Source organism: Taudactylus pleione, unplaced genomic scaffold, assembly GCF_031769625.1.
Source record: "Taudactylus pleione unplaced genomic scaffold, aTauple2 ptg001406l, whole genome shotgun sequence".
Lineage (NCBI taxonomy): Eukaryota > Metazoa > Chordata > Amphibia > Anura > Myobatrachidae > Taudactylus > Taudactylus pleione.
Window position 1 is genome coordinate 209,113 of NW_028285806.1, and position 144,179 is coordinate 353,291.

Here is a 144,179-nt window from a genome sequence, read left to right on the forward strand (position 1 = left end):
CGCGACACAGGGAATATTAGCGTTTCCTATAGTGTGGTGTACAGAAAAGGGAGGAGCGCGACACATGGAATATTAGCGTTTCCTATAGTGTGGAGTACAGAAAAGGGAGGAGCGCGACACAGGGAATATTAGCGTTTCCTATAGTGTGGAGTACAGAAAATGGAGGAGCAGCTTTGGTGACGTTGGTTCTGTCCTCTGGGGCTCGAGCTGAAATATTACTGTTTCCTATAGTGTGGTGTACAGAAAAGGGAGGAGCACGACACATGGAATATTAGCGTTTCCTATAGTGTGGAGTACAGAAAAGGGAGGAGCGCGACACAGGGAATATTAGCGTTTCCTATAGTGTGGAGTACAGAAAAGGGAGGAGCGCGACACAGGGAATATTAGCGTTTCCTATAGTGTGGTGTACAGAAAAGGGAGGAGCGCGACACAGGGAATATTAGCGTTTCCTATAGTGTGGAGTACAGAAAAGGGAGGAGCGCGACACATGGAATATTAGCGTTTCCTATAGTGTGGAGTACAGAAAAGGGAGGAGCGCGACACAGGGAATATTAGCGTTTCCTATAGTGTGGAGTACAGAAAATGGAGGAGCGCGACACAGGGAATATTAGCGTTTCCTATAGTGTGGAGTACAGAAAATGGAGGAGCACAACACATGGAATATTAGCGTTTCCTATAGTGTGGTGTACAGAAAAGGGAGGAGCGCGACACAGGGAATATTAGCGTTTCCTATAGTGTGGAGTACAGAAAAGGGAGGAGCGCGACACAGGGAATATTAGCGTTTCCTATAGTGTGGAGTACAGAAAAGGGAGGAGCGCGACACAGGGAATATTAGCGTTTCCTATAGTGTGGTGTACAGAAAAGGGAGGAGCGTGACACATGGAATATTAGCGTTTCCTATAGTGTGGAGTACAGAAAATGGAGGAGCGCGACACATGGAATATTAGCGTTTCCTATAGTGTGGTGTACAGAAAAGGGAGGAGCGCGACACAGGGAATATTAGCGTTTCCTATAGTGTGGAGTACAGAAAAGGGAGGAGCGCGACACAGGGAATATTAGCGTTTCCTATAGTGTGGTGTACAGAAAAGGGAGGAGCGCGACACAGGGAATATTAGCGTTTCCTATAGTGTGGTGTACAGAAAAGGGAGGAGCGCGACACATGGAATATTAGCGTTTCCTATAGTGTGGAGTACAGAAAAGGGAGGAGCGCGACACATGGAATATTAGCGTTTCCTATAGTGTGGAGTACAGAAAATGGAGGAGCGCGACACAGGGAATATTAGCGTTTCCTATAGTGTGGAGTACAGAAAATGGAGGAGCACAACACATGGAATATTAGCGTTTCCTATAGTGTGGTGTACAGAAAAGGGAGGAGCGCGACACATGGAATATTAGCGTTTATTATAGTGTGGAGTACAGAAAAGGGAGGAGCGCGACACAGGGAATATTAGCGTTTCCTATAGTGTGGTGTACAGAAAAGGGAGGAGCGCGACACAGGGAATATTAGCGTTTCCTATAGTGTGGTGTACAGAAAAGGGAGGAGCGCGACACAGGGAATATTAGCGTTTCCTATAGTGTGGAGTACAGAAAAGGGAGGAGCGCGACACAGGGAATATTAGCGTTTCCTATAGTGTGGAGTACAGAAAAGGGAGGAGCGCGACACAGGGAATATTAGCGTTTCCTATAGTGTGGTGTACAGAAAAGGGAGGAGCGCGACACATGGAATATTAGCGTTTCCTATAGTGTGGAGTACAGAAAATGGAGGAGCGCGACACATGGAATATTAGCGTTTCCTATAGTGTGGTGTACAGAAAAGGGAGGAGCGCGACACATGGAATATTAGCGTTTCCTATAGTGTGGTGTACAGAAAAGGGAGGAGCGCGACACAGGGAATATTAGCGTTTCCTATAGTGTGGTGTACAGAAAAGGGAGGAGCGCGACACAGGGAATATTAGCGTTTCCTATAGTGTGGTGTACAGAAAAGGGAGGAGCGCGACACAGGGAATATTAGCGTTTCCTATAGTGTGGTGTACAGAAAAGGGAGGAGCACGACACAGGGAATATTAAGCGTTTCCTATAGTGTGGAGTACAGAAAAGGGAGGAGCGCGACACAGGGAATATTAGCGTTTCCTATAGTGTGGAGTACAGAAAAGGGAGGAGCGCGACACATGGAATATTAGCGTTTTCCTATAGTGTGGAGTACAGAAAAGGGAGGAGCGCGACACATGGAATATTAGCGTTTCCTATAGTGTGGTGTACAGAAAAGGGGAGGAGCGCGGACACATGGAAATATTAGCGTTTATTATAGTGTGGAGTACAGAAAAAGGGAGGAGCACGACACAGGGAATATTAGCGTTTCCTATAGTGTGGAGTACAGAAAAGGGAGGAGCGCGACACATGGAATATTAGCGTTTCCTATAGTGTGGAGTACAGAAAAGGGAGGAGCGCGACACATGGAATATTAGCGTTTCCTATAGTGTGGTGTACAGAAAAGGAGGAGCGCGACACAGGGAATATTAGCGTTTCCTATAGTGTGGAGTACAGAAAAGGGAGGAGCGCGACACAGGGAATATTAGCGTTTCCTATAGTGTGGTGTACAGAAAAGGGAGGAGCGCGACACATGGAATATTAGCGTTTATTATAGTGTGGAGTACAGAAAAGGGAGGAGCGCGACACAGGGAATATTAGCGTTTCCTATAGTGTGGTGTACAGAAAAGGGAGGAGCGCGACACATGGAATATTAGCGTTTATTATAATGTGGAGTACAGAAAAGGGAGGAGCGCGACACAGGGAATATTAGCGTTTTCCTATAGTGTGGAGTACAGAAAAATGGAGGAGCACGACACAGGGAATATTAGCGTTTATTATAGTGTGGAGTACAGAAAAGGGGAGGAGCACGACACAGGGAATATTAGCGTTTCCTATAGTGTGGTGTACAGAAAAGGGAGGAGCGCGACACAGGGAATATTAGCGTTTCCTATAGTGTGGTGTACAGAAAAAGGGAGGGGAGCGCGACACATGGAATATTAGCGTTTTCCTATAGTGTGGAGTACAGAAAAGGGAGGAGCGCGACACAGGGAATATTAGCGTTTCCTATAGTGTGGTGTACAGAAAAGGGAGGAGCGCGACACATGGAATATTAGCGTTTTCCTATAGTGTGGAGTACAGAAAAGGGAGGAGCGCGACACAGGGAAATATTAGCGTTTCCTATAGTGTGGTGTACAGAAAAGGGAGGAGCGCGACACATGGAATATTAGCGTTTTCCTATAGTGTGGAGTACAGAAAAGGGAGGAGCGCGACACATGGAATATTAGCGTTTTCCTATAGTGTGGTGTACAGAAAAGGGAGGAGCGCGACACATGGAATATTAGCGTTTCCTATAGTGTGGAGTACAGAAAAGGGAGGAGCGCGACACAGGGAATATTAGCGTTTCCTATAGTGTGGTGTACAGAAAAGGGAGGAGCGCGACACAGGGAATATTAGCGTTTCCTATAGTGTGGTGTACAGAAAAGGGAGGAGCGCGACACAGGGAATATTAGCGTTTTCCTATAGTGTGGTGTACAGAAAAGGGAGGAGCGCGACACAGGGAATATTAGCGTTTCCTATAGTGTGGAGTACAGAAAAGGGAGGAGCGCGACACAGGGAATATTAGCGTTTCCTATAGTGTGGAGTACAGAAAATGGAGGAGCGCGACACATGGAATATTAGCGTTTCCTATAGTGTGGTGTACAGAAAAGGGAGGAGCGCGACACATGGAATATTAGCGTTTCCTATAGTGTGGTGTACAGAAAAGGGAGGAGCGCGACACAGGGAATATTAGTGTTTCCTATAGTGTGGTGTACAGAAAAGGGAGGAGCGCGACACAGGGAATATTAGCGTTTCCTATAGTGTGGTGTACAGAAAAGGGAGGAGCGCGACACAGGGAATATTAGCGTTTCCTATAGTGTGGTGTACAGAAAAGGGAGGAGCGCGACACAGGGAATATTAGCGTTTCCTATAGTGTGGAGTACAGAAAAGGGAGGAGCGCGACACAGGGAATATTAGCGTTTCCTATAGTGTGGAGTACAGAAAAGGGAGGAGCGCGACACATGGAATATTAGCGTTTCCTATAGTGTGGAGTACAGGAAAGGGAGGAGCGCGACACATGGAATATTAGCGTTTCCTATAGTGTGGTGTACAGAAAAGGGAGGAGCGCGACACATGGAATATTAGCGTTTCCTATAGTGTGGTGTACAGAAAAGGGAGGAGCGCGACACAGGGAATATTAGCGTTTCCTATAGTGTGGAGTACAGAAAAGGGAGGAGCGCGACACATGGAATATTAGCGTTTATTATAGTGTGGAGTACAGAAAAGGGAGGAGCGCGACACAGGGAATATTAGCGTTTCCTATAGTGTGGTGTACAGAAAAGGGAGGAGCGCGACACAGGGAATATTAGCGTTTCCTATAGTGTGGTGTACAGAAAAGGGAGGAGCGCGACACATGGAATATTAGCGTTTCCTATAGTGTGGAGTACAGAAAAGGGAGGAGCGCGACACAGGGAATATTAGCGTTTCCTATAGTGTGGTGTACAGAAAAGGGAGGAGCGCGACACAGGGAATATTAGCGTTTCCTATAGTGTGGAGTACAGAAAAGGGAGGAGCGCGACACAGGGAATATTAGCGTTTCCTATAGTGTGGTGTACAGAAAAGGGAGGAGCGCGACACATGGAATATTAGCGTTTCCTATAGTGTGGTGTACAGAAAAGGGAGGAGCACGACACAGGGAATATTAGCGTTTCCTATAGTGTGGAGTACAGAAAAGGGAGGAGCGCGACACAGGGAATATTAGCGTTTCCTATAGTGTGGTGTACAGAAAAGGGAGGAGCGCGACACATGGAATATTAGCGTTTATTATAGTGTGGAGTACAGAAAAGGGAGGAGCGCGACACAGGGAATATTAGCGTTTCCTATAGTGTGGTGTACAGAAAAGGGAGGAGCGCGACACAGGGAATATTAGCGTTTCCTATAGTGTGGAGTACAGAAAAGGGAGGAGCACGACACATGGAATATTAGCGTTTCCTATAGTGTGGTGTACAGAAAAGGGAGGAGCGCGACACAGGGAATATTAGCGTTTCCTATAGTGTGGAGTACAGAAAAGGGAGGAGCGCGACACATGGAATATTAGCGTTTCCTATAGTGTGGTGTACAGAAAAGGGAGGAGCACGACACAGGGAATATTAGCGTTTCCTATAGTGTGGAGTACAGAAAAGGGAGGAGCGCGACACATGGAATATTAGCGTTTATTATAGTGTGGAGTACAGAAAAGGGAGGAGCGCGACACAGGGAATATTAGCGTTTCCTATAGTGTGGAGTACAGAAAATGGAGGAGCACGACACAGGGAATATTAGCGTTTATTATAGTGTGGAGTACAGAAAAGGGAGGAGCACGACACAGGGAATATTAGCGTTTCCTATAGTGTGGTGTACAGAAAAGGGAGGAGCGCGACACATGGAATATTAGCGTTTCCTATAGTGTGGAGTACAGAAAAGGGAGGAGCGCGACACAGGGAATATTAGCGTTTCCTATAGTGTGGTGTACAGAAAAGGGAGGAGCGCGACACATGGAATATTAGCGTTTCCTATAGTGTGGAGTACAGAAAAGGGAGGAGCGCGACACAGGGAATATTAGCGTTTCCTATAGTGTGGAGTACAGAAAAGGGAGGAGCGCGACACAGGGAATATTAGCGTTTCCTATAGTGTGGAGTACAGAAAAGGGAGGAGCGCGACACATGGAATATTAGCGTTTATTATAGTGTGGAGTACAGAAAAGGGAGGAGCGCGACACATGGAATATTAGCGTTTCCTATAGTGTGGAGTACAGAAAAGGGAGGAGCGCGACACAGGGAATATTAGCGTTTCCTATAGTGTGGTGTACAGAAAAGGGAGGAGCACGACACAGGGAATATTAGCGTTTCCTATAGTGTGGAGTACAGAAAAGGGAGGAGCGCGACACAGGGAATATTAGCGTTTCCTATAGTGTGGTGTACAGAAAAGGGAGGAGCGCGACACATGGAATATTAGCGTTTCCTATAGTGTGGAGTACAGAAAAGGGAGGAGCGCGACACAGGGAATATTAGCGTTTCCTATAGTGTGGAGTACAGAAAAGGGAGGAGCGCGACACAGGGAATATTAGCGTTTCCTATAGTGTGGTGTACAGAAAATGGAGGAGCGCGACACAGGGAATATTAGCGTTTCCTATAGTGTGGTGTACAGAAAAGGGAGGAGCGCGACACAGGGAATATTAGCGTTTCCTATAGTGTGGTGTACAGAAAATGGAGGAGCACGACACATGGAATATTAGCGTTTCCTATAGTGTGGTGTACAGAAAAGGGAGGAGCGCGACACATGGAATATTAGCGTTTCCTATAGTGTGGTGTACAGAAAAGGGAGGAGCGCGACACAGGGAATATTAGCGTTTCCTATAGTGTGGTGTACAGAAAAGGGAGGAGCGCGACACATGGAATATTAGCGTTTCCTATAGTGTGGAGTACAGAAAAGGGAGGAGCACGACACATGGAATATTAGCGTTTATTATAGTGTGGAGTACAGAAAAGGGAGGAGCGCGACACAGGGAATATTAGCGTTTCCTATAGTGTGGTGTACAGAAAAGGGAGGAGCGCGACACAGGGAATATTAGCGTTTCCTATAGTGTGGAGTACAGAAAAGGGAGGAGCGCGACACAGGGAATATTAGCGTTTCCTATAGTGTGGTGTACAGAAAAGGGAGGAGCGCGACACAGGGAATATTAGCGTTTCCTATAGTGTGGAGTACAGAAAATGGAGGAGCGCGACACATGGAATATTAGCGTTTCCTATAGTGTGGTGTACAGAAAAGGGAGGAGCGCGACACAGGGAATATTAGCGTTTCCTATAGTGTGGTGTACAGAAAAGGGAGGAGCGCGACACAGGGAATATTAGCGTTTCCTATAGTGTGGAGTACAGAAAAGGGAGGAGCGCGACACAGGGAATATTAGCGTTTCCTATAGTGTGGTGTACAGAAAAGGGAGGAGCACGACACAGGGAATATTAGCGTTTCCTATAGTGTGGTGTACAGAAAAGGGAGGAGCGCGACACAGGGAATATTAGCGTTTCCTATAGTGTGGTGTACAGAAAAGGGAGGAGCGCGACACAGGGAATATTAGCGTTTCCTATAGTGTGGAGTACAGAAAAGGGAGGAGCGCGACACAGGGAATATTAGCGTTTCCTATAGTGTGGTGTACAGAAAAGGGAGGAGCGCGACACAGGGAATATTAGCGTTTCCTATAGTGTGGTGTACAGAAAAGGGAGGAGCGCGACACATGGAATATTAGCGTTTCCTATAGTGTGGTGTACAGAAAAGGGAGGAGCGCGACACAGGGAATATTAGCGTTTCCTATAGTGTGGTGTACAGAAAAGGGAGGAGCGCGACACAGGGAATATTAGCGTTTCCTATAGTGTGGAGTACAGAAAAGGGAGGAGCGCGACACAGGGAATATTAGCGTTTCCTATAGTGTGGAGTACAGAAAATGGAGGAGCGCGACACATGGAATATTAGCGTTTCCTATAGTGTGGTGTACAGAAAAGGGAGGAGCGCGACACAGGGAATATTAGCGTTTCCTATAGTGTGGTGTACAGAAAAGGGAGGAGCGCGACATAGGGAATATTAGCGTTTCCTATAGTGTGGTGTACAGAAAAGGGAGGAGCGCGACACAGGGAATATTAGCGTTTCCTATAGTGTGGAGTACAGAAAAGGGAGGAGCGCGACACAGGGAATATTAGCGTTTCCTATAGTGTGGAGTACAGAAAAGGGAGGAGCGCGACACATGGAATATTAGCGTTTCCTATAGTGTGGAGTACAGAAAAGGGAGGAGCGCGACACAGGGAATATTAGCGTTTCCTATAGTGTGGAGTACAGAAAAGGGAGGAGCGCGACACATGGAATATTAGCGTTTCCTATAGTGTGGTGTACAGAAAAGGGAGGAGCGCGACACAGGGAATATTAGCGTTTCCTATAGTGTGGAGTACAGAAAAGGGAGGAGCACGACACAGGGAATATTAGCGTTTCCTATAGTGTGGAGTACAGAAAAGGGAGGAGCACGACACATGGAATATTAGCGTTTCCTATAGTGTGGAGTACAGGAAAGGGAGGAGCGCGACACAGGGAATATTAGCGTTTCCTATAGTGTGGTGTACAGAAAAGGGAGAAGCGCAACACATGGAATATTAGCGTTTCCTATAGTGTGGAGTACAGAAAAGGGAGGAGCGCGACACAGGGAATATTAGCGTTTCCTATAGTGTGGTGTACAGAAAAGGGAGGAGCACGACACATGGAATATTAGCGTTTATTATAGTGTGGAGTACAGAAAAGGGAGGAGCGCGACACAGGGAATATTAGCGTTTCCTATAGTGTGGTGTACAGAAAAGGGAGGAGCGCGACACAGGGAATATTAGCGTTTCCTATAGTGTGGTGTACAGAAAAGGGAGGAGCGCGACACATGGAATATTAGCGTTTCCTATAGTGTGGAGTACAGAAAAGGGAGGAGCGCGACACAGGGAATATTAGCGTTTCCTATAGTGTGGTGTACAGAAAAGGGAGGAGCGCGACACAGGGAATATTAGCGTTTCCTATAGTGTGGAGTACAGAAAAGGGAGGAGCGCGACACAGGGAATATTAGCGTTTCCTATAGTGTGGTGTACAGAAAAGGGAGGAGCGCGACACATGGAATATTAGCGTTTCCTATAGTGTGGAGTACAGAAAAGGGAGGAGCGCGACACATGGAATATTAGCGTTTCCTATAGTGTGGTGTACAGAAAAGGGAGGAGCGCGACACATGGAATATTAGCGTTTCCTATAGTGTGGAGTACAGAAAAGGGAGGAGCACGACACAGGGAATATTAGCGTTTCCTATAGTGTGGAGTACAGAAAAGGGAGGAGCGCGACACAGGGAATATTAGCGTTTCCTATAGTGTGGAGTACAGAAAAGGGAGGAGCACGACACATGGAATATTAGCGTTTCCTATAGTGTGGAGTACAGAAAAGGGAGGAGCGCGACACAGGGAATATTAGCGTTTCCTATAGTGTGGTGTACAGAAAAGGGAGGAGCGCGACACAGGGAATATTAGCGTTTCCTATAGTGTGGTGTACAGAAAAGGGAGGAGCGCGACACATGGAATATTAGCGTTTCCTATAGTGTGGAGTACAGAAAAGGGAGGAGCGCGACACAGGGAATATTAGCGTTTCCTATAGTGTGGAGTACAGAAAAGGGAGGAGCGCGACACATGGAATATTAGCGTTTCCTATAGTGTGGAGTACAGAAAAGGGAGGAGCACGACACATGGAATATTAGCGTTTCCTATAGTGTGGTGTACAGAAAAGGGAGGAGCGCGACACAGGGAATATTAGCGTTTCCTATAGTGTGGTGTACAGAAAAGGGAGGAGCGCGACACATGGAATATTAGCGTTTCCTATAGTGTGGAGTACAGAAAAGGGAGGAGCACGACACATGGAATATTAGCGTTTCCTATAGTGTGGTGTACAGAAAAGGGAGGAGCGCGACACAGGGAATATTAGCGTTTCCTATAGTGTGGTGTACAGAAAAGGGAGGAGCGCGACACAGGGAATATTAGCGTTTCCTATAGTGTGGTGTACAGAAAAGGGAGGAGCGCGACACATGGAATATTAGCGTTTCCTATAGTGTGGTGTACAGAAAAGGGAGGAGCGCGACACAGGGAATATTAGCGTTTCCTATAGTGTGGAGTACAGAAAAGGGAGGAGCACGACACATGGAATATTAGCGTTTATTATAGTGTGGAGTACAGAAAAGGGAGGAGCGCGACACAGGGAATATTAGCGTTTCCTATAGTGTGGTGTACAGAAAAGGGAGGAGCGCGACACAGGGAATATTAGCGTTTCCTATAGTGTGGTGTACAGAAAAGGGAGGAGCGCGACACAGGGAATATTAGCGTTTCCTATAGTGTGGAGTACAGAAAAGGGAGGAGCGCGACACATGGAATATTAGCGTTTCCTATAGTGTGGTGTACAGAAAAGGGAGGAGCGCGACACATGGAATATTAGCGTTTCCTATAGTGTGGAGTACAGAAAAGGGAGGAGCGCGACACAGGGAATATTAGCGTTTCCTATAGTGTGGAGTACAGAAAATGGAGGAGCACAACACATGGAATATTAGCGTTTCCTATAGTGTGGTGTACAGAAAAGGGAGGAGCGCGACACAGGGAATATTAGCGTTTCCTATAGTGTGGAGTACAGAAAAGGGAGGAGCGCGACACAGGGAATATTAGCGTTTCCTATAGTGTGGAGTACAGAAAAGGGAGGAGCGCGACACAGGGAATATTAGCGTTTCCTATAGTGTGGTGTACAGAAAATGGAGGAGCACGACACATGGAATATTAGCGTTTCCTATAGTGTGGTGTACAGAAAAGGGAGGAGCGCGACACATGGAATATTAGCGTTTCCTATAGTGTGGAGTACAGAAAAGGGAGGAGCACGACACAGGGAATATTAGCGTTTCCTATAGTGTGGAGTACAGAAAAGGGAGGAGCACAACACATGGAATATTAGCGTTTATTATAGTGTGGAGTACAGAAAAGGGAGGAGCGCGACACAGGGAATATTAGCGTTTCCTATAGTGTGGTGTACAGAAAAGGGAGGAGCGCGACACAGGGAATATTAGCGTTTCCTATAGTGTGGTGTACAGAAAATGGAGGAGCACGACACATGGAATATTAGCGTTTCCTATAGTGTGGTGTACAGAAAAGGGAGGAGCGCGACACATGGAATATTAGCGTTTCCTATAGTGTGGAGTACAGAAAAGGGAGGAGCGCGACACATGGAATATTAGCGTTTCCTATAGTGTGGAGTACAGAAAAGGGAGGAGCACGACACATGGAATATTAGCGTTTATTATAGTGTGGAGTACAGAAAAGGGAGGAGCGCGACACAGGGAATATTAGCGTTTCCTATAGTGTGGTGTACAGAAAAGGGAGGAGCGCGACACAGGGAATATTAGCGTTTCCTATAGTGTGGAGTACAGAAAAGGGAGGAGCGCGACACATGGAATATTAGCGTTTCCTATAGTGTGGTGTACAGAAAAGGGAGGAGCGCGACACAGGGAATATTAGCGTTTCCTATAGTGTGGTGTACAGAAAAGGGAGGAGCGCGACACAGGGAATATTAGCGTTTCCTATAGTGTGGAGTACAGAAAAGGGAGGAGCGCGACACAGGGAATATTAGCGTTTCCTATAGTGTGGTGTACAGAAAAGGGAGGAGCGCGACACAGGGAATATTAGCGTTTCCTATAGTGTGGAGTACAGAAAAGGGAGGAGCGCGACACAGGGAATATTAGCGTTTCCTATAGTGTGGTGTACAGAAAAGGGAGGAGCGCGACACAGGGAATATTAGCGTTTCCTATAGTGTGGTGTACAGAAAAGGGAGGAGCGCGACACATGGAATATTAGCGTTTCCTATAGTGTGGTGTACAGAAAAGGGAGGAGCGCGACACAGGGAATATTAGCGTTTCCTATAGTGTGGTGTACAGAAAAGGGAGGAGCGCGACACAGGGAATATTAGCGTTTCCTATAGTGTGGAGTACAGAAAAGGGAGGAGCGCGACACAGGGAATATTAGCGTTTCCTATAGTGTGGAGTACAGAAAATGGAGGAGCGCGACACATGGAATATTAGCGTTTCCTATAGTGTGGTGTACAGAAAAGGGAGGAGCGCGACACATGGAATATTAGCGTTTCCTATAGTGTGGTGTACAGAAAAGGGAGGAGCGCGACATAGGGAATATTAGCGTTTCCTATAGTGTGGTGTACAGAAAAGGGAGGAGCGCGACACAGGGAATATTAGCGTTTCCTATAGTGTGGAGTACAGAAAAGGGAGGAGCGCGACACAGGGAATATTAGCGTTTCCTATAGTGTGGAGTACAGAAAAGGGAGGAGCGCGACACATGGAATATTAGCGTTTCCTATAGTGTGGAGTACAGAAAAGGGAGGAGCGCGACACATGGAATATTAGCGTTTCCTATAGTGTGGTGTACAGAAAAGGGAGGAGCGCGACACAGGGAATATTAGCGTTTCCTATAGTGTGGAGTACAGAAAAGGGAGGAGCACGACACAGGGAATATTAGCGTTTCCTATAGTGTGGAGTACAGAAAAGGGAGGAGCACGACACATGGAATATTAGCGTTTCCTATAGTGTGGAGTACAGGAAAGGGAGGAGCGCGACACATGGAATATTAGCGTTTCCTATAGTGTGGTGTACAGAAAAGGGAGGAGCGCGACACATGGAATATTAGCGTTTCCTATAGTGTGGTGTACAGAAAAGGGAGGAGCGCGACACAGGGAATATTAGCGTTTCCTATAGTGTGGAGTACAGAAAAGGGAGGAGCACGACACATGGAATATTAGCGTTTATTATAGTGTGGAGTACAGAAAAGGGAGGAGCGCGACACAGGGAATATTAGCGTTTCCTATAGTGTGGAGTACAGAAAAGGGAGGAGCGCGACACAGGGAATATTAGCGTTTCCTATAGTGTGGTGTACAGAAAAGGGAGGAGCGCGACACAGGGAATATTAGCGTTTCCTATAGTGTGGTGTACAGAAAAGGGAGGAGCGCGACACATGGAATATTAGCGTTTCCTATAGTGTGGAGTACAGAAAAGGGAGGAGCGCGACACAGGGAATATTAGCGTTTCCTATAGTGTGGTGTACAGAAAAGGGAGGAGCGCGACACAGGGAATATTAGCGTTTCCTATAGTGTGGAGTACAGAAAAGGGAGGAGCGCGACACATGGAATATTAGCGTTTCCTATAGTGTGGTGTACAGAAAAGGGAGGAGCGCGACACATGGAATATTAGCGTTTCCTATAGTGTGGAGTACAGAAAAGGGAGGAGCACGACACATGGAATATTAGCGTTTCCTATAGTGTGGAGTACAGAAAATGGAGGAGCACGACACAGGGAATATTAGCGTTTCCTATAGTGTGGTGTACAGAAAAGGGAGGAGCGCGACACAGGGAATATTAGCGTTTCCTATAGTGTGGTGTACAGAAAAGGGAGGAGCGCGACACATGGAATATTAGCGTTTCCTATAGTGTGGAGTACAGAAAAGGGAGGAGCACGACACATGGAATATTAGCGTTTCCTATAGTGTGGTGTACAGAAAAGGGAGGAGCGCGACACAGGGAATATTAGCGTTTCCTATAGTGTGGTGTACAGAAAAGGGAGGAGCGCGACACAGGGAATATTAGCGTTTCCTATAGTGTGGTGTACAGAAAAGGGAGGAGCGCGACACATGGAATATTAGCGTTTCCTATAGTGTGGTGTACAGAAAAGGGAGGAGCGCGACACAGGGAATATTAGCGTTTCCTATAGTGTGGTGTACAGAAAAGGGAGGAGCGCGACACATGGAATATTAGCGTTTCCTATAGTGTGGTGTACAGAAAAGGGAGGAGCGCGACACAGGGAATATTAGCGTTTCCTATAGTGTGGAGTACAGAAAAGGGAGGAGCACGACACATGGAATATTAGCGTTTATTATAGTGTGGAGTACAGAAAAGGGAGGAGCGCGACACAGGGAATATTAGCGTTTCCTATAGTGTGGTGTACAGAAAAGGGAGGAGCGCGACACAGGGAATATTAGCGTTTCCTATAGTGTGGTGTACAGAAAAGGGAGGAGCGCGACACATGGAATATTAGCGTTTCCTATAGTGTGGAGTACAGAAAAGGGAGGAGCGCGACACAGGGAATATTAGCGTTTCCTATAGTGTGGAGTACAGAAAATGGAGGAGCACGACACATGGAATATTAGCGTTTCCTATAGTGTGGTGTACAGAAAAGGGAGGAGCGCGACACATGGAATATTAGCGTTTCCTATAGTGTGGTGTACAGAAAAGGGAGGAGCACAACACATGGAATATTAGCGTTTCCTATAGTGTGGTGTACAGAAAAGGGAGGAGCGCGACACAGGGAATATTAGCGTTTCCTATAGTGTGGAGTACAGAAAAGGGAGGAGCGCGACACAGGGAATATTAGCGTTTCCTATAGTGTGGAGTACAGAAAAGGGAGGAGCGCGACACAGGGAATATTAGCGTTTCCTATAGTGTGGTGTACAGAAAAGGGAGGAGCGCGACACATGGAATATTAGCGTTTCCTATAGTGTGGTGTACAGAAAAGGGAGGAGCGCGACACAGGGAATATTAGCGTTTCCTATAGTGTGGAGTACAGAAAATGGAGGAGCGCGACACAGGGAATATTAGCGTTTCCTATAGTGTGGTGTACAGAAAAGGGAGGAGCGCGACACATGGAATATTAGCGTTTCCTATAGTGTGGTGTACAGAAAAGGGAGGAGCACGACACATGGAATATTAGCGTTTCCTATAGTGTGGTGTACAGAAAAGGGAGGAGCGCGACACAGGGAATATTAGCGTTTCCTATAGTGTGGAGTACAGAAAAGGGAGGAGCGCGACACATGGAATATTAGCGTTTCCTATAGTGTGGAGTACAGAAAAGGGAGGAGCGCGACACAGGGAATATTAGCGTTTCCTATAGTGTGGAGTACAGAAAAGGGAGGAGCGCGACACAGGGAATATTAGCGTTTCCTATAGTGTGGTGTACAGAAAAGGGAGGAGCGCGACACAGGGAATATTAGCGTTTCCTATAGTGTGGAGTACAGAAAAGGGAGGAGCGCGACACAGGGAATATTAGCGTTTCCTATAGTGTGGAGTACAGAAAAGGGAGGAGCGCGACACAGGGAATATTAGCGTTTCCTATAGTGTGGAGTACAGAAAAGGGAGGAGCGCGACACAGGGAATATTAGCGTTTCCTATAGTGTGGAGTACAGAAAAGGGAGGAGCGCGACACATGGAATATTAGCGTTTCCTATAGTGTGGAGTACAGAAAAGGGAGGAGCGCGACACAGGGAATATTAGCGTTTCCTATAGTGTGGAGTACAGAAAAGGGAGGAGCGCGACACAGGGAATATTAGCGTTTCCTATAGTGTGGTGTACAGAAAAGGGAGGAGCGCGACACATGGAATATTAGCGTTTCCTATAGTGTGGTGTACAGAAAAGGGAGGAGCGCGACACAGGGAATATTAGCGTTTCCGTAGTGTGGAGTACAGAAAAGGGAGGAGCGCGACACAGGGAATATTAGCGTTTCCTATAGTGTGGAGTACAGAAAAGGGAGGAGCGCGACACAGGGAATATTAGCGTTTCCTATAGTGTGGAGTACAGAAAAGGGAGGAGCGCGACACAGGGAATATTAGCGTTTCCTATAGTGTGGAGTACAGAAAATGGAGGAGCGCGACACAGGGAATATTAGCGTTTCCTATAGTGTGGAGTACAGAAAAGGGAGGAGCGCGACACAGGGAATATTAGCGTTTCCTATAGTGTGGAGTACAGAAAAGGGAGGAGCGCGACACATGGAATATTAGCGTTTCCTATAGTGTGGAGTACAGAAAAGGGAGGAGCGCGACACAGGGAATATTAGCGTTTCCTATAGTGTGGAGTACAGTAAAGGGAGGAGCGCGACACAGGGAATATTAGCGTTTCCTATAGTGTGGTGTACAGAAAAGGGAGGAGCGCGACACATGGAATATTAGCGTTTCCTATAGTGTGGAGTACAGAAAAGGGAGGAGCGCGACACAGGGAATATTAGCGTTTCCTATAGTGTGGAGTACAGAAAAGGGAGGAGCGCGACACAGGGAATATTATCGTTTCCTATAGTGTGGAGTACAGAAAAGGGAGGAGCGCGACACAGGGAATATTAGCGTTTCCTATAGTGTGGAGTACAGAAAATGGAGGAGCGCGACACAGGGAATATTAGCGTTTCCTATAGTGTGGAGTACAGAAAAGGGAGGAGCGCGACACAGGGAATATTAGCGTTTCCTATAGTGTGGAGTACAGAAAAGGGAGGAGCGCGACACAGGGAATATTAGCGTTTCCTATAGTGTGGTGTACAGAAAAGGGAGGAGCGCGACACAGGGAATATTAGCGTTTCCTATAGTGTGGAGTACAGAAAAGGGAGGAGCGCGACACAGGGAATATTAGCGTTTCCTATAGTGTGGAGTACAGAAAAGGGAGGAGCGCGACACAGGGAATATTAGCGTTTCCTATAGTGTGGAGTACAGAAAAGGGAGGAGCGCGACACAGGGAATATTAGCGTTTCCTATAGTGTGGAGTACAGAAAATGGAGGAGCGCGACACAGGGAATATTAGCGTTTCCTATAGTGTGGAGTACAGAAAAGGGAGGAGCGCGACACAGGGAATATTAGCGTTTCCTATAGTGTGGAGTACAGAAAAGGGAGGAGCGCGACACATGGAATATTAGCGTTTCCTATAGTGTGGAGTACAGAAAAGGGAGGAGCGCGACACAGGGAATATTAGCGTTTCCTATAGTGTGGAGTACAGTAAAGGGAGGAGCGCGACACAGGGAATATTAGCGTTTCCTATAGTGTGGTGTACAGAAAAGGGAGGAGCGCGACACATGGAATATTAGCGTTTCCTATAGTGTGGAGTACAGAAAAGGGAGGAGCGCGACACAGGGAATATTAGCGTTTCCTATAGTGTGGAGTACAGAAAAGGGAGGAGCGCGACACAGGGAATATTAGCGTTTCCTATAGTGTGGAGTACAGAAAAGGGAGGAGCGCGACACAGGGAATATTAGCGTTTCCTATAGTGTGGAGTACAGAAAATGGAGGAGCGCGACACAGGGAATATTAGCGTTTCCTATAGTGTGGAGTACAGAAAAGGGAGGAGCGCGACACAGGGAATATTAGCGTTTCCTATAGTGTGGAGTACAGAAAAGGGAGGAGCGCGACACATGGAATATTAGCGTTTCCTATAGTGTGGAGTACAGAAAAGGGAGGAGCGCGACACAGGGAATATTAGCGTTTCCTATAGTGTGGAGTACAGTAAAGGGAGGAGCGCGACACAGGGAATATTAGCGTTTCCTATAGTGTGGTGTACAGAAAAGGGAGGAGCGCGACACATGGAATATTAGCGTTTCCTATAGTGTGGAGTACAGAAAAGGGAGGAGCGCGACACAGGGAATATTAGCGTTTCCTATAGTGTGGAGTACAGAAAAGGGAGGAGCGCGACACAGGGAATATTAGCGTTTCCTATAGTGTGGAGTACAGAAAAGGGAGGAGCGCGACACAGGGAATATTAGCGTTTCCTATAGTGTGGAGTACAGAAAAGGGAGGAGCGCGACACATGGAATATTTTAAAGTGCAAAAGTCCTGAAGGAGGTTCGGTGTGCAGCGATGGGTGTATGGCAGAGGTTTCCAAATGCCATCCTCAAGGCTCCCCCACAGTTCAGGTGTTAGAGCCATCCATTGGTAAGCACAGGTGACTTAATTAGTATCTGTCAATTTAATGTCTAAAACCTGAAATGTTGGAGGGAGCCTTGAGCGCGTTTGGGAACCTCTGGTTTAGGGAAAGGATTCCTCACCAGTCTCTCTTGGTGTTTTCAGCCTATAGTCCTGCAGTGAACGTCTCTCTCCGCTCCAGTAGTTTCCTGCTTGTTGGATCCCTGACTCTCTCTCTGGAATCTCTGGGCAAGTTTAAGTTTCCCCTGGAAAAGGTCAGTGTACGTAATGGTCTGTGTGACTCAATATCGTGTCTGATGCAAAGGCCACCTGTGTGTGTGTGTGTTTGTATGTATGTATGTATGTATGTATATATATGTATATGTGTGTGTATATATTTATATATATATATATATATACACACACACACACACACACACATATACATATATATACATACATACATACAGTCAGGTCCATGAATATTGGGACATTGACAGAATTGTCATATTTTGGCCTCTAGTCACCACCACAATGGCTTTGAAATGAAACAAACAAGATGAGCTTTACCTGCAGACTTTCAGATTTAATTTGAGGGTAATTACATCCAAATCAGGTGAACGGTGTAGGAATTACAACGGTTTCTATATATGCCTCCCACTTTTTAAGGGGCCAAAAGTAATGGGACAAACTAAACAATCCTAAATCTAACTTTCACTTTTTAATACTTTGTTGCAAATCCTTTGCAGGCAATTACAGACTGAAGTCTGGAACGCATAGACATCACCAGACGCTGGGTTTCATCCCTGGTGATGCTCTGCCAGGCCTCTACTGCAAATGTCTTCAGTTCCTGCTTGTTCTTGGGGCATTTTCCCTTCAGTTTTGTCTTCATCAAGTGAAATGCATGCTCAATCTGATTCAGGTCAGGGGATTGACTTGGCCATTGCATAACATTCCACTTTTTAGCCTTAAAAAGCTATTTGGTTGCTTTTGCAGTATGCTTCGGGTCATTGTCCATCTGCACTGTGAAGCACCGTCCAATGAGTTCTGAAGCATTTGACTGAACATGAGCATATAATATTGCCCGAAACACTTCAGAATTCATTCTGCTGCTTTTGTCAGCAGTCACATCATCAATAAATACAAGGGAACCAGTTCCATTGGCAGCCATACATGCCCACGCCATGACACTACCACCACCATGCTTCACTGATGAGGTGGCATGTTTTGGATCATGAGCAGTTCCTTTCCGTCTCTTCCCATCACTCTGGTACAAGTTGATCTTTGTCTCATCTGTCCATAGGATGTTGTTCCAGTACTGTAATGGCTTTTTTAGATGTTGTTTGGCAAACTCTAATCTGGTCTTCCTGTTTTTGTGGCTCACCAATGGTTTACATCTTGTGGTGAACCCTCTATATTCAGTCTTATGAAGTCTTCTCTTGATTGTTGACTTTGACACATATACACCTACCTCCTGGAGAGTGTTCTTGATTTGGCCAACTATTGTGAAGGGGTTTTTCTTCACCAGGGAAATAATTATTCTGTCATCTACCACAGTTGTTTTCCGTGGTCTTCCGGGTCTTTTGGTGTTGCTGAGCTCTCCGGTGCGTTCTTTCTTTTTAAGAATGTTCCAAACAGTTGATTTGGCCACACCTAATGTTTTTGCCATCTCTCTGATGGGATTACTTTGATTTTTCAGCCTAATGATGGCTTCACTGATAGTGACAGCTCTTTGGATCTCATATTGAGAGTTGACAGCAACTGATTCCAAATGCAAATGTCACACCTAGAATCAACTCCAGACCTTTTACCTGCTTAATTGATAATGAAATAACGAGGGAATAGCCCACACCTGTCCATGAAATAGCTTTTGAGTTGATAGTCCCATTACTTTTGGCCCCTTAAAAAGTGGGAGGCACATATAGAAACCGCTGTAATTCCTACACCGTTCACCTGATTTGGATGTAATTACCCTCAAATTAAATCTGAAAGTCTGCAGGTAAAGTACATCTTGTTTGTTTCATTTCAAAACCATTGTGGTGGTGAATAGAAGCCAAAATCTGAAAATTCTGTCAATGTCCCAATATTTATGGACCTGACTCTGTGTATATGTATGTATATCTCTCTCTCTCTCTCTCTCTCTCTCTCTCTCTCTCTCTCTCTCTCTCTCTGTCTCTCTCTCATCTCTATATATATTATCTCTAAATCTCTCTCTCTCTCTGTGTGTGTATGTATGTGTATATATATATATATATATATATATACATACACATACACAAAGCACGGATCAACATGTCCATTTCTAGAGCGATGTGTGCCACAGGCTAGAGCTTTTATTCCCATGTAACCTGTAATATCCATGTCGCAGTAGGCGGTGCTTTATTCCTTATAACGCATCACCACAGGGATATCACGGCCAGTTAAGTTTTCCCTTCACCATCTGACATACAGAGCACTTGCTCACTGAGTCTCGTGACTCTAATTATAGCTACTCCTTACCCCTTTTACACTGAAGTCCCGGGTCTGACCCGAGACATGACCCCTTTCATACTGCGGTGCCGATCCGGGTTATTCCCAGGTCAGTGCCGATCACACCAGATCTGTGTCTGCTGTGGACGCTTGGAGATGATATAATCTCCAAGTGACACTGAAACCGACTAATCCGGTCATAACCCGGGTCCTGCCATTTACACTGCAGGGTGAGACGGGAACGACCCTTCGCCAACCCTGGAAGGTACTGGTGATGTATCTCCTGGTCACTGGATGTGCATTGCCAGTAGTGAGCCGATGTATTACAGCTGATGACGCAGCTACTGGTGGTGGATCTCCTGGTCACTGGATGTGCATTGCCAGCACTGAGCCAATGTATTACAGCTGATGATGCAGCTACTGGTGGTGTATCTCCTGGTCACTGGATGTGCATTGCCAGTAGTGAGCCGATGTATTACAGCTGATTACGCAGCTACTGGTGATGGATCTCCTGGTCACTGGATGTGCATTTCCAGCACTGATCCGATGTATTACAGCTGATGACGCAGCTACTGGTGGTGGATCTCCTGGTCACTGGATGTGCATTTCCAGCACTGATCCGATGTATTACAGCTGATGACACAGCTACTGGTGGTGTATCTCCTGGTCACTGGATGTGCATTTCCAGCACTGATCCGATGTATTACAGCTGATGACACAGCTACTGGTGGTGTATCTCCTGGTCACTGGATGTGCATTTCCAGCACTGATCCGATGTATTACAGCTGATGACACAGCTACTGGTGGTGTATCTCCTGGTCACTGGATGTGCATTTCCAGCACTGATCCGATGTATTACAGCTGATGACACAGCTACTGGTGGTGTATCTCCTGGTCACTGGATGTGCATTTCCAGCACTGATCCGATGTATTACAGCTGATGACACAGCTACTGGTGATGTATCTCCTGGTCAAAAAAAGTAACACTTCAACCCGACCGTCGCAGATTTTCGTGAATTTTGGTCGGATAGCTGACGGCATAAAGTAACTTTCATATGTAAAGTTTTAGCCCTCAGTGATACTACAGGGCTGCAAACATGACAAAAAACGTCTAATTTATGCTGTAAGGTCAACTAAAACTAATCATAACTTTCCTTCTAATTGTGGTAGAGCTTTCATGTTGGTCTTGTTTTGAAGCTAAGGGATCAGAGTTTTCATAAAACAATTTTATTTTTAAATATTGACTTTTACACTTCAAGGTCACATGATGTAACCTGTGACCTTGAATATCTAAAAAAAAAAAAGTTAGTTACCTTTAACCAGGTGTTGTTCCATAATAAGTAATATACTCCAATCCAGTATACTTAAGAATTTGTCATTTTATTAATTAAATAAATAGATCAAGCCCTTAACTGGGACATATTCTCCCAGGGTTGATGCAGCAAAAACAACAACCCTGATTGACATTATCACACAGTACTTATACATTATTACAATATTCAAGTAATGCGCCCCCCTTATACACCCACTAACATTATCAGATAGACAAAGCTTGTTCTTGCTAGCTCCTCCTTAGCAATCAGAATCGAAACTGAATTCTTTTAAGAGATACTCATTGCTTGGGGTATCTCTATATTTGGTCCAAGTGTTGTTCTCAACACAAGTATACATATATGGGCATGCTCTTGTTCACTGTGTTAGATAAACAGTTTTCCTTGGGAGCGGCCTTAAAGACACACACTAATTTCCATTTAAATGTGAGTTTGGACAGAGAAACAAAATGGACGTACAAATGCCCTATTACATCTCATGTACTGCTTCATTATACAGCATAAAGCATATGGAATTATGACAATTTACCCAATACAGATTATTAGTACATAGTACTTTTTAGCCATTTGTCTCACTCTTTGATCAAACCACCACTAAGTGCTGCAAACCAGTTCATAAAGGACACCGCAGCAGTGCAAAACAGTTATCAGGCACAGGTTCCTCAGCTGGAAAATGTGTATGTATGTATATGTATATATATAATATATATATATATATATATACATACACACACACACCTGATTCATATATATATATATATATATATATATATATATATATATATATATACATACACACACACACACCTGATTCATATATATATATATATATACACACACACACACCTGATTCATATATATATATATATATGTATGTGTAAGTTTTGCAATTTTTACAGCTTGCTTTTTGCTATTTTTTTCCTAGTTCCTTTCCTGATGGGTGATTCTCCCACATTCTTACACTATCATGTAATGACCGCAGAGCTGATCCAGACCAGCATGTAGCCACCCATGTGTCACTTTCCTCTGATGGGTGATTCTCCCACATTCTTACACTTTCATGTAATGACCGCAGAGCTGATCCAGACCAGCATGTAGCCACCCATGTGTCACTTTCCTCTGATGGGTGATTCTCCCACATTCTTACACTTTCATGTAATGACCGCAGAGCTGATCCAGACCAGCATGTAGCCACCCATGTGTCACTTTCCTCTGATGGGTGATTCTCCCACATTCTTACACTATCATGTAATGACCGCAGAGCTGATCCAGACCAGCATGTAGCCACCCCTCTGTCACTTTCCTCAGCGATTGATGGGCTTGGTTCTTCCTCCGCAGTTACAGAATCTCTATTAATATGTATCCTACAGTTCTCAGCAATCATGTGGTCACTGATGACGTGTGGCCGTATGTAATCATCCATGGTATCACCTTCCTTAATGGTTTCCTACTTCCAGTTTTGTTCTATTTATGTTTCCAATTGTAAAGCGCAACGGAATATTCTGCGCTATATAAGAAACTGTTACTAAATAAATAAATACTGCAGCTATGTCCTTTAATATTAAATGGGTTACAGCACTGACTCCTAATGTACTTCTTATCCATTTGTCAACTACCACTTTCTACTTCAGGGTCCATAGGGGGTCCACAGGGTTGACCTTGGGGTATAGGTTGGGAACCAAATCCGGGCACCACGCAGTTAAAGCTTTTAGCTCCCAGGATGCACTGGGTCCACTCTCCCTATAACCCCACCCCCAAGCCAGAGGCACCTCAGTTTAAGTTGGTGCCCGGCCGGAGTCGGGTCACCGTTAGCGCAGGGGGAGCTGATTAGCAGCCCCTAAGCTTATTTTATTTTTTTAGGGACAAAGTTTTTTCCATGGACTTTGGACTCTTCAGAGCGGCAGCGTCGGACTGTCCATAGGACGTCTAAGCTGCCGCTCCGTCACCCCGCTGGCGCTGAGACGCCAGTACAGATCTGGGGATCTCAGCGGGACCCCAGAGTCTGTACTAGCCGGACTCTGTGGGCGCCCAGGACTGCTGCCGGATCCACGGGGAGCAGATAAGGTCGCGGATCACCACTTGCGGTGATCCGCGCATTTCAAATGCAGTCCTGTGCCTCCGGTCTCAGGGGACAGACCGGAGGCGCCGGCAGTGGCGGCGGGCCCCCCATACCCCGTGTGTCCACTAGACCACCAGGGACTTAACGATCGGTGCAGGGAGCCGGCGTCCCGGGGGTTAATAGCCGGCCAGGGGAGGCAGCCTTCCCTGTTACAGCGGCTCCTCCCCTCAGCTCAGCGCGCCTTTCAGTATCCATAGTCTGGCGTCGCTGAGCTGCTTCCTCCGCGGGCCACGCTTCCTCTGAGGTCTCCAGCGGCCATTTTATCTCTGTGGTGCAGCAGAAATCTCTCAGGATGGCAGTGAGTCCAGTCCCCCTGCGTACCTCACCATCAGGTCAGTGTACACAGCGCTGTAGCCTTCCCAGACACTGAATCTGGGCAGTTGAATGCAGTGTAATAGTGCAGTATATTATATGACATGTTTATGTATATATGTATATATCTGCATTGTATGTGACTTATGCTAGTGCTGACTGTACTTTATTCTCTCACCTGTCAGTGTATATCTATCCCTTTTCTTTATCTGCCCTAATACAGCTGTACTTAGGGTGGTTCTGAGACCTCACATTTATATACTTGTTAATATTTGTGTGGTTTGTCACATACTGTTGCGTGCTGCACGTTGCCATATTTTAGATGGAACTGTGTGTTGCATACGCTGAAAATGGGTCCCTGCAGCTAATTTTAGCATCAGTCAGGACCAGTATAGCGCTGCTTAATATTTCCGCCAAGATTGGTCAGCTATGTCTGACCAGGAGATAGAGCGTTATACTGCACCCATTTTTACTATCCTGCAAGTCATGTGCTGCAGGTGTTAGTGCGGAGGATTTGACTCATAAAGGGTTCTGTATGTGGCGTCATCTGGTGCCGGCCTCTTTCACGACCCCCTTGGGCGGTTTGTTTTCTCGGGATCCTCTCAATTGCGGATCGCCGGGCGGGCCCCATTGTTGTACCTCACTTGGGTTACTTCACCATACTGCCCTTTTCATCTCAGGGTATCTCGCAGCTTCTTGCACTCTTCCCCTGTGACACAGACTACCGCTCCCTGCAGGGGTTTTTCGCAGTATATGAATTCCCCCTGGTGCCACAATAGTCTGTCATTCCCCTTGCAGGGATTACCACAACAGCCACCCTGGGTGGATGTCGTTTTCTACGAAACGCTAATTGGCGTGGTTGACGCCCTGTGGTTACTTCCCAGTTGGCTCTGCTGTGAACTGGGTACTGTTCGGGGCTCTTTCCCTCTTACACGGGGGGAAGCCTATTTCAGGTATTATTATCCCTGCTTTAGGGCTGGTAGCAGGTCCATTCTGGTTAGAGTGAATGTTGACCTGCACCTGTATCATACACCCTCAGTATTGCGTGCCTTCGGGTTCCCTGTTGCTGACTAGCGGGTGGATCGCATGGCGGGACTCTGGCTGTTGCCAGATAGGAGGTGTTACAACAGTGTTTGGCCTCCTGTCCCAAATTCCCTGAGGGTCATCACGAGCCCCTCCTGGGGGGGATGGGCGTGTTACTCGTCTGATTACAGACGTTACTACGCCTCCCATTCCTGCGTGGTCGGATTCTTCGGATCCGTAGGTGGTAACTCTGCCTGAAATCAGTATACTTGCTTTCAGGAGTTGTTACCCATCCTACCATGGCTATAGCATGGTTGGTTAATACTATTGCATATTGGGTTGATGCATTTGTAACGTTTTTTCCCCTCCAACACGTCGGGGGTTCAAATGTATTTGGTCGCTCACGTAATATATGCTGTTGTCATAGGTGGAAATGCCTATATTGGATACCAGTCTCCTAACTTTCAGAGTTCCGGCTGCGACTGTATCCTCCGTAATACCCTATGGCTGCGCTCAGGGAATGCAGAGGTGCAGATACCATCTTTAGGGTTGATATTGTTTGGTCCTGACCTTGACAAGATTGTAGTAACATTGGCAGTATTACTAACGACAAGTTTACCGCTTTCAGCTATGCCCACTACAAGGCCTCAGACTAAGTCTGTTAAGTCTTTTTTGTCCTCTGGGTCAGCCTAAAGGTCTGTTTCTTCGTAGACTGTCGGCATCTACAAGGGCCGACATATCCAGTACCGAGCAGGCCTGGACTGCCAGCCGATCCTGCTTCTGAACCTACGGATATCTCTTCAGTCTGACGGGACAGGCCTACAACTGGGAGATACCGATTTTCTCAGTTCGCCCGGTATTAGTGTCAAGTTGCCGCGGCTACGTGGGTAGGAGGGTACGCCCTCTTTACAAGGGCCTTACAGATCCAGAAAGCTATGCAGTTGTTGCGGTAAGCGGAGCTAATTAGGCCATCCCCACTATCTCAGTGAGGGACTGGTTGTTCTGTTTTCTTTCTGGTGCGGTGGCTGAATGGTCCTCTTTGGCCTATTCTCTGTCTCAATTCCCTGAGCCAGTTCCTAAAGCTACCTGGGCTCAGGAGGAAATCCCTATGCTCCATCATACGATGTTTGGAACCTGGGGACTTTATGGTATCACTGGATATACAGGACGCGTGCCTACGGGTACTTACAGAGACCTTTCCTCAGCATGGGCTGAGGTTTGCTGTATCACAGCAACACTTACAATTTTTCGGGCTCTGCCTGTTGGGACTGTCCTCAGCCCCACAGGGGTTTACCAGCGTTTTGGATTTTCTGACAGTTCTTCTGTTCAGTATATCCCAATGCTCCTGTACCTGGACGGCCTCCTGCTCTTAGCGGGATCACCGGGGTACTTTACGGCCAGGTCAGGATGACTGTGGCTTCTTCAGGGTGCAGACGTTTAATCAACGGGGAAAAAGTCCTCCCTGCATCCCTCTCTGGGTATTCTTCATCTAGGATCCCTGCTGGATTCTCAGAATCTGAGAATTCTTCTGGCGTAAGACGGAATCTCCTCTCTTCCATTAGGAGTACATGGTTGTCTGCGCAGTCGACAGATGTCTTTACACTCTGGGATGCATGGTGGAATGGGCTCAGTTCTATTCCAGGCCTTTCCATAATTGGCTCATCTCCAGATGGAATGAGTTTTTTCTGTCGGATAACTGTTCAAACGATGATGCTCTCTCCGGAGGCAAGTCGGTCCCTGTCCGGGTGGCTATGGCCATCTCGTCCAGGGTTTTCTTTGCTAGGGACAGTGTCTGGATCGAATCCTTTTCAGTGCAGTTGGACGTCTGTCGATTCCACCCTGTCAATTAACTTACTCTGGCATAACTCTTGTTTCCCGGTGAACCTGAAAAGGTTCAGTCCGACAGGGTCAGGACAGTGGCTTCCTTTTTAGCAACACTGTTCGTTGGGTGGCAATGACAGGTATGTCACATATTCGGACATAGTCCGAGGGTCTCCTCCCGACCATCTCGGCAGCGTTCATTTCAGGAGCTCTCCATTGGGAAGCGGGAGTCCTCAGCCGTCACGACGTGCATCCCGGGGACTAGTCTCTTCCCCAAGAGAGGTTTCATCTCCTGGTAGGCAGGGGGGGCCCCCCTGAGGTGACCCTCATGGCCTTCTGACTTTATCACACTATGGTGTTACAGTTCAGCTCTGGGGATTCTGAAGCAAACTTCAGCGACTCTTTGTCGGTGAAGTGGTCCTTCCACTTTGTGTACCTGTGTTCTCCAAGTCTCCCTTCTTCCTCGAGGTCTTTGGAAGTGTTTTCAATCGAGACGGAGATGCTTTCCTGCTGGTGGCTCCTGATTGTCCCAGATGTCAGGGGTACTTGGATCTTCGGAGTCTCTACATCGATACTCCATCCCTGATGCTTCACTGCCCGGACCTGTTGTCTCAGGGTCCTTGGTTTTGCCTTGGACCTGGGTCGTTTGTCTTTGACTGTGTCCTTACAGTGGTCTTACGGCTTCCCTGGCTTTGTCATCGTTGGAATGATTAGAGCACATGGATCAGCTTTTGCTGGGACCTACCACAAACCGTGGCAGCCATAAATCTTATGGTATTGTACCTGTCGATACAATCCTCCGGTGTCCAGGATTTCCAGATATTCTGGCATTCCTTCCGGCTGGCTTGGGTTTCACACTTGGCCTGGTCTTCCTGACAGTGCGGATCTCTACACTGTCAGTATGGTTAAGATATGGAATTGCTTCACTCTGGTATCCAGTTCATCCTTTGGAGTGTTTTCTTGATTATGCCTCCATTTGTCCTCCCTAGGGACTCCTTGGGAGTAAGTAGTGGTTCTTCGTTACCTCCGGGGACAGTCAATGGAACCGCTGGTTGTGATAGCCATTACATGGTCTATTGCTTAGGCTCTCTCTTTCTCTCAGGGTGTTTATATCAACCAGGAGAGTGTCTGAATTGGGAGCGTTCTCATGTGGCTCCCTCTTCTGGAGGGCATCATGTCAGGGTGGGAGTTGCTCTCGCCCTGTGTTTCTTCTTAGTGGTTTTCAGGTTCCATATTATTCTGGAACTTATGGTACGGCCATTCTGTCCCCAGTCCTCTCGGCTGGTGTGGCCTCATTGACTGTGGTCTGGCCTCTTTGGATTTATGTGATCCGTTCAGGTTCCTTACGGAAATCGGACTCCTTATTGGTGGTCTGAGATTTCTGGTTTTCACAGGAAAGGATGGCCGGCCTATAACCAAATGTTGGCTGGATGGCCTCGTAGGTCTTCCTCAGGGGCCTACCCATGGGTAGGCCTTCCTGTTGTTGATGCTTGTTTTTTCTCGGGCCATGTGACCCTCGTGTGCGGCTCGCTGTGGCGCCTCGGCTGTTTTGCCTTACTAGGTGGCCACGTGGTCTTCTGTCCACACCTTTTTAAGGTTCTAGGCATTGGTTTCCTTTGCCTCTCAGGATGCTTCCTTTTTGGCGACGGATTCTCCTCTCAGCACAGGAGCGTCCCCACCCTTGGTTGAACTGCTTTGGGACATCCCCAAGGTCAACCCTGTGGACCCCCTATGGACCCTGAAGTAGAAAACAAGAGATATGGTAAGAACTTACCTTTGTTATCTGTTTCTACGAAGTCCATAGGGTCCACAGGGCGCCCGCCCTGACGCACCTGGCTTCATATGGGCTGTGTGGCTGGTCACCGGTTTTCCGTCTCCCATTTCGGTGAGTATGGTTATTGAGTGTTCCAGTTTTCTCTCTCTTTTTCTCTCCTCCTCCGGCCTTTGGCTACTTACAAACTGAGGTGCCTCTGGCTTGGGGGTGGGGTTATAGGGAGAGTGGACCCAGTGCATCCTGGGAGCTAAAAGCTTTAACTGCGTGGTGCCCGGATTTGGTTCCCAACCTATACCCCAAGGTCAACCCTGTGGACCCTATGGACTTCGTAGAAACAGAGATAACAAAGGTAAGTTCTTACCATATCTCTTGTTATTCAGTGATAAACTGTATTAGATAAACCAGAGGTTCCCAAACGCGGTCCTCAGGGCTTGGAGATCGCCATGGCTGAGCACAGGGGGCTGAATGACACAGCGAGGTGAGTACAGAGAGAAAGGAGGGACTGCAGGAGGGACCTTCATATATCCGTCTCGGCACGTCTGAGTGAGTTGGGGTCTGCCCATTATTCTATTTGTCTGATACCTCCACAGGGGTGAATATTCCATATGTAACATGAGTTATAGAATATAAAGAACTCTGATTAAAAGAAACCTTGTGGGTGATGACTATTCCGTTTCTACGTGACTATGGTACGACCATCTGTATAATTTCATAGAAAGAGGGGAGAATCCTTGCCTAATTTACACAACAGGGTGCAGGATTACCCCCATAGAGGACGTACTATACAATTCATTTTTTTTTCTCTTCTTATTTTCGATTTTACGAGGAATACGACCTAAAGAATCCATCATCCCTGGGAAAAACTATATACTTAAACTTGATTGAAAATCCCTGTTTTTTTTTTTGGGGGGGGGGGGGGGAAGAAGCTGGACCTGAAACATCTAGTGACCACTTCCTTTATTGGATTTATCCTCTCATATTGTATGTATAAGATTTTACCATTTGTTACTAGAAACTGTGCGCGGTGGCGAGCTGTAGAAGCTGTGCGCGGTGGCGAGCTGTGCGCGGTGGCGAGATTCCTTTCTGACTCTATATTTAGGGCGTGGATGACCTTCCTTTATTGGGTTTATCCTCTCATGTTGTATGTATAAGATTTTACCATTTGTTACTAGAAGCTGTGCGCGGTGGCGAGCTGTAGAAGCTGTGCGCGGTGGCGAGTTGTAGCGCAGGGTGGATGACCTTCCTTTAATACTTCCTGACTGCAGCTGCCTGTGTGCGCAGTACATTCCTATACTTTCGCAATTTTTAGGTTAAATGAAACTGACTGACTGTGGTCAAGCATGAATATCCTTAAAACCTGGACTGTTGGGGTGCCCTGAGGACAGAGCTTTTGAACCTCTGAGATAAATTGTTTTAGTCCCTTGTATCACACTTGCCTACTCTCCCGAAACGATTGAGAGCCTCACGAAAATCGGGTGGCTCTCCCAACCCCCCCAGAGAGCAGGCAAGTCTCCTGGCTTACTGCCTAGGGGTACCCCCTTGCAGCTCCCACACAAACCCTCACAGCAGGAGGGGGGGGGGGGGTGACGTGATTCACGTTGAGTCGCACCATGATGGCCCTGCCCTCAGATTCACAATGCCAGTAATCTCTGCACTTTGCAGCGGTGGATGGGCCAACATTATTTGATCGTGTGGTCACGCCTCCCGCAGCGCTTCTAATACCGGGTAATATCCCTTGCCACGCCCCCTATGCCGCACCACACCCCCTGCTATGCCGACCTTCCTTTTCTCTCCTGAAGGCAAGAATGTTTTGTGTTACTAGTTCTCAATGCAGAAGCTGCAGCCAGACTGAGGACCTGATTCAGAGCCGCTCGCTAGATGTGATCGCTCGCCCCCAGCGTATGCAAATTCGGCTAAGTGACGGCATGGCATGCGCTCGCTCGGAAAGGCATTAGCACGCCCGCTTTGTATATGCGAGCGATCACTTTGTGTATGCAGACACCCATTAGCGTATGTAGAGACGCCCACTAGCGCACGTCATCTCCAGGAAGTGTATTAAAACATCGAGGACCATCGGAAGCTAACGCAGCGCTTGTGGTTGCCTTACCTTACCGCAAGTACTGCGAGGATTTCAGTGTAAAAAATAGGCTGGTGACATGGACTATGACGCTGTCTAATTATGCCCGCCTTAGAAACGGCATGGCAACACAGACACACCGCGTTCACACCTCCACTCCTCTGTTATTACTGGCCTGCCCCTGTTACCACCCACAAACGGCCTCTCCTGTCACTCATTACACTGGGCTGTCTATGCTGAGCGAGCGGATTCCGATTGCTCTGAGTAGTTTGTGCACGCGCAGAACGAAGTCTGCGAATGCGCGGTCACTTAACATCGGGGGTGTATGAGCGAGCGGCCGCTTGCGACCGGGTCTGAATGAGCTCCTGAGTGTTGCAAACAATCGATTGTTCATCAAACATTGTCGTTGTACCATCGATGGAAACCCAAGTCTGAACTTGCCAGTTGCCTGGTTAGTGCAAGAAGGGCTCAACTGCCGTACTTATTTACCCCTGTTCCCAAAGGCTTCCCATAATGACTTACACCAAAGAGAGATTTTATTTGAGTGTATAACATACTTAATGTACAAAAAAGTTAAACTTTTTTAGCTATTCAAGGTCAAAGGTTACATCATGTGACCTTAAAATGTAAAAGTCAATATATAAATATAAAACAATTTTTTTATGAAAACTCTGATCCCTTAGCTTCAAAACAAGACCAACATGAAAGCTCTACCACAATTAGAAGGAAAGTTATGATTAGTTTTAGTGACCTTACAGCATAAATTAGACATTTTTTGTCATGTTTGCAGCCCTGTAGCATGAACACCGAGTATCACTGAGGGCTAAAACTTTACATATGAAAGTTACATTATGCCGTCTAGCATCTTACCAAATGTCATGAAAATCTGAAACGGTCGGGATGGAAGCTGTGATGATTTGGCATGGAATGATCCACCCGCAGCAGGTTCAGCATGCTATGTTTGCCCCTCCTATACATCCCATCTGGATGGATGTTTATGCCCACTTATAGCTCAGTCGGCTCTTGCGATCAGACTTTTTATCAGTCTTCTCAGCATTTAGATTCAGATGCATCATCAGAGGAATCAGATGATACGCTGGGTTCTTCTCCAGGGCCTATCTCAGGAGAGCAGGACCATTCTTCTACAGTTGATGTCCCTTCTTTGGTGAGGGTGGTCAAATCAAACCTAAATATACAGGATGATGAGCCGGCTCCTGGACACCAGAATGTGGTAAAAGCGGAGTTCCTAAATCTGAGCAGGTCACTGAGCTTATGGAAGAGGCATGGAGTAACCCGGATAAACTGCTGACCTCTTTTCCCCGTCAACCTCCTACCCACTCATATTGTGGCACCATGCTTCCTAGCCACCACCTCTCCAGCTATCTTGTCGCCTCCTCTTCACCTGTCTTGTTGCTCCATCCTTTTTTATTTTCCTTTCCGGCTCTGGCCCCTTCCCTAGCCTTGCTCTCTGGCCCCTTCCCTAGCCTTGCTCTCTGGCCCCTTCCCTAGCCTTGCTCTCTGGCCCCTTCCCTAGCCTTGCTCTCTGGCCCCTTCCCTAGCCTTGCTCTCTGGCCCCTTCCCTAGCCTTGCTCTCTAGCCCCTTCCCTAGCCTTGCTCTCTGGCCCCTTCCCTAGCCTTGCTCTCTGGCCCCTTCCCTAGCCTTGCTCTCTGGCCCCTTCCCTAGCCTTGCTCTCTGGCCCCTTCCCTAGCCTTGCTCTCTGGCCCCTTCCCTAGCCTTGCTCTCTGGCCCCTTCCCTAGCCTTGCTCTCTGGCCCCTTCCCTAGCCTTGCTCTCTGGCCCCTTCCCTAGCCTTGCTCTCTGGCCCCTTCCCTAGCCTTGCTCTCTGGCCCCTTCCCTAGCCTTGCTCTCTGGCCCCTTCCCTAGCCTTGCTCTCTGGCCCCTTCCCTAGCCTTGCTCTCTGGCCCCTTCCCTAGCCTTGCTCTCTGGCCCCTTCCCTAGCCTTGCTCTCTTACCTCTTCCACCTGTCTCTCCTCCTAGATGAAATTGGAAGGGAAGGTCGGTCGTCTACTTGGAAGTCATTTCCAGGATAAGGTGGTTACAGTTTCCTCTCTTGGATTGTATTGTAATTTCTATCGACTAGTGCGGTGTTCACCCAGAACCTCTTGCTGGTGCATGACCCTGTAGTGGTTCCCTAAGCCGAGGGATTGTGCTGGTCACACATACATCTGTGGCTACAGTCCGGCTTTATTGTGAGTTGCAAATCGTTGATCTAAGGATCTATTTGTAATCTAACTAAAAATAAGATGGGAGGGCGCTCGCAGAGTAGCATGTGCAGCCTCTAAACCCTTAAATAAGTTACATTACTGCGTACATTTCATAAAGGAAATAAGGCTTATATAATAACCTTTTCCGTCTTTCAAATCAGCTATTGGAAGATGGGACATTGTTATCAGAGGCACCATATTACTGCATATATTTAATAAAGGTTAAGACATACGACACTATGAGCAACCATCCCACTTATTTTGGACCATTTGGAGTTATCACTCTAGCCAGAGCGCCAACCTGGACAGATGTGTGTTATTTATATCTATCTATATATTATACACACTATGTGTGTGTGTGTGTGTGTGTGTGTGTATATATATATATATATATATATTTATTATATAAACAAAAGACATAATTGCTACCAGTCAAACGTTTTTGAACGCCCCATTTTTGCCGGGTTTTGATGCCATTTAATGCCTCAATGTAATCTGAAGTTACAGCACAATTGAAAATGAAGAGAGATCATAGAATAATTTTATTTATTAAAGCAGAATGTAAATTTCTGCCTCCTCACAGAAGCCGCATGTGCAGATATAGCTGCAGAACACAAACCCATGGCGTCTTCCTACAATGGGAATCCCATACAGTGCGGGAAGTTCTCCCCCACACGGCTGCAGAAGATCCCATAGATGGGCTGCACATGTAGGTGGCTTTGCCGTCACCTTTCTGCCCAGTTCTTCCCAAACCAGCTCAAAAGGGTGTAATGCTGTAGACTGTGCGGTAATGCCACGATAAGCCTACCGTCTGGTCTTTTCATGGAAGGTAGCTCTGGCTATATGCTTTGGGTTATTATCTCACTGTAGGTTGAACCCATGACCAACTATGCGTAGACCAGAAGGTATTACATGGGGCTGCAGGGAGCCAGTCACTCTGTGCAAGCACCAGACCATCGCGCTTTCTCCACCATGTCTGACAGTTGGTGTCACGCACTGAAGAACCATCCTGTTGCCTACTGATCGGTGTGCAAATATCCTGTGTGCTGAACCACAGATCTCACATTCTGATTCATTAGTAAATAAGATCTTGTTCCAATAGTCAGAGCTCTGATGCTGCTTCATGGCCCAGGCAAGACGCTTTTTTCTTTTGCCATTTTAGCAGTGACCCTCTTACTACCACTCAGCCTACCATACCAGTAGCTCATTGTCTTCTCTTCGCACCTGGGTCTGAGACTTGTTACGCCACCAGTGTTACACTCCTGTGAGCCGCCTATCACACAGGCTGGTCACTCTTCTGATTCTGTTGTGGCTTTGGGTCTGCCTGTCGGTGTGTTCTCCAGGCGTCTCTTTATGGTGTAGGAAGGTGTACTCACTGACACCTTAGCTTTCTTTGCAGTTTCTCTTACGGAAAGACCTATCCTTCTAAGGGTAAATTGCTCGGTCTGACTTTTTTTATTGCCTTTTTCTCGCATTATGATAGCAGAATACCACTTTCTGCAGTGCAATATTGGCCAAATAATGCTTCAAGAGGGTGTAATAAAAGTATTTTCCAAAACTGCTTTTATACAGCCCAGGAGTTTGTAAGCAAGTACTTAGCAGAACTTGGGACACCTGTAGGAATTGTCTGCATCACCTTTCCAGACTTAAATATGATTTTCACAGCTGTTCTGTAGCAATGGAAGTAAATTCTCAGTTTTTGCTAAACCTAAACTTTTCTTGTACTCTCAGTAGCCGCTGACTCGGTACCATTTCAGGGCAGTCCCTTAACCTTATTTTCTTATATTTCAGCCAAAACTGTGGAAAAATGTGGGTGTGGAAAATATTTTGGCCGGTAGCGTATGTTTTAGTGCCTTGTTGATCTCTAGTCTGATGTAGCCATACATTTATGGAACAGGCTCCATTATTTGGCCACTGTAGGGCAGTTTTCTGTTAAAGCCATACTGCGTTGAGGTTGGCATTTTACAGCGGGCATCTATGGTAACTCACAATAACGCCCCATCCCGGAAACGGCAGTGCTTGGAATGTGGGGCTGTCCTGCATTTGCTCACACTATGCTGCTTTACTAACCAGCTGCCAGACCTCGCTATTGGGCTTCATTGTCCTTTTTCCCCAGGTGCCATTTCTGTCCCCCCTGGAGGGGAACCTGTATCTGAAGTTGCAGTGTCAGAGCCACTCGTATGTACAGCGCAGCGGATTTCTGGTATGTGTTCCGGGTCCGTGTACTGGGTGGCGTGTGCTGTTATTCACCAGTAAAGTTTTTTTTCTTCTCAAGTCCGTCATCTTTTCTCTTTTCAGACCATGTTTGAGGATGTCGGTGGCTTGGGAGCTTGGCACAGACGCTGGTGTGTCCTGTCAGGAAACGCTCTATCATTTTGGGCATATCCTGACCAGGAGACCTGTAAGGTGAACCAGCCGACACTGTGGTGAGGACCATAATCTGAGCGTATTAGCGGGATAGGCCCCTAACTGCTGGTATCTCTCTTACACAGGAACCTCTGGCCAGAATAAACCTCATCAACTGCACTAGTGCCAAGATCGAGGCAGCTAAAAGAGAGAGCTGTGCCCGAGCCCACACCTTGGAGCTGATCACCATGAGACCTCAGCGGGAGGATGACCTGGACACGCTAGTCACACAGTGCCGGAACACATTGTGCTTCACCAAGTGAGTATCCCAGAAGGATGAGAAATTGGCCTGTAGACGTCGTCCTTATTTCTCTAGTGCTGAGTGCCGGCAGCAGAGGCCGGTGATAGACTGTTACTGATCTCATTGTAGCCTTTCCCCAGTGTAGTTTATAGAGCGAGAGCTGTGGGGATCACCCGTTAGGCTCTTTAATGAAGTGCTGCTTTTTCTTTCATGGCAATGATACCGTCTAGAAACTGGCTGTCTTCAGACACGAGGGATGAGAAGGGCCAGTGGATGGACAGTCTAAACCAAGTTCTGCTGGATCTGCGTACTTGGGGAGCCAGTCCTGGGAAGGTGACCCCAAACCAAACCTCCAGAATGAATTGACGCTCTGCTCATGTCTGACCGGTGACTTGATGTAACGCTCACACTAAGAAAGCTCCGTCACCAATGGGAAACGGGAACTCTCTATATATTTCTGTCTCTGTAGCATTACTTCCTATGTTCCTGGGATGGCTTCCTGTAGTCACACGGTTCCTGGGATGGCTTCCTGTAGTCACACGGTTCCTGGGATGGCTTCCTGTAGTCACACGGTTCCTGGGATGGCTTCCTGTAGTCACACGGTTCCTGGGATGGCTTCCTGTAGTCACACGGTTCCTGGGATGGCTTCCTGTAGTCACACGGTTCCTGGGATGGCTTCCTGTAGTCACACGGTTCCTGGGATGGCTTCCTGTAGTCACACGGTTCCTGGGATGGCTTCCTGTAGTCACACGGTTCCTGGGATGGCTTCCTGTAGTCACACTATGGTTACATTCTTCACTAGGAATAAGATGCATATGACATTCTGTACTTCTTTGTGTAATGCTGCTCTGTTTTTTATGTTTATCTGTGAACATTAAAGTATCTAATATGTAAATATATAGAATTTTCTTTACGTTACAGGTTATTACTAATATGTACCATTGCGTTAATCCTTTTCATTTTCTTCTTCACTTGTCCATAGGGGACACAGGGTCTACGCTGGTGTATAGGGTGGCAGGTGGAGTCCAAACAGTTAATTTCTAAAGAGATGTGCAGCTCGGGCTACTCCCCACTATTAAATAAAATTACTGAGCGCTATATGTGATGCAAATAATTTGTGACACTTGTAAAGTTAAAAATTAGTTTAAAACAATGTGTTCATAGCTCCTTCTGGAGAATTTGGTGGGTTCCTTTGCTGAATGGACTGGCACTCCCGCCCGCAAAACTGATGTCGCCTCTCTTTCCCTACCTTACCCTTGCCTCAAACCAGCCGCTCCTTCTCCAATGCGTTGGTATCGGTTGTGGTATTGGTCCAGTGATCAGAGAGCTGAAGCTTGGCCTCGGCTTGGCTCTCTGTACTGCCGTGACGTCTGGCCACGATCGGCCGCTGATGATGTCAGTCGGGGACGGGATAGCGTGTGCAGCTGGCTGTGTAAACAGATAGTCCAAAGATCGTCCAGGGTACCCACCTAGTGCCTCCAACGCGTTTCGTGCGCTTGCACACTTTTTCACGGATGGCATGTCCTCCACCATTGATGGTTTAAATAGTAAATAAACTTTATTAGAAACCAGAACTTACTCCAGGAAGTGGGTTAAAAAAGGTGGTGGCCATGTGCTTCTCCTCCATATTTTTAGATAAAGAGGTGGTTTAAGAAATAGTTTTAATAAAATTAAAATTAATTAAAGGTGCCACATATAAAAAGCAGTATGTGACTTAATGTATGTATTAATTTGTTCAAAGATATATAATGGCAATAAAAATTTTATTTAAAATTTAAATTAAGTTCTATAAAAATGCATTTAATTCAATGTCTATGTTTAATCCACATGGGTGTAAGGTTTTTAATTCATAAATCCATATTGTTTCTGCTCTTCTAAAGTTATTAACTATATTACCTCCTCTCCAATTTCGATGGATTTTTTGAATGATTGTAAATTTTAATCCTTCCGGTTTCTTTTTGTGAACTTCTAAAAAGTGGTTGGAAGCACTATGGGTCACTAATCCTCTTTTTATATTGTAAACCTGTTCAGCAAGTGTAATTTTTAGTTTTCTCTTCGTCTGCCGCACATACTGCAGACCCCACGGACACGTCAGAAGATAAACTACTCTTCTAAAGGAACAAAACTCCTCACCAATTCTTGCTTTATATCCTTTGCTCTTCTGGAGATCACACAAGGGGTCTTCAGGAATTCCGGATTTTAATTCTGTATCCAGTTACAAAACATGCCAGTGTTTATTCAGTATTGTTTTCTTATTACTGTTGAACTGTTATGAACGTAGATTCATCTTCTCATCTTAATTTTTAGTTTATGGGTAATGAGGCTGCTTATGTCCAATTTTTTCACTCTCTCCAGCTCAAATTCTAAATCCTTTAATTTATATAATTTGCTGATTTATATATATAATAAATTATTGAGCGCCCCCAGCGTTCACCATATATACAGTCCTGCAGCCCCAGGACTAAATCAAGGCTGCAGTGGCTGCTTGCCCATAGCACCTGCTGCAACGCACCGGGGGTTAACAATGGCCGCCGGAGAGGGTCCCTGCCGCGGAAGATCAGACAATGTAAAATACATTTTTGAAAAAAAAAAAAATACCCAGCGCCTAGAGCAGGTAACATCTCAATAAATGGTGCCTAGTGTAAACCCCACGGCTAATTGAATATCCCCCTGTATCGGACAGATTCTCCCGTCAACTGATTACTTCCTCCCGCCTCCAAGAGTTTCCCCGTGCTGCTCCCTACCTCTGGATCTCTCTCCCTCTCCCCATCAGACTCTACAAATCTTCAAACGGGTTCTCAAGACCCCACTACTTCATCAAAGCCTTCCAGCTTCCATCCAAACCTGCTGCTCTATGTTCCTTCCTCCCAGCCTACCCCATCTGTCAGGATGTAAGGTCTATTTACTAAGCTGTATTAGGAGATAAACTGAACGTAGATAAGGTACCAGCCAATCGGCTCCTAACTGCCATGTCACAGGCTGTGTTTGAAAAATGACAGGAGCTGATAGGTGATAAAGTGAACGGAGGTAAGGTACCAGCCAAACAGCTTAGTAAATAGACCCCGAATTCACTGGTTTCTTACCTGGCTGAAGCCGCAGGGTAGTAATATATCATTACTAACAGATACAAGAGTTACACACGTTGGGGATGATTAGGAGATGTACACTCAGCTGATAAATACAGCGCAAGCGTTAATGTACAATGGGGCAGCACAATTGGAATAGTGGTAAGCATTACTCACTCTCAGCACTGAGCTCTTGGGTTCGGTTCCCACTATGGCTGTAACACTGTGGAGTTTGTATATTCTCCCTGCGTCGGTTCCTCCCACACTTCAAATAAATAATATAGTGATGTGAATGGCCAAATATTCTCTGTACAGCGCTGAGAAATGTGTGCGCTATATGAATAACGGGTAATAAATACTGTAGTCGCTCCATGTATCTTTAGTCAGTGAGCATTTGGGGAAGGTAACGGAAAGTGGTCGCAAAGAACGCTGACGTGTCGCGTCTCCATCCACACAGCCATTCTGCACTACCTTGGCTCATTCAGGACTGATAATCGATTGATCTGTGATCGATGCTGCGTTTGTGTACACAGATGCTGGGATTTGCATAGCCGAAGGTCCCAGTACATCCTGCCTGTGTGAGGGGGATGAGCCCCATACAGTAATCCCTGTATACCAGCCTGCATACCGTGCCATGTAATAAGTACACTGATCCCCACTACATCCTGCCTGTGTGAGGGGATGAGACCCATACAGTAATCCCTGTATAACATCCTGCACGCTGTGCCATGTAATAAGTACACTGATGTCCTCTCCTGTGACGTCCCCACTACATCCTGCCTGTGTGACATGTAATAAGAACACTGATGTCCTCTCCTGTGACGTCCCCAGTACATCCTGCCTGTGTGACATGTAATAAGAACACTGATGTCCTCTCCTGTGACGTCCCCAGTACATCCTGCCTGTGTGACATGAGCCCCATACAGAAATCTCTGTATACCAGCCTGCATACCGTGCCATGTAATAAGTACACTGATCCCCACTACATCCTGCCTGTGTGAGGGGATGAGCCCCATACAGTAATTTCTGTATAACATCCTGCCTGTGTGCCATGTAATAAGTACACTGATGTCCTCTCCTGTGACATCCCCACTACATCCTGCCTGTGTGACATGAGCCCCATACAGAAATCCCTGTATACCAGGCTGCACGCTGTGCCATGTAATAAGTACACTGATATCCTCTCCTGTGACGTCCCCACTACATCCTGCCTGTGTGACATGAGCCCCATACAGTAATCCCTGTATAACATCCTGCACGCTGTGCCATGTAATAAGTATACTTATGTCCTCTCCTGTGACGTCCCCAGTACATCCTTCCTGTGTGACATGAGCCCCATGCAGAAATCTCTGTATACCAGCCTGCATACCGTGCCATGTAATAAGTACACTGATGTCCTCTCCTGTGACATCCCCAGTACATCCTGCCTGTGTGACATGAGCCCCATACAGTAATTCCTGTATACCAGCCTGCACGCTGTGCCATGTAATAAGTTCACTGATGTCCTCTCCTGTGACATCCCCAATACATCCTGCCTGTGTGACATGTAATAAGTACACTGATATCCTCTCCTGTGACACCCCCACTACATCCTGCCTGTGTGACATGTAATAAGTACACTGATGTCCTCTCCTGTGACATCCCCACTACATCCTGCCTGTGTGACATGAGCCCCATACAGAAATCTCTGTATACCAGCCTGCATACCGTGCCATGTAATAAGTACACTGATGTCCTCTCCTGTGACATCCCCACTACATCCTGCCTGTGTGACATGTAATAAGTACACTGATGTCCTCTCCTGTGTGACATGAGCCCCATACAGTAATCCCTGTATAACATCCTGCACTCTGTGCCATGTAATTAGAACACTGATGTCCTCTCCTGTGACATCCCCACTACATCCTGCCTGTGTGACATGAGCCCCATACAGAAATACCTGTATACCAGACTGCACGCTGTGCCATGTAATAAGTACACTGATGTCCTCTCCTGTGACACCCCCACTACATCCTGCCTGTGACATGTAATAAGTACACTTATGTCCTCTCCTGTGACACCCCCACTACATCCTGCCTGTGTGACATGAGCCCCATACAGTAATCCCTGTATAACAGCCTGCACGCTGTGCCATGTAATAAGTACACTGATGTCCTCTCCTGTGACACCCCCACTACATCCTGCCTGTGACATGTAATAAGTACACTGATATCCTCTCCTGTGACACCCCCACTACATCCTGCCTGTGTGACATGAGCCCCATACAGTAATCCCTGTATAACAGCCTGCACGCTGTGCCATGTAATAAGTACACTGATGTCCTCTCCTGTGACATCCCCAGTACATCCTGCCTGTGACATGTAATAAGTACACTGATATTCTCTCCTGTGACACCCCCAGTACATCCTGCCTGTGTGACATGAGCCCCATACAGTAATTCCTGTATACCAGCCTGCACGCTGTGCCATGTAATAAGTACACTGATGTCCTCTCCTGTTACACCCCCACTACATCCTGCCTGTGACATGAGCCCCATACAGTAATCCCTGTATAACAGCCTGTTCACTGTGCCATGTAATAAGTACACTGATGTCCTCTCCTGTGACATCCCCACTACATCCTGCCTGTGTGACATAAGCCCCATACAGTAATCCCTGTATAACAGCCTGTTCACTGTGCCATGTAATAAGTACACTGATGTCCTCTCCTGTGACACCCCCACTACATCCTGCCTGTGACATGTAATAAGTACACTGATATCCTCTCCTGTGACACCCCCACTACATCCCGCCTGTGACATGTAATAAGTACACTGATCCCCACTACATCCTGCCTGTGTGAGGGGATGAGACCCATACAGTAATCCCTGTATAACATCCTGCACGCTGTGCCATGTAATAAGTACACTGATGTCCTCTCCTGTGACATCCCCAGTACATCCTGCCTGTGACATGTAATAAGTACAATGATATCCTCTCCTGTGACACCCCCAGTACATCCTGCCTGTGTGAGGGGATGAGCCCCATACAGTAATCCCTGTATAACATCCTGCACACTGTGCCATGTAATAAGTACACTGATGTCCTCTCCTGTGACATCCCCAGTACATCCTGCCTGTGTGACATGAGCCCCATACAGAAATCTCTGTATACCAGCCTGCATACCGTGCCATGTAATAAGTACACTGATCCCCACTACATCCTGCCTGTGTGAGGGGATGAGCCCCATACAGTAATTTCTGTATAACATCCTGCCTGTGTGCCATGTAATAAGTACACTGATGTCCTCTCCTGTGACATCCCCACTACATCCTGCCTGTGTGACATGAGCCCCATACAGTAATCCCTGTATAACAGCCTGCACACTGTGCCATATAATAAGTACACTGATGTCCTCTCCTGTGACACCCCCACTACATCCTGCCTGTGACATGTAATAAGTACACTGATGTCCTCTCCTGTGACATCCCCACTACATCCTGCCTGTGTGACATGAGCCCCATACAGAAATCTCTGTATACCAGCCTGCATACCGTGCCATGTAATAAGTACACTGATGTCCTCTCCTGTGACATCCCCACTACATCCTGCCTGTGTGACATGTAATAAGTACACTGATGTCCTCTCCTGTGTGACATGAGCCCCATACAGTAATCCCTGTATAACATCCTGCACTCTGTGCCATGTAATTAGAACACTGATGTCCTCTCCTGTGACATCCCCACTACATCCTGCCTGTGTGACATGAGCCCCATACAGAAATACCTGTATACCAGACTGCACGCTGTGCCATGTAATAAGTACACTGATGTCCTCTCCTGTGACACCCCCACTACATCCTGCCTGTGACATGTAATAAGTACACTGATGTCCTCTCCTGTGACGTCCCCAGTACATCCTGCCTGTGTGACATGTAATAAGTACACTGATGTCCTCTCCTGTGACATCCCCACTACATCCTGCCTGTGTGACATGAGCCCCATACAGAAATCTCTGTATACCAGCCTGCATACCGTGCCATGTAATAAGTACACTGATGTCCTCTCCTGTGACATCCCCACTACATCCTGCCTGTGTGACATGTAATAAGTACACTGATGTCCTCTCCTGTGTGACATGAGCCCCATACAGTAATCCCTGTATAACATCCTGCACTCTGTGCCATGTAATTAGAACACTGATGTCCTCTCCTGTGACGTCCCCAGTACATCCTGCCTGTGTGACATGAGCCCCATACAGTAATCCCTGTATTACAGCCTGCACACTGTGCCATGTAATAAGTACACTGATGTCCTCTCCTGTGACACCCCCACTACATCCTGCCTGTGTGCCATGTAATAAGTACACTGATATGCTCTCCTGTGACACCCCCACTACATCCTGCCTGTGATATGTAATAAGTACACTTATGTCCTCTCCTGTGACACCCCCACTACATCCTGCCTGTGTGACATGAGCCCCATACAGTAATCCCTGTATAACAGCCTGCACGCTGTGCCATGTAATAAGTACACTGATGTCCTCTCCTGTGACACCCCCACTACATCCTGCCTGTGACATGTAATAAGTACACTGATATCCTCTCCTGTGACACCCCCACTACATCCTGCCTGTGTGACATGAGCCCCATACAGTAATCCCTGTATAACAGCCTGCACGCTGTGCCATGTAATAAGTACACTGATGTCCTCTCCTGTGACGTCCCCAGTACATCCTGCCTGTGACATGTAATAAGTACACTGATATTCTCTCCTGTGACACCCCCAGTACATCCTGCCTGTGTGACATGAGCCCCATACAGTAATTCCTGTATACCAGCCTGCACACTGTGCCATGTAATAAGTACACTGATGTCCTCTCCTGTTACACCCCCACTACATCCTGCCTGTGACATGAGCCCCATACAGTAATCCCTGTATAACAGCCTGCACGCTGTGCCATGTAATAAGTACACTTATGTCCTCTGCGGTGACGGCCTCACTACATCCTGCCTGTGTGACATGTAATAAGTACACTGATATCCTCTCCTGTGACACCCCCACTACATCCTGCCTGTGCCATGTAATAAGTACACTGATGTCCTCTCCTGTGACGTCCCCAGTACATCCTGCCTGTGTGACATAAGCCCCATACAGTAATCCCTGTATAACAGCCTGCACGCTGTGCCATGTAATAAGTACACTTATGTCCTCTCCTGTGACGTCCCCTCTACATCCTGCCTGTGTGAGGGGATGAGCCCCATACAGTAATCCCTGTATAGCATCCTGCACACTGTGCCATGTAATAAGTACACTGATGTCCTCTCCTGTGACGTCCCCAGTACATCCTGCCTGTGATATGTAATAAGTACACTGATATCCTCTCCTGTGACACACCCACTACATCCTGCCTGTGTGACATGAGCCCCATACAGAAATCCCTGTATACCAGGCTGCACGCTGTGCCATGTAATAAGTACACTGATATCCTCTCCTGTGACACCCCCAGTACATCCTGCCTGTGCCATGTAATAAGTACACTGATATCCTCTCCTGTGACACACCCACTACATCCTGCCTGTGTGACATGAGCCCCATACAGAAATCCCTGTATACCAGGCTGCACGCTGTGCCATGTAATAAGTACACTGATATCCTCTCCTGTGACACCCCCAGTACATCCTGCCTGTGCCATGTAATAAGTACACTGATGTCCTCTCCTGTGACGTCCCCAGTACATCCTGCCTGTGTGACATAAGCCCCATACAGTAATCCCTGTATAACAGCCTGCACGCTGTGCCATGTAATAAGTACACTTATGTCCTCTCCTGTGACGTCCCCTCTACATCCTGCCTGTGTGAGGGGATGAGCCCCATACAGTAATCCCTGTATAGCATCCTGCACACTGTGCCATGTAATAAGTACACTGATGTCCTCTCCTGTGACGTCCCCAGTACATCCTGCCTGTGTGACATGTAATAAGTACACTGATATCCTCTCCTGTGACGTCCCCAGTACATCCTGCCTGTGTGACATGAGCCCCATACAGAAATCTCTGTATACCAGCCTGCATACCGTGCCATGTAATAAGTACACTGATGTCCTCTCCTGTGACATCCCCAATACATCCTGCCTGTGTGACATGAGCCCCATACAGTAATCCCTGTACAACATCCTGCACGCTGTGCCATGTAATAAGTACACTGATGTCCTTTCCTGTTACACCCCCACTACATCCTGCCTGTGTGACATGAGCCCCATACAGAAATCCCTGTATACCAGGCTGCACGCTGTGCCATGTAATAAGTACACTGATGTCCTCTCCTGTGACACCCCCACTACATCCTGCCTGTGACATGTAATAAGTACACTGATGTCCTCTCCTGTGACACACCCACTACATCCTGCCTGTGTGATATGAGCCCCATACAGAAATCCCTGTATAACATCCTGCACACTGTACCATGTAATAAGTACACTGATGTCCTCTCCTGTTACAACCCCACTACATCCTGCCTGTGTGACATGAGCCCCATACAGTAATCCCTGTATAACAGCCTGCACACTGTGCCATGTAATAAGTACACTGATGTCCTCGCCTGTGACACCCCTACTACATCCTGCCTGTGACACCCCTACTACATCCTGCCTGTGTGACATGAGCCCCATACTGAAATCTCTGTATACCAGCCTGCATACCGTGCCATGTAATAAGTACACTGATCCCTACTACATCCTGCCTGTGTGAGGTGATAAGCCCCATACAGTAATCCCTTTATAACAGCCTGCACACTGTGCCATGTAATAAGTACACTGATGTCCTCTCCTGTGACACCCCCACTACATCCTGCCTGGTCTCTGCAGAGGATGTTTGTGCTGGAAGCAACCGGACCCCCTCCCTTCCCTCAGTAGCCCGAGGGAGAGAGGCCGAGTATGTCTGCAGAAGGTGAGTCCATCTCAAAGTCCCTCTGTTACTGCACAGATGTGACGTTACAGCGCTGAATGTCATACACAGGTGACATTACTGTGCTGAGTTATGCACAGATGTGATGTTACTGCGCTGAGTGTTATACACAGATGTGACCTTACTGCGCTGAGTGTTATACACAGATGTGACGTTACTGCGCTGAGTGTTATACACAGATGTGATGCTACTGCGCTGAGTTATGCACAGATGTGACGTTACTGCGCTGAGTGTTATACACAGATGTGACGTTACTGCGCTGAGTGTTATACACAGATGTGATGCTACTGCGCTGAGTTATGCACAGATGTGACATTACTGCGCTGAGTGTTATACACAGATGTGACATTACTGCGCTGAGTGTGTTATACACAGATGTGACGTTACTGCGCTGAGTGTGTAATACACAGATGTGACGTTACTGCGCTGAGTGTTATACACAGATGTGACGTTACTCCGCTGAGTGTTATACACAGATGTGACGTTACTGCGCTGAGTGTGTAATACACAGATGTGACGTTACTGTGCTGAGTGTTATACACAGATGTGACGTTACTGCGCTGAGTGTGTTATACACAGATGTGACGTTACTGCGCTGAGTGTGTTATACACAGATGTGACGTTACTACGCTGAGTGTGTTATACACAAATGTGATGTTACTGCGCTGAGTGTTATACACAGATGTGACGTTACTGCGCTGAGTGTGTAATACACAGATGTGACATTACTGCACGGAGTGTTATACACAGATGTGACGTTACTGCGCTGAGTGTTATACACAGATGTGACGTTACTCCGCTGAGTGTTATACACAGATGTGACGTTACTGCGCTGAGTGTGTAATACACAGATGTGACGTTACTGCGCTGAGTGTGTTATACACAGATGTGACGTTACTGCGCTGAGTGTGTTATACACAGATGTGACGTTACTGTGCTGAGTGTTATACACAGATGTGACGTTACTGCGCTGAGTGTGTTATACACAGATGTGACGTTACTGCGCTGAGTGTTATACACAGATGTGACGTTACTGCGCTGAGTGTGTAAGACACAGATGTGACGTTACTGCGCTGAGTGTGTAATACACAGATGTGAAGTTACTGCGCTGAGTGTGTAATACACAGATGTGACATTACTGCGCTGAGTGTGTAATACACAGATGTGACGTTACTGCGCTGAGTGTGTTATGCACAGATGTGATGTTACTGCGCTGAGTGTGTAATACACAGATGTGACGTTACTGCGCTGAGTGTGTTATACACAGATGTGATGTTACTACGCTGAGTGTGTTATACACAAATGTGATGTTACTGCGCTGAGTGTTATACACAGATGTGACGTTACTGCGCTGAGTGTGTAATACACAGATGTGACGTTACTGCACGGAGTGTTATACACAGATGTGACGTTACTGCGCTGAGTGTTATACACAGATGTGACGTTACTCCGCTGAGTGTTATACACAGATGTGACGTTACTGCGCTGAGTGTGTTATACACAGATGTGACGTTACTACGCTGAGTGTTATACACAGATGTGACCTTACTGCGCTGAGTGTTATACACAGATGTGACGTTACTGCGCTGAGTGTTATACACAGATGTGACGTTACTACGCTGAGTGTGTTATACACAGATGTGACGTTACTGCGCTGAGTGTGTTATACACAGATGTGACGTTACTGCGCTGAGTGTTATACACAGATGTGATGCTACTGCGCTGAGTTATGCACAGATGTGACGTTACTGCGCTGAGTTATGCACAGATGTGACGTTACTGCGCTGAGTGTTATACACAGATGTGACGTTACTGCGCTGAGTGTGTAATACACAGATGTGACGTTACTGCGCTGAGTGTGTAATACACAGATGTGACGTTACTGCGCTGAGTGTGTTATGCACAGACGTGTGTCTATGTTACGGCTTAGTATGCATTACTGGGATTGCAATATGTGATATTTTAGCCTATGTAACTGTAACTTGCAGTGTATGGGGAGCTCGGTGAGATGTTATTACCTGTGCTGGAGCTCAGTGAGGTGCAGTGTATGGGGAGCTCGGAGAGGTGCAGTGTATGGGGAGCTCGGTGAGATGTTATTACCTGTGCTGGAGCTCAGTGAGGTGCAGTGTATGGGGAGCTCGGTGAGATGTTATTACCTGTGCTGAAGCTCAGTGAGGTGCAGTGTATGGGGAGCTCGGTGAGGTGCAGTGTATGGGGAGCTCAGTGAGATGTTATTACCTGTGCTGGAGCGCAGTGAGGTGCAGTGTATGGGGAGCTCAGTGAGGTGCAGTGTATGGGGAGCTCGGTGAGATGTTATTACCTGTGCTGGAGCTCAGTGAGGCGCAGTGTATGGGGAGCTCGGTGAGTGTGCAGTGTATGGGGAGCTCGGTGAGGTGCAGTGTATGGGGAGCTCAGTGAGATGGTATTACCTGTGCTGGAGCTCGGTGAGGCGCAGTGTATGGGGAGCTCAGTGAGGCGCAGTGTATGGGGAGCTTGGTGAGAAGGTATTACCTGTGCTGGAGCTCATTGAGGCACAGTGTGTGGGAGCTCGGTTAGGCGCAGTGCATGGGGAGCTTGGTGAGATGTTATTACCTGTGCTGGAGCTCGGTGAGGTGCAGTGTATGGGGAGCTCAGGGAGGCGCAGGGTATGGGGAGCTTTGTGAGATGTTATTACCTGTGCTGGTGCTCAGTGAGGTGCAGTGTATGGGGAGCTCGGTGAGGTGCAGTGTATGGGGAGCTCGGTGAGATGTTATTACCTGTGCTGGAGCTCAGTGAGGTGCAGTGTATGGGGAGCTCGGTGAGATGTTATTACCTGTGCTGGAGCTCGGTGAGGTGCAGTGTATGGGGAGCTCGGTGAGGTGCAGTGTATGGGGAGCTCGGTGAGATGTTATTCCCTGTGCTGGAGCTCAGTGAGGTGCAGTATATGGGGAGCTTGGTGAGGGAGCAGTGTATGGGGAGCTCGGTGAGGTGCAGTGTATGGGGAGCTCGATGAGATGTTATTACCTGTGCTGGAGCTCGGTGAGGCGCAGTGTATGGGGAGCTTGGTGAGATGTTATTACCTGTGCTGGAGCTCGGTGAGATGTTATTACCTGTGCTGGAGCTCAGTGAGGCGATGTATATGAGGAACTCAGTGAGGCGCAGTGTATGGGGAGCTCAGTGAGGCGCAGTGTATGGGGAGCTCAGTGTATGGGGGAGCTCAGGGAGGCGCAGTGTATGGGGAGCTCAGTGAGATGTTATTACCTATGCTGGAGCTCAGTGAGGCGATGTTTATGTGGAGCTCGGTGAGATGTTATTACCTGTGCTGGAGCTCACTGAGGCGCAGTGTATGGGAATCTCGGTGAGGCGCAGTGTATGGGGAGCTCGGTAAGGCGCAGTGTATGGGGAGCTCGGTGATATGTTATTACCTGTGCTGGAGCTCAGGGAGGCGCAGTGTATGGGGAGCTCAGGGAGGCGCAGTGTATGGGGAGTTCGGTGAGGGGCAGTGTATGGGGACCTCAGTGAGATGTTATTACCTGTGCTGGAGCTCAGTGAGGCGATGTTTATGGGGAGCTCAGTGAGGCAATGTTTATGGGGAGCTCAGTGAGGTGCAGTGTATTGGGAGCTCGGTGAGATGTTATTACCTGTGCTGGAGCTCAGTGAGGCGCAGTGTATGGGGAGCTCGGTGAGGCACAGTGTATGGGGAGCTTTTAGAGATGTTATTACCTGTGCTGGAGCTCAGTGAGGCGATGTTTATGGGGAGCTCAGGGAGGCATAGTGTATGGGGAGCTCAGTGAGGCGTAGTGTATGGGGAGCTCAGTGAGGCGTAGTGTATGGGGAGGTCGGTGAGATGTTATTACCTGTGCTGGAGCTCAGTGAGGTGATGTTTATGGGGAGCTCAGTGAGGCGCAGTGTATGGGGAGCTTGGTGAGATGTTATTACATGTGCTGGAGCTGAGTGAGGCGATGTTTATGGGGAGCTCAGTGAGGCGCAGTGTATGGGGAGCTCGGTGAGGCGCTGTGTATGGGGAGCTCGGTGTATGGTGAGCTCAGGGAGGCGCAGTGTATTGGGAGCTCAGTGAGGGGCAGTGTATGGGGAGTTTGGAGAGATGTTGTTACCTGTGCTGGAGCTCAGTGAGGCGATGTTTATGGGGAGCTCGGTGAGATGTTATTACCTGTGCTGGAGCTCAGTGAGGCGATGTTTATGGGGAGCTCGGTGAGAGGTTATTAACTGTGCTGGAGCTCGGTGAGGCGCAGTGTATGGGAAGCTGGGTGAGGCGCAATGTATGGGGAGCTCGGTGAGATGTTGTTACCTGTGCTGGAGCTCATTGAGGCGCAGTGTATGGGGAGCTCGATGAGATGTTATTACCCTTAGCTGGAGCTCAGTGAGGCGATGTTTATGGGGAGCTCAGTGAGGCGCAGTGTATAGGGAGCTCGGTGAGATGTTATTACCTGTGCTGGAGCTCAGGGAGGCGCAGTGTATGGGGAGCTCAGTGAGGCGCAGTGTATGTGCACCTCGGTGAGATGTTATTACCTGTGCTGGAGCTCAGTGAGGCGCAGTGTATAGGGAGCTCAGTGAGGCGTAGTGTATGGGGAGCTCCGTGAGATGTTATTATCTGTGCTGGAGCTCAGGGAGGCGCAGTGTATGGGGAGCTCGGTGAGATGTTTTTACCTGTACTGAAGCTCAGGGAGGCGCAGTACATGGGGACCTCGGTGAGATGTTATTACCTGTGCTGGAGCTCAGTGAGGCGATGTTTATGGGGAGCTCGGTGAGATGTTATTACCTGTGCTGGAGCTCAGTGAGCCGATGTTTATGGGGAGCTCGGTGAGGGGCAGTGTATGGGGAGCTTGGTGAGATGTTATTACCTGTGCTGGAGCTCAGTGAGCCGATGTTTATGGGGAGCTCGGTTAGGGGCAGTGTATGGGGAGCTCGGTGAGATGTTATTACCTGTGCTGGAGCTCGGTGAGGCGCAGTGTATGGGGAGCTCGGTGAGATGTTATTACCTGTGCTGGAGCTCAGTGAGCCGATGTTTATGGGGAGCTCGGTGAGGGGCAGTGTATGGGGAGCTCGGTGAGATGTTATTACCTGTGCTGGAGCTCAGTGAGCCGATGTTTATGGGGAGCTCGGTGAGGGGCAGTGTATGGGGAGCTCGGTGAGATGTTATTACCTATGCTGGAGCTCAGTGAGCCGATGTTTATAGGGAGCTCGGTGAGGGGCAGTGTATGGGGAGCTCGGTGAGTTGTTATTACCTGTGCTGGAGCTCAGTGAGCCGATGTTTATGGGGAGCATTATGTGGCCGGGCTCAGGTGCAGCCTGTTTCCTGCTCACAGTATATCTATAACTAGCTACTCTACACACTGGCAAACCGATAATTGGGATGATATTTTGCTATACGCTGTACACTTTAAATAAAATACCTGGAGAATTTCCCAGTAATTTTGCATATGTTCGCCCAAAAGATAGATGACACAGTGACCGGAAAACACGGCATGTGGGCAGCGTACTGACAATGCGCACACACTGCTCCATATCGGGAGACAGAGACCGACCAATCGGACAATGGAGGGATTGCAATTGTGGATATTTTCTAAATGTTTTAACGCTGATATGATCGTTCATACACACTATACAATAAATGTGGCCGATCACCCGATTGTTCGCAAATTTTGCCCAATAATTGTATAGTGTATATATAACGCTCGTTCTAAGGGGTCACCAGGTGTTAGCGCACAAAGTGAAGCATCACACATGGAGAAATAGTAAATGATATGTGAAAGTAGCAATCCCCACCTGACACTGCGCCTTTTACCTCATTATCCGGGACACTGCAATCCTGACACTGCGCTTCTTACCTCACTATCTGGGACACTGCAAATCTGACACTGCGCTTCTTATCTCATTATCCTCGACTGTAATCCTGACACTGTGCCTTTTACCTCATGATCTGGTATTCTGCTCCTTTTACCTCATTATCTGGGATACTGCAATCCTGACACTGTGCCTCTTACCTCATTATCAAAGACACTGCAATCCTGACACTGCGCCTCTTACCTCATTATCCTGGACACTGCAATCCTGACACTGTGCCTCTTACCTCATTATCAAAGACACTGCAATCCTGACACTGCGCTTCTTACCTCATTATCTGGGACACTGCAAATCTGACACTGCTCTTATCTCATTATCCACGACTGTAATCCTGACACTGTGCCTTTTACCTCCATGATCTGGTATACTGCGCCTCTTACCTTATTATCTGGGACACTGCAATCCTGACACTACACCTCCTATCTCATCCAGAACTGCAATCCTGACGCTGCGCCTTTTACATCATTATCCAGGACACTGCAATCCTGACACTGCGCCTTTTACCTCATTATCCGGTACACTGCAATCCTAACACTGCGCCTTTTACCTAATTATCCGGAACACTGCAATCCTAACACTGCGCCTTTTACCTAATTATCCGGGACACTGCAATCCTGACACTGCGCCTTTTACCTAATTATCCGGGACACTGCAATCCTGACACTGCGCCTCTTACCTCATTATCTGGGACACTGCAATCCTGACACTGCCTTTTACCTCATTATCTGGGATACTGCGCTCCTGACACTGCGCCTCTTACCTCATTCTCCGGGACACTGCGACTTTTACCTCATTATCCAGGACACTGCAATCCTGACACTGCGCCTCTTACCTCATTATGTTTCAATTCATTAACGGAAACATCCTCAACCTGTCACCAGAAAATTAAATCTTACATAACCTACAATTCACAAAGGCCCCTATTTACTGCACACAGCATTTCATATGCGTTTGTAGTGTGATATTTTCACCTAAATTAGCATTGTGGATGTGACCCCGGAGCTGTAATACTTTACAGCCCAGCTTACCGGAGTCACAGTGCAGGAGCCCTGGTGGCCAGCTGATTGGAGGAGAGAGCTCACCAATCAGCGGACCTCGGCCGCAGGTAAATGTTTGTTTATTTTAACTTTTTTTTCAGGGTCTATAGGGATCCACAGGGATACCATGGGGATATTGTGGTTGGAGAGATCCAGGAACCAAACAGTTAAAGCTTCAGCTCCCAGGATGCCTCACATCCTCCTCCATATATACCCCACCCCTAGCTACAGGCATTCAGTTGTTCGTTTGGTGCGGCAGGATTCAGACGCGCCTTTGTAAAGGGACTGCTCAGGATGTCCTAAGCTTTTACTTTGTTTTATATTTCTGTGTTTTTGGGTTGGCAGTACGAAGCGTCTGAGTTAAGACACATATACTGCGACTCCCATCTGCCTCCGCCGGGCCGCAAAACCAGTAACTAAGCTGTTGATTCCGGCTGGGTTTCGGCTGAGCTTGCTAGCAGCGATGCTGGGACCTGGATTGCAACCGGACGAACACGGAGATGTCAGGTAGGGCGATTCCTTGCTTAGGAGGAATCACACGGGGCAGTCCTTGCTTCCGCGTCCTCACTAGACCGCCAGGGCCTTATAGTCTGACACTGGGTATCGGCAGTAGGCGCAATTCTGCTGCCATGATGCCAGCATACCCAGCTGGTTGATGCAGCTTAGAGGAGGTAGGCGCTCCCCCGGTAGCTCCTCCCCAGACGCAGTCCCTACAAAGGGTTTAACGCGTCTGGGTTGCTCCGCCTACCCTCCACGTGTATGAGACACTCACGGTCCGCTATCAGTGCACTGCTGTGATGTTGGTCTCAGAAGGGTTCCGGTCAGTCTCCCTGTATACCTCTCCCTTGGTTAAGGTATATAGGCCCTCATTCAGAGCCACTCGTTAACAGCAGTACGCTCGTTGCGTTCCGATGTTGAATAACCGCGCATGCGTCGGTGTAACACTGCGCATGTGCGTACTGCAGATTGCGAGTTTTTTTGGACTCATTCCTAAAATAGCGTACAGGAAGTGACATGTCAAATGTGATTGACAGAACAGGGCGTTTTAGGGTGTTGACGAGGGTGGAGATGGAAAAACGCAGGCGTGGCGAGGCGTTTTTGGGGCGTACATACATTAGCAGATGCGAGCGTAAAATGTGTACGGACCGACTCCTACGTCACTGGATGATCCTCTTTCCCTTCCAAATGCTCGCACAGCTTAGGGTCTGGATTACTCGACCACATTGGCGATGGCCTTCTCCTCCGTCCCTGGACTCCACGATGTTGTTGCGATTAATCGCGGGCGGGCAGAAAAGCAATTAGTGTTGGATTGAGAACCGGCTTGGTATGTGTTTTGAAATCAGTTTTTTGGGATAGCACAAAACGTACGCAGGTGGAAATCAGAGCTACTAATGTCAGGATGACACAGTCAATTTGCGTACATTTGGGGGGGTTTATTTGGGCAGCAATTTGGTGGTTAGGGCCTATTGTAACAATAATTTCATCATGTTTTCAGTTTCGCACCATTTTATTTGCGCCTCTTGAATTTGCCGAATTATATGAATTTTTAAACGTTCCTTAAAGAGCCCTTTTTTTTTTTTTTTGGCCGAGTTTTTGCCTTTTGGCCCAGGATTAAATGTAACCCATTTGTACAATAATTTCACAATCCAATGTCATTGTTTCATTTCCAATTTATTGCTCAAACAAAAAAACTTATTTTAAAAATTTTGGGGACATCTTTTTTGACCAAAGATATGTTCCCAAATCAAACAAATTGGCCCAACATAACTGTAGACATAAACATACATCAAAAAATAAAAACATTTCACAAGAAAGGAGAGGGAAGTTTTGACCCGAAAGGAATATGAGCCAAGCACAGAAGGATTGTGGGAAAAGTCACCATTGCTGTCACCGTTTTTTCACCCGTTTGGATGGGGGAGGGAGGGCGCCAGACCAGGTCCGGGATGTCATCGGGCTGGCCTGTCCAGAGGCAGATGTTGTGGCCTCTGGACTAGGCACAGGGCTAGGCACATTTGGAGGATTGGCTGATGTTGTGCCAGAGGTGGAGGATCCCGATGTTCCGGCAGGAAGGGAGGTCGGCTCCACCATGTGCTGGCGAACGAGCTGCTCCAGGGCATTGGCGATGCGGATGTTGGCCCTGGTATTTTCCGCCAGGGCCTGACCAATGGTCTCGTTGGCCGCAGCATTTTGCTCCAGGGCCTCAGCCACCCGTAGCAGACTGGCGTCCATCCTCTGCAGAATCTCCGTATGGGAATCCGATTTGAAATTGAGTTCTGTGAGGAGGGCCACTGCCTGCGAGGGGGATTGTCCTGGACTGGCTTCTGCAGGGTCCTCAGCCGGATGTACTGGTTCCTCCCCTGCAGAGCCAGCAGAAATTCTGCGGCCAAGGCTCCCCTCTGGAACAGACTCATCCGCCTCTGTCTCTGTTAGGAAAAAAGAGAAAAGCCTCACATTACAATCTACATATTGGCACAATAACATTTCAGAGTTGATGACAGCCAAAGATTTACCTGGGACAACATGAGGAGCCGCAAAGTCTGGCATGTCCGTATCCATGTTGGACACGCCAAACACCTCCACAGGCTGCACACACCCCTGTGCCAGCTCTTCTAAATCCGTCAACTCCAATGACACAGAGGTGGGACCCCCACCTGTCCCCCTTGCATGCCTAGCCCTATCCGCGAGTTTTTGCTTTAGGCGATATTTGAAGTCGCCCCATCTGTGGGGAAAAATGGAAGCCATTATCCTTTGGTTTAAAATGGGGTTTGTTTTTAGGGGGGGCAAGGGTTTACTTACCGCCGTTTGACATCCCGGGCTAGACGGACATAATCACCCACCCTATTGACAGCAACGGCTACCTCTTCCCACATTCTCCACTTCTGGCTTAGACTCATATTCCTGTCTGCCTGTGGCAGGATGTCCACACACTTCTGGATCAAAACCTCCATCTCCTTTCTTGTGAAATGTGGCTGCCTTTTTTTTTGGGCCGCTTTGGCCGGAATACTGGGCCCAGCAGCCTCTTCCATGTCATCCTCCTCACCTATTTGTGTAAATTTACAGAATTCACAAAATCACAACTTGCCTCATCTTATGTTTCAAATTAATCATTGATAGAAAATGCATGAAAGACTTACCGCCTGACTCTTGGGCATTTTTTCCCTGGTCTGTCGCCATGTCTGAGGTCCAAACAAGAAATACACCAGAATTTGAATGTGTTTTCGTGACGTATTTATACATGCGTCCTTATTTTGCGGCCGCATCATTGATTGTGCGGCCCTATGATCCCTCCTTAATTTGTGCGGGAAACGAAACACTATTTATGGCTTGGTGTGTCTCAAGTCGAGGTGGCGTTTTTGGATTGTTGGAGGTTATCTTGGCTGGAGTTTATTGATTGTGTAGAAAGGAGTTGGAGGTTGGAGAATCGTTTGTTGGTTAGATTTGCGTTTTTTTTTCCGTTATCTTTGTTGGTTTATATTTTTGGGACCTCGTTTCTTGATTTGGTAACTTTTGTTCAATTGTTGTTTCATTGTGTTTCTTATTTTTTTTAAATTTTGGATATATAATTTCTTTTATTTTAGATTTTGTTTATTTTCGACCCAAAAGACCTTTTGATTTTGACTCTTATATATTTGCTCTTGGTAAGTCCATTTTTTATCTTGTAATTGCAAACTAATTAGCGCATTTTTAGTAGTTACTCTTGTGACTTGTATTAGCGAACTAATTAGCGCATTTTTAGTAGTTACTCTTGTGACTTGTATTAGCGAACTAATTAGCGCATTTTTAGTAGTTACTCTTGTGACTTGTATTAGCGAACTAATTAGCGCATTTTTAGTAGTTACTCTTGTGACTTGTATTAGCGAACTAATTAGCGCATTTTTAGTAGTTACTCTTGTGACTTGTATTAGCGAACTAATTAGCGCATTTTTAGTAGTTACTCTTGTGACTTGTATTAGCGAACTAATTAGCGCATTTTTAGTAGTTACTCTTGTGACTTGTATTAGCGAACTAATTAGCGCATTTTTAGTAGTTACTCTTGTGACTTGTATTAGCGAACTAATTAGCGCATTTTTAGTAGTTACTCTTGTGACTTGTATTAGCGAACTAATTAGCGCATTTTTAACAGCTTAATAATCATTCTAACTTTTTGGTGGTTTCTCTTTCGCTTTTTGTGCCAACATTTCCACCCGTTTTGATGTACTGTGTTAAATGTCGCTTTGCTGTTTTGCTAAATGGGTGTTTGGCATATTTTAACTTTGGTCTAGCACAAAATGTATCAACAAAAATGCACAGAGTGAAATGTGTCAAGTAATTTTGGTGTTTATTTTCAGTTTGGACGTATCATGACAATACCCCGGCATGTAAGCAGCAATGGATGGTATCATCAAGCTAAGTTGTTTTAATATAGTTTTGGGGTCAAAAGCCTTACTTTAAAATCTTTGAATTTCAGGTTGATCTGTGGCGGATTGTTCTGGCCATGCTCCCGGAAGCCGACCAACCTCAATCTCGTCCCAGGCGTAGGCATCGTAGGCATGCAAGGCCCCAGATATTTCGAACACGTGTCACCCTTTTTGGAATGCCCGATGATGAGGTTTTAAGACGCTACCGTCTACCTCCCAAAATCATCATAGACACTCTCTCATTAATAGAAAGTGATCTTGAGCGGCAAATTGACAGTCCAACAGCAATACCACCACTTACGCAATTTATGGCGGTGTTACATTTCTGTGCCTCAGGATCGTTTCAAACAACGGTGGGAATAGTGGCGGGCATCTCCCAATCCTCCTTTTCCCGGATCCTGAGGGCAGTGATGGAGGCACTTTTCAAGCACCTCCATCATTTTATTCAAATGCCTTTGGATATGGGTGCCCTTAGTGTGGCCAAGGCCAATTTTTACCAAATAGCTGCTTTCCCACACATCATAGGGGTTGTGGATGGTACTCACATACCACTTCAGCCTCCAGCCCGGCTGGAGGCCATATTTAGAAACAGGAAACACTATCACTTCCTGAATGTAATGGTGGTATGTGATGCCTCCCTCCAGATCCTGTCCCTGAATGCTAAATTACCCGGAAGTGCACATGACTCCTTCGTCATCCGGCAATCAGGGATATGGCACAAATTAACCAACCTACAAGCTGGTGATGCGTGGCTTCTGGGTAAGTGGAGACCTTTAGTACATAACAATGTTAAGCTTGATACACAGTGTTCCTGATGTTTTAAATTCTTTTCCATAGGAGACAGTGGATATCCTTGCATGTCCTGGCTGCTCACTCCTTATTTGGCTCCCACACCAGGCCCACAAAGTGCATTTAATTCCGCACTTACAGCCACCAGGCAAGTGGTGGAGCGCTGTATCGGCCTTTTAAAAGGCCGATTCAGATGCCTCCACCGCTCTGGTGGCGAGCTCATGTATTTGCCGGATATGGTGTCGAAAATTGTGGTCCTGTGTGGGATATTTCACAACATCGCCATAAGGAGTGGTGTCCCAATGCAGCCAGAGGATGCCTTACCTGAGGATGGCCCCCCCGAGGTTGGTCAGAGGTCAGTATGTGGGGGGGCCATACGCGATGATGTGGTGGCCAGATTTTTTAGGTAAGTTTGAACAAAACAGTGTTTTAACCTAATGTGTTTGTGTTTGTTTGCGAACATCTAATTTTGTTTTCTTTTTTTCAACATCTTCGGTTTGTTCACATAATCTTTGGCACTACAACGCTCACTACTTCATGCTACCCTTACCAAACCTGGATCTGCTCATTTTGGGAATATATTCTGGAACCCATATCGCAACACCATGTTTGTGGAATCATTTTGGCATGGTCCTTCCTCAACCAGTTCTTGATTATTTTTTTTTTATTGGGTATGTGTTGTATTTGAGATTCTCACTGTGTGTTTTTTTTGTGAGTGACCACTTTGATTTCTCAGTTATGTTGTGAATAAATGTTTGGAGAGTTAAATGTTCTTCCTTTTTTTGGACGTTACCAGCAAGTTTAACCAGGTTAACACACCTTACATTTGACTAAGGGGTAATCCAGTACTGACGCCAGTTGAGCAAAAATGAAATATGTTTTCAGGTTCACAACCCACACCAAAAGGAAGCCTGTCCAATCATTTGGCTTTGTAAGATTGGCCTAAGCAGCTTGCCCACCAACTAGGAACCTGTAAAATGTAGAAATATCTAATTGCCACTACACACAAAAAGGGAAATGACATTGTTACTGTTATGTGTTTCTTGAGGGTGTTTTACATACAAATACAAAACACAATCTAAGTTTTAAAAAATGCAAAACCTTGCAGGAACAGTCTACTTATGTCAGGGTTAACTATCTTTGGTTTTGAAAAAACGAATGAGGCAGAACGTATATTAGAAATAAACAATTTATTTTGAAAAAGATAAAAACAAAAAAAAACTACTGCCGAAGGATGCCAGACAGCCGGTCAAGGGCCACAAGCACCCCAATTACATTTTGGCGCATGTGTGCCACACAATCTTCCACCTCTTGCCGACGCCTCTGTTCCTCTGTGTGTGAGAAAAGTGTGTGGATTAATCAAACAATAGGGAATCCACATTAAAAAAACCAAAACACAACGAAATCACTCCAAAACCAAAATTAAAAAAAAAAGGGGTGCTGCAAAAATTACAAGGCCTATGTAGAAATACCCACAGGTGTGATATGTGTATGTTGAAATCAGCAGGAAGAGGTAAAGGCAAACTGCTAAATCACCAAAAAAAAAATCACGAATAAAGGAACGACACATGATTACATACAAACAGTTTGTGGTTAAAAAAAACGCAAAAGAAAAACATACCGGTAGCCAAAACGGCAGATCCCGAAGTCCCTCCATCTTCATCCTCGGAGGAGCCTTCATTCCCCAAAGAACAGGGCGGGGTTATCACGGACTCCGGGGAGGGGGTAATTGGAAGAGGGGTGGTTGGAGGAGAGGGGGAAGGGGGACGGAGGGGAAGGAGGCCCGACAGTTCCGGGAGAGGGTCTTGGAAGGCTTGGGAGGAGGGGGGAATAGGGGAATTTTTTGGGGTGGAGTGTTGGCTGGGGGTGGGTGAGAGTGGGCGGGACCGCCGTCTGGCCGGACGGTGATGGCGTAGTCTTGCCTGTCCCCCTAAAAGATGTCAAACAAATTGTGGTTAGTTTCTGGCCAAATCCTGGCCAAATAACATTTTAAAATCACCCACCACCAACAAAAAACATGCAAATATGAGTAGAATGAATATATCAGAAATAGAGGGAAAACATGGTCATGCAGATATGAGGAGAATGAATAAATAGGACAGACATAAAAACATGCACACGCAGATATGATGAGAATGAAAAAATAGGACAGACATAAAAACATGCACACGCAGATATGATGAGAATGAAAAAATAGGACAGACATGAAAACATGCACACGCAGTTTGCCCCACAAAGACAAACATGAAAACCACAATACATAACACTTACTTTCCACTATCTGCATGCGAAAGCATGCCAGCAAGCGGGGCGTTCGCCGTTGCAGGTCAAAGCTGCGCTCCAGCTGGCCGATGTTGCGGCGTGAGCCGAAGGAGCGCAGGCGGGCCCGTGCCTCCGCATACGCGGAACGCTTCTGCTGGTTGGTGATGGGTGGAGGCTGGCTGGTGAGACGCCGATCCATCACCTCCGTTAGCACCAGCAGCTCGCGCCTGGTGAATGCGGAGGCTCTCATGATGGCAATGGTGTTTTTCATACAAATCATTTTTGATAAAGTGTGTAAAAATTTTCTGATTGGCTAATGTATTTTGGAAATTAACAGGAGCAATTTTATTGGTTAGTGTATGAGTCATGTGTTCGACAGGGCCAGAAATCTCTGGAGAGTTATGATAGGCTTGATGCAGTGACATGCGTAAGCAAATTTAAATAAAGAAATGAACCCCGGGAAATATGCGGGGATCCACAGCAATAGAACAATTGTTTAATTGTGGTTCACATGTTTTTTAAACAATACAAGCGAATGTTTCATCCTTACGTATTCTGCGGGTAAACACAAACACGGACAAGAGTAAAGTTTCTTGCATTGTGTTGAAAAAAAAAAAACAATTAAGCTAATTGATACATTGATTGGCATGATACGATTGATGGAGGTAGGCAGAATAAAGGAGCAGGTAATCGACATCTGACAAGGCCACTTCCTGTTTATACTTGTGCGTGCGTTCCCTTCAAGCCATTTCGGGGATGTACGCTCGCTATTTCGCACGCTCGTTAGTTAGAGGAGGGGTCGTCTGAGTTTGGGGAGGATTTTTAGATGCGATCGAAAATACGAGCGAGCCCTTGAATTTAAATATTTTTGTACGTACGCCTAACGTACGTGCGCCCGCTTGCGAGTGGGTCTGAATGAGGGCCTTAGTTCTCTATATCCTACATTCCTGGTGTTTGTGTAGTTGATTGAGTCCATTGTATTATGTTACATATAATTACAGTCACATACAATGTATATTACATGTGCAATGTATGTGACTGTTACTATATTACATGTGCATTGTATGTGACTGTAATTATATTACATGTGCATTGTATGTGACTGTAATTATATTACATGTGCACTGTATGTGACTGTAGTTATATTACATGTGCAGTGTATGTGACTGTAATTATATTACATGTGCACTGTATGTGACTGTAGTTATATTACATGTGCAGTGTATGTGACTGTAATTATATTACATGTGCAGTGTATGTGACTGTAATTATATTACATGTGCAGTGTATGTGACTGTAATTATATTACATGTGCAGTGTATGTGACTGTAATTATATTACATGTGCAGTGTATGTGACTGTAATTATATTACATATACATTGTATGTGACTGTAACTATATTACATGTGCAGTGTATGTGACTGTAATTATATTACATGTGCAGTGTATGTGACTAATTATATTACATGTGCAGTGTATGTGACTGTAATTATATTACATGTGCACTGTATGTGACTGTAGTTATATTACATGTGCAGTGTATGTGACTGTAATTATATTACATGTGCAGTGTATGTGACTGTAATTATATTACATGTGCAGTGTATGTGACTGTAATTATATTACATGTGCAGTGTATGTGACTGTAATTATATTACATGTGCAGTGTATGTGACTGTAATTATATTACATGTGCAGTGTATGTGACTGTAATTATATTACATGTGCAGTGTATGTGACTGTAATTATATTGCATGTGCATTGTATGTGACTATAATTATATTGCATGTGCAGTGTATGTGACTGTAATTATATTACATGTGCAGTGTATGTGACTGTAATTATATTACATGTGCAGGGTATGTGACTGTAGTTATATTACATGTGCAGTGTATGTGACTGTAATTATAATACATGTGCAGTGTATGTGACTGTAATTATAATACATATGCAGTGTATGTGACTGTAATTATATTACATGTGCAGTGTATGTGACTGTAATTATAATACATATGCAGTGTATGTGACTAATTATATTACATATGCAGTGTATGTGACTGTAATTATATTACATGTGCAGTGTATGTGACTGTAATTATATTACATGTGCAGTGTATGTGACTAATTATATTAAATGTGCAGTGTATGTGACTGTAATTATATTACATATACATTGTATGTGACTGTAATTATATTACATGTGCAGTGTATGTGACTGTAATTATATTACATGTGCAGTGTATGTGACTAATTATATTACATGTGCAGTGTATGTGACTGTAATTATATTACATATACATTGTATGTGACTGTAACTATATTACATGTGCACTGTATGTGACTGTAATTATATTACATGTGCAGGGTATGTGACTGTAATTATATTACATGTGCAGTGTATGTGACTGTAATTATATTACATGTGCAGTGTATGTGACTAATTATATTACATGTGCAGTGTATGTGACTTTAATTATATTACATGTGCACTGTATGTGACTGTAATTATATTACATGTGCAGGGTATGTGACTGTAGTTATATTACATGTGCAGTGTATGTGACTGTAGTTATATTACATGTGCAGGGTATGTGACTGTAGTTATATTGCATGTGCAGTGTATGTGACTGTAGTTATATTACATGTGCAGTGTATGTGACTGTAGTTATATTACATGTGCAGTGTATGTGACTGTAATTATATTACATGTGCAGTGTATGTGACTGTAATTATATTACATGTGCAGTGTATGTGACTATCACTGTTTCTCTCTCCATCCTATTGGGGTGGAGGTTTTTCTTTGAGTACGAATAGACAACACACAAACCATCCTTTATGTCCTGAGGAGATAAAGAGCCACCTCAGCAGTCCGGGTTACCTGTCTCTGGACAGGAGCCATCTTGGGCATCCTCTCTGTCCCAGGTAATGAAGCGTTCTGTGGATGGTATAGCTGCTCCTACGATGCCTCCTTGGATGGGGTGTACACAGCATGCTATGTTTGCACCTCCTATGCATCCTTCCTAGAAAGATGTTTATGGCCATTCTAGTCAGAGTATGGCTCCATCTAATGCTGATAGCAGAGCGGTAGTTACTAAGGTGCCTAAGCACAAGTTATCTTTATCAGTCTGCTCAACATATGGATTCAGATACATCATCAGAGGAATCAGATGATGCGCAGGGTTCCTCTCCAGGGTCTAGCTCAGGGGAGGAGGACCATCCGTCCACAGTGGATGTTCCTTCTTTGGTGATAGCGGTTAAATCAATCCTAAAACAAATGTTTTTATGTGAATAAGAGAATAACATTGTTGTATAGTTTCCCAGCGGCTGTATGTACTAAGCGGGAGGTACCTCCTACTGTGGATGCTCATGTAACGCATTTAATCAGAAATGCTACATTGTCTATTCCGTCAGCATCTTCCCTGAGTGTTTCTACAGATTAGAATAATTGAAGCCTGTTTTATGGCAATATTTTCATCATCTGGATCGGTTACTCGTCCAGCTATAGCTGGAGCCTGGGTGTCATGGCTTGGCGTGCGCTTGGACCCGGAGTGGAGTCGGATGAGGAATGAGGACTTGTTTGCTGGTACTTGAAGGTAGCCGGCCTTAGGGGAGTATGACTCATGAAGCAGTGGCATGCGACGGGATCAGAACCAGGCTGCGAGACACTGGCGGAACTTAGAGACCCGGGGTAGGCTGGGTATAGCAGGTAGACGGGATCAGGAGACAGGTAGTAACAGGAGCAAACTACACCAAGGCTGAGAGGGGAGTCTGCAGCAACACACTGGTACTGACACTTTAAATGAGCAAAGGAGCACAGAGAACTAGCTCACAGCATACGCTGTGATAGACGTTGCACTGGCAACTAAAGAGCCTCTGGACAGCCCTTTAGTACCCTCAGGTAGTGCAGGATTGGTTGCTAGCCTCCCCAGCCCAGACTGAACCTGATTGGCCAGAAAAGACATGTGACCCAAATCCAAGATGGCCGCGCCCAGTGGTCACAGCATGGAAGCTCTGCCAGTCTCAACCCCTCTCACCTGCCTCCAGATGGAAGCCCTTGGTCTGCGGAGACTCACAGCACCCAGCGCTATTCTCCAGGAACCTGCACCTCTGCTGGAAACACCATGCCACAGCGCCCGGAGCGGTAAGCGCCGCGATCTCAGCAGCCTGTCACCCTTGGTCGTGACAGTACCCCCTCCTTTAGGAGTGGCCTCTGGACACTTCTTGGGTTTACCAGGATTCTCAGAGTGAAACTTAAGCACTAGGCGAGGAGCATAGACATCCTCAGCTTTCACCCAGCAACGTTCTTCGGGACCGTAACCTTTCCAATCCAGTAGATATTGGAGTTGCCCATAACGAAAACGAGAGTCCAGGACCTGTTTGATCTCGAACTCTACACCCCTCTCAGTCAAGACTTTGGGGGAGCGTGGCAGAGTCTTGCGAAAGCGATTCAGGATGAGAGGTTTCAGCAGGGAAATATGAAAGGAATTTGGTATTTTGAGGTAGGACGGAAGTTTTAATTTATAGGCTACTGGATTGATCACTTGAACGATGGGAAAAGGACCGATGAAACGAGGAGCAAATTTCATAGACGGCACTTTAAGGCGAAGATTCCGAGTGGATAGCCATACTAAGTCACCTGTTTTTAGGTTGGGCACCGCTCTCCTTTTTTTGTCCGTTGTTAATTTATATCGAAGAGAGGCTTTTTGTAAGGAGGAATGGACCTGAGTCCAAATCTGAGAGAATTTCTGTAGGGTGGAGGTCACTGCTGGTACATCGAAGACTGGCAATTCTTGAAACTCTGGTACTCTGGGATACAGTCCAAAAACTACAAAGAATGGGGTTTGCCCCGTAGATGAATGATAGGAGCTGTTATGGGCAAATTCAGCCCAGGGTAAGGTGTCCGCCCAGTTGTCTTGTGATGAAGACATGTGAATTCTTAAGAAAGTCTCAAGGTCTTGATTGACCCTCTCTGTAGACCCGTTAGACTGAGGATGGTAAGCTGTTGAAAAATTCAGTTTGATTTGAAAGATAGAGGGGTACAGTTCGCAGCCAGATTCTGGAGAGCTATATGTTCTATCAGAAACAATCTCAGTTGGAAGTCCATGGAGACGGAAGATGTCGTCGACAAATAACTGAGCCAACTCTGAAGCAGACGGCAACTTCTTGAGGGGAACGAAATGAACCATTTTGGAGAAACGATCCACTACTACCCAGATGGTGGTAAACCCATTAGAAACAGGTAGATCCGTTACAAAGTCCATGGAAAGGTGTGTCCAAGGATGGGTTGGTACTGACAGAGGTAGGAGTGTGCCAGCAGGAACCTGTCTGGATGTTTTATGTTGAGCACACTGTGGACAGGAGGCGATAAAAGCTTCAATTTCCAACTTCATAGCAGGCCACCAGTATGATTGTTGCAGGAATTCCAAGGTCTTGCCCGGGTGTCCGGCAAAACGAGAGGTATGAGCCCACTTCAAAAGCTGCTTGCGCATATCTGAGGCCACAAATGTCTTCCCGGGAGGAGGTTGAATGCAAGTGGTAGTGAATACTCTGGAGTCTAGAACTGGAGTTTCCTTATGACTTTCGGAAGATGCGTCGGAGGAGAGTGATCGAGAGAGGGCATCTGCTTTTTGATTTAGTGAGCCTGGGCGAAAAGTTAAAGTAAAATTGAAATGAGAAAAAAATATTGACCATCGAGCCAGGCGGGAACTCAGGCACTGAATATTTTTTAGGTATAGGAGATTCCGATGATCTGTATAAACGGTGATGGGATACATCGCGCCCTCAAGAAGATAACGCCACTCTTCAAAAGCTAGTTTCACAGCCAATAATTCCTGCTCTCCAATGGGATAATTCTTTTGTGCTTGGGAAAATTTCTTTGAGAAGAAGCCACAGGGATGAAACTTAATATCCTCGAGTTTCTGGGATAGTACTGCCCCTACCGCTTCAGAAGAGGCGTCTACCTCAAGAAAGAATGGGTAGTTAATGTTGGGTTGTCTCAGCACGGGGGCGGAAATGAAGGCTTGCTTTAAGAGTTGAAAGGCAGTTTCAGCCTCTGGAGGCCATAGGGATGGATTTGCCCCCTTGCAAGTTAGGGCGGAAATGGGTGCCATGAGAGTGGAAAACCCTTTGATAAACCTTCGATAATAATTTGCGAAGCCCAAAAATCTTTGTACTGCCTTCAAAGAATTCGGACGAGACCAATCCAATATTGCCTGAACTTTCTGGGGATCCATTTCAAGGCCGGCACCTGAAACGATGTAACCTAAAAAGGGAACTGAGGGAACTTCAAATACGCATTTTTCAGCTTTGCAGTACAGGTGGTTCTTTCGTAGGCGAGTTAACACCTCCTTGACTTGGGATCGATGTCTGACAATGTTGGAGGAGAATATCAGAATATCGTCGAGGTATACTACCACAGAGATATATAATAAGTCCCGAAAGATCTCATTCACAAAGTTTTGGAACACAGCAGGAGCGTTACAGAGACCAAAAGGCATTACCAGGTATTCACAATGCCCGTCTCGAGTATTGAATGCTGTTTTCCATTCGTCCCCGGCTCGTATCCTAATGAGATTGTAGGCCCCTCTTAAATCCAGCTTGGTAAAAATAGTAGCACCTTTTACTCGATCGAAAAGTTCGGTAATGAGGGGTATCGGGTAGCGATTTTTGATGGTTATATCGTTTAAGCCCCTGTAATCGATGCAAGGACGCAGGCCTCCATCCTTCTTAGACACAAAAAAGAATCCTGCCCCTGCCGGTGAGGAGGATGGTCGAATGAACCCCTTTTGCAGGTTCTCCTGGATGTATGCTGACATGGCTTCAGTCTCGGGTAGGGAGAGTGGGTAAGTACGACCTCGCGGAGGAGTTTTGCCAGGAATCAACTCAATAGGACAGTCCCACTCCCGATGAAGAGGCAGAATATCGGCTCTGGTCTTACAGAAGACATCGGAGAAGGAGCGATACTGGTAGGGAATTGGAGTAGTGGTTGCAATGTAACTACCTTTGACGGGTTTGATTTGAGGAAGGCAGGATACTTGACAAGATCTGCATGGTGCCCCAATCAATATTGGGGGAGTGCTTGCGTAACCAGGGGTATCCAAGGATGACCTCATGGGAGGCTTTGGGAATTACTAGGAATCGGATAGTTTGTGTGGAGAGCTCCGATACGAACTGGCACAGGAAGGGTACGTTGAGAGACGATTCCGTTGGTAATCTGAGTGCCATCTACAGCAGATAGAGTGATGGTGTGGTCGAGAGAGGAGACAGGAAGCCGGAGCCTCTGGACAAGTTCAGCGGTGAAAAAAATTTCAGCGGCCCCTGAATCGAGGAGAGAAAGAACAGTTTTAGAACCAGTGGTGATCTCAAAAGTAATGGAGAGGGTAGATTAATTTTTTGATGGAGACGGAGACATCACTCCTAACCTGGTGTCTCCGGCACAGATTAGGATCGGGAGTTTCCCGGACAACGTGGGCAGGCTGCAACCATATGACCGGTCTCCCCGCAGTACATGCATAGATTTTCTCGTCGGCGTCTTTGCCGTTCTTCTACCGTGTGGCGGGCCCGGTTAATCTGCATGGGTTCGTCACCCGCAGGTTCAGACTGAGGGAGGGTTGGAGTAGTGGTCGGCCGGAACCTAAAGCGATCTCCCCTAGTTTTTTCACTCTGGCGTTCTCTGTACCGCAAATCCACTTTATTGCAAAGGGAGATAAGCTCATTGAGGGTAGCCGGCGGATCACGAGTGGCGAGGTCATCTTTTATGCGATCTGTCAATCCATTCCAAAAGGTGGAAGTCAGGGCTTCTTCATTCCATTTTAGTTCCGAAGCCAGCGTTTGAAATTGAATGATATACTGACTGACTGGTCGGCTCCCTTGGCGAAGTCGCAGGATTTCCGTCGCCGCGGAGGTTGTTCTGCCGGGCTCGTCGAAAATCCTCCAGAAGGACGTGAGGAATCCAGAGTAGTTGTCTAGTAACGGGTCAGACCTCTCCCAGAGAGGCGAAACCCAGTCCAGGGCAGAACAGGTCAGTAGAGACACTATATATGCCACTTTGGATTTTGGAGATGGAAAGTTCGCAGGCTGTAGTGTGAAGTGGACGTCACACTGGTTGAGAAACCCTCAGCACAACTTGGGGTTCCCGTCAAACTTATTGGGAGTCGGAAGGTGCAAAAGAGATGGTGCAGGTGGAACAGGGACAGCTGGAGCTGCTGGCTGGTTGGTGGCGGCAGGCAAATTAACAGTAACCAGGGAAGCTTGCAGCGTATCCTGACGAAGAGACATTCCCTGCAGGAACTGAGCTATTTGGCGCTGAGACGCCTCTAGTCCCTCTAGGCGACTGGCGATACCCTGGAGCAAGTCGGCCCTCAGATCCTGTCCACTGGCCGAATCCATCTGGCCAGTGCAAACTGTCACGGCTTGGCGTGCGCTTGGACCCGGAGTGGAGTCGGATGAGGAATGAGGACTTGTTTGCTGGTACTTGAAGGTAGCCGGCCTTAGGGGAGTATGACTCATGAAGCAGTGGCATGCGACGGGATCAGAACCAGGCTGCGAGACACTGGCGGAACTTAGAGACCCGGGGTAGGCTGGGTATAGCAGCTAGACAGGATCAGGAGACAGGTAGTAACAGGAGCAAACTGCACCAAGGCTGAGAGGGGAGTCTGCAGAAACACACTGGTACTGACACTTTAAATGAGCAAAGGAGCACAGAGAACTAGCTCACAGCATACGCTGTGATAGACGTTGCACTGGCAACTAAAGAGCCTCTGGACAGCCCTTTAGTACCCTCAGGTAGTGCAGGATTGGTTGCTAGCCTCCCCAGCCCAGACTGAACCTGATTGGCCAGAAAAGACATGTGACCCAAATCCAAGATGGCCGCGCCCAGTGGTCACAGCATGGAAGCTCTGCCAGTCTCAACCCCTCTCACCTGCCTCCAGATGGAAGCCCTTGGTCTGCGGAGACTCACAGCACCCAGCGCTATTCTCCAGGAACCTGCACCTCTGCTGGAAACACCATGCCACAGCGCCCGGAGCGGTAAGCGCCGCGATCTCAGCAGCCTGTCACCCCTGGTCGTGACAAAGCTGTTGAAGAATGGATGGGAGCATTGGATGACTCTCTACCAGATGCCACCTGAGAACAGATGATGAATATCTCCCACATATGGGAAGCAGCTTCCTATCTGGGAGGAGCTGCTTTAGATGCTGGAATTTTAGCTTCTAATACATCAGCAGCTTCAATAGTGGCACGCAGGGTTCTTTGGTTAAGATCCTGGAAAGCTGATACAGGATCAAAGAAGGTGCTGGAATCCTTACCTTCCATGCAAAAGTACTTTTTGGACTAGAGTTGGATAAAATAATAGCTACTCTGGTGGCTTCAAAGTCAGCAGATCTGTCATCTACAGCGACTATAAAGTCTATTGGAAAGACTTTAGAGGCAGGTTTCTTTTCGGTCTTTCCATCCTCAGGGACGAGCAAGGGAACAGCTTTCCTCTAAGACGTCTAGTTTTCGCAGTACTACAAGGCAACAAATTAAGTGGTCTGGGCCGGTTAGTCATCCAACTTCTAAACCGGACGACAAACCTTCAGCCTGATGGGACGGGTGTCCTCCTGGTGGATCCCAGGGTGGGAGAACTGCTTCAGTTTGCGGATTACTGGCGTTAGACAACAGATGCCTGGGTCCAAGAAGTGGTCTCTCAGGGGTATGCTCTCACTTTCAAGAGGCATCCTCCCCAGAAGATTTTTCACACAGATTCTTCTTCAGATGCGGTCAAGACTTTGGCTCTTCAGGAGCCAATTCACTCCCTGCTGCAAGTGGGGGTAATAATCCCAGTTCCTGCTTCCAATAGTGAAGGGGTCTTGGTTCAGAAACCGATGGGGCTCTTCGCCCTATTTTGAATCTAAATACCCTCAACAGGTTTATCCATGTACCCAAGTTTCATATGGAAAAACTCTGCTCAATTATTTTGGCAATGGAGCCTAGGGATTACATGGTTTCTCTGGACATTCAGGATGCATATCTGCATGTTCCTATTATGCCATCCCACCAACAATTCTTAGTTTGCTGTCCTTCATCAACATTACCAATTTCATGCACTATCTACGGCCCCCAGGGTATTTTAGCAAAATAATGGCACTCATGACGGCCTATCTCAGGCGTCAGGGAGTCAGAATACTACCATATCTAGATGACCTACGGTATGCGTTTATGATGCCGGCTGTCGCTATGTCGACCGCCGGCATCTCCACTACAGAATCCCGGCGAGGGTTAATTAACCTACGCCGGGAGACCGGCGCCCTCCATTCCGATCAAAGGGATGCCGAGCGCGGACAGCTGCGGGGGGGGGGAGGGTTAGGTTTAGGGTTCCAGGGGGGATTTATGGTTAGGCGCCCGCCCTGGAGGTTAGGTTTAGGCTAGGGGGAGGGAGGGAGGGTTAGGGTTAGGCACCCCTGGGGGGAATTTAGATTTAGATGGCAAAAAGGGGGTTAGGTTTAGGCACTTAGAGGGGGGATTAGGGTTAGGCACGGGGAGGTTAGGGTTAGGTACCCCTAAGGAGGGTTAGGGGGTAGATTAGGTTAGATAATACTTACCTTAAGCACGATCAGGATTTCCTTCCAAGCCGGGCTTGCGCTGCTGGGATTTGAACCATGCGGCCGGCGGTGTAACATATGTATTCCTGACCTACTGATATTGGTGCAGACTCCGGTGGTTTTACAAAACCATCTTCAACTGACCATAGCCTGTCTACGAAAGCATGGCTGGATCATCAATTGTAAGAAATTATCACTTTCTCCAACGCATCAGATGGTACATCTGGGAGCACTTCTGGATTCTCAGGCACAGATTCTCTGCCAGAGAACAAGATTGCTGTTCTATCATTGCAAATATGCAAGCTGCTTCACAAGCGAAGGGTATTCATTCTGTTAGCGATGCAGGTCCTGGGATCAATGGTATCCACCTTCAACATGGTGGGGTATGCTCCGTTCCATTCCAGGCCTCTGCAAAAATTGATTTCTCTCCAGGTGGACAGGACAGTATCATCTAATAAGGTCCCAGAGAATCCTTCTCACTCCAGAGGTTCGTCAATCCCTCCTGTGGTGGCTGAGAAAGGATCATCTGAACAAAGGGTGCCCATTCTGGATTCCATATTGGGTGCTTCTCACCACGGACGCCAGTCTTCGCGGATGGGGGGCAGTGACAGGTCATCACACCTTTCAGGAAAGATGGACAAATCAGGAAAGTCCTCTGCCAATAAGCATTCTGGATCTGCGAGCAGTATACAAAGCACTTGTCATGGCACAGGACCTTCTCCAGGGCAGGCCGGTTCAGATCCAGTCTGACAACGCGACTACTTTTGCCTACCTCAATCATCAGGGAGGCAGGAGAAGTTATGCAGCCATGAAGGAAGTGACAATGATTCTTATTGGGGCAGAACGTTATCTTCCGACCATCTGTGCAATATTCATCCCGGGAGTGCAAAATTGGGAAGCAGACTTCCTAAGTCGCCAGGATATACGAGCCGGAGAGTGGTCTCTCCATCTGGAAGTGTTTCAGCTTCTGGTAAACAAATGGGGTCTGCCAGAAATAGATGTCATGGCATCATGTCACAGCCACAAGGTCCCCAAGTACGGGTCCTGGTCCAGAGACCCATCAGCAGCCTTTGTGAATACACTGGCAGTGAGATGGAATTTCAGGCTGGCGTATCTCTTTCCTCCGATTTCCCTCCTCCCAAGAGTTCTCCGGAAATTGGTTCACCGACATATAGAATCTATCCATAGACAGCCCGTGTCCTCTTCCGCTATGGCAGGATCTGCTAACGCAGGGTCCCTGCTGGCATCTGGTAATGCTCGTCTGGCTTTGACGGCGTTGCTCTTGATTCTTCCATCTTAGAAGCACAAGGATTTTCCAGTTCTGTAAAGACGATGCATAGAGCACAGAAGCCTGCCTCTGCCCTTGCCCATTACAGGGTCTGGCATTCTTTTGGTCAGTGGGGTGCTGCCAGAAAGTATGATCCTAAGGTGTTTAGGATCTTCAGAGTACAGGCTTTTCTCAGGGTACTGGCAGGTTTAGACCGTGGTCTCTGCCTGGCTACTGTGAGAGTGCAGGTTTCTGTACTAGCAGTCTAATTCCAGAGGAAGATTGCCTCATTACCAGATATTAGAATTGTTTCAGGGAGTTCTGCGGGTTCAGCCTCATTTTGTTCCACCGGTAGCACCGTAGGATTTGTTGTTGGTTCTTGAAGGGTTACAAGCTCACCCATTTGAACCTCTAAACTCTGTCTACACTTTTTTTCTTCTCGCTATCTCTTCTGCATGCAGCGTCTCTGATATGGCAGCGCTTTCTTGTCGCTCTCCATTTTTGATTTTTCTCTAGGATAAAGCTGTTCTTCGTACTAGGGAGGGTTACCTTCCTAAAGTAGTGTCCCGCTTTCATGTGAATGAAGAAATTGTAGTTCCAGCTTTTCAGGCTCCAGATCTTTCTGTAGGTGAAGCCTCCCTGGATGTAGTTCGTGCTTTCCGTATCTATGTGGAGCGCACAAACTGTTCGAAAATCAGATGCTCTTTGTATTATTTGTATTATATGGTTTTCACAAATGAGGATGGTCAGCTAACAAGCAGACTCTGGTGAGATGGCTACGGGTGATCTCCCTGTCCCAAACACGGTGACAGCACATTCTACTCTGTCTGTAGGGTTATCGTGGGCATTTAGTCGTGGTGCCTCTGCTGAACAGTTGTGTAAGGCAGCCACGTGGTCTTCTGTCCACACTTTTCTTAGGTTCTTTGCCTCTCAGGATGCTTCCTTTGGGCGACGAGTTCTCATTTCTGCTCAGGATCATCCTCCACCCTAGGAGAACTGCTTTAGGACATCCCCATGGTATCCCTGTGGATCCGTATGGACCCTGAAAAATAAAATTTAGAGTTATGGTAGACTCCTTTTCTTCAAGGTCCATAGGGTCCACAAGGCACCCACCCTGACGAACCTGGCTGCATGGGTAATTTTTTTCTTTCGGTCACAGATTCCCTCATCTTCTGTAAGATAGTTTCTGGTGTACGATTGCTCTTCTCCTGCCTTGAGGCTTGTTAACAAAACTGAATGCCTGTGGCTATGGAAATGGTAAATATGGAGGAGGACCCGAGGCATCCTGGGAGCTGAAGTTTTAACTGTTTGGTGCCTGGATCTCTCCAACCACAATATCCCGATGGTATCCTTGTGGACCCTATGGACTTCGAAGAAAAGGAGTTATCTAGGTAAGTCTACCATAATTTTTTTACAGGGATCAGCTTGTGGTCAGCTATTCACAGGGGGCTGGCTCTGCACTTGTTAGAGCGGAGCAGGAGCTGGGGGGGAACCCTACTTAATTTCCAAATGGCATTGTAATCGCAGGGCTCCCACCCGGTATATTTTCACAATTCCCCCTTAGTACATTTGAAGCAGATCGCTTTTCCCATTACAAATATGGGAAATGTGATCTGCTTACTAAACAAATGTAAATGAAAGGACTTTGAGTCGTTTATCATGAAAACTGCCACAAAACCCCTTTAATACATTTCAGCGAAACTAAATAATGCTTCTAGTAACTGCTGATGAAGGTGTCAAATCCAGGTCCCATTCACACGTCCTATAAACATACATCTGATCAGAACTCGGACAACACCACTCACATCATGGGCTAAATTTACAGACTATTTCCTAATCATTGTCTCATGTATCGTGTGTGTGACATACAGTGGAGGTGATGGACTGTTTGCTAATCATTGTCTCATGTATCATGTGTGTCAGACAGTGAGTTGATGGACTGTTTGCTAATCATTGTCTCATGTATCGTGTGTGTGACATACAGTGGAGGTGATGGACTGTTTGCTAATCATTGTCTCCTGTATCGTGTGTGTAGCAAACAGTCCAGCACCTCCACTGTATGTCAATCATTGTCTCTTGTATCGTGTGTGTGACATACAGTGGAGGTGCTGGTCTGTTTGCTAATCATTGTCTCATGTATCATGTGAGTGATATACAGTGAGGTGATGGACTGTTTGCTAATCATTGTCTCATGTATCGTGTGTGTGATATACAGTGAGGTGCTGGACTGTTTGCTAATCATTGTCTCCTGTATCGGTATCATGTGTGTGACATACAGTGGAGGTGCTGGTCTGTTTGCTAATCATTGTCTCATGTATCGTGTGTGTGACATACAGTGAGGTGATGGACTGTTTGCTAATCATTGTCTCCTGTATCGTGTGTGTGACATACAGTGGAGGTGCTGGACTGTTTGCTAATCATTGTCTCCTGTATCGTGTGTGTGACATACAGTGGAGGTGCTGGACTGTTTGCTAATCATCGTCTCCTGTATCGTGTGTGTGACATACAGTGAGGTGATGGACTGTTTGCTAATCATTGTCTCCTGTATCGTGTGTGTGACATACAGGGAGGTGCTGGTCTGTTTGCTAATCATTGTCTCCTGTATCGTGTGTGTGACATACAGTGGAGGTGCTGGACTGTTTGCTAATCATTGTCCCTGTATCGTGTGTGTGATATACAGGGAGGTGCTGGTCTGTTTGCTAATCATTGTCTCCTGTATTGTGTGTGTGATATACAGTGGAGGTGCTGGACTGTTTGCTAATCATTGTCTCCTGTATCGTGTGTGTGACATACAGTGAGGTGATGGACTGTTTGCTAATCATTGTCTCCTGTATCGTGTGTGTGACATACAGTGGAGGTGCTGGACTGTTTGCTAATCATTGTCTCCTGTATCGTGTGTGTGACATACAGTGGAGGTGCTGGACTGTTTGCTAATCATTGTCCCTGTATCGTGTGTGTGATATACAGGGAGGTGCTGGTCTGTTTGCTAATCATTGTCTCCTGTATCGTGTGTGTGACATACAGTGGAGGTGCTGGACTGTTTGCTACACACACGATACAGGAGACAATGATTAGCAAACAGTCCAGCACCTCCACTGTATGTCAATCATTGTCTCTTGTATCGTGTGTGTGACATACAGTGGAGGTGCTGGTCTGTTTGCTAATCATTGTCTCATGTATCATGTGAGTGATATACAGTGAGGTGATGGACTGTTTGCTAATCATTGTCTCATGTATCGTGTGTGTGATATACAGTGAGGTGCTGGTCTGTTGGCTAATCATTGTCTCATGTATCATGTGAGTGATATACAGTGAGGTGATGGACTGTTTGCTAATCATTGTCTCATGTATCATGTGTGTGACATACAGTGGAGGTGCTGGACTGTTTGCTAATCATTGTCTCCTGTATCGTGTGTGTGACATACAGTGAGGTGATGGACTGTTTGCTAATCATTGTCTCCTGTATCGTGTGTGTGACATACAGTGGAGGTGCTGGACTGTTTGCTAATCATTGTCTCATGTATCGTGTGTGTGATATACAGTAAGGTGCTGGCCTGTTTGCTAATCATTGTCTCCTGTATCGGTATCATGTGTGTGACATACAGTGGAGGTGCTGGTCTGTTGGCTAATCATTGTCTCATGTATCATGTGAGTGATATACAGTGAGGTGATGGACTGTTTGCTAATCATTGTCTCATGTATCATGTGTGTGACATACAGTGGAGGTGCTGGACTGTTTGCTAATCATTGTCTCCTGTATCGTGTGTGGGACATACAGTGAGGTGATGGACTGTTTGCTAATCATTGTCTCCTGTATCGTGTGTGTGACATACAGTGGAGGTGCTGGACTGTTTGCTAATCATTGTCCCAGTATCGTGTGTGTGATATACAGGGAGGTGCTGGTCTGTTTGCTAATCATTGTCTCCTGTATCGTGTGTGTGACATACAGTGGAGGTGCTGGACTGTTTGCTAATCATTGTCTCCTGTATCGTGTGTGTGACATACAGTGGAGGTGCTGGACTGTTTGCTACACACACGATACAGGAGACAATGATTAGCAAACAGTCCAGCACCTCCACTGTATGTCAATCATTGTCTCTTGTATCATGTGTGTGACATACAGTGGAGGTGCTGGTCTGTTTGCTAATCATTGTCTCCTGTATCGTGTGTGTGACATACAGGGAGGTGCTGGTCTGTTTGCTAATCATTGTCTCCTGTATCGTGTGTGTGACATACAGTGGAGGTGCTGGACTGTTTGCTACACACACGATACAGGAGACAATGATTAGCAAACAGTCCAGCACCTCCACTGTATGTCAATCATTGTCTCCTGTATCGTGTGTGTGATATACAAGGAGGTGCTGGACTGTTTGCTAATCATTGTCCCTGTATCGTGTGTGTGATATACAGGGAGGTGCTGGTCTGTTTGCTAATCATTGTCTCCTGTATCGTGTGTGTGACATACAGTGGAGGTGCTGGACTGTTTGCTACACACACGATACAGGAGACAATGATTAGCAAACAGTCCAGCACCTCCACTGTATGTCAATCATTGTCTCTTGTATCATGTGTGTGACATACAGTGGAGGTGCTGGTCTGTTTGCTAATCATTGTCTCCTGTATCGTGTGTGTGACATACAGGGAGGTGCTGGTCTGTTTGCTAATCATTGTCTCCTGTATCGTGTGTGTGACATACAGTGGAGGTGATGGACTGTTTGCTAATCATTGTCTCATGTATCATGTGTGTCAGACAGTGAGTTGATGGACTGTTTGCTAATCATTGTCTCATGTATCGTGTGTGTGACATACAGTGGAGGTGATGGACTGTTTGCTAATCATTGTCTCCTGTATCGTGTGTGTAGCAAACAGTCCAGCACCTCCACTGTATGTCAATCATTGTCTCTTGTATCGTGTGTGTGACATACAGTGGAGGTGCTGGTCTGTTTGCTAATCATTGTCTCATGTATCATGTGAGTGATATACAGTGAGGTGATGGACTGTTTGCTAATCATTGTCTCATGTATCGTGTGTGTGATATACAGTGAGGTGCTGGACTGTTTGCTAATCATTGTCTCCTGTATCGGTATCATGTGTGTGACATACAGTGGAGGTGCTGGTCTGTTTGCTAATCATTGTCTCATGTATCGTGTGTGTGATATACAGTGGAGGTGCTGGACTGTTTGCTAATCATTGTCTCCTGTATCGTGTGTGTGACATACAGTGGAGGTGCTGGACTGTTTGCTAATCATTGTCTCCTGTATCGTGTGTGTGACATACAGTGAGGTGATGGACTGTTTGCTAATCATTGTCTCCTGTATCGTGTGTGTGACATACAGTGGAGGTGCTGGACTGTTTGCTAATCATTGTCTCCTGTATCGTGTGTGTGACATACAGTGGAGGTGCTGGACTGTTTGCTAATCATTGTCCCTGTATCGTGTGTGTGATATACAGGGAGGTGCTGGTCTGTTTGCTAATCATTGTCTCCTGTATCGTGTGTGTGACATACAGTGGAGGTGCTGGACTGTTTGCTACACACACGATACAGGAGACAATGATTAGCAAACAGTCCAGCACCTCCACTGTATGTCAATCATTGTCTCTTGTATCGTGTGTGTGACATACAGTGGAGGTGCTGGTCTGTTTGCTAATCATTGTCTCATGTATCATGTGAGTGATATACAGTGAGGTGATGGACTGTTTGCTAATCATTGTCTCATGTATCGTGTGTGTGATATACAGTGAGGTGCTGTACTGTTTGCTAATCATTGTCTCCTGTATCGGTATCATGTGTGTGACATACAGTGGAGGTGCTGGTCTGTTGGCTAATCATTGTCTCATGTATCATGTGAGTGATATACAGTGAGGTGATGGACTGTTTGCTAATCATTGTCTCATGTATCATGTGTGTGACATACAGTGGAGGTGCTGGACTGTTTGCTAATCATTGTCTCCTGTATCGTGTGTGTGACATACAGTGAGGTGATGGACTGTTTGCTAATCATTGTCTCCTGTATCGTGTGTGTGACATACAGTGGAGGTGCTGGACTGTTTGCTAATCATTGTCTCATGTATCGTGTGTGTGATATACAGTAAGGTGCTGGCCTGTTTGCTAATCATTGTCTCCTGTATCGGTATCATGTGTGTGACATACAGTGGAGGTGCTGGTCTGTTGGCTAATCATTGTCTCATGTATCATGTGAGTGATATACAGTGAGGTGATGGACTGTTTGCTAATCATTGTCTCATGTATCATGTGTGTGACATACAGTGGAGGTGCTGGACTGTTTGCTAATCATTGTCTCCTGTATCGTGTGTGGGACATACAGTGAGGTGATGGACTGTTTGCTAATCATTGTCTCCTGTATCGTGTGTGTGACATACAGTGGAGGTGCTGGACTGTTTGCTAATCATTGTCCCAGTATCGTGTGTGTGATATACAGGGAGGTGCTGGTCTGTTTGCTAATCATTGTCTCCTGTATCGTGTGTGTGACATACAGTGGGGGTGCTGGACTGTTTGCTAATCATTGTCTCCTGTATCGTGTGTGTGACATACAGTGGAGGTGCTGGACTGTTTGCTACACACACGATACAGGAGACAATGATTAGCAAACAGTCCAGCACCTCCACTGTATGTCAATCATTGTCTCCTGTATCGTGTGTGTGATATACAAGGAGGTGCTGGACTGTTTGCTAATCATTGTCCCTGTATCGTGTGTGTGATATACAGGGAGGTGCTGGTCTGTTTGCTAATCATTGTCTCCTGTATCGTGTGTGTGACATACAGTGGAGGTGCTGGACTGTTTGCTACACACACGATACAGGAGACAATGATTAGCAAACAGTCCAGCACCTCCACTGTATGTCAATCATTGTCTCTTGTATCATGTGTGTGACATACAGTGGAGGTGCTGGTCTGTTTGCTAATCATTGTCTCCTGTATCGTGTGTGTGACATACAGGGAGGTGCTGGTCTGTTTGCTAATCATTGTCTCCTGTATCGTGTGTGTGACATACAGTGGAGGTGCTGGACTGTTTGCTAATCATTGTCCCTGTATCGTGTGTGTGATATACAAGGAGGTGCTGGACTGTTTGCTAATCATTGTCCCTGTATCGTGTGTGTGATATACAGGGAGGTGCTGGTCTGTTTGCTAATCATTGTCTCCTGTATCGTGTGTGTGACATACAGTGGAGGTGCTGGACTGTTTGCTACACACACGATACAGGAGACAATGATTAGCAAACAGTCCAGCACCTCCACTGTATGTCAATCATTGTCTCTTGTATCATGTGTGTGACATACAGTGGAGGTGCTGGTCTGTTTGCTAATCATTGTCTCCTGTATCGTGTGTGTGACATACAGGGAGGTGCTGGTCTGTTTGCTAATCATTGTCTCCTGTATCGTGTGTGTGACATACAGTGGAGGTGCTGGACTGTTTGCTACACACACGATACAGGAGACAATGATTAGCAAACAGTCCAGCACCTCCACTGTATGTCAATCATTGTCTCTTGTATCATGTGTGTGACATACAGTGGAGGTGCTGGACTGTTTGCTAATTATTGTCTCATGTATCGTGTGTGTGATATACAAGGAGGTGCTGGACTGTTTGCTAATCATTGTCTCCTGTATCGTGTGTGTGATATACAGGGAGGTGCTGGACTGTTTGCTAATCATTGTCTCATGTATCGTGTGTGTGATATACAGTGAGGTGATGGACTGTTTGTTAATCATTGTCTCCTGTATCGTGTGTGTGACATACAGTGGAGGTGCTGGACTGTTTGCTAATCATTGTCCCTGTATCGTGTGTGTGATATACAGGGAGGTGCTGGTCTGTTTGCTAATCATTGTCTCCTGTATCCTGTGTGTGACATACAGTGGAGGTGCTGGACTGTTTGCTACACACACGATACAGGAGACAATGATTAGCAAACAGTCCAGCACCTCCACTGTATGTCAATCATTGTCTCCTGTATCGTGTGTGTGACATACAGTGGAGGTGCTGGTCTGTTTGCTAATCATTGTCTCATGTATCATGTGAGTGATATACAGTGAGGTGATGGACTGTTTGCTAATCATTGTCTCATGTATCGTGTGTGTGATATACAGTGAGGTGCTGGACTGTTTGCTAATCATTGTCTCCTGTATCGGTATCATGTGTGACATACAGTGGAGGTGCTGGTCTGTTTGCTAATCATTGTCTCATGTATCATGTGAGTGATATACAGTGAGGTGATGGACTGTTTGCTAATCATTGTCTCATGTATCGTGTGTGTGATATACAGTGAGGTGCTGGACTGTTTGCTAATCATTGTCTCCTGTATCGGTATCATGTGTGTGACATACAGTGGAGGTGCTGGTCTGTTTGCTAATCATTGTCCCTGTATCGTGTGTGTGATATACAGGGAGGTGCTGGTCTGTTTGCTAATCATTGTCTCCTGTATCCTGTGTGTGACATACAGTGGAGGTGCTGGACTGTTTGCTACACACACGATACAGGAGACAATGATTAGCAAACAGTCCAGCACCTCCACTGTATGTCAATCATTGTCTCCTGTATCGTGTGTGTGACATACAGTGGAGGTGCTGGTCTGTTTGCTAATCATTGTCTCATGTATCATGTGAGTGATATACAGTGAGGTGATGGACTGTTTGCTAATCATTGTCTCATGTATCGTGTGTGTGATATACAGTGAGGTGCTGGACTGTTTGCTAATCATTGTCTCCTGTATCGGTATCATGTGTGACATACAGTGGAGGTGCTGGTCTGTTTGCTAATCATTGTCTCATGTATCATGTGAGTGATATACAGTGAGGTGATGGACTGTTTGCTAATCATTGTCTCATGTATCGTGTGTGTGATATACAGTGAGGTGCTGGACTGTTTGCTAATCATTGTCTCCTGTATCGGTATCATGTGTGTGACATACAGTGGAGGTGCTGGTCTGTTTGCTAATCAGTGTCTCATGTATCGTGTGTGTGACATACAGTGGAGGTGCTGGCCTGTTTGCTAATCATTGTCTCCTGTATCGTGTGTGTGACATACAGTGGAGGTGCTGGACTGTTTGCTAATCATTGTCTCCTGTATCGTGTGTGTGACATACAGTGGAGGTGCTGGCCTGTTTGCTAATCATTGTCTCCTGTATCGTGTGTGTGACATACAGTGGAGGTGCTGGACTGTTTGCTAATCATTGTCCCTGTATCGTGTGTGTGATATACAGGGAGGTGATGGACTGTTTGCTAATCATTGTCTCCTGTATCGTGTGTGTGACATACAGTGGAGGTGCTGGACTGTTTGCTAATCATTGTCTCCTGTATCGTGTGTGTAGCAAACAGTCCAGCACCTCCACTGTATATCACACACACAATACAGGAGACAATGATTAGCAAACAGTCCAGCACCTCCACTGTTTGCTAATCATTGTCTCCTGTATCGTGTGTGTGACATACAGTGGAGGTGCTGGACTGTTTGCTAATCATTGTCTCCTGTATCGTGTGTGTGACATACAGTGGAGGTGCTGGCCTGTTTGCTAATCATTGTCTCCTGTATCGTGTGTGTGACATACAGTGGAGGTGCTGGACTGTTTGCTAATCATTGTCCCTGTATCGTGTGTGTGATATACAGGGAGGTGATGGACTGTTTGCTAATCATTGTCTCCTGTATCGTGTGTGTGACATACAGTGGAGGTGCTGGACTGTTTGCTAATCATTGTCTCCTGTATCGTGTGTGTAGCAAACAGTCCAGCACCTCCACTGTATATCACACACACAATACAGGAGACAATGATTAGCAAACAGTCCAGCACCTCCACTGTTTGCTAATCATTGTCTCCTGTATCGTGTGTGTGACATACAGTGGAGGTGCTGGACTGTTTGCTAATCATTGTCTCCTGTATCGTGTGTGTGACATACAGGGATGTGCTGGACTGTTTGCTAATCATTGTCTCCTGTATCGTGTGTGTGACATACAGTGGAGGTGCTGGCCTGTTTGCTAATCATTGTCTCCTGTATCGTGTGTGTGACATACAGTGGAGGTGCTGGACTGTTTGCTAATCATTGTCTCCTGTATCGTGTGTGTGACATACAGTGGAGGTGCTGGACTGTTTGCTAATCATTGTCTCCTGTATCGTGTGTGTGATATACAGGGATGTGCTGGACTGTTTGCTAATCATTGTCTCATGTATCGTGTGTGTGATATACAGGGAGGTGCTGGACTGTTTGCTAATCATTGTCTCCTGTATCGTGTGTGTGATATACAGGGAGGTGCTGGACTGTTTGCTAATCATTGTCTCCTGTATCGTGTGTGTGATATACAGTGAGGTGCTGGACTGTTTGCTAATCATTGTCTCCTGTATCGTGTGTGTGGCAGACAGTGAGGTGCTGGCATTGGAGAAGGCAGAGAGCCTGGCAAGAGGGGCAGCCCGGAAATGGGCTTCTGGTATATTCTGTCGTCCTGACCAGCTGGCGCACCTTGGCCAGTACCGGAGACGGGAGACGCAGCGTAATAACTCCATACAATCCCGGCTAAAGGTGAGCGGCAGTGATGTATTACCATATGCTTCTACTGCTGGGACGTCTAGTAAGCATTCGGATGAAGATCTGTAAAAGCTAGGACCATCTTTTGGGGTTCCCCTTCTTTTATATTCCATACTCTATAACATTGGTAGGCAACATTTTTGTGGCTGCCAGGTGTTCATCTAGCAAACAAAAATAATTTTGTGTGCCACCGACCATTCAAGCACATACAAACTGTTACAAATGTTATGGATGGTACTATCAGTGGCTCCCCTGTCCTTCCAGTTGAAGGTTGTTTAATAATTTGTAGTCTGGAGAGGACGTCATGCTTCATCATTGTGTACTGTTATCAGACTTTGGCAGTTTCACTCACCAGAGGCCCAGACTTTGCTTGGTATGCAGGCCACGCTTCAGCATTGTATACTGTTATCAGACTGTGGCAGTTTCGCTCACCAGTGGCCCAGGCTTTGCTGGAAATGCAGGCCACGCTTCAGCATTGTATACTGTAATCAGACTGCGACAGGGTTACTCACCAGAGGCCCAGGCTTTGCTGGAAATGCAGGCCACACTTTAGCGTTGTGTACTGTAATCAGACTGTGGCAGGGTCACTCACCAGAGGCCCAGGCTTGGAGAGTTTCTAGTTCACTGTGAAGGTCTCCTCTGATTGAGGAGCAGCACAATGTGTGTAGTAGGAGAGGGACTGACACCCATGGGTGCTACCAGAGCCGTAGCTAGACTTTTTGGTGCCCTGTGCCAGAAAGAGCATTGGTGCCCCCCTCATTTTTCAAAGGGACATGATGCACCCAAAAAAGGGGATTTACCTCATGGGGAAGGGCCAGGGAATAGATAGGGGAGGCCAGGAGATGCTGGAGATGAAATAAGAGGAAGTTATAAGTGAGAATGATAATAAACAGAAATTTGACAGGCCCAAAAAGCGCCCCCTGACCTGTGGTGCCCTGTGCGATGGCACCGGCCGCACTAAACTAGCTACGGCCCTGGGTGCTACTATCAACATCCAAGTTTCAATGGTTTCCTATACCTGTTCTATACATCACTGTTTTCCTCACTTCTGCCTCCTGTGCTGATGATGTAACGGAAGGTTATATATGTAATGTAGTTGTTCTTTATTGAGCAAGTCTGAAGGTAACAGAGCTAGTAATCATTCTGCGGAGCTGTGGGGAACTTGGATGACGGGATTATCATGTCTTCTGGTTTCTCTTGGTGTAATAACACCTTTGTCTCTTCCTCTGTGTGATTATAGTCTGCATTGCATTCGTACCTTGAGGGGGTGGAACATGGCTTATCGCAGCTGCGAGTGGCGTATACAGATGTCCGTCATGTACAGGAGGCTCTCAGCAAAGCACAAGACGTCTGGCGGACAGGTGACGGGCCACGCAGCCATTTACAGCCCATTCACCAACTAGTGATGGAGCATGTTCAGCTCTCTGTGGCCATACAGAGTCTGCCATATATTTACACAGGTGAGAGATGGGATACATCCGGGGGGGCCTCAGATATCCCTACAAATGTCTAACGCCAAAGACTCTCTTTCTAGAATTCAGGCACCTGATTAGCTTGGTGGATTAGCTTAGGGTGTATGATACACCCTAAGTTTGTAATGAGTAAAGTATCACAGGATACGTTCTGGGTGTGACTGTCTCCCCTGATCTGTGCTATCTGGTGACTGTATCACACCGCGGCAGTGACACAAGCTGATGTACATTCCCCTGATCTGTGTTATCTGGTGACTGTATCACACCGCGGCAGAGACACAAGCTGATGTACACTCCCCTGATGTGTTATCTGGTGACTGTATCACACCGCAGCAGGGAGACAAGCTGATGTACATTCCCCTGATCTGTGTTATCTGGTGACTGTATCACACCGCGGCAGAGACACAAGCTGATGTACATTCCCCTGATCTGTGTTATCTGGTGACTGTATCACACCGCGGCAGAGACACAAGCTGATGTACACTCCCCTGATCTGTGTTATCTGGTGACTGTATCACACCGCGGCAGTGACACAAGCTGATGTACATTCCCCTGATCTGTGTTATCTGGTGACTGTATCACACCGCGGCAGAGACACAAGCTGATGTACACTCCCCTGATCTGTGTTATCTGGTGACTGTATCACACCGCGGCAGTGACACAAGCTGATGTACATTCCCCTGATCTGTGTTATCTGGTGACTGTATCACACCGCGGCAGAGACACAAGCTGATGTACACTCCCCTGATGTGTGTTATCTGGTGACTGTATCACACCGCGGCAGAGACACAAGCTGATGTACACTCCCCTGATGTGTTATCTGGTGACTGTATCACACCGCAGCAGGGAGACAAGCTGATGTACATTCCCCTGATCTGTGTTATCTGGTGACTGTATCACACCGCGGCAGAGACACAAGCTGATGTACACTCCCCTGATCTGTGTTATCTGGTGACTGTATCACACCGCGGCAGTGACACAAGCTGATGTACATTCCCCTGATCTGTGTTATCTGGTGACTGTATCACACCGCGGCAGAGACACAAGCTGATGTACACTCCCCTGATCTGTGTTATCTGGTGACTGTATCACACCGCGGCAGAGACACAAGCTGATGTACACTCCCCTGATGTGTTATCTGGTGACTGTATCACACCGCAGCAGGGAGACAAGCTGATGTACATTCCCCTGATCTGTGTTATCTGGTGACTGTATCACACCGCGGCAGAGACACAAGCTGATGTACACTCCCCTGATCTGTGCTATCTGGTGACTGTATCACACCGCGGCAGTGACACAAGCTGATGTACATTCCCCTGATCTGTGCTATCTGGTGACTGTATCACACCGCGGCAGAGACACAAGCTGATGTACATTCCCCTGATTTGTAATTTGCCCCACATCAGTGGCTGGCCTTTTACTTTAATGAGCTCTGGACACACCTACAGTGGTCCTAGACGGACTTTGTGTTACCCTCTGTTTAAACTGACACAATGGTAAAAGTCCAAAACGAGTGAACAGAGACCGGCCTAATGCTGTTTACAATTAATACAGAAATCTACTTGTATCCAATCAACCACCCGAAGCCAAACCTAACATAAGGGGTACTATGAAAAGGGCACTAAATGCAGGGAACAAGACGGGCACCCCAAGCTGTGGCTGTTCAGCCTCACATGAACCAGCGGCTCCTCCAGTCTCGGTGGCGTATCAGCAAGAGGCAGAATCCTTCTTCTCAGCGGGGTCTTCAGAGTCTGTTGCCTCCTCTTCCAGTGACAGCGGACGCAGTTTACTCAGCTGCGAGCCCCCAGCACGTGTATGGTAGATAAATGTGCAGTTAGGCCCCAGTGTCACTCTCCTAGGGGGATGGCAGATCTAGCTTCACCCCGTTCTGTGCAGCGAACATTCTCCTCAGAAGCCGCCAATGCTCAGTGGAGCCTTACTTTTATCCTCTGGTTTACCCTCCAGTGGCTAGGGACCTCCAATGACAGGTGGCCCCTAGGGATTCTGCCCTGTAACTTAAGGCGGCCAATAGATGGGGAGCCTCTTTCCCGGGCTCCTGGTGTTGCTGGCCAAGGACAAACTCTCACCCTGGGCTGCACATGCCCAGTAAGCACAGATGGAGCAGGGGTCACTAAAAGTACAAAACAGCCTGCCTCGAATGCCCAACAAGGCTACCTCGAATGCTCAACAAGGCTGCCTCGAATGTGCAACAGGGCTGCCTCGAATGTCCAACAAGGCTGCCTCGAATGTGCAACAGGGCTGCCTCGAATGTCCAACAAGGCTGCCTCGAATGCCCAACAAGGCTGCCTCGAATGCGCAACAGGGCTGCCTCGAATGTCCAACAAGGCTGCCTCGAATGTCCAACAGGGCTGCCTCGAATGCCCAACAAGGCTGCCTCGAATGCCCAACAAGGCTGCCTCGAATGCCCAACAAGGCTGCCTCGAATGCCCAACAAGGCTGCCTAACACTAAACAAAGAAAAAATAACTGGTGCTATGAGGGGTGAAACTTAAACCCTTATCAGCTATATAGACCCCATTCAATTACCTTATGTCTATATAACTGGGGCAAAGGGGTCCTAAAATAGAGACCCCCAAACTTAGGGGTATTACATATAATAAGGAAAGAGAGGGGTATTCTTATAAAGAAGTAAAATAAATAAGCAAATATAAAACTGCGTAGCAGAAAGTAATAAAATATCTGCTCATCTTCTATCAAACACAGAGAAAACAGCGACGGCTACATCCAAACTGTCCTTGTCCGAGCGAGCGATCCTAATTAGGCCCAGAGGTGTAGCACAAGTAAGAGGTTACACAGCGGGATGATGTATTCCTGTGTGTTTCGTCTGGAGAGGACTTCATCAGAGAAATAGCCGTCCAAGGCTGCTATTGTCTCTGTACATACTCTCTAATAAGGGTTGGGTCAATTAGTAATTACTCCCTGCTCTAGTACCAGACTAACTTGGACATTTCATAAACACATCAGGGGGATGTACTGTAATAGAGTGCTAACAAGTTGTGGGTTTCCGGCAATTTAGCACTCGGTCACTGGGTGTACATGATGTAATAGGCGGTGAGTATCCGGCAATCTCGCACTCGGTCATTGGGTGTACAGGATGTAATAGGCGGTGAGTTTCCGGCAATCTCACACTCGGTCACTGGGTGTACAGGATGTAATGGGCGGTGAGTTTCCGGCAATCTCGCACTCGGTCATTGGGTGTACAGGATGTACTAGGCGGTGAGTATCCGGCAATCTCGCACTCGGTCATTGGGTGTACAGGATGTAATAGGCGGTGAGTTTCCGGCAATTTAGCACACGGTCACTGGGTGTACAGGATGTAATAGGCGGTGAGTTTCCGGCAATCTTGCACACAATCGCTGAGTGTACAGGATGTAATAGGCGGTGAGTTTCCGACAATCTCACACTCGGTCACTGGGTGTACAGGATGTAATAGGGAGCGAGTATGCGGCAATCTCGCACTCGGTCACTGGGTGTACAGGATGTAATAGGCGGTGAGTTTCCGGCAATCTCGCACTCGGTCACTGGGTGTACAGGATGTAATAGGCGGTGAGTATCCGGCAATCTTGCACACAATCGCTGAGTGTACAGGATGTAATAGGCGGTCAGTTTCCGGCAATTTAGCACTCGGTCACTGGGTGTACATGATGTAATAGGCGGTGAGTATTCGGCAATCTCGCACTCGGTCACTGGGTGTACAGGATGTAATAGGCGATGAGTTTCCGGCAATCTTGCACACAATCGCTGAGTGTACAGGATGTAATAGGCGGTGAGTTTCCGACAATCTCACACTCGGTCACTGGGTGTACAGGATGTAATAGGCGGTGAGTTTCCGGCAATCTCACACTCGGTCACATGGTGTACAGGATGTAATAGGCGGTGAGTTTCCGGCAATCTCACACTCGGTCACTGGGTGTACAGAATGTAATAGGCGGTGAGTTTCCGACAATTTAGCACTCGGTCACTGGGTGTACAGGATGTAATAGGCGGTGAGTTTCCGGCAATCTCACACTCGGTCACATGGTGTACAGGATGTAATAGGCGGTGAGTTTCCGGCAATCTCACACTCGGTCACTGGGTGTACAGGATGTAATAGGCGGTGAGTTTCCGGCAATCTCGCACTCGGTCATTGGGTGTACAGAATGTAATAGGCGGTGAGTTTCCGACAATTTAGCACTCGGTCACTGGGTGTACAGGATGTAATAGGCGGTGAGTTTCCGGCAATCTCGCACTCGGTCACTGGGTGTACAGGATGTAATAGGCGGTGAGTTTCCGGCAATCTCGCACTCGGTCACATGGTGTACAGGATGTAATGGGCGGTGAGTTTCCGGCAATCTTGCACACAATCGCTGAGTAAGTACAGGATGTAATAGGCGGTGAGTATCCGGCAATCTCGCACTCGGTCATTGGGTGTACAGGATGTAATAGGCGGTGAGTTTCCGGCAATCTCGCACTCGGTCATTGGGTGTACAGAATGTAATAGGCGGTGAGTTTCCGGCAATCTCGCACTCGGTCACATGGTGTACAGGATGTAATGGGCGGTGAGTTTCCGGCAATCTTGCACACAATCGCTGAGTAAGTACAGGATGTAATAGGCGGTGAGTTTCCGGCAATCTGACACACGGTCATTGGGTGTAAAGGATGTAATAGGCGGTGAGTTTCCGGTAATCTTGCACACAATCGCTGAGTAAGTACAGGATGTAATAGGCGGTGAGTTTCCGGCAATCTCGCACTCGGTCATTGGGTGTACAGAATGTAATAGGCGGTGAGTTTCCGGCAATCTCGCACTCGGTCACTGGGTGTACAGGATGTAATAGGCGGTGAGTTTCCGGCAATCTCACACTCGGTCATTGGGTGTACAGAATGTAATAGGCGGTGAGTTTCCGGCAATCTCGCACTCGGTCATTGGGTGTACAGAATGTAATAGGCGGTGAGTTTCCGACAATTTAGCACTCGGTCACTGGGTGTACAGGATGTAATAGGCGGTGAGTATCCGGCAATCTCGCACTCGGTCACTGGGTGTACAGGATGTAATAGGCGGTGAGTATCCGGCAATCTCGCACTCGGTCATTGGTGTACAGGATGTAATGGGCGGTGAGTTTCCGGCAATCTCGCACTCGGTCATTGGGTGTACAGAATGTAATAGGCGGTGAGTTTCCGGCAATCTCGCACTCGGTCACATGGTGTACAGGATGTAATGGGCGGTGAGTTTCCGGCAATCTTGCACACAATCGCTGAGTAAGTACAGGATGTAATAGGCGGTGAGTTTCCGGCAATCTGACACACGGTCATTGGGTGTACAGGATGTAATAGGCGGTGAGTATCCAGCAATCTCACACTCGGTCACTGGGTGTACAGGATGTAATAGGTGGCGAGTATCCGGCAATCTCGCACTCGGTCACTGGGTGTACAGGATGTAATAGGCGGTGAGTATCCGGCAATCTCGCACTCGGTCATTGGCTGTACAGGATGTAATGGGCGGTGAGTTTACGGCAATTTAGCACTCGGTTACTGGGTGTACAGGATGTAATAGGCGGTGAGTTTCCGGCAATTTAGCACTCGGTCACTGGGTGTACAGGATGTAATAGGCGGTGAGTATTCGGCAATCTCGCACTCGGTCATTGGGTGTACAGGATGTAATAGGCGGTGAGTTTCCGGCAATCTCGCACTCGGTCATTGGGTGTACAGGATGTAATGGGCGGTGAGTATCCGGCAATCTCGCACTCGGTCATTGGGTGTACAGGATGTAATGGGCGGTGAGTATCCGGCAATCTCGCACTCGGTCATTGGGTGTACAGGATGTAATAGGCAGCGAGTTTCCGGCAATCTCGCACTCGGTCATTGGGTGTACAGGATGTAATGGGCGGTGATTTTGATGGTTCCTATGTAACTTGATGACTTAGTGTCTTGCGGGGAGCTGTAACCCGTGAACAATCGCTTTCATTGCATCAGGCACTTTCTTTTATAATTTATTTTGTACATCGGGTGCTGAAGTTGTGATATTTACATTAGTAGCCCTATATAAGCATTGCTTGTCGGTATTGTGATTAGATGAGTTTGGGAAGGAGTTTAGGACAAGTTATTATTTGGGTGTCGGTGAACGTAAATTAATAACTAATTTGTCTTTGTGACTCTGGGTGTATTTTTAGGGTTTTTTATATTTTTCGTGCTTATATTTTGTGTCCATTAGTCTGTCGTACTGTGCTGTGTTTATACTGTCTGTGTTACTTGGTGTACCGTGGAGAACGGGACGGAGGAGCTGGAGGTGGGCGGAAGAGCACGGCCCTTTTCTCATTGCCATGCCCCGTTTTTGGGCATACAAGTGTGCCCTTTCGCTTGGTCCGGCACCGGATCTACACCACCGAGAGGGTGTGAAGACCCAGCAAGGATCGTTCATTTACCAGCACCCAGGATCCCAGCATCAGCAGCTACTACATCACCGAGAGGGAGTGAGAGGACCCAGCAAGGATCCATCATTTACCAGGTTCCCAGCATCAGCAGCTACATCACTGAGAGGAGTGTGAGGACCCAGCAAGGATCCATCATTTACCAGCACCCAGGACCCCAGCATCAGCAGCTACTACATCACTCACAGGGAGTGTGAGGACCCAGCAAGGATCCATCATTTACCAGGACCCCACCATCAGCAGCTACTACATCACTGAGAGGAGTGTGAGGACCCAGCAAGGTTCCATCATTTACCTGCACCCAGGTTCCCAGCATCAGCAGCTACATCACCGAGAGGGAGTGTGAGGACCCAGCAAGGATCCATCATTTACCTGCACCCAGGTTCCAAGCATCAGCAGCTACATCACCGAGAGGGAGTGTGAGGACCCAGCAAGGATCCATCATTTACCTGCACCCAGGTTCCCAGTATCAGCAGCTACTACATCACTGAGAGGAGTGTGAGACCCAGCAACGATCCATCATTTACCTGCACCCAGGTTCCCAGCATCAGCAGCTACTACATCACCGAGAGGGAGTGTGAGGACCCAGCAAGGATCCATCATTTACCTGCACCCAGGACCCCAGCATCAGCAGCTACTACATCACTGAGAGGAGTGTGAGACCCAGCAAGGATCCATCATTTACCTGCACCCAGGATCCCAGCATCAGCAGCTTCTACATCACTGACAGGGAGTGTGAGGACCCAGCAAGGATCCATCATTTACCTGCACCCAGGACCCCAGCATCAGCTGCTGCTACATCACTGAGAGGGAGTGAGAGGACCCAGCAAGGATCCATAATTTACCAGCACCCAGGACCCCAGCATCAGCAGCTACATCACTGAGAGGGAGTGTGAGGACCCAGCAAGGATCCATCATTTACCAGGACCCCAGCATCAGCAGCTACTACATCACAGAGAAGAGAGTGTGAGGACCCAGCAAGGATCCATCATTTACCTGCACCCAGGTTCCCAGCATCAGCAGCTACATCACTGAGAGGGAGTGTGAGGACCCAGCAAGGATCCATCATTTACCAGGACCCCAGCATCAGCAGCTACTACATCACAGAGAAGAGAGTGTGAGGACCCAGCAAGGATCCATCATTTACCTGCACCCAGGACCCCAGCATCAGCAGCTACTACATCCCCGAGAGGGAGTGTGAGGACCCAGCAAGGATCCATCATTTACCAGGTTCCCAGCATCAGCAGCTACATCACTGAGAGGAGTGTGAGGACCCAGCAAGGATCCATCATTTACCAGCACCCAGGACCCCAGCATCAGCAGCTACTACATCACTCACAGGGAGTGTGAGGACCCAGCAAGGATCCATCATTTACCAGGACCCCACCATCAGCAGCTACTACATCACTGAGAGGAGTGTGAGGACCCAGCAAGGATCCATCATTTACCAGCACCCAGGACCCCAGCATCAGCAGCTACTACATCACTGAGAGGGAGTGTGAGGACCCAGCAAGGATCCATCATTTACCTGCACCCAGGACCCCAGCATCAGCAGCTGCTACATCACTGAGAGGGAGTGAGAGGACCCAGCAAGGTTCCATCATTTACCAGGACCCCAGCATCAGCAGCTACTACATCACAGAGAAGAGAGTGTGAGGACCCAGCAAGGATCCATCATTTACCAGGACCCCAGCATCAGCAGCTACTACATCACTGAGAGGGAGTGTGAGGACCCAGCAAGGATCCATCATTTACCAGGACCCCACCATCAGCAGCTACATCACTGACAGGGAGTGTGAGGACCCAGCAAGGATCCATCATTTACCTGCACCCAGGTTCCCAGCATCAGCAGCTACTACATCACTGACAGGGAGTGTGAGGACCCAGCAAGGATCCATCATTTACCAGGACCCCACCATCAGCAGCTACTACATCACTGAGAGGGATTGTGAGGACCCAGCAAGGATCCATCAATTTACCTGCACCCAGGACCCCAGCATCAGCAGCTTCTACATCACCGAGAGGGAGTGTGCGGACCCAGCAAGGATCCATAATTTACCAGCACCCAGGACCCCAGCATCAGCAGCTTCTACATCACCGAGAGGGAGTGTGAGGAATCGGTGAGGACACAGGAGCATCGTCAGGATGCTAAACAATAGCCCAAAAAGCACAAACAATTGATTATTATGTTCTGATTGTTGAATGTTATTACATTTCCAAGTAAATTAAAATAAGAAATATTCTTTGCTTAGTGTGTATGCAGCAGATCAGTATAACTTTTGAGAATAGATAAAATACGAGCACTGATTATAGTGTGTATATATATTATATTATCGTAAGTGTATATGGCAAACTTTGCACTTCTGTTGTGTTAAAATATTCAAGAATAAGCATAACAAATATATATATATATAATCTTTAAATAGTAGTGGTTACCCGCTTCAGGGTCGAACTGGCCAACAGGGGTATAGGGGAAATCTCTGATGGGCCCCAATGCTTGAGGGCCCTGCCCCCTCCTCTAATGCCATGTTCCAGACCATACACTTGAATTATACCTTATTACTCTATTAGAGGGTCAGTTACTTGGTAGAGCAGGAATATGGAAGAAAATGGGTGCTTGGTTTGTCCTATGTAATGGTTGGCAAACCCTCTTTCGTATTTGACAACACCATCTGTGACGACTAGCCCCTTCAGTATGGGCCTAGACCACTGCATTTCCCCTGGTGGGCCCTTCATGCTCCAGTCCAACACTGACTTGCTTTTAAATGTTTAATGTTTGTATTGAATTAATTTACTTCTATCAAGGTTGACTATTTTTGAAACTTGGTTTGTAAATTTTTGTACTTCGTAGCCCCTCAGCTGTCAGGCGGCCCGGAGCCCCTATGTCTTTACTAATCCTTTGTTTTATTGTTTTCCTTCTCTTTTCACAGTGCCTAAGCTGATTGACCAGACTCAAGACCTTATTGATAACCGTCATCTTTTGAAGGCTCACGTCAACCTGAGGGATCTGGAAAGCCTTAGAGATGATGTATTGTACAGATTACAAAGGGTCAGACCATTTGTGGATTCCAGTCTCTATGTACAACAAAGCGCAGAAGCAGCAGATTTAGTGCAACAGTTTTTTGCAGGGGTTCAGGAACTGAGTGAGGAGTTGGGTCATACGCTGTTCTCACTGGCACATTCAGCATTGAGTGTGGCATGCTCTGACCCTTCTGTGTTAGTCTCTGCTGTACGTATCATTGAGCGAGAAGAATTCCTGGATGCAGAAGAGACCAGAGGTCCACCACAACAGCTGTGGAAGCCACTGGGTCGCCCCAAACACTGGAGAGAGCAATTCTTCCAAGCCTTGGAGAAGGGCGTTTGTGAGAGAATAGTGGGGTCTGGACAAATTTGGGAAAATTTAAATGCAAAAGATCTGGCACAACATTTGAAGGAACTTCAGGCCAGAGTGGTGGCAGAGCTGCAGTGCGTGTTCTCTGTGCTGTCACCCTGTGTCCCTCCACACTATGATCTTTGTCGGGCTGTAGCCTTAATGTGCCATCACTCCATCTCTCGTCACCTCCGTGACATCTTAAGCCACGAGCTTCCTCATACTGCCGTGTACTGTGTCCTCCACTGGATGATGATCATCTATCCCAGGTAGTGTCGTGTGGTCACCTGCTCTACACATGAAATGTTATATATTGCAGCAGTCTTGTATCTGGTGGTGTCTCCATTGTTTGTGTGTAATATAAAGATGGAATATTCCTAATTGTGTTCATAAAAGAAGCTGAATGGTCAACTTTCTGTCTTCATGTTATTAGGAAGCATTTAACCACTGAGCAATTCTGCCCACACACCGGCGGTATGAGACAACTGATCCAATACCCCGGGGTGCACAGAAGAAAGCGAGCAGGCAGAGTGGGAGGGGGCTGGAGAGAGGTCGACGTTGGGGGAGATGTAAGCAGTGACAAGGGGGAAGGGAGGGCAGATGGAGGAGATCCACTTCCTGTAAGTTAGGCAGTAAGGAGCATGGTAGTACTTACAGGGAGCTGCAGGCAGAGGTAGGAAGGACTTTGCCAGAGATAGAGGTGGATTTAGGAAGATCCAGGAGATGACCGTGTGAACGGCGGAAGGGAGTGTCTTACATGAGCTAATGGATCGAAGTACCTGATTTATTCTATATATTTTCCAGTGAGGACATGATGGGACATCCTGACCTGTCATCGGAGATTGACATTCCCGGTCTGGGGCCCCTCATGCCCCCTGAAATGATGGAGGATCAGCTAAATCGTTACACGCGTAGCGTACGGGTGAGGTCATTACATCATTACCACTTATTCCTGTTTAATATTATGTGGGGCTAACTCTCAGCTCCGTGTCGCGGATCTGTAGGTACAGGCAAAGGAATGTTTCAGTCTGTGGCACTTCTAGAAATCCTGTCCTGCCGTTCCCAAGTGAAGATAATAGAGTTTAATGGTTTTCCCAGGCCTGAATAACAGAGTCCCAGAAGTAATAAGTTACATTCATCTCGGTGACCTCTTGTATTCCAGGCTTGTCTGAGTCAGTGGCTGCACAAAGCATTGGAAGTGGAGTATTGTGATTGGCTGAGGGATCAGGAGCCGGATACAGACCAGGATGGATGTTATATGTCCAGTCTTCAGCAGATCGTCATGCAGGTGGGAATCCCGATCCCATCACACAACCTCCAAGTAACCTGTCCAGGTGTCATTTATACTGCAGATACAGTAGTCACAGGCCTGAGAATAATGAGCCTTGTAGACATGGGCCTGGAGGTGGAGGGACTGATACCAGCATTATCATATAGTCACATACACACGGCTGTACACCCGGGGAAGGGCTGATACCAGCATTAGTATATAGTCACATACACAGCTGTACACCCGGGGAAGGGCTGATACCAGCATTAGTATATAGTCACATACACACAGCTGTACACCAGGGGAAGGGCTGATACTAGCATTAGCATATAGTCACATACACACGGCTGTACACCAGGGGAAGGGCTGATACCAGCATTAGTATATAGTCACAGACACACGGCTGTACACCAGGGGAAGGGCTGATACCAGCATTAGTATATAGTCACATACACACGGCTGTACACCAGGGGAAGGACTGATACCAGCATTAGTATATAGTCACAGACACACGGCTGTACACCAGGGGAAGGGCTGATACTAGCATTAGCATATAGTCACATACACACAGCTGTACACCAGGGGAAGGGCTGATACCAGCATTAGTATATAGTCACATACACACAGCTGTACACCAGGGGAAGGGCTGATACCAGCATTAGTATATAGTCACATACACACGGCTGTACACCAGGGGAAGGGCTGATACCAGCATTAGCATATAGTCACAGACACACAGCTGTACACCGGGGGAAGGGCTGATACCAGCATTAGTATATAGTCACATACACACAGCTGTACACCAGGGGAAGGGCTGATACCAGCATTAGTATATAGTCACATACACACGGCTGTACACCAGGGGAAGGGCTGATACCAGCATTAGCATATAGTCACATACACACGGCTGTACACCAGGGGAAGGGCTGATACCAGCATTAGTATATAGTCACAGACACACGGCTGTACACCAGGGGAAGTGCTGATACCAGCATTAGCATATAGTCACAGACACAGCTGTACACCAGGGGAAGGGCTGATACCAGCATTAGTATATAGTCACATACACACGGCTGTACACCAGGGGAAGGACTGATACCAGCATTAGTATATAGTCACATACACACGGCTGTACACCAGGGGAAGGACTGATACCAGCATTAGTATATAGTCACATACACACGGCTGTACACCAGGGGAAGGGCTGATACCAGCATTAGCATATAGTCACATACACACAGCTGTACACCAGGGGAAGGGCTGATTCCAGCATTAGCACATAGTCACATACACACAGCTGTACACCAGGGGAAGGGCTGATACCAGCATTAGTATATAGTCACAGACACACAGCTGTACACCAGGGGAAGGGCTGATACTAGCATTAGCATATAGTCACATACACACAGCTGTACACCAGGGGAAGGGCTGATACCAGCATTAGTATATAGTCACATACACACAGCTGTACACCAGGGGAAGGGCTGATACCAGCATTAGTATATAGTCACATACACACGGCTGTACACCAGGGGAAGGGCTGATACCAGCATTAGCATATAGTCACAGACACACGGCTGTACACCAGGGGAAGGGCTGATACCAGCATTAGTATATAGTCACATACACACGGCTGTACACCAGGGGGAGGTGCTGATTCCAGCATTAGTATATAGTCACATACACACGGCTGTACACCAGGGGAAGGGCTGATACCAGCATTAGCATATAGTCACAGACACACGGCCGTACACCAGGGGAAGGGCTGATACCAGCATTAGCATATAGTCACATACACACGGCTGTACACCGGGGGAAGGGCTGATACCAGCATTAGCATATAGTCACATACACATGGCTGTACACCAGGGGAAGGGCTGATACCAGCATTAGTATATAGTCACATACACACGGCTGTACACCAGGGAAGGGCTGATACCAGCATTAGCATATAGTCACATACACACAGCTGTACACCAGGGGAAGGGCTGATTCCAGCATTAGCATATAGTCACATACACACAGCTGTACACCAGGGGAAGGGCTGATTCCAGCATTAGCATATAGTCACATACACACGGCTGTACACCAGGGGAAGGGCTGATACCAGCATTAGTATATAGTCACATACACACGGCTGTACACCAGGGGAAGGGCTGATACCAGCATTAGCATATAGTCACATACACACGGCTGTACACCGGGGGAAGGGCTGATACCAGCATTAGCATATAGTCACATACACACGGCTGTACACCAGGGGAAGGACTGATACCAGCATTAGCATATAGTCACATACACACGGCTGTACACCAGGGAAGGGCTGATACCAGCATTAGCATATAGTCACATACACACAGCTGTACACCAGGGGAAGGGCTGATTCCAGCATTAGCATATAGTCACATACACACGGCTATACACCGGGGGAAGGGCTGATACCAGCATTAGTATATAGTCACATACACACAGCTGTACACCGGGGGAAGGGCTGATTCCAGCATTAGCATATAGTCACATACACACGGCTGTACACCAGGGGGAGGTGCTGATTCCAGCATTAGTATATAGTCACATACACACGGCTGTACACCAGGGGAAGGGCTGATACCAGCATTAGCATATAGTCACAGACACACGGCCGTACACCAGGGGAAGGGCTGATACCAGCATTAGCATATAGTCACATACACACAGCTGTACACCAGGGGAAGGGCTGATACCAGCATTAGTATATAGTCACATACACACGGCTGTACACCAGGGGAAGGGCTGATACTAGCATTAGCATATAGTCACATACACACAGCTGTACACCAGGGGAAGGGCTGATTCCAGCATTAGCATATAGTCACATACACACAGCTGTACACCAGGGGAAGGGCTGATTCCAGCATTAGCATATAGTCACATACACATGGCTGTACACCAGGGGAAGGGCTGATACCAGCATTAGCATATAGTCACATACACACGGCTGTACACCAGGGGAAGGGCTGATACCAGCATTAGTATATAGTCACATACACACAGCTGTACACCAGGGGAAGGGCTGATACCAGCATTAGCATATAGTCACAGACACACAGCTGTACACCAGGGGAAGGGCTGATACCAGCATTAGTATATAGTCACAGACACACGGCCGTACACCAGGGGAAGGGCTGATACCAGATCCAGTTATGTAGATTAGATGACTCTGATCCCATAAATAGATCCTGTTTTTTGGATTTTGATTACTCTGATCCAGTTATGTGGATCCTGATATGTAGATTAAATGAGACTGATCCCATGAGATTTCCTTATCACAGACCACAGAAGATGATCCGTTCCATCCTCTGCTGATCTGATCTCTGGAGCTTGTGTTACAGATGCTGTTGGAGAATGTGCAGTTGGCGTCTGCCCTGGGGGAGAGTTTAGAGAATCGTGTCAGGAACGCCGCGCTGTACGAAATGGAAAACTGCCTGGTCTTGTGAGTTCTGATGACGCACGCTAATACATCTCCATGTACTGTATATATACACTGATGTGTCCTCATACGCCTAACGTCTGTACACCTCCATATACTGTATATATACACTGATGTGTCCTCATACGCCTAACGTCTGTACATCTCCATATACTGTATATATACACTGATGTGTCCTCATACGCCTAACGTCTGTACATCTCCATATACTGTATATATACACTGATGTGTCCTCATACGCCTAACGTCTGTACACCTCCATATACTGTATATATACACTGATGTGTCCTCATACGCCTAACGTCTGTACACCTCCATATACTGTATATATACACTGATGTGTCCTCATACGCCTAACGTCTGTACACCTCCATATACTGTATATATACACTGTCCTCATACGCCTAACGTCTGTACATCTCCATATACTGTATATATACACTGTGTCCTCATACGCCTAACGTCTGTACACCTCCATATACTGTATATATACACTGTGTCCTCATACGCCTAACGTCTGTACACCTCCATATACTGTATATATACACTGATGTGTCCTCATACGCCTAACGTCTGTACACCTCCATGTACTGTATATATACACTGATGTGTCCTCATACGCCTAACGTCTGTACACCTCCATATACTGTATATATACACTGTGTCCTCATACGCCTAACGTCTGTACACCTCCATATACTGTATATATACACTGATGTGTCCTCATACGCCTAACGTCTGTACACCTCCATGTACTGTATATATACACTGATGTGTCCTCATACGCCTAACGTCTGTACACCTCCATATACTGTATATATACACTGATGTGTCCTCATACGCCTAACGTCTGTACACCTCCATATACTGTATATATACACTGATGTGTCCTCATACGCCTAATGTCTGTACACCTCCATGTACTGTATATATACACTGATGTGTCCTCATACGCCTAACGTCTGTACATCTCCATATACTGTATATATACACTGATGTGTCCTCATACGCCTAACGTCTGTACATTATTATTATTATTAGCATTTATTTATATGGCGCCACAAGTGTTCCGCAGCGCCTTACAAAGTACAAAAACAAATTGTATACAAGTGACTTACAGAACAATACAATACAGGACATGGATAATATATATTGCTACATTAGTGACCATATCACCCAGATAAGCAACAGAGCATAAGCAACCAAGTGTTAGGTGCCCTAGTGGTGAGTAAGAAGTAAATGACACTATACTAAGGAGAAGCACAAGAGGGTAGATGGCCCTGCTCGTGAGAGCTTACATTCTAAAAAGGTGGGGGAAGACAAACTGGGTTGACACAGATGGGGTAGATGGGGACGAATGAGCATGTAGCAAGGAGTTAGAATGATAGCTGGAAGGCTTTGATGAAGTAGTGGGTCTTGAGAGCCCGTTTGAAGGATTGCAAACAGGTGGAGAGTCTGATGCGGAGTGGGAGAGAGTTCCAGAGGTGGGGAGCAGTGCGGGCAAAATCTTGGAGGCGGGAGTGGGAGGAAGTAATCAGCTGGCATGAAAGGCGGCGTGCATTAGTTGAGCGAAGAGGGCGGAGAGGAGCGTGAAGGGAGATGAGATCAGAGTTGTATATGGGAGAAGATTGGGTGAGGGCTTTGTGAGCGAGCGTGAGAACCTTAAATTGGACTCTGAAAGGGAAGGGGAGCCAGTGTAGGGCTTGTAGGAGAGGGGAGGCAGATACAGAATGTTTGGAGAGGAAGATAAGCCATGCAGCAGCATTGAGGACAGACTGGAGAGGAGAGAGATGGGATTTGGGGAGGCCAGATAGGAGGAGGTTACAATAGTCCAATCTGGAGATGACCAGTGAGTGTATGAGGGTTTTAGTAGCATCCTGGGTGAGAAAGGGTCTGATCTTAGAAATATTTTTGAGATGGAAACGACAGGACTGTGAAAGGTTCTGGATATGTGGTTTGAAGGAGAGGGATGAGTCCAGGATAACTCCAAGACAGCGCACCTTGGGACTAGATGAGATAGTTATTCCATCAATTGATAAAGAAATAGTGGGAAGTGAGGTGATGTGGGAGGGTGGGAAGATGATTAGCTCTGTCTTAGACATATTAAGTTTAAGAAATCGCTGGGACATCCAGGAAGAGACAGCAGAGAGACAGTTGGAGACACGAGTGAGGAGAGAGGGGGAGAGATCAGGGGAGGAGACGTAGATTTGAGTATCATCAGCATAGAGATGATAATGGAGGTCAAAAGAGCTGATGAGTTCACCTACAGAGGAAGTATAGAGGGAGAATAGGAGAGGACCAAGAACAGAACCTTGGGGAACACCTACTGTAAGAGGCTGTGGAGGGGAAGAGGAGTCGTGAGAGGAAACTGAAAAAGATCGGTCAGAGAGGTAGGATGACAGCCAGGAGAGGGCAGTTTCACGTAGACCAAGGGAGTGAAGTATATGCAGCAGGAGAGGGTGGTCCACAGTGTCAAAAGCAGCAGAGAGATCAAGGAGAATGAGAAGAGAGTAGTGGCCCTTGGGATTGGCAGCAAGGAGGTCATTGCTGACTTTTGTGAGGGCAGTTTCAGTGGAGTGGAGAGAACGGAAGCCGGACTGAAAAGGGTCAAGGAGGGAGTGGGAGGAAAGAAAAGTGGTAAGGCGGTTGTAGACAATCCGCTCAAGGAGTACTGTATATATACACTGATGTGTCCTCATACGCCTAACGTCTGTACACCTCCATATACTGTATATATACACTGATGTGTCCTCATACGCCTAATGTCTGTACACCTCCATATACTGTATATATACACTGATGTGTCCTCATACGTCTGTACACTATACGGCACAAGACTGAGATACTCTGAGAGGAATGACATACCGACACTTTTTGTAAATTCTACAATGCAGGTGCAGCAGCACTTGGTGCACTACATACGCTGCATCAGTGTATGAGAACATCTCTGTATGGGAGACCTCAGTCTGCTGCCCCAAGGCCCATCCCTGGACCTGCAGCCATTGTGGAGTCTCCTCCAGGGCACTGGCTATGTCACCAGTCACACGACCCCTTCGTGTAGAGCCAGTCACACGACCCCTTCGTGTAGAGCCAGTCACACGACCCCTTCGTGTAGAACTAGAGATCCTGTGGCTTCTCCTACAATCACACATTGTTATTAGGAGCCCGAGGATCCCAGCCTGGACTCTCTCTCTCTCTCTAGGTTACGCGAGGCGCTGGTAAAATATGGAATTGAGCATATGAAGGACAGGACGTACCCCGTATATTACATACATTACCTGCTGGCCATTCTAAATGGCTGCTCTGCCCTAAGGTACAGTTTATATTGTTACACACAATGCACACAACATATAACAATGTTTATCATAACTCAGTTTATGTCTCTGATGTTACCAGCCCCCTCCCCTCCAATCCTCTCCCCTCCTCTCCCCTCCTCTCCCCTCCTCTCCCCTCCTCTCCACCTCCTCTCCTCTCCCCTCCTCTCCCCTCCTCTCCCCTCCTCTCCTCTCCCCTCCTCTCCACCTCCTCTCCTCTCCCCTCCCCTCGCCTCCTCTCCCCTCCTCTCCCCTCCTCTCCACCTCCTCTCCCCTCCTCTCCACCTCCTCTCCCCTCCTCTCCTCTATATCATATGTGGCAGGAATACGCCTGGCATCTATGTCAGTACAAAAGACACACGCCATGATCTGTGTAAAATGTGCTCAGATACAAGAAATGAGATGTACAGGTCACAGAACAATTGTCACTCACAGGTGTCACAGAATAGCCTAACATAGAAGTGATTTAGAATATTTGTTGTAAAAGCCTAAATTCAGCAGTAAGTGTACAACAGGCTGAGTCAGTGCTGGGGGCAGCGGCCCTGTAATAGGCTGAGTCAGTGCTGGGGGCAGCGGCCCTGTAATAGGCTGAGTCAGTGCTGGGGGCAGCGGCCCTGTAATAGGCTGAGTCAGTGCTGGGGGCAGCGGCCCTGTAAGAGGCTGAGTCAGTGCTGGGGGCAGCGGCCCTGTAACAGGCTGAGTCAGTGCTGGGGGCAGCGGCCCTGTAATAGGCTGAGTCAGTGCTGGGGGCAGCGGCCCTGTAATAGGCTGAGTCAGTGCTGGGGGCAGCGGCCCTGTAATAGGCTGAGTCAGTGCTGGGGGCAGCGGCCCTGTAATAGGCTGAGTCAGTGCTGGGGGCAGCGGCCCTGTAACAGGCTGAGTCAGTGCTGGGGGCAGCGGCCCTGTAATAGGCTGAGTCAGTGCTGGGGGCAGCGGCCCTGTAATAGGCTGAGTCAGTGCTGGGGGCAGCGGCCCTGTAATAGGCTGAGTCAGTGCTGGGGGCAGCGGCCCTGTAATAGGCTGAGTCAGTGCTGGGGGCAGCGGCCCTGTAATAGGCTGAGTCAGTGCTGGGGGCAGCGGCCCTGTAACAGGCTGAGTCAGTGCTGGGGGCAGCGGCCCTGTAACAGGCTGAGTCAGTGCTGGGGGCAGCGGCCCTGTAATAGGCTGAGTCAGTGCTGGGGGCAGCGGCCCTGTAATAGGCTGAGTCAGTGCTGGGGGCAGCGGCCCTGTAATAGGCTGAGTCAGTGCTGGGGGCAGCGGCCCTGTAATAGGCTGAGTCAGTGCTGGGGGCAGCGGCCCTGTAATAGGCTGAGTCAGTGCTGGGGGCAGCGGCCCTGTAATAGGCTGAGTCAGTGCTGGGGGCAGCGGCCCTGTAATAGGCTGAGTCAGTGCTGGGGGCAGCGGCCCTGTAACAGGCTGAGTCAGTGCTGGGGGCAGCGGCCCTGTAATAGGCTGAGTCAGTGCTGGGGGCAGCGGCCCTGTAATAGGCTGAGTCAGTGCTGGGGGCAGCGGCCCTGTAATAGGCTGAGTCAGTGCTGGGGGCAGCGGCCCTGTAACAGGCTGAGTCAGTGCTGGGGGCAGCGGCCCTGTAACAGGCTGAGTCAGTGCTGGGGGCAGCGGCCCTGTAATAGGCTGAGTCAGTGCTGGGGGCAGCGGCCCTGTAATAGGCTGAGTCAGTGCTGGGGGCAGCGGCCCTGTAATAGGCTGAGTCAGTGCTGGGGGCAGCGGCCCTGTAACAGGCTGAGTCAGTGCTGGGGGCAGCGGCCCTGTAATAGGCTGAGTCAGTGCTGGGGGCAGCGGCCCTGTAATAGGCTGAGTCAGTGCTGGGGGCAGCGGCCCTGTAATAGGCTGAGTCAGTGCTGGGGGCAGCGGCCATGTAACAGGCTGAGTCAGTGCTGGGGGCAGCGGCCGTGTAATAGGCTGAGTCAGTGCTGGAGAGAGCGGCTGTGTGTAAATAGGTTAATGCTTCAGGCTTCTGTGATCCTCTTCTGTATCCAAGGATGCAGCGTTGGATCATCTGCGAGAACATCGCCCATCTGAGTAACCCTCAGATTATACAGTATGGCTGATGTTTTCGCTCTGCCGGGGCCTGGAAATCTGCATGGGAAGATGAGGCCAGGGTCTGCAACATGCCCATTTTCAGGATTACTGGCCACCGCAGTCCCTTCCTCAACCGCAACTAACCGCAGTATGTCAATCATACTGCTGCTTAGTGATCGGCACATGCGCTGATCACTAAATCTGACACTTGAACGCAGCCCATCCGATTAACAGAACCGCGGCAGTGGTACGAACACTGTTGCTTTGTTTGCTGGGTTGTCCTCAGAGATGCTGGAAGATCAGGGACAAGGAGCAATGAGTAATATGGTGACTAGTCCTTGGAGAGGAGATGCGCGCAGGGGAGGTGGTCAGCCTGTTGGTGGAGATGATTTAATACTGTGCCTGGTCATGAGGTAGGAGGTCGGGTTGTAGGTGGAGATGCTGGAAGACCAGGAGCAGGAGTAATACGGTGATTGGTCCAGGGGGAGGAGGTCGTGTTGTTGGCGGAGATGCTGGCACAATGATGAATGTAAGATGATGATGATATAACACTGGTACAATGATGAATGTAAGCTGATGATATAACACTGGTACAATGATGAATGTAATCTGCTGATGATATAACACTGGTACAATGATGAATGTAATCTGCTGATGATATAACACTGGTACAATGATGAATGTAAGATGATGATATAACACTGGTACAATGATGAATGTAAGCTGATGATATAACACTGGTACAATGATGAATGTAAGCTGCTGATGATATAACACTGGTACAATGATGAATGTAATCTGCTGATGATATAACACTGGTACAATGATGAATGTAAGATGATGATATAACACTGGTACAATGATGAATGTAAGCTGATGATGATATAACACTGGTACAATGATGAATGTAAGCTGATGATATAACACTGGTACAATGATGAATGTAAGCTGCTGATGATGATATAACACTGGTACAATGATGAATGTAAGCTGCTGATGATGATATAACACTGGTACAATGATGAATGTAAGCTGATGATGATATAACACTGGTACAATGATGAATGTAATCTGATGATGATATAACACTGGTACAATGATGAATGTAAGCTGCTGATGATGATATAACACTGGTACAATGATGAATGTAAGATGATGATATAACACTGGTACAATGATGAATGTAAGCTGCTGATGATATAACACTGGTACAATGATGAATGTAATCTGATGATATAACACTGGTACAATGATGAATGTAATCTGCTGATGATGATATAACACTGGTACAATGATGAATGTAATCTGATGATGATATAACACTGGTACAATGATGAATGTAAGATGATGATATAACACTGGTACAATGATGAATGTAAGATGATGATGATATAACACTGGTACAATGATGAATGTAATCTGCTGATGATATAACACTGGTACAATGATGAATGTAAGATGATGATATAACACTGGTACAATGATGAATGTAAGCTGCTGATGATATAACACTGGTACAATGATGAATGTAAGATGATGATGATATAACACTGGTACAATGATGAATGTAAGATGATGATATAACACTGGTACAATGATGAATGTAAGATGATGATATAACACTGGTACAATGATGAATGTAAGATGCTGATGATATAACACTGGTACAATGATGAATGTAAGCTGCTGCTGATATAACACTGGTACAATGATGAATGTAATCTGATGCTGATATAACACTGGTACAATGATGAATGTAAGCTGATGATGATATAACACTGGTACAATGATGAATGTAATCTGATGATGATATAACACTGGTACAATGATGAATGTAATCTGCTGATGATATAACACTGGTACAATGATGAATGTAAGATGCTGATGATATAACACTGGTACAATGATGAATGTAAGATGATGATATAACACTGGTACAATGATGAATGTAAGCTGCTGATGATATAACACTGGTACAATGATGAATGTAATCTGATGATATAACACTGATACAATGATGAATGTAAGCTGATGATATAACACTGATACAATGATGAATGTAAGCTGATGATATAACACTGGTACAATGATGAATGTAATCTGCTGATGATATAACACTGGTACAATGATGAATGTAAGATGATGATATAACACTGGTACAATGATGAATGTAAGCTGATGATGATATAACACTGGTACAATGATGAATGTAATCTGATGATGATATAACACTGGTACAATGATGAATGTAATCTGCTGATGATGATATAACACTGGTACAATGATGAATGTAAGCTGCTGATGATATAACACTGGTACAATGATGAATGTAATCTGATGATGATATAACACTGGTACAATGATGAATGTAAGCTGCTGATGATATAACACTGGTACAATGATGAATGTAAGCTGATGATGATATAACACTGGTACAATGATGAATGTAAGCTGATGATGATATAACACTGGTACAATGATGAATGTAATCTGATGATGATATAACACTGGTACAATGATGAATGTAAGCTGCTGATGATGATATAACACTGGTACAATGATGAATGTAATCTGCTGATGATGATATAACACTGGTACAATGATGAATGTAAGCTGCTGATGATATAACACTGGTACAATGATGAATGTAAGATGATGATATAACACTGGTACAATGATGAATGTAAGCTGCTGATGATATAACACTGGTACAATGATGAATGTAAGCTGCTGATGATATAACACTGGTACAATGATGAATGTAAGATGATGATGATATAACACTGGTACAATGATGAATGTAAGCTGATGATGATATAACACTGGTACAATGATGAATGTAAGCTGATGATGATATAACACTGGTACAATGATGAATGTAAGCTGCTGATGATATAACACTGGTACAATGATGAATGTAAGATGATGATGATATAACACTGGTACAATGATGAATGTAAGCTGATGATGATATAACACTGGTACAATGATGAATGTAATCTGATGATGATATAACACTGGTACAATGATGAATGTAAGCTGCTGATGATATAACACTGGTACAATGATGAATGTAAGCTGATGATGATATAACACTGGTACAATGATGAATGTAAGCTGATGATGATATAACACTGGTACAATGATGAATGTAATCTGATGATGATATAACACTGGTACAATGATGAATGTAATCTGATGATGATATAACACTGGTACAATGATGAATGTAAGCTGCTGATGATGATATAACACTGGTACAATGATGAATGTAAGCTGCTGATGATATAACACTGGTACAATGATGAATGTAAGATGATGATATAACACTGGTACAATGATGAATGTAAGATGATGATATAACACTGGTACAATGATGAATGTAAGCTGCTGATGATGATATAACACTGGTACAATGATGAATGTAAGCTGATGATGATATAACACTGGTACAATGATGAATGTAATCTGATGATGATATAACACTGGTACAATGATGAATGTAAGCTGATGCAGCTACTAACCTAAATATATAAAGGATAATCCTACACATTGTTGGTTTTCTTTACCTCTCCATATGACAATTCTTTGAGGAAAAGAACATCAAGAAACAAAAAAGTTCCAGCATCACAAGAAATAAGCTACAGGTTGAGTCTCCCAAATATTCTGAAATACGGATTTTTTTTGACTGAGATAATGAAACCTTTGATTTTTTATGGTTCACTGTACACAAACTTTATTTTGAATAATTTTGTGCCTTAAATAAAGTATAAAATGATCTTCAGGCTGTGTGTTTAAGGTGTATATAATACATAACTGCGTTCTGTGTGTGTATAAGGTGTATATAATACGTAACTGCGTTCTGTGTGTGTTTAAGGTGTATATAATACATAACTGCGTTCTGTGTGTGTATAAGGTGTATATAATACGTAACTGCGTTCTGTGTGTGTTTAAGGTGTATATAATACATAACTGCGTTCTGTGTGTGTATAAGGTGTATATAATACGTAACTGCGTTCTGTGTGTGTTTAAGGTGTATATAATACATAACTGCGTTCTGTGTGTGTATAAGGTGTATATAATACGTAACTGCGTTCTGTGTGTGTATAAGGTGTATATAACACGTAACTGCGTTCTGTGAGTGTATAAGGTGTATATAACACGTAACTGCGTTCTGTGAGTGTATAAGGTGTATATAATACGTAACTGCGTTCTGTGTGTGTTTAAGGTGTATATAATACATAACTGCGTTCTGTGTGTGTATAAGGTGTATATAATACGTAACTGCGTTCTGTGTGTGTATAAGGTGTATATAACACGTAACTGCGTTCTGTGAGTGTATAAGGTGTATATAACACGTAACTGCGTTCTGTGAGTGTATAAGGTGTATATAATACGTAACAGCGTTCTGTGTGTGTATAAGGTGTATATAATACGTAACTGCATTCTGTGTGTGTATAAGGTGTATATAATACATAACTGCGTTCTGTGTGTGTATAAGGTGTATATAATACATAACTGCATTCTGTGTGTGTATAAGGTGTATATAATAACTGCGTTCTGTGTGTGTATAAGGTGTATATAATACGTAACTGCGTTCTGTGTGTGTATAAGGTGTATATAATACGTAACAGCGTTCTGTGTGTGTATAAGGTGTATATAATACGTAACTGCATTCTGTGTGTGTATAAGGTGTATATAATACGTAACTGCATTCTGTGTGTGTATAAGGTGTATATAATACATAACTGCGTTCTGTGTGTGTATAAGGTGTATATAATACATAACTGCATTCTGTGTGTGTATAAGGTGTATATAATAACTGCGTTCTGTGTGTGTATAAGGTGTATATAATACATAACTGCGTTCTGTGTGTGTATAAGGTGTATATAATACGTAACTGCATTCTGTGTGTGTATAAGGTGCATATAATACATAACTGCATTCTGGGTTTAGATTTGGGTCCCATTCCCAAGATATTTCTTTATGGTATGCAAATATTTCAATATCCAAAATACCCCTGATCCCAAGCATTTTGGGTATGGGAGACTCAATCCGTATAATTCTATGTCTTTATTGTCTGACGGGGAGCTCTTTGGCGTTTTACCTTACTATTTGTATTTATTGTGTATTTTGCTTGTATTGGGCAAGCAGCCCAGTTGGTGGGTGTATTGGGCAAGCAGCCCAGTTGGTGGGTGTATTGGGCAAGCAGCCCAGTTGGTGGGTGTATTGGGTTTTCGAGCAGCTATTTTCCCTGTCTGCGCCCTGATTACTTCTATTCCTATTACCTGAAAGTAGCCAGCCGCCCCATGAGTGAGCATTACACACCCACCTGACAACAAGTCATATTGCCAGGGGGGCCTTTATCTTGTATTATTATTAGCCGGTAAGGCTGTGGCCCTCATGGTGCCAATCATGCCACTGATTCTAGATATAAGCCGAGAGGGTGTCTCTATTAACCATCTGTTTGCAGCTCCTCAATCTCGTACCTGCAGCCGGAAGAGCTGAGTAATCCTTTGATCCGAAAAGCAGTGCCCTGTCTGCCAACATCACTGAACAAGACCCAAAATAAGGCATCTCACCTCCTCCTGGATGAGCTACAGACGGAGATCCAGGTACTCAACACAAAGAAAGCAAATTCTGACTCACACTGTAAAAGCAACATCATTATCTTATTATCTAAGAGAGGAGAACAGGTGACCGTAAGCATTAGAGGAGGGCAGTGACAGGGGAGTCTGGGCGGTGGAGGAGAGTGGTGACAGGTGAGTCTGGGCAGTGGAGCAGGGTCGTGACAGGTGAGTCAGGGCGGTGGAGGAGGGCGGTGGAGCAGGGCAGTGACAGGAGTCTGGGTGGTGGAGGAGAGTGGTGACAGGTGAGTCTGGGTGGTGGAGGAGAGCGGTGACAGGTGAGTCTGGGCAGTGGAGCAGGGCGGTGACGGGTGAGTCTGGGCGGTGGAGGAGGGCGGTGACGGGTGAGTCTGGGCAGTGGAGGAGGGCAGTGACAAGTGCGTCTGGGCGGTGGAGGAGAGCAGTGACGGGTGAGTCTGGGCGGTGGAGGAGGGCGGTGACGGGTGAGTCTGGGCGGTGGAGGAGAGCAGTGACGGGTGAGTCTGGGCGGTGGAGGGCGGTGACGGGTGAGTCTGGGCCGTGGAGGAGGGCGGTGATGGGTGAGTCTGGGCGGTGGAGGGCAGTGACGGGTGAGCCTGGGCAGTGGAGCAGGGCAGTGACAGGTGAGCCTGGGCGGTGGAGTGTTGGAGGAAAGGCTTGTCATTATGAAGAACTCCTATATATAAAATGTTTGCATACTGTTGCAGCCACAGTTCCGTGAGATCCCATCCCGCCCATGGCTGACCAGTTCAGATACTGTGCGCGTAATTTGTGAGAAGATAGAAAACTTCACCCAATACCTGTCCAAGGCCAGAGCTCCTGTATGTCAGGTTAGTGTACGTTACAGCGCCTCTTTCTGGCATTCCTGAATGATCATTAAACCAAGTACTAGGTGGATACTAATTGGAGATATATATAGAATATCTTCATCTCATCACCAATGTAGTCTCTGTTGGATTATTTTAATGTGTAATTGACGAGGAAACTGTTCTGGTGCCACATAGTCTAGACCTGCCGGATTCACACAAGCTGCCCACATATGGCATAGGCTCACACCTACCAAGACTGGCCGAGCACAGCTGACATCGGGTGGCTGTGATCATACAGTGTTTGGCCAGATGTAAATCCTCATTACAGGGAGAGTAACCGGTGTCTCATATGCCAATAACCTGTCCTGTTCCCTAGCACCTACTAGCACAGACGGAGAGGATGATTGCCATGGAGTATGCCAAGGCTTTGATGCACAGTAAGCTGGTGTGTAAGAGCTGTGGGGAGAGGCAGCAGCTGGCACAGAGGATGTCCTTGGACGCCGAGCAGCTGAGATCTTCTCTCTATAGAATGGTAAGGAAGGAACACGACTGCCCGCAGACACGGGAGGGGAGAGTAAGCTCATGGAAGCAGTGCTGATGTGTAATAGGGTCCCATTTAATGATCCATCTGGGCGTGATATTATCCATCTGGGCGCGATATTATCCATCTGGGCACGATATTAGTGCCCCTGATTGCATTGCAGGATGCGATCATATCGGCCAACAGCGGTCTCTTCACTCCTACGCCAGGACTCCAATGCATGCACAGTCTACAGACAACGCCACGGTCATTTTTGGGATGTATAGCCCGTAGGCTACAGTGGGCTGTGGGGCTCAATCTCCGGAATGCATCACACTCCGGAAATTGGTAAATATGGCAGCATCACATCCCCCATAGAAACCTACCGGTGGTAATGGAGGAATCGCAGCTAGTATCTGAGATCTGTGGTTCCTCTGTCAGGAATCTGTTCATGATCGGGGAGTGTACGGGCCCCTGATACATAATCCGCCGTGCTGCAGGGAATTCAGCATTGCTCCGGTGTGGGGACAACTGCTCCGGAAAACAGCTGTCGCAGCGACCAGTAACACCGCTACAGAAGTAACAGCGTTACTTTCCTCTTCCGGCACTGGCTTCTGCGCATGTGTGACCTGAGATCACGAATATGTGCAACGCCGTTGGGGAGATATTGAAGAGTCCGCGATGGGATTCGCGGGGAAGGAGCAGGGTCCCGAGAACAAGTTCCATCTAACGATGTCGCTTGTTCTTGCAGGCAAACTCCGAAAACTTTAAGTTTTTGGTGTTTGCTGAATATCAGGTGATCCTATCGCACCTCTGATGATGGATGGCCCGTTACCTTACTAGCGTTCCCACATGTGTAACCGGCCATTAACGGATGATGAATGGACACCTCACACATTCAGGGGATACTAAATATTTGCTGTTACCCCCAAAAACGCGTCTCAAATATTTAATGAAATAATGGGCCCCATAGTGTGGTGTGGGTAATAGTATGGAGGATGTGGTAGAGTGCGGTATGGGGATAGGTAATAGTATATGTGGTATAGTGCGGTGTAGGTGATAGTATGGGGGATGTGTGGCAGTGCGGTGATAGTATGGGGGATGTGTGGCAGTGCGGTGTAGGTGATAGTATGGGGGATGTGTGGCAGTGCGGTGTAGGTGATAGTATGGGGGATGTGTGGCAGTGCGGTGTAGGTGATAGTATGGGGGATGTGTGGCAGTGCGGTGTGGTTGATAGTATGGGGGATGTGTGGCAGTGCAGTGTAGGTGATAGTATGGGGGATGTGTGGCAGTGCGGTGTGGTTGATAGTATGGGGGATGTGTGGCAGTGTGGTGTAGGTGATAGTATGGGGGATGTGTGGTATAGGTGATAGTATGGGGGATGTGTGGCAGTGCAGTGTAGGTGATAGTATGAGGGATGTGTGGCAGTGCGGTGTAGGTGATAGTATGGGGGATGTGTGGTGTAGGTGATAGTATGGGGGATGTGTGGCAGTGCGGTGTAGGTGATAGTATGGGGGATGTGTGGCAGTGCGGTGTAGGTGATAGTATGAGGGATGTGTGGCAGTGCGGTGTAGGTGATAGTATGAGGGATGTGTGGCAGTGCGGTGTAGGTGATAGTATGGGGGATGTGTGGCAGTGCAGTGTAGGTGATAGTATGGGGGATGTGTGGTGTAGGTGATAGTATGGGGGATGTGTGGCTGTGCGGTGTAGGTGATAGTATGAGGGATGTGTGGCAGTGCGGTGTAGGTGATAGTATGAGGGATGTGTGGCAGTGCGGTGTAGGTGATAGTATGGGGGATGTGTGGCAGTGCGGTGTAGGTGATAGTATGAGGGATGTGTGGCAGTGCGGTGTAGGTGATAGTATGGGGGATGTGTGGTGTAGGTGATAGTATGGGGGATGTGTGGTAGTGCAGTGTAGGTGATAGTATGGGGGATGTGTGGCTGTGCGGTGTAGGTGATAGTATGAGGGATGTGTGGCTGTGCGGTGTGGTTGATAGTATGGGGGATGTGTGGCAGTGTGGTGTAGGTGATAGTATGGGGGATGTGTGGTATAGGTGATAGTATGGGGGATGTGTGGCAGTGCAGTGTAGGTGATAGTATGGGGGATGTGTGGCAGTGCGGTGTGGTTGATAGTATGGGGGATGTGTGGCAGTGTGGTGTAGGTGATAGTATGGGGGATGTGTTGCAGTGCGGTGTAGGTGATAGTATGTGGGATGTGTGGCAGTGCGGTGATAGTATGGGGGATGTGTGGCAGTGCAGTGTAGGTGATAGTATGGGGGATGTGTGGTGTAGGTGATAGTATGGGGGATGTGTGGCTGTGCGGTGTAGGTGATAGTATGAGGGATGTGTGGCAGTGCGGTGTAGGTGATAGTATGAGGGATGTGTGGCAGTGCAGTGTAGGTGATAGTATGGGGGATGTGTGGTGTAGGTGATAGTATGGGGGATGTGTGGCAGTGCAGTGTAGGTGATAGTATGGGGGATGTGTGGCAGTGCGGTGTGGTTGATAGTATGGGGGATGTGTGGCAGTGTGGTGTAGGTGATAGTATGAGGGATGTGTGGCTGTGCGGTGTGGTTGATAGTATGGGGGATGTGTGGCAGTGTGGTGTAGGTGATAGTATGGGGGATGTGTGGTATAGGTGATAGTATGGGGGATGTGTGGCAGTGCAGTGTAGGTGATAGTATGAGGGATGTGTGGCAGTGCGGTGTAGGTGATAGTATGGGGGATGTGTGGTGTAGGTGATAGTATGGGCGATGTGTGACAGTGTGGTGTAGGTGATAGTATGGGGGATGTGTGGTAGTGCAGTGTAGGTGATAGTATGGGGGATGTGTGGCTGTGCGGTGTAGGTGATAGTATGAGGGATGTGTGGCAGTGCGGTGTAGGTGATAGTATGGGGGATGTGTGGTGTAGGTGATAGTATGGGCGATGTGTGACAGTGTGGTGTAGGTGATAGTATGGGGGATGTGTGGTAGTGCAGTGTAGGTGATAGTATGGGGGATGTGTGGCAGTGCGGTGTGGTTGATAGTATGGGGGATGTGTGGTAGTGCAGTGTAGGTGATAGTATGGGGGATGTGTGGCAGTGCGGTGTGGTTGATAGTATGGGGGATGTGTGGCAGTGCGGTGTAGGTGATAGTATGGGGGATGTGTGGTGTAGGTGATAGTATGGGCGATGTGTGACAGTGTGGTGTAGGTGATAGTATGGGGGATGTGTGGTAGTGCAGTGTAGGTGATAGTATGGGGGATGTGTGGTAGTGCAGTGTAGGTGATAGTATGGGGGATGTGTGGCTGTGCGGTGTAGGTGATAGTATGAGGGATGTGTGGCTGTGCGGTGTGGTTGATAGTATGGGGGATGTGTGGCAGTGTGGTGTAGGTGATAGTATGGGGGATGTGTGGTATAGGTGATAGTATGGGGGATGTGTGGCAGTGCAGTGTAGGTGATAGTATGGGGGATGTGTGGCAGTGCGGTGTGGTTGATAGTATGGGGGATGTGTGGCAGTGTGGTGTAGGTGATAGTATGAGGGATGTGTGGCTGTGCGGTGTGGTTGATAGTATGAGGGATGTGTGGCAGTGCGGTGTAGGTGATAGTATGAGGGATGTGTGGTATAGGTGATAGTATGGGGGATGTGTGGCAGTGCGGTGTAGGTGATAGTATGGGGGATGTGTGGTGTAGGTGATAGTATGGGCGATGTGTGACAGTGTGGTGTAGGTGATAGTATGGGGGATGTGTGGTAGTGCAGTGTAGGTGATAGTATGGGGGATGTGTGGTAGTGCAGTGTAGGTGATAGTATGGGGGATGTGTGGCTGTGCGGTGTAGGTGATAGTATGAGGGATGTGTGGCTGTGCGGTGTGGTTGATAGTATGGGGGATGTGTGGCAGTGTGGTGTAGGTGATAGTATGGGGGATGTGTGGTATAGGTGATAGTATGGGGGATGTGTGGCAGTGCAGTGTAGGTGATAGTATGGGGGATGTGTGGCAGTGCGGTGTGGTTGATAGTATGGGGGATGTGTGGCAGTGTGGTGTAGGTGATAGTATGGGGGATGTGTGGTATAGGTGATAGTATGGGGGATGTGTGGCAGTGTGGTGTAGGTGATAGTATGGGGGATGTGTGGTAGTGCAGTGTAGGTGATAGTATGAGGGATGTGTGGCAGTGCGGTGTAGGTGATAGTATGGGGGATGTGTGGTGTAGGTGATAGTATGGGCGATGTGTGACAGTGTGGTGTAGGTGATAGTATGGGGGATGTGTGGTAGTGCAGTGTAGGTGATAGTATGAGGGATGTGTGGCTGTGCGGTGTAGGTGATAGTATGAGGGATGTGTGGCAGTGCAGTGTAGGTGATAGTATGGGGGATGTGTGGCAGTGCAGTGTAGGTGATAGTATGGGGGATGTGTGGTGTAGGTGATAGTATGGGGGATGTGTGGCAGTGCAGTGTAGGTGATAGTATGGGGGATGTGTGGCAGTGCGGTGTAGGTGATAGTATGAGGGATGTGTGGCAGTGCGGTGTGGGTGATAGTATGGGGGATGTGTGGCAGTGCGGTGATAGTATGGGGGATGTGTGGCAGTGCGGTGTGGGTGATAGTATGAGGGATGTGTGGCAGTGCAGTGATAGTATGAGGGATGTGTGGCAGTGCGGTGTAGGTGATAGTATGGGGGATGTGTTGCAGTGCGGTGTAGGTGACAGTATGAGGGATGTGTGGCAGTGCGTGTGTATGTGATAGTATGGGGGATGTGTGACAGTGCGGTGATAGTATGAGGGATGTGTGGCAGTGCAGTGATAGTATGAGGGATGTGTGGCAGTGCGGTGTAGGTGATAGTATGGGGGATGTGTTGCAGTGCGGTGTAGGTGACAGTATGAGGGATGTGTGGCAGTGCGTGTGTATGTGATAGTATGGGGGATGTGTGACAGTGCGGTGATAGTATGGGGGATGTGTGGCAGTGCGGTGTGGGTGATAGTTTGGGGGATGTGTGGCAGTGCGGTGATAGTATGGGGGATGTGTGGCAGTGCGGTGTGGGTGATAGTATGGGGGATGTGCCTTATATGTCATCTTATATTCTCTTTAGGAAGTTGTATGTAACAGACTTTTTACATTTTGTAAGGATTATTTTCATCACTTGTTGTGGGGTGATTTGACGTGATGTCCTCGCCGTGTGTGGGGCACCACATGGGGGAACAATTTGCTGATAGGTGAAATGACTCTTGTTTTCCATCTTTTGCAGGGGCTGGAGGGCTCTACGGTCTGTGTCCCCCTCATTCACTCCCTCCAAAAACTGTTTGCATTAAAAGATTCATCGTCGCTGAGTCTGGAAGTGTCTGAATTAATAACTGCGTATCCGGATATCAGGTGAATGGGGGCAAAGCGTCTGGTATTTGTGTACAGCAGGATGCAAGTAGTAATGTTTAGTCCTTGTAGTAACCTGTATATAATTCTCCCAGTGACGCTCGGGACCCCCATGTAGGGCCCACCCTGAGGGTTACAGGAATTCTCACCTCTTGTTAGATCGGCTGTCACCAGTTGAGTGTCGCTCCTGGCCGATAGCTGCATGGTCCGGGCAGGGATGTGACCTGTACATACATTGGGGTGCAAGCTTTGGGTCTGATGGTGATTTCCGCACCATTGCTCACATCACATCTATACATAAAGCAGCTCAGATCCTGTAATGTATGTACTGTAGCTGACATACAGGGACACCGCTGGGAATATCACTCGTCCCCAGGGTCAGGCTCTTAGGGAGTACTGTAACATGGAGGCCCGACACTGGTGCACACGTATGTATATATATTTATATATGTGTATATATATATATATATCTATCTCTGTGTGTGTGTGTGTATATATATATATATATATAATGTGTGTGTATGTATATCTGCATGTATATATATATTTATACTGTATATTTATATCTGTAGGTGTGTGTGTGTGTATATATATATATATATATATCTATCTATGTGTGTATGTATGTGTGTGTGTATATATATATATATATATATATATATATATACACACACACAATGTGTGTGTATGTACTTGTACTGTATACATATGTATATATGTGTTTGTGTGTGCATCTCTATATATAATAAAATCCCTGGTTTAGGGGTCTGTCTGTTCGTTTGCGCTAATCTCTTGAACCGCTAGATGTGTTGGGGTTTTCATTATTCTATAGAGCACTGGATGAGGAAGGTTTATGTGCATGAACCATTCATCTGTGACACAAGAGAGCCGAGCAGTCACAATTTTAGTGAAATCACAGAAAAAAATCTTGCACCAAGCTGCTGTATAGGAGCTGGCCGGGGACCTGAAACAGGAAGACAGCATCCGAAACTGAGCAAATCACAGATGGCAATGTGTCCTGTTTCTTAGCAGGAGCCTAGAGGGGAGGGAGTGAGAGACCGCCACCAATAAAGTCAAGGCGAGGAAGCTCAACAGGAAGCCCAGGACATACAGGGTACATTGCTCATCGCCATGTTCTGCAGCTGGGGAGGAGTGTGCATGGAGACTGCAAAAATCTGCACAGGTGCCCCAGCCCCAGGAACATGCTGCTAATAATGTCTATGGAAACTGCAATACAGAGCGCTCATCCATGATTCTCCTGCCCTTCCCAGCACATCCTAGTAGCCGGGACCCAGCCAGCCGTAGGGCAGCAGCAGTGGGGGCTGTGGTAACACTGGTGAGATGCAGGGGGCTGTGGTAACATGGCGTAGGTTTTTATGAGATGCAATGGGCTGTGACAAGATGAAATTGCTCCCGTGCAAAGCTGTGGCGGGTCACCCATTTTTCACAGTAAATATATTTGTAATTTCGGCTATTGTAATGAAATTTTCACCAAATGTCAGCAACAACCCATGCAATCCACACATGCAAAGAACTCAAATTTGTGGACATCTGTGGTTACGTTATGTGTAATAATGTGAAATGACTCAGGGAAAGAGTATTGGACACCTGAAGAAAGGGAGGTGCAAAATGGCATGGAAAGCCAAGACACCAGCTGAAATCTATCAGTAAGTAGAAAGCAATCCTGCCCCTTGTCAGTACAAATTAATATAAACTGGTTCAGTCCCAACTGATGACCTATAAAAAGGTGTCTCATTACCAAGGTGTCACACAAGAAGCATCTCATGATTGGTAAAAGCAAAGAGCTCTCTCAAGACCTTCAAAACCTTATTGTTGCAAAACATACTGATGGCATTGGTCACAGAATGATTTCTAAACTTATTGCAAGATTACTGACACAGGAGTGAAAAGAATTATAAGAAGAGTTGTCCAAGAGCCCAGTCACCACTTGTGGAGAGCTTCAGAAAGACCTGGAATTAGCAGGTACAATTGTAATTCACTCAATCGCCATGGCCTGTATGCACGCTCACCACGCAAGACTCCATTGCTGAAGAAAAAGCATGTTGAAGCTCTTTTAAAGTTTGCTGCACAACATTTGGACAAGCCTGTGAAATACTGGGAGAATATAGCCTGGTCAGATGAGACCAAAACTGAACTCTTTGGATGCCATAATACACACCATGTATGGAGGAGAAATGTCACTGCACATCACCCCAAAAACACCAAACCAGCAGTGATGTTTGGAGGTGGGAACACCATGGTGTGGGGCTGTTTATCAGCATACAGTACTGTTATACTTCATGTGACTGAAGGATGAATGGAAAAATGTACAGAGACATCTTGATGAAAATCTGCTGCCATCTACCAGGATGCTGAGGATAAAACGAGGGCGGACATCTCAGCAAGACAATGATCCCAAGGACACACAGCCAAGGACACTCTCACCTGGTGTCAAGAGAGAGAAAATAAAGCTGCTAGAATGGCCCAGCCAATCACCTGACTTGTATCCAATAGAGAATCTATGGAAAGAGCTAAAAATCAGAGTCCATAGAAGAGGCCACGGAACCTTAGAAGACCGTTTGTGAGGAAGAACGGGCCACAATCCCACCTGAGCAATGTATGCGGCTACTTTCTCCATACAGGGGGCGGCTTGAACAAAGGATTTTGTATAAAGTATTAAATAAGTTTCAGTAATTGTGTTCAATACTCTTCCCCTGTGTAATTCCACATTATTACACATAACTTCAATTATGGACATCTATGGTTTCATATCTTAGCATGTGTGGATTACATGGGTTATTACTGACATTCGGTGGTAATTTCATTACAATAGCCCCAATACACATATTTCCTGAGACAAATATTCATGTGTTCAATACTTATATACATACATACACACAGTGGGTAAAATATGTATTTCTGTGTGTATATATGTATTTCTGTGTGTATGTATTTCTGTGTGTATGTATGTATTTCTGTATGTATGTATGTATTTCTGTATGTATGTATGTATATATGCATTTCTGTGTGTATGTATTTCTGTGTGTATGTATGTATTTCTGTATGTATGTATGTATATATGCATTTCTGTGTGTATGTATGTATTTCTGTGTGTATGTATATATTTCTGTGTGTATGTATGTATTTCTGTGTGTATATATGTATTTCTGTGTGTATGTATGTATTTCTGTGTGTATGTATGTATTTCTATGTATATATGTATTTCTGTGTGTGTGTATGTATGTATATATGTATTTCTGTATGTATATATTTCTGTGTGTATGTATTTCTGTGTATGTATTTCTGTGTGTATGTATTTCTGTGTGTATGTATGTATTTCTGTGTGTATGTATATATGCATTTCTGTGTGTATATATGTATTTCTGTGTATGTATGCATGTATATATGCATGTATATATGTATTTCTGTATATATGTATTTCTGTGTGTATGTATATATGTGTGTATATATGTATTTCTGTATGTATGTATTTCTGTGTGTGTATGTATTTCTGTGTGTATGTATATATGTGTGTATATATGTATTTCTGTATGTATGTATTTCTGTGTGTGTATGTATTTCTGTGTGTGTGTATGTATATATGTATTTCTGTATGTATGTATTACTGTGTGAGAGATAGATATATAGATCTATTATAATATACACACAATGTGTGTATATGTATAAAATCTCTCTCTCTCTCTCTCTCTCTCTCTCTCTCTCTCTCTCTCTCTCTCTATATATATATATATATACACCCACACAGAAAAGTGCTGTATTTCTGTAAATCTAATGCTATGTAACAATGGTTCCCGTCTCTCTCTCTCCCCAGTGATGACCACGTTCTGGCGTTGCTGGAGCTGCGCGGTGATGTAACGCGTGACCTGCGGCACAGTGTACTGAGCATGATGCAGTGTCAGGCCCTGGCTCTTCCTGACGACTATCGCCCCATTTTTAGTAACATCTCTGTCCCGGCTCCAGCGCATCCATTCTGTCTTCATCCAAGCTCGTGTGCCTGACCGCCGGCCGTCTGCTTGTGTGCAGGATATATATATAGAGCTAAATATCTGGGTGTATATACGTTAACAAAACAAGGATGGAGGAACGTACATTAAACACGAAAGGCGTAGGGGCTGATTCCCAGATGCGCAGGCCGCGGCAGCCCACTAGCTTCTGCACGCACGCACAGAGGGGGCCCGACACTCGCAAGTATCGGCCCTTCTGTGCGAGCGTCGGGCCCCCCCCTCTGTGCGAGCGTCGGGCCCCCCCCTCTGTGCGAGCGTCGGGCCCCCCCCTCTGTGCGTGCGTCTGCCCCCCCCTCTGTGCATGCGTCGGGTCCCCCCTCTGTGCGAGCAGCTGCGTGTTCGCATACGCGAGTCACGTCATTTTCCATCCACAGCTTGAACAGTAATCAATATAATCCGCATTATTACCCTCCCCATATTGGGGAGAAGAGATCGGTCGCAGCTGTGTCTGGATGGAAGTCGGGATTTATCCCACGTGACGCAGCTGTTCTGTGTGTCCCCAAAGTTGTGGCCCAGAACCGCCGGTCACCTGTTGCTCCGTCCGCTGGAGTTGCGATGCGGCAGAGCTACTTTGAATACGTTGTACGACACATCCTCAGACCCCACTTTCAGATTTTGATGCAATCACAGCGAGGAAATCATAAGACCTCGCGATGGAGCGATAACGAATCGGGCAGTAAAAGGTTAAAAACGACCAGCGATGCGCGCGCCCGCTGGTCGTTTTTAACATCAATCATCGCCCGAACATGACGGTCAACCTGACGACCGCCGTCAGATTGCCATGTTCGGGGATGATTGATCTGCGTACACTGAGCGTCTGAATGTTCATTATATGCACTTCACCCCGCGGGAGACGACGGCGTCAAAATTGTGCCGACGTCCCCCGCATCGCCTAGTGGACGGGCATCGCTGGTCATTTTTAACCTTTTACTGCCCGATTTGTGGGCGATTACCAAGCGATGGAGCGATAACGGCCGTCGTTATCGCTAGGTTTAATCGCCTAGTGGATGGGCAGCATTAACCATTTCTGCAGATGCGTCAGAACCAGCCCCATAATGATCGCTACAAACATTTGTGTATTAGACTCTGTAACATCGATGTATAATATCCAAAATAAAGATACGTTTCTGGGAGAACTAATTGTTTCCATTGTGACCCACGGTACAGTGATCTCCTACAGACCGTTCCCAGGCCGGGGGGTACAGTGATCTCCTACAGACCGTTCCCAGGCCGGGGGGTACAGTGATCTCCTACAGACCGTTCCCAGGCCGGGGGGTACAGTGATCTCCTACAGACCGTTCCCAGGCCGGGGGGTACAGTGCTCTGAAAGCTTTGCCTATGAGTGAATGTGTGAGGTCTGCTTATAATATGTATATTATACACTGTGACATCACCTGCCGGTACCTGTATATTATACACTGTGACATCACCTGCCGGTACCTGTATATTATACACTGTGACATCACCTGCACTCTGCCGGTACCTGTATATTATACACTGTGACATCACCTGCACTCTGCCGGTACCTGTATATTATACACTGTGACATCACCTGCACTCTGCCGGTACCTGTATATTATACACTGTGACATCACCTGCACTCTGCCGGTACCTGTATATTATACACTGTGACATCACCTGCACTCTGCCGGTACCTGTATATTATACACTGTGACATCACCTGCACTCTGCCGGTACCTGTATATTATACACTGTGACATCACCTGCACTCTGCCGGTACCTGTATATTATACACTGTGACGTCACCTGCACTCTGCCGGTACCTGTATATTATACACTGTGACGTCACCTGCACTCTGCCGGTACCTGTATATTATACACTGTGACATCACCTGCCGGTACCTGTATATTATACACTGTGACATCACCTGCCGGTACCTGTATATTATACACTGTGACATCACCTGCCGGTACCTGTATATTATACACTGTGACATCACCTGCCGGTACCTGTATATTATACACTGTGACATCACCTGCACTCTGCCGGTACCTGTATATTATACACTGTGACGTCACCTGCACTCTGCCGGTACCTGTATATTATACACTGTGACATCACCTGCCGGTACGTGTATATTATACAATGTGACATCACCTGCACTCTGCCGGTACCTGTATATTATACACTGTGACATCACCTGCACTCTGCCGGTACCTGTATATTATACACTGTGACATCACCTGCACTCTGCCGGTACCTGTATGTTATACACTGTGACATCACCTGCAGGTACCTGTATATTATACACTGTGACATCACCTGCCGGTACCTGTATATTATACATTGTGACATCACCTGCCGGTACCTGTATATTATACATTGTGACATCACCTGCCGGTACCTGTATATTATACACTGTGACGTCACCTGCACTCTGCTGGTACCTGTATATTATACACTGTGACATCACCTGCACTCTGCCGGTACCTGTATATTATACATTGTGACATCACCTGCCGGTACCTGTATATTATACACTGTGACATCACCTGCCGGTACCTGTATATTATACACTGTGACATCACCTGCCGGTACCTGTATGTTATACACTGTGACATCACCTGCAGGTACCTGTATATTATACACTGTGACATCACCTGCCGGTACCTGTATATTATACATTGTGACATCACCTGCCGGTACCTGTATATTATACACTGTGACATCACCTGCCGGTACCTGTATGTTATACACTGTGACATCACCTGCCGGTACCTGTATGTGATACACTGTGACATCACCTGCCGGTACCTGTATATTATACACTGTGACGTCACCTGCACTCTGCCGGTACCTGTATATTATACACTGTGACGTCACCTGCACTCTGCCGGTACCTGTATGTTATACACTGTGACATCACCTGCCGGTACCTGTATATTATACACTGTGACATCACCTGCTGGTACCTGTATATTATACACTGTGACATCACCTGCTGGCACCTGTATATTATACACTGTGACATCACCTGCACTCTGCCGGTACCTGTATATTATACACTGTGACATCACCTGCACTCTGCCGGTACCTGTATATTATACACTGTGACATCACCTGCACTCTGCCGGTACCTGTATATTATACACTGTGACATCACCTGCACTCTGCCGGTACCTGTATATTATACACTGTGACATCACCTGCACTCTGCCGGTACCTGTATATTATACACTGTGACGTCACCTGCACTCTGCCGGTACCTGTATATTATACACTGTGACGTCACCTGCACTCTGCCGGTACCTGTATATTATACACTGTGACATCACCTGCACTCTGCCGGTACCTGTATATTATACACTGTGACATCACCTGCACTCTGCCGGTACCTGTATATTATACACTGTGACGTCACCTGCACTCTGCCGGTACCTGTATATTATACACTGTGACGTCACCTGCACTCTGCCGGTACCTGTATATTATACACTGTGACATCACCTGCACTCTGCCGGTACCTGTATATTATACACTGTGACATCACCTGCTGGCACCTGTATATTATACACTGTGACATCACCTGCTGGTACCTGTATATTATTATACACTGTGACATCACCTGCCGGTACCTGTATATTATACACTGTGACGTCACCTGCCGGTACCTGTATATTATACACTGTGACATCACCTGCCGGTACCTGTATATTATACACTGTGACATCACCTGCCGGTACCTGTATATTATACACTGTGACATCACCTGCCGGTACCTGTATATTATACATTGTGACATCACCTGCACTCTGCCGGTACCTGTATATTATACACTGTGACATCACCTGCCGGTACCTGTATATTATACACTGTGACATCACCTGCCGGTACCTGTATATTATACACTGTGACATCACCTGCCGGTACCTGTATATTATACATTGTGACATCACCTGCACTCTGCCGGTACCTGTATATTATACACTGTGACATCACCTGCCGGTACCTGTATATTATACACTGTGACATCACCTGCCGGTACCTGTATATTATACATTGTGACATCACCTGCCGGTACCTGTATATTATACACTGTGACGTCACCTGCACTCTGCTGGTACCTGTATATTATACACTGTGACGTCACCTGCACTCTGCCGGTACCTGTATATTATACACTGTGACGTCACCTGCACTCTGCCGGTACCTGTATGTTATACACTGTGACATCACCTGCCGGTACCTGTATATTATACACTGTGACATCACCTGCTGGTACCTGTATATTATACACTGTGACATCACCTGCTGGCACCTGTATATTATACACTGTGACATCACCTGCACTCTGCCGGTACCTGTATATTATACACTGTGACATCACCTGCACTCTGCCGGTACCTGTATATTATACACTGTGACGTCACCTGCACTCTGCCGGTACCTGTATGTTATACACTGTGACATCACCTGCCGGTACCTGTATATTATACACTGTGACATCACCTGCTGGCACCTGTATATTATACACTGTGACATCACCTGCACTCTGCCGGTACCTGTATATTATACACTGTGACATCACCTGCACTCTGCCGGTACCTGTATATTATACACTGTGACGTCACCTGCACTCTGCCGGTACCTGTATATTATACACTGTGACATCACCTGCACTCTGCCGGTACCTGTATATTATACACTGTGACATCACCTGCACTCTGCCGGTACCTGTATATTATACACTGTGACGTCACCTGCACTCTGCCGGTACCTGTATATTATACACTGTGACGTCACCTGCACTCTGCCGGTACCTGTATATTATACACTGTGACATCACCTGCACTCTGCCGGTACCTGTATATTATACACTGTGACATCACCTGCTGGCACCTGTATATTATACACTGTGACATCACCTGCTGGTACCTGTATATTATTATACACTGTGACATCACCTGCTGGTACCTGTATATTATACACTGTGACGTCACCAGCTGGCACCTGTATATTATACACTGTGACATCACCTGCTGGTACCTGTATATTATTATACACTGTGACATCACCTGCCGGTACCTGTATATTATACACTGTGACGTCACCAGTGCTGCCTATATGCGGTTTGCAAGCTGACGCCATTGTTACATTCTGGCTACCGACTGCTTTTCTGTTATTATATTCTCTCCATAGCTGCGGGAACCGTAAATAACAACTTACACACAGATACATAGATACATAGGGAGTACAGGGACGTGTGTGTGTATGTGTATATATGTGTGTGTGTATATATGTGTGTGTGTATATATGTGTGTGTGTATATATGTGTATGTGTATATATGTGTGTGTGTATATATGTGTGTGTATGTGTATATGTGTGTGTGTATATATGTGTGTGTATGTGTATATATGTGTGTGTATGTGTATATGTGTGTGTGTATATGTGTGTGTGTATATATGTGTGTGTATGTGTATATGTGTGTGTGTATATATGTGTGTGTATGTGTATATGTGTGTGTATGTATATATATAATTAGTGAGTTGGATACTTTTGTGTATACACATTTTTTTCCCCCACATTCAATCAATGAGAATAAGTGACCATCATAAAACAGAACCGTATCCTCGGAGTCTCCGACATTTATATCTATTGTCATCTTATATACAGTGCTAGATTACCTTTGTATAAAGAGTATGTTATAGTCATATGCTGCTATTAGGTGATTAAATTGTCAATTCACACAAACATCAGAATAATGTTTAGCGTCCCTTACACACGCCGTCCCTTACACACAGCGTCCCTTACACACAGCATGCCTTACACACGCCGTCCCTTACACACGCCGTCCCTTACACACAGCGTCCCTTACACACAGCATGCCTTACACACGGCGTCCCTTACACACAGCATGCCGTACACGGCGTCCCTTACACACGGCGTCCCTTACACACGGCGTCCCTTACACACGGCGTCCCTTACACACGGCGTCCCTTACACACAGCATGCCGTACACAGCGTCGCTTACACACGGTGTCCCTGCCGCGCCATACATAGCGTCCCTTACACACGGCGTGCCGTACACAGCGTCCCTTACACACAGCGTCCCTTATACGGCGTGCCGTACACAGATGATGATAATTCATTCTTATTTTCCTCTATATGTATATTTAATAAATAGAAATGTTATTGCCTACAATGGCTGTGCGATATATATCACCACTATAGCGCTGTGTAAATTATTTCTGTTTAGCTACAGATAGCGCGGCTCAGGGCTCAGTATGTTCTAGGCCTCGTACAAAGACACACAGCACGGCTCAGGCCACCACTTCTTATTGTTAGTAAATCTCCCCCATACAGTCGGTATACGTGGTGCGGCTGTCACGTGCTATGCAGTCGGTATACGCGGCGCGGTTGTCACGTGCTATGCAGTCGGTATACACGGCGCGGCTGTCAGGTGCTATGGAGTCGGTATACGTGGCGCGGCTGTCACGTGCTATGCAGTCGGTATACGCGGCGCGGCTGTCACGTGCTATGCAGTCGGTATACGTGGCGCGGCTGTCAGGTGCTATGCAGTTGGTATACGTGGCGCGGCTGTCAGGTGCTATGCAGTCGGTATACGTGGCGCGGCTGTCAGGTGCTATGCAGTTGGTATACGTGGCGCGGCTGTCAGGTGCTATGCAGTCGGTATACGTGGCGCGGCTGTCAGGTGCTATGCACAGTGGGTCCATGTATCCAGGGTCCATACAGCACCGGTTTGTGATCTGTGGTGACATACGGAGCTCATCCTCTCATATCACTACAGGTAACATCATTACTGGGAGATGACAGCTGCGCACGGTGTGTGACGTACGAGCACTTGTACAGACACCGTTATGTGGCCGTAGTTAGGATCTGTTCTGCTATTGGCTGGTGACTGTGATGATCGGATGGCGCTTTTACTCTCAGGTCACCATCCTGCTGGCGGAGCTTCCAATGCAGGGAGGAAATACGTCCTAACTCCGGCCACAGCGGATCCCGGCTCCTGTTAGTTCATTACAGAAACGATGAATATTCCGTGTGCGTGAAGGCGGCAGGAATGAGAAAACGGAGATGTTAGGAAGACGCCGTGTTTAGCGCTAGCTCATTGCTCCTTCCATCATCATCATCATCTGGCATCTCTGCCCCATTACTCTCCCTGCACCGTGCTACGCTCTCATCCACTCTAATTTCTGGTCGCAGCTCCAGCATCCGCTCTGCGCCCACTCCCGCCACCAGGACCAGGTCCTCCACGCGGCGGAAGCCATGGATCTTGCGGCGATGTGCTGTGATACTTTGTGCCAGGCTTCGTGTGACACCTGGAAGCGTCATCAGCTCCTCTTCTGTGGCCAGATTAATGTCCAGACAGCTTTCCGGGGGTGCGGCGGTGAGGGACTTCCTCAGGTTCCGTCTCCGTCCTGTCCTGCAGCTCACAGCAGAACCCATGATGGACCCAGCATGAGGGCAGCACTGCGTGGCTAGGGAGAGAAGCGATTGGTGTCAGACACAGGCTGGATCTCATCACTGAGGTGTATAAACTACAGAGCCTGACCGTAACGAGCTGCTCACATCCGTCTATAATCAGTTACATCCTATATAAGACATGTTATGTTCTTCCTCTCCCCCACTCACCCCTACAGTGTACAGAGAACTCACCTGGCCGCTGATGACCGCTTGCTAGAGAATGGCTGGGAGAGGACTCTGGTGCAGGGATAGAGGTGTGTCAGGGTATAATGAGTAACTACGCGACCTTTTCACTACTAGATAAGATTATCTGAGCTAATACTATGTAATGGATGTGTGTGCGCTGGGGAATCCTGCCTGTGTCGTGCTGCAATACACAGAACAATGAGTCCCAGACAGGGGAGCGTGTGGGGAGGAGGCTGAAGTCCCTGATCACCAGCTGATAACTGGCAGGAGAGATAAGGGGGTGCTCCGTCATGGACAATGAGTGTACTACAGAGACCAGGAAGTCTGGGTCTATTACCTGTGCTGGCCTCTCACTCACCATCTCAGGCACCGCGGTTATACCGGCTGTTCCATGCCGGTCATAGCTCACCAAACCATTAGTCACGGGCGATCCACATTAATGCCTTTGGTAATATTACAATTTTATTCATCGGTGGTAGAATGGTACAATCGTCGCCTGACCACACGACATAAGAAAATATTGAAATATAGAAAATGAAATGTGTCAAAAAGGTTCTTGAGGATTGTGGGGGATATGTGTAACTCGCTGTTTGGGGGAGTGTTGTCCTTGTACAGAACTATTACAGGAATTATAATGTGCGTTCTGGATGTAATCTGTCTACGCCATCTGCAACACTGTTAGTAGATTCACATTAAATATACCTTTCCGTATTAATAAGTGTTTGCACCACAGTATCTTCTATCAGCTGCTGAGAGGACTGTGTGATAGGTCACTAATACTGACGTATAACACACAGCACCCTGTATAGCAGTGTCCGCTCATCTGTGTTGATAAGGGGAAAAGATGGTTGCACAGAAATGTCCGCTGGTGAGAAAGCGTAGATACTATAATATACACTTACGGTGTTTTCTCAGAATAGAAGGCGCATCCCAGGACTATTTATTGATACAAAAGGGGGAGAAGAAGAAAAGTTCTCCTATTAGGGCACACTCCTATCAGGGCACGCTCCTATTAGGGCACCGTCTATCAGGGCACACTCCTATCAGGGCACGCTCCTATTAGGGCACCGTCTATCAGGGCACGCTCCTATCAGGGCACGCTCCTATTAATATCTCTTTGACTAAACGGTTGGCAAACGGATACCGCCTATGAGGACAGCGCTATCATATATCTGGTTGCAGTTCTCTACCTCTAGTGGCTGGAAATTAACGTCATTATAGTCTATATATTCATTTTGTATGGTCTAGTTAACTCTAAGCTAGGTAGTATATTAAAACTAAATTTTATTGATTATTAAAATAGGTAAATAAACATACAATTCCTCCTACATATACATGACAGCACAAAACATACATTTATTATCCATGTGATACACTATATCTGCTATGAGTGGTCCACTGTATCATTTATTCATCATGCTAGAGGCATGGATGTGAACACGTATAACAATCATATGCATACATCTAGAGCCAGTCAATACATCATAATACCACCATACATCTGGATCCTATTTAGACATTGATACAGTTTATTAGTATATATCAAGGAATAAATGTGAAATAGTGCCAGTACTACTGGTTCTGTATATACACTATAAATCTATAAGGGTGAAATGCTGTGCTAACAGTCCATGGATCAAACAATGTAAAAGGTGTTATGCCAATTAAGATATTGTATTTGGGCATATTTACCAAATAGTGTATTGAGTATGGTAAGACAATCCCTCATTATCCTACTGGGACCAGTAGACTTTTATAATAAGATTGGGACTGTCCCAATGCTCTAGTACAATTTATGCCTCGAAATTGTATTGGTTTTAAGATGTTCTAATGATTAGTGGAACCACCTATACGGTAGGTATGTAATTGACGCATATTTAGAAAAACATGTATCACAAAATTATTGCATAGAAATGCACAAAACAGAAGGCGAAATAATAACAAACATATACAACAAACATGAAGAAAGGTATAAACTACCTCAATTTAAAATGCTGAACACCACGGATACCACCTCTATCTATAAGATGGTGGTTTGTAGAGGCGCCCCTCAATTCCTAATAGGGAGAGTACGTATAGTACTAAACAATTTCCTGGTATAGATCCAGATATGGAGTTGTGCGCTTATATACCCTGGATCTGCTATTGCCCGTCTTAGATATATAGAGGACAGGGAATGAGAGTCCCGGGTACTGGCACTTTGGGTTGCAAAAGCAGAAGCAGCTTTCTATTTTCAGTCTTATCTGTGTCCCTGTTACCTTGCGGCAGCACAGAGAAACCAGACAGCTGGCTGCAATGAGAGAGCAGGAAAGAGTAGAAGAAAGTACCTGTCATGAGTCTCTGCCTCTTATATATTGATCCGTGGTGTAGAGGTCCAAAGTGCGCACTTTGGAGCTGTGACCGGACGCCTTTCGCCTAGGCCGTCCCTGGTCACGGGTTAGCGCTTTTGGACTCCCACTCACCGTCAGTGAGCACCTGTCACTGACTCTGCCCACTGCGCCGTGGGCGTGTAACGATGCTGCCACCACCAAACTCTACCATCGGCGCTCATTAGGTACACTCAGGCTCCTGCCTTGGAACCTGGAACCGCTTCTGCTGCGTATGCGTTTGACTAACTGCGGACACACCTCCTGTTTGGTGTCAGCTGTTCCCACCTGATCCCTCGCAATGGACCAGGTCTGCACGGTAGCTGGCAGAGGGCTTGAACTTGGAGACGCTGAGCTCTTACCCAGTACAGCAGGAGAACGGAATAGCGTTTTGGCGCAATTCTGTTGGTCGCAGGATTGAGGCAATTGAAGTAAAAGCAAGATGTTTATTGCTCAAAGTCTTAAAAAAGACCCTCCCTTCAGATTGAAGGGGAATATCAGCATACAAAATGTTACAGGAATCATACAGCAGGTCTCCTAAACACAGGATTGTCAAAGATGTACCACATACAGGGCTCACAGTCCCTCTTTTTATGTCATTCTAACACACACTTCCACAGGGGGTAAATCTGCCCTGTGGTTTCCAACCAATCACCTTAAGTGCATGACCTGTGCATGTGCTAGCCTCATGCACGTATAACATTGTCCCCTATGGACAGTGGGGAGTGGTCACTCCCCTGAGACTACCTGGTGTTTTGGTCACCACCCAGGAGTCAGCTCGTCTAGGGCCGGGGGAGGTTTTCCCAAAAAAACATACTTCCAGGAATCTGCTAAGGGACCAGCCCAGCCACCTTTGCCTGAATCTGAGCTCCAGAGGTGGGGAAGCAGGGTCCCCGGGCACGGTGTCATGGCCACGGAAGGGAAGCTATTTTGAAGCTCCCTGAAATGGTTATCTGGCTGCCTTAGCCAGCTCCCTATGCACCTCCTCATACCACTTCCAGGCATGAGGCTGCATAGGAGAACATTTTATTTCCTCTGGAAGGAGCTGGGGGTTCCAGCAGCCCACAGAGGACTCTGGATCCCCTGGCTGTCCAGAGCATCACAGGTAAGTGCACTTTACTTAAATTATACATTTAAACACTTTAAATACATTCACCCTGGGCTGATGCCCAGCATCAGCCCAGGACCTCCTGTTCTGGCTCAGTGCTGCACATACATTTTATATACATTTTGTGCTTTTAACCACATGTACATCTGTGCTTTTTATACTGTGCCCAGCGCTCAGTGCTGGGCTCCCTTATTCCTGCAGTCCTGGACTGCTGGGGCTCCACCAGGGGATAATCCTCCTGAGCGTCGCAGCACAGAACTCTGGCTGCGAGCGCTCCATACTGCCCTCTCTCAGCACTGCACACCAGGGGTTAAATCTGCCATCGCCGCTCGGCCAGAGCTCAACTCCGGCAGCATGCAGTGCTTCAGACAGTCCCCCCACACACCCGGCGCCTAGCGCCGGTAATACATTTTAACATGGTGCCTAGCGCCCCTTTGTCCATTTAAAAATGGCGCCGCAGCACAGGGGTTAACCCCTTCAGTGTCGCAGCAGCCATTACCCCTGTGTGGCTGACCTCCGGCCACAGGAGCCCACCAGCAAGCTGTCCGACGCGCATTTCGCCTGGGCTTTCTCAAAGGAAGCACAAAGCTGTCTCGTACCTGCCGGATATATATGGCGCCTACTCAGTGTTAATAGGCTAATGTCTTAGATTTATCTAATATACAACTTACAAGAGAACATGTTTCGGTATTACAGAAAGGCCTATCATTTTCACCCACCATTTCCTTTGATCGGTTTCAATGGGAAAAAGACTGACATCTATTCTGTAGGAAACTCCTCTTAAAAAATTTTTTTTCTAATAACAAAGAAGAAAACCAGGAAGTGACCACAGTTAACAGTGCTTTAACTCAAATGCACTCTAACGATAATGGTGAGCCAACAGAAATTGAAAAATGGCTAACCCAGAACTCTACTAATAGTGACACACCCTTCTTTACTACGCCAGAAGAAATTGCGGCTCTGACTATTTTGGAGGAACTAGAAACCCCTAGAAACACTCAAGAAGGATCCCAAGTTTCTACAAGAGAGAGACCGATTTGTAAAAGGAAATCCTCCTTCTACCCTCAGAATACAAATTGCCCAGAAATAAAAGTGTTCTCAGATATGGTATCACGAGACCTGGATGATCTCGTTTTGAACAAAAATAAAGAACCTCAGTGTTTTGGAAAAAATCTTAATGCTGAAGAATTACAAGCATTAAAAGAAATCAGAAAATGGCCTAATGTCCTTATCAAACCATCTGATAAAGGTGGAAATGTTGTGATTTGGCCTACTGAGCTATACCTCAAAGAGGCACATAGGCAATTAGGGGACAAAGGATGTTATAAACATCTATTGTTCAATCCAACTGACAATTTTTGTATTATATACAATAGAATTATTGATAAGGCCAAAATGATGGGTACCATCTCAAGATCCAAACATGATTTTCTGAAAGTCTCTCATCCTAAAGTACCGACTTTTTATTTAATTCCTAAGGTGCACAAGAACCAACAGGAACCCCCGGGAAGACCTATAGTGTCAGGCATAGGAGGGCTGTCTGAGCAAGCCAGTATTTTTGTCGACAGACATCTACGACACCATGTGACCTCATTGCCCTCCTATGCTCAAGACACACGAGATGTCTTAAGGAAGATTGATGGCATTAGACTGGACAAAGGGCAGATGCTAGCTAGCATCAATGTAGAATCCCTGTATACTAGCATCCATCATCTGCAAGGCATAGAAGCAACAAAATTCTACTTGGACATGGAAAGTCCCTCAGAACTCCATACACTATTGATAGAACTTCTTGAATTTGTATTATACAACAACTACTTTGTATTTGACAAAAAGTTCTATCTACAAATACGGGGTACTGCGATGGGAGCAGCGTGTGCTCCCACATATGCCAACCTCTTTTTGGGGTGTTGGGAGCACACGCATGTCTTCTGTGAAGAGAACGAGGAATATACGTCGTGTGTGCCTTTATGGATTAGGTACATCGACGATATTCTCGTAATCTGGGATGGTACGGTAGACAAATTCCATGATTTCATGGTTAAGCTAAATAAGAACAAGCTTACTATGAAATTCACATATGAAATTAGTCAGGAAACCATCACGTTCCTGGATCTCAGATTATGGATTGATCCAGAGGGAAACCTCATGTCCGATCTTTTCAGAAAACCGACTTCAACAAACAGCCTACTACATCACGAGAGCTGTCATTTCCCACCAACTATCTCAAATATTCCGAAAGGTGAATTTATGAGGCTAAGGAGAAACTGCTCTAATGGTTACCAATTTAACATGCAAAGTGACATTTTGGCACAAAGACTTGTATGTAGAGGATACAGTGAAAAATCAATTAAAACAGCGCGATACACGGCATCAAGAACCAACAGAGACACCTTAATTTTCTCACCCAACAAGCAAGAAGATCCAGAAAAAGGACTGAACAAAATACGCTTCATAGGAAATTATTGCAAGGAATGGAAACTTGAGAACCATTCTACAAAGACACTGGAACATACTGATGAATGATCCAGATCTTAATAAACATCTGGACCCTAAAGTCCAAGTAAGCTGGCGTAGGGCACAAAATCTAAAAGACATGCTTGTTCATAGGCACTACACCTCTGAAAACAAGAAGAAACCCAGTATAACTGGGTCTTTTCCATGTGGTCAGTGTAAGGCCTGTCCCAATATGGTAAAGAGGAATGAGGTTCTTGATCGTTTCGGAAAGAAACATCAGATCAGACAATATATAAACTGCAATACTAATGCAGTAATATATTGTCTTGAATGTACTTGTAAAAAACAGTATATTGGTATGACAGCAAGGCCACTAAAACAAAGGATATTAGAGCATATAGGAAATATCAAACATGCCTCAACTGATTTACAAAAATTCAAGAAAATTACTACGGTAGCTCGACACTTTTACTCACAACATCATGGATCACCTAAGGATCTGAAAGCATTTTACTAGAGAATTACTAAAAAAAGAATGTGAATGGGCTTTTCGTATGGGCTCAGTCAATCCCTTTGGGATGAATGAAATCATCAATTATAGCCCCTTTCTTGATACCTAAGTAAATCTTTTACACAATTGATATCTTCATTTCTGATCTTGTTACTTATAGATACTAATAACTATGGTCTATTTCGAGTATAATTATTGAACAGATGGTTTTTGACTTAATCGTTTTACTATGATAAACCAGAAGACCATCTTAGATATAGGGTATTTTATTATGGCATTATAAAATATCAAATACGTCATTATCACTATTCAGCACTTAGTGAATATGATGCTAGTGAAAATACCCTGAACCTATTAATAAATAATAAATGTATAAATGATCAATCTTACATTTTAATTCTAACAACTAATTCACGTTTTCACGTCTAGTATAATGCTTGTTTTACAGTTTCTTGTGGTTTTGTTTCTGTTTGTTTTAGATTTTGATTTTGTTTTTCATTCTTTATATACGTCACAGATTTGGATATCACTTTTGGCCTTTCTTTTAATATTAATTTTAATATTAATCTTATCACATTATTATTACATGAATAAAACACTACACTATGAATATCACTCTACATAAATATGTCACTAAGCAAACTTATACACTTATATCATTATTCCAGTATATATAGTATATATTATTTATTACACTGATCACCACTTATTTGGCACTACAAATAACATACATGGGAAGATATCCCACTGGACTTTCACAACGTGATATCAATATGCATATATGCGGGTTTTTAGGAATAAAAATTATATAACAAAAAATAAAAAACAAATTCAAAATAATAATACAAAATGCTGTGAATGACATTTTTTCTAGAATAATGTGGTATACATGTCTGTATCAGCAATAATTGATTCTCCTTATACTTAAGGATCACCATTGCTGTAAAATTAGAATGAGCTGACAGTTTATTTATGTTTAATTCTATTTTTATGTTTATTTTTATATTCATATTAATCGATGTGATTTTACAGGTGGATATCTTTATATATTACAAACAGTTTATTATTAATATATATGTGGTGTAATAAATTATTTTTGCTATATTTTTAGTCCAGTAAAGAATTAATATCTTTTATGGTGGATGAGGTTTATTACTAATATAGTGCAATAATAATGATACTCTAAAATCGGATCAAATTATCGATTGCTGTATGCATACGTCTGACGTGTTTACACAGAACTGGATTTGTTTCATTATATAGTATGTATTATGTAAACTAATTAAGATTAGGCAGACCATGATAACAAATAAATGACACATTTTAAGAAAATAGATCATAAGAGCCAATGGGCCTGATTCAGACCCACTCGCGAGCGGCTGTACGCTCGCAAGTGGGTCGATGGTCTGCACTGAGCATGCGCACGACGGAGGGAGCTCCGTCGTGCGCATGCGCCAGACACGACGAGCAAAGGACTTTCCTTCGCTCGTTGTGTCCGATCAAAGGGGGCGTGCTGTCAATGTTGATTGACAGCACGCCCCCTTTGGTGGGCGTGCCTCCCTGACGGGGGCGTTCCCACGGGAACGCCTCCCATCAGAAGCCGGCCCACTGACATCACTAGTGATGTCAGTGGGAGTGATTTTGGCTCTGATAGAGCCAAAATCACTCCGGAGCTTGCGGTTGAAAACCTCAACCGCAGGCTCCGGCTCGCAATTTCGATGGTCGCGATGGTCACGACCATCAAAATGCACGCTCGTATAGCCTGTGGGTGGTGACCCACAGCTATACGAGCGTCCAGGAGGACGCTCCATGAAAAAGGAGCCCGGCCCTCATGCAGAGCGTGCGCTCTGCTCAGAGCGTACGGCTCTGAATGAGGGCCAATGTTTTCAATCCCTTCAAAAACAGCATGTCACAGCTGGGCAATCTGCAAACATAGCAGACAAGTTTGACTAGCTCCGTGATTAGACACAGATGAGATCAGCCGGACTGTGTATATTGATCTCAACCCCCCTCACATAATGCTACAAGCCTATTGGTGGATTTTTCTGTCTATCTAAGACATTAGCCTATTAACACTGAGCAGGCGCTATATATATCCGGCAGGTACGAGACAGCTTTGTGCTTCCTTTGAAAAAGCCCAGGCGAAACGCGCATCGGACAGCTTGCTGGTGGGCTCCAAAGTGCGCACTTTGGACCCCTACACCACGGATCAATATATAAGAGGCAGAGACTCATGACAGGTACTTTCTTCTACTCTTTCCTGCTCTCTCATTGCAGCCAGCTGTCTGGTTTCTCTGTGCTGCCGCAAGGTAACAGGGACACAGATAAGACTGAAAATAGAAAGCTGCTTCTGCTTTTGCAACCCAAAGTGCCAGTACCCGGGACTCTCATTCCCTGTCCTCTATATATCTAAGACGGGCAATAGCAGATCCAGGGTATATAAGCGCACAACTCCATATCTGGATCTATACCAGGAAATTGTTTAGTACTATACGTACTCTCCCTATTAGGAATTGAGGGGCGCCTCTACAAACCACCATCTTATAGATAGAGGTGGTATCCGTGGTGTTCAGCATTTTAAATTGAGGTAGTTTATACCTTTCTTCATGTTTGTTGTATATGTTTGTTATTATTTCGCCTTCTGTTTTGTGCATTTCTATGCAATAATTTTGTGATACATGTTTTTCTAAATATGCGTCAATTACATACCTACCGTATAGGTGGTTCCACTAATCATTAGAACATCTTAAAACCAATACAATTTCGAGGCATAAATTGTACTAGAGCATTGGGACAGTCCCAATCTTATTATAAAAGTCTACTGGTCCCAGTAGGATAATGAGGGATTGTCTTACCATACTCAATACACTATTTGGTAAATATGCCCAAATACAATATCTTAATTGGCATAACACCTTTTACATTGTTTGATCCATGGACTGTTAGCACAGCATTTCACCCTTATAGATTTATAGTGTATATACAGAACCAGTAGTACTGGCACTATTTCACATTTATTCCTTGATATATACTAATAAACTGTATCAATGTCTAAATAGGATCCAGATGTATGGTGGTATTATGATGTATTGACTGGCTCTAGATGTATGCATATGATTGTTATACGTGTTCACATCCATGCCTCTAGCATGATGAATAAATGATACAGTGGACCACTCATAGCAGATATAGTGTATCACATGGATAATAAATGTATGTTTTGTGCTGTCATGTATATGTAGGAGGAATTGTATGTTTATTTACCTATTTTAATAATCAATAAAATTTAGTTTTAATATACTACCTAGCTTAGAGTTAACTAGACCATACAAAATGAATATATAGACTATAATGACGTTAATTTCCAGCCACTAGAGGTAGAGAACTGCAACCAGATATATGATAGCGCTGTCCTCATAGGCGGTATCCGTTTGCCAACCGTTTAGTCAAAGAGATATTAATAGGAGTGTGCCCTAATAGGAGAACTTTTCTTCTTTTCTCCCCATTTTCCTCTCATCTGTGACCAGAAACAGAGCCCATATGAAGCCAGGTGTGTCAGGGCAGGTGCCCTGTGGACCTATGGACTTCAAAGGAAGAGAGTTAATAAAGGTAAGTTCTTACCGTAACTCTAATTTTCTTCTCCAGGGTCTATATGGCTCCACGAAAATACCCTGGGGATGTCCCAAAGCAGTCATTTAAGGGTGGGGACGCTCCTGTGCTGAGGAGAATCCAAAAGGAAGCATCGTGAGAGGCAAATGTATCGAAAGCATAGAACCTCAGAAAGGTCTGGACAGAGGACCACGTGGCCACCTTACAAAGCTATTCAGCTGAGACGCCACGGTGAGCTGCCCACGAAGGACCCACAGAGCGAGTAGAGTGAGCAGTAACAGTAGCCGTTACAGGAAGGCCTGCCTGCGTGTAAGCCCGTGAGATAGTCATGTGAAGCCATCTAGCCAATGTCTGTTTGTTGGCTGGCCATCCCTTCTTGTGAAATCCATAGAGCACAAATAAGGAGTCTGATCTCCGAAGGGAACTGGTACGGTCCACGTATATCCTGAGGGCACAGACCACATCCAAGGAGACCTCACCTGCCGATAGGTCTGGTGATTGAAAGGCCGGGACTACAATTTCCTGTGGAAACTATTAACAACTTTTGGAAGGAAACCAGGGCGAGTCCAAAGCACAGCCCTGTCCTGATGGAATATCAGAAATGGGGAGCGACAGGAGAGCGTCCCTAAAGCTGACACCCTTCTGGCAGATGCCATAGCCAGAAGAAAAAATTATCTTCCACAGAATCCAGTGGTTCAAACAGAGGACAGTGGAGGGCACTAAGCACTACTGACAAATCCCATGAAGCCACTGGAGGGACAAAGGGAGGTTGTATATGGAGGACACCCTGGAGGAAGGTGTGGACATCCGGAAGTGGAGCAGGTCTACGCTGGAACCAAATGGATAGAGTGTCTGGCCTCACTTAAAGTGCAGGTCTCTGGAGTCCAAGGTCCAATCCTGCTTAAAGGAAGGCCAGGACTCTGGAAATCCTAAACACTTGGGGGTCATAGCTTCTGGTATGACACCATTGGAAATATGTATACCACAATCTGTGGTAGATCCAAGCAGAGGCTGGCTTATGCGCTCTGAGCATAGTTTTGACTACAGAGCTAGAGAATCCTTTGGACCTCTGATGGCGTGGCTCTTGAGACATCCCTCTTAAGACAGATGACCTAGATCCGGGTAAAGGCAAGGACCCTGAGTCAACAGGTCCGGTCGATGAGCAGCATGAACAGAGTGTCGATGGACAGACTCTGAAGATCTGAGTACCAATGACATCTAGGCCAAGCTGGAGCCACTAGCAGGACAGTGCCTCCAGCTTGTTTGAACTTCCAAAGAACTCGAGGAAGAAGGGAGACTGTAGGAAATAGGTCCACTTCACTGATAATGCATCTACAAAGGTTGCCTCGGCATTTCTTGTTCTCAACCCGTACACCGGCAGTTGGTGATTGTGTCGGCAGGCCATGAAGTCCACCTCTGGGAGGCCCCATCTGCTCACTAGGATTGAAAAACTTCTTGGTGAAGAGTCCATTCCCCGGGATGCACGTCGTGATGGCTGAGGAAGTCTGCTTCTCAATTGAGAACTCCCGGTATGAACACCGCAGAGATGGCCAGGAGGTGACCCTCGGCCCATGTCAGAATGCGTGACACTTCAGTCATTGCTGGCCGACTTCGAGTGCCTCCTTGATGGTTGATGTAAGCCACTGTTTTGGCATTGTCGGACTGTACCTGTACAGGTTTTCCGTGAAGTATGTTCTGGGCCAGTATGAGAGCCCTGTAGACGGCTCGAAGTTCCAATATGTTGATTGGCAGGGTTGATTTGACTGATGTCCAGCGGCCCTGAAAGGAGTGTGGACACGTCACTGTGCCCCAACCCCGGAGTCTGGCGTCTGTTGTTAGGAGTTTACCCAGTCTGGGATCCAAAAGGGGCGACCCTTGGTTAGATGAGATGTCTGTAGCCACCAAGTGCGGGACAGACTCTCCTCCGGAGAGAGTACCATTGTCTGAACTTTGATCCGATGGGGTAAGACGTTCCACCTGTGGAGGATCAGCCTTTGCAAAGGCCTGGTGTGGAACTGAACAGCGTTTGGCGACCAAAAGAACTGTGCCAAACGCTATTACGTTCTCCTGCTGTTCTGGGTAAGAGCTCAGCGTCTCCAAGTTCAAGCCCTCTGCCAAGCTACCGTGCAGACCTGGTCCATTGCGAGGGATCAGGAGGATTCAGCCGACACCAATCAGGGGGTGTGGCTGCAGCTAGTCAAACGCATACGCAGCAGAAGCGGTTCCAGGTGCCGTGGGAGGAGCCTGAGGGTAACGTAAAAAGCGGTTCCAAACGCCGATGTTAGAGTTTGGTGGTGTTGGCAGCATCGTTACACGCCCACGGCGCAGTGGGCGGAGTCAGTGACAGGCGGTCACTGACGGTGAGTGGGAGTCCAAAAGCGCTAACCTGTGACCAGGGACGGCCTAGGCAAAAGGCGTTTTGTCACAGGCATGTTCAGTGATAGGGAGGTTGGGCTCTGCACTGAAAGACGTTCAAACTTTCAGGTCTGCTAATGGATAAGGCACCTTAAACCCATCTTGTATCAAATACTCACTTGCAGCACATCATTTGTATGATAGCAGTATGGGTGCAGATGCTTGTTACTCCTGCCTCTGCTAGACATATCTGTAGAGTAGTATAGCACACAATATGGCACTGGGTAGAATTCAACCACTGGGTATTGTGATAGGATCATTGGTAAAGTGGTCTGTGGCAGGTACATTTGTCCCAGATTCCTGTCTTATGTGTTTTAAACCCCCAGGAGAAAGTCTGCAGTGTAGCAGGCTTGAGTTTCGGCTTTTTGAAAAGCCGGTTTGGGACCTGGGGGTTGTGGGTGAGAGGAGAGGGAGGGCTCCACCCACGGCCACTCCAGGTTTTGGATCTTGCAGCCTGGTAACAGGCTTGTTAAGGTTTCCACCTGAGAGTGGCCAATATAAGCCTAGTGTGTATTGGGCTGAGTGTCTCACCTGGGAGAGCAGACAGGGAGTTTGCTCAGAGACACTTGAAAACCTAACTAAGTGCTGTGCCCTTGTTGCTGGTGAGGGCATTAGGCCCTGCCAGGTTCTGGTAGTGAGGGAACTACCTGTGAAGTTAGTGCCCCGACAGGGCTAGGATTTATATTTATGTTTTCTTTATGTTTGTTTCTGACATTGTACAATAAAGACTGGCGCCGACCAGCTTGTACTTGCATCCAGACTGGTGTGCTGCTTCCCTGCTGCTGTGGGTGTGTGTAAGGAAGGAGTCCTCTACCCAGGAGAGGGACCCCCTCACCTAACTGTGTCACAGTATGTAGGAATGCAATATACTGATCATGTCCTAGACAAGCTGCAGAAGCGCACAGCACAAATATGGCACCAACTGTATGTAAGGGAAAGATATATATATATACACTGACAGTATAGAGAAATAAACAGACTGACAGCGCTAGCATAAGTCACACACAATGCAGAAAAAAGGATTTTTGTACTTACCCCTGTAATCCCTTTCTCCGATTGCATAGGGGACACTAGTGGCTTTAGACAGTGGGGAATAGACGTGTGCTAAGTGTGACTAGCTACTCCCCCTCTATACCCCCTTACAAGCCCAGTCTTCTGAAATTGTGCCCGAGGGGAGCTGAGAAAAAGACAAACGGAAGAGGAGGCGAAGAGCAAGTACACAGAACATTTTAGAAGGATGAAATAACGGAGAACTGTTTGTTAGTAACACAACAAGAGAAGAGACGTCAGTCATAACATAAAATGACCACAACCCTGGCAGGAAGCAACAGCGCCGAGTGGCGTCCAGTGTCCCCTATGGAAATGGAGAAAGGAATTTATCGGTAAGTACCAAAATCCTGTTTTCTCCTTCATCCACTAGGGGACACTGGAGGCTTCAGACAGTGGGGACGTCCCAGAGCTCCCATAATGGATGGGAGAGCGCTGAGAACCTGTAAAACTGACCGGCCGTACTGTGCTGCAGAAGCCACAAAGTTAAATCTATAAAAACTAATAAAGGTATGCCGGCCAGACCAAGTAGTCGCCCGGCAAAGTAACTCCATGGAAACCCCGCGAGCAGCCGCCCACGAGTAACCCACTGAACGAGTGGCTGTAATAGAAGGCGGAAGCTCCCTAAATGAGGCCATATACGCCTGTCTGATGGTCAGACGAATCCAGAGGGCCAGCGACTGTTTGGAAGCTGGCCAACCAGGACGAGCAGCATCCTACAAAACAATTAGAGTATTTGTTCTACTTATGACTGCAGTCCTCTCCACCTAGATACAAAGAGCACTAACAACATCCAAGGATCTTGACGAAGGTGAATCCTGTGGAAGAAACAGATACCACAATATGTTGGTTGATGTGGAAAGTTGAAACCACCTTAGGAAGAAAATCCATTCTTATACGGAGGTCCGCTCTATCCTCATGTAATACCAAGTATGGAGGACGACAGGATAGAGCTCCCAGTTCCGACACCCTCCTGGCTGAGGCCAGTGCGAGAAGAAGCGTTACCGTTTACGAAAAGGAATCTTAACTCTATAGACTCCAATGGTTCGAACAGAGAAGACTATAAGAAGGAAAGGACAAGATCCAAATCCCATGGAGCCAAAGGAGGAACAATGGGTGGTTGTAACCGTATCATACCCTGCAGAAAAGTCTGTACCTCCAGTATCAGCTTCTTTTGGAAGAAAACAGTCAGAGTTGATATCTGAACTTTCAGAGAACCCAGACCGGCTGAAAAACCTGCTTGCAGAAATCTGGCTGGGTTGAACTCTGTAGCAGACCCTATACGTTCACCCCCTGAAACATAAACCTTCCAAATACGGTGGTAATGTTTTGAAGTAACTTCTTACCAGGTTCCGAGCATAGTAGGGATTACCCTGGGTGCAATCCCTTTGGGCTTTAAGAAGGCCCTTTCAACAGCCATGCCACCAAATGTAGCCCCTTTAAGTCTGGATAAACTAAAGGACCCTGTAGTAAGAAATCTTCTCTCAAACATATGGGTCACAGATCGTCGATCCGCAGAAGTTGAATGATGGAATATCAAGCTCTGTGAGGCCAATCCAAAACCACTAAGAGAACCTTGCACCTCTCCCATATGATGTGCTGCAGAATCCGAGGGAGAAGGGGAAAAGGTGGGAACAGATAGACAAATCGGAACTTTCACGTTGTCGAAAGTGCGTTCACTGCCACTGCCTCAAGGTCTCGTCTGAGAGCAGTACCGAGGTGTGACCGGACGCCTTTAGTCTAGGCCGGCCCTGGTCACGGATTAGCACATTCGGACTCCCACTCACAGTCAGTGATCGCCTGTCACTGGGTCCGCCCACTGCGCCGTGGGCGTAATGTTGCTGCCACCACCAAACTCTACCATCGGCATTTGGAACCGCTTATTAGGTACACTCAGGCTCCTGCCTCGGCACCAGGAACCGCTTCTGCTACGTATGTGTTTGACTAGCTGCGGCCACATCCCCTGATTGGTGTCGGCTGATTCCTCCTGATCCTTCGCAATGGACCAGGTCTGCACGGTAGCTGGCAGAGGGCTTGAACTTGGAGACACTGAGCTCTTACCCAGAACAGCAGGAGAACGGAATAGCGTTTGGCGCAATTCTGTTGGTCACAGGATTGAGGCAATTGAAGTAAAGGCAAACGGTGTTTTATTGCTCAAAGTCTTAAAGAAGACCCTCCCTTCCGTCTGAAGGGGAATATCACACAGAAATCAAACAGCAATTCTCCACAATGGATTTTCAAAGATGTACACATATAGGGCTCACAGGCCCTCCTTTTATGCCATTGTAATACACATTTCCGCAGGGGGTAAGCCCACCCTGTGGTTTCCAACCAATCATAAGTGCATGAGCTGTGCATGTGCTAGCCACATGCACGTTTAACATTGTCCCTTATGGCAAGGGGGAGTGGTGACTCCCCTGTGCCTGGGCTCAACCTCGGAGCTGAGCAATGCCCACAGCTCCGCTCCGTCTGGATACAGCCTGGGAAGATAAGGATCTCCCTCCAAAAACAGACTTCCAGGAATCTGCTAAGGGACCAAGCTTGCCTGAAACTGCGCTCCAAAGGTGGGCAAGCAGGGTCCGCGGGCATGGACTCCTGGCCACAGTTAGCTGGCTGCATTAGCCAGCTTCCTATGCACCCCCTCATACCACTTCAGGCATGAGGCTGCATAGGAGGACATTTTATTTCTCTGGAAGGGGCTGGGGGATCCAGCAGCCCACTGAGGACTCTGAATCCCCTGGGACTTCCAGGGGACAAGGTAAGTGCAATTTACTTTTAAATCATACACCTTAACTTAACACTTGCATTAAATATATACATTTAAAATACATTGTGTTATAACCACATGTACATCTGTGCTTTTTATACTGTGCCCAGCGCTCAGCTCCCTTATTCCTGCAGTCCTGGACTGCTGGGGCACCACCAGGGGTAAATTCTCCTGAGCGCCACAGCACAGAACTCTGGCTGCGAGCACTCCATACTGCCCCCTCTTAGCGCTGGGGATTCGGAGAGCCAATGCTCCCCATCCCCCCATTTGGCGGCCACGCTACCCTAGACAGCCTCGCTGCACTGGGAGACGGCTTCTCCGGTCCCCCAGTGGGTGGCCTCTCCTCCATGCTTGGGTATCAGTAACCAGATCTCCCGACCCCCAGCGTGCAGCCATCACAGTTCTCCCCTCGGTGCAGCGAACCGAGGGTTAACTGCTGGCCACGTTGTGCTGTGGAGCTGAGGGCGCCAGGAGCAATGACCCCAGTCCCCAGCAGTCAGTGCATAGTTCCCCCGTTCCATGCATCGGGGGTTAACCAGCGCCACACAGGGAGCTGGCTAGCCCGGTCCCCCCTTCATGTGGCGCTTAGCCCTGCTGTCCGGGACACTTGTCCCGCAGCAGCGGCTTCCTGCTCTCCGTTCATCGCGGCCGCCAGAGCGGGGCCGGACCGCGGCAGAGAAATACACTTTTAAAACATTTAAATAAAACACTCGGCGCCTAGCGCCGCTATTAAATTTCAAACATGGCGACTAGCGCC

General features: G+C 46.7%; 2 protein-coding genes across 3 annotated transcripts in view; both read left to right on the forward strand.

Annotated features, from left to right (window-relative positions):
- LOC148442737 (anillin-like) overlaps window positions 1-36,035 on the forward strand; it is a gene marked incomplete at its 5' end in the record, with an annotated part of 235,749 nt that extends 199,714 nt beyond the window's left edge. Inside the window, 6 exons of the mRNA XM_088463547.1 lie at window positions 17,508-17,617; window positions 32,267-32,320; window positions 34,610-34,696; window positions 34,792-34,899; window positions 34,986-35,158; window positions 35,371-36,035. Coding sequence (XP_088319673.1) covers window positions 17,508-17,617; window positions 32,267-32,320; window positions 34,610-34,696; window positions 34,792-34,899; window positions 34,986-35,158; window positions 35,371-35,506 — 668 coding nt within the window. The remainder of the gene's footprint in view (window positions 1-17,507; window positions 17,618-32,266; window positions 32,321-34,609; window positions 34,697-34,791; window positions 34,900-34,985; window positions 35,159-35,370) is intronic.
- A 9,043-nt stretch (window positions 36,036-45,078) lies between these two features.
- Window positions 45,079-120,644, forward strand: LOC148442738 (exocyst complex component 3-like protein). 2 transcript variants are annotated; one of them, XM_088463545.1, is made up of 13 exons: window positions 45,079-45,128; window positions 81,690-81,850; window positions 83,097-83,316; window positions 92,683-93,391; window positions 93,927-94,044; window positions 94,285-94,410; window positions 97,764-97,864; window positions 101,064-101,174; window positions 108,689-108,830; window positions 109,529-109,651; window positions 110,007-110,162; window positions 115,362-115,486; window positions 119,316-120,644. In XM_088463545.1, exons 1-13 carry the CDS (start codon window positions 45,116-45,118, stop codon window positions 119,500-119,502), a joined length of 2,292 nt encoding a protein of 763 aa, XP_088319671.1. In that variant the 5' UTR covers window positions 45,079-45,115; the 3' UTR covers window positions 119,503-120,644. The 2 variants fall into 2 exon arrangements, with proteins under 2 accessions (XP_088319671.1, XP_088319672.1); XM_088463546.1 differs by lacking the exon at window positions 101,064-101,174.
- Window positions 120,645-144,179: the final 23,535 nt, after the last annotated feature.

Bases quoted from the DNA above. Each gene is read 5' to 3' on its own strand.
- LOC148442738 (XM_088463545.1), top strand. The intron at 93,392-93,926 runs GTAGTGTCGTGT...TATATTTTCCAG, and splicing joins ATGATGATCATCTATCCCAG to TGAGGACATGATGGGACATC. The intron at 101,175-108,688 runs GTACAGTTTATA...ATCTGTTTGCAG, and splicing joins AATGGCTGCTCTGCCCTAAG to CTCCTCAATCTCGTACCTGC.